Here is a 118,965-nt window from a genome sequence, read left to right as displayed (position 1 = left end):
ATTTCAATTCTTTTCTTTATGCCCCTATTAAATCAATATCATCTATTTATTTATTTATTTTCCTTCTTTCTTGGAGTGGGGATGTCAGTTTTAGAGAGATTCTGAGAAAAACCACCAACATTATTACATCCATACCAACACCCCCAAGTGTTTACTAAATGCATTTGGATAGTCATACATATTCTTAAAATTTTAGAAAAGATTATTGTTTTTTTCTTTCTATATTGAAGGTAATATATGTGGACAGGTGAGCATAGTTGATTTTGTGGATGTGAGAGAGGGGAGAGGGCCAGAGGGGAGAGGCCCAGGGCAAGCTGTCTCATAGCAGGAGGGAGAGGCAAAGTTCAAAAGATATCATGTGACTACTGTTGATGATGAAGGTTCCCTCATCTAAGGATTTTATCTTATCTTAGATTCACGGTTCCAAAAGAAATCTAGCAATGCTTCAACGAATCAGACATATTTATTTGTGATACTCCCTTTAGATTTTTCCCTATAAAAAGCCAGTGATAAATATTGGAATTAAGATATGAATGTTCCTTTACTCTTCATTCGGGTAGCATGTACTTAGCCTTTGTGGCTTGCCCCTCCTTGTTCATTTCAGAGCCCACTTCAGATGGGAAAAAGAATAGAGAAAAAAAAAAAAGAGGAATCCCACCGACTTTCGATTCCATTCATGTCGAAGTTAAAAGTGAGGGAAAATCATGGGAAGCAGAGACATGAGTAGAGATTCTTGTCGCATGTATGTGTGTAGACTTTTTTGCTCCCATCTGTTAATTTTTCATCCTAAAACGCAAAGCTTAGCCATTATTTTGTGGCCTTCAATTTTTATCTACCTTCTGGTTTTAGGCAATGGACAGCAAGCATGGGTCCAACCAATAGGGAACACTGCAATTCTTTGCGAGTAAAATCCAAAGAGATGCAATCAAAATGAGGAACAAATGGGATATATATATATCTAATGCCCATGAGGAAGCTTCATCTTTTGATCTACAAGAGCCATGTTTTGCATTAAGTAACATGAAACTTACAAAACTTGCCTTATAGAATTATCATCTTCGTAATAATATCACAGCTCAAAGTACTATTTCAAGGACTTGTCTTTGGAAAAATGTTAACAAAGTAATAAGGCACCCAGACCCACTTCACCCCCATTTCTGCCCTTCACTCAGATGACGTACTCCATGGAACAGAGAAAGAAAAGGGAAGAGGAGAAAAGGAACATTTCTGCAGCTTCAGAAGCAGTTCCGGGTCCATTTTCCAAATAAAAACCAAGTGTAGGAAAGAAAGAAAAAATCTATGCCCCGCCAGCTGTGTCCATATCTGTAGCCCCATCAATTCCCTTGAAAACAACACGTAGTTTCCTCAGACATGAAGTTTTCTTGTCATTCTTGGTGGTTGAACCAGTCACATGTACGATATCCTTCCGGATTTTACCCATTAAATCAAAGAGTGGTAGATTTAGGTTTGATCTGGTCAACTCTTCTAATACTGGAGGAGCCTGTATGTACAGATTCTTCTCTCGGTGTTTGACACTTGCTTTTGAAAGAAGCAGCTTAGGGTGCTCTTGAAGTTGATCCATAAACTGTTGAATTCAAAGGATATTCAAAGGAAGATAAGACAGATGACCAGAGAAAGATGGGTCAAATCAGAATTTTGCTATCAGGTTTTTCCCACATAAATATTCCATTTGTTTCAGCCGAAAGCCATGAGGACAAGGATTATCAAGCCAGTAAACAGAGATGCTCATCAATTTATATTGGTAGGTGTGTGCAAGCCTAAAGATTTGCCTAGGACAGTGAGTGCCAACGAGAAATAAAGGAGAATCAGATATTTTTCTTTTTGACAAGCATAAAGGAGAATCAGGTACAAGATTCAGAAAACCAGATCCTTTCTTTTTAGTGAATCGAAAAATCTATTAAGAATTCTTGTCATATCTGTGCAGGTGAGTTGCAACAAAGAAAAATCTCAAGCTCACCCAACTGATTTTCCATGGCCTTCTTCCATGGCCAAATCAGTTGGTCTAATGTTAAAGGGAAATTAGGGATAAAGCATCAAACACATACAGAAAACTTGAACATAAGGTAGATTCAGATCAGCTCTAGGTGTGAAACTAGGGTTAATAAATGCAAGTTTTTACTTATTTATTTTACTCAACATTAACAGCCAAAACGATCAAATCATGAGAGGATTTGTGTATTTGTATGTGTGTGCATATATATTCTTAGGTTGCACCAGACCCAGTTGTTCTTTTTCAGTAGAGCATCATACAAAAGTGACCCCTTTTGGTTAGAAATAAAACTACATGATTATGTCCATTATAAACTGAAAAAAGAAGGGCCATACAGAGTAAACTAACCTTTTGTAAAGTAACCGAAGTATCCAACTCAATAAGAACACCTGGACCACATATAAGACAGTCCATGTCCTTCACAAACTCAGTTACTTTAGTGTGGAGACCTTCAGCCCCATTGTACCTACAAAATATTCAAACAGAAAATTTTATCTAAACAGAATAATAAACAGATCCAAGAGGAACCTATCACGATATTTGATTTTCAGTATTCAACTCTAAACTGAAAAAATGCATAAGCATAACTCCATCACCAATAAAATTATCAATAACTAATTAAAAATAGCACATCCATGTTATGAGCAACACACGCATGATGATGATCATTAAAGGTTGATATCAATTAATGATAATGAAAGGAAAGAAGGACAAAGAAATGCCATGTTAATGCCACTGTAATCCTTCATGAAAAACACACAAAAAAAACTATCAAAAGAACATATACCATCAGCATCAGAAAATTGGAAAAGAGGGAAGAGATTGAAAGAGGAGCAAATTTTCAAATTCGGTGTGTGTGTCTTGTGTGTGTGAGAGAAAGAGAGAGAGGGAGGGAGAGAGATGACCCTAACAAAACTTGATAGACCATCTAGAGTTTCGGGAGGGTCATGTCTTCAAAGAACCACCACTAATTTGAATTCTATTTCCACTCAAAATCGAATGACTTCTTCTCTGTTCCTTTTTTCTTTCTTTTTTTTTTCTCAGAGCCACAATGTTTTCCTATTTTCACAATGTTTTCCTTATATCCAAACATATATGACATAAGATCAAATGTTTTGAAAGCCAATAACAACAACGATATTTACAAGTTAGGGGTCTTAGATATATGACAAAGATGCTTTAGAATATTAACTCTCAAGAGTCATGGGATAAGCAAGCTAAGAATATTCTCTTGAATCGTCAAGGGCCAGATTGAAAAGCATGCCATATATAGATTTGAAGTGGAATGGATAAAGTTGAGAAGTGCTTCTTGAGTGTTGTGTAATATCAAAATTAAGTGGAAATTCTTATGAGGCAGCTATCAGGGCAGTCATGGTCTATAGAACTAAATATCGAGCAGATAAGAAATCCATGTAACAAAGGTGCATAGCTCAAATAGAGTATATCAATGGAAGAGCAACAACACAAGAAATGATAGATATGAAACTGACAGATAACAAATAGATCCATCCATCAAAAGCTAGAAGAGCACCACTGCAGGACAAAATTTGGGGAAGTTTTCTAAGATGATTTATTCATATGCAACAAAGACAAACAACTGCATTCTGAGGAGTAATATGATTCAAGTTGAAAGGACAAGGGCAAAATGAAGGCCAAAGAGAATGTCAGTCAATGTAGTGAGAAAAGACATTATGGCCTATGATTTAACAGAATATGATCTTCCCTAGAGCAAAATGAGCAACAAGGATTGTGTGGGCAACACCATCTATCACAAAAAAAAAGAAAAAAGAAAGAAAAAAGAAAGGGATTGTGTAGGCAACACTAAGTAGTTGGATAAGGCTAAACAGGAAAAGAAATCATGAAGTCAAAACAAAGTGGTTGGATAAGACTTAGTTGAGCTGAGTTGAGACAACAAATATACAGATTGTTTCCAAGGTTGTTAATGCTGATGTATGACAATTTCTAGAACCATCATAGCAACAGCAACACTACAAAGAATGCCACAAGATCTGTCTGCATACTTGACTTAGTGAGGCAATAATCAAGTATGAGAGACACAACTTCAGCTCTAAAGCAAAATCAGAATGAAGAATCTAGAGAGGTAGCTAAATAAGAATCAGAAATTCAAGAAGCAGAGAATCATAATGAAAAGCTAAATTTTTTTTTATTCAGAACCTTTTTTCCAGACTACATTAATCTATAGTTGCTAACATCATATGTTTACACAGCTGAAATAACTTAGGAGGTAATTTAAATGAAAATGAAGCTATGTAAATCTATCAACACATTTAATTTATGACATCAAAGCCTGTTTAATAACTCTTGTCATTATTAAGAACACTTCATGAATGCAACCATGAAATTCATTAACCTATCATTTAGTTCTAATAAAATGATCCATATAACAAGGACAAGACTTTGTGAAGTTGAATATTAATTAAAAATTGAAGAGGAAGTATGGCGCACGTTAGATAGTTTGATAAAGTTTTGCTGCATCCTGATACAATCTTCAAGGTTTCCAGTGCACATGCAGCTGAAATAATTGCATTTGTGGATGCAATGGCCGGTATAATATTTTTCACCACACCCTGTAAACAACAAAGAAATACCTGCTTGTGTTATCACAGAACTGTGAATTTAAATCTGTATAATTAGAAAAATATTGCCACTCATACATATATGTGTTGCCAACACCTCAATGTATATTAAAATTCTTTAAAGCTATGGTTGGAGGGCTAGATAGGATAGAATATGACACATATTCTAGTATATTGTTTTCAATATAATATGATATCCTTAGATATTATATCTAACAAATAATGACATCCTAGGATATCTAATATGGTATGTTATACCATGCTAGTGTTTGGTTTGTTAAAGGAATTAAAAATGGAATGGAAAACATATTTCATCTTAATATTAAGTTGTTTTTTAAATAAAAAATAAATTGATTCCTGATGTTTGATATTCAAAAAATTATGAAACTTAATCATATTTAGCATTATTTGAAGATTTATCCACAATTTATTTTTCAATAACTAATTTTTATTCTTTATTAATAATTAAAATATTCAGAGTTTTATAAATAAATAATATAACATTTTTAAACCAAAGACTTATTTATTTATTTGTTTCATAAAGTGACTCACATGAAAAACAAAAATGAAAAAACATAAAAGAATAGATAAAAGAAAAGTATTTATGATTTATGGGATATGCATATCCCATCTCTTCCCATGGGATTATTGAATCCCAAGTATAAGGAATTTTTTTTTTCATGGATAAAGTATAAGGAATATGAGAAAGAGGATCGATATCTTATTTCACCTCTTATCTTATTCCATTCTTAATCAAACATGAGATAGGATAAGAGGTGGGATAGCTTATCCTATGGGACAGGATATGCTATCAAATCTTTTATCCTATCTCATATTATATCAAGCACACCAAACCTAGCATGAAGTATTATTTCTTTAAGATTTTGAAAAGAAAAGGACACCAGAAGCTAACCCACATAATGATTAAGCAAAAACAGAAAAACTCTAGCTTCAGAATTATGGATATATACCTGAGTCAGAGAGTATGTGACTCCTGGAATGCCAAAGAGCTCAGCTCTCTTAACTGCCTATATAATATCAATGGGATTAGAGAACAACATATGAAAAACAAAAACAATACTAAAAAAGGGGGAAAATAACCAAACAAAATGGGAAAAAAAACATTATGGCAAATGTAGACAGTTTATTAACCTCAGAGTAGACCCATTTCATATGTTCAGGATCATCTGGATCAAATGCTTTTCCACTATGAACCTAAAAAATAAAATATGAAATAAGATGGTAGAGAAATTAGTTCAAAAGAACACTGGGATATATAGCTTGGAAAAATGACAATGCCTAACCTCATCCCACTTGATTAAGTGGGCATATTCAATACAATGAGCAGCAGTTCTAGGGGTTTCTGCAAGAGTGCATAAAGGAAACTTCACTTGAGGGGGAAAAAGCCAGATGGTACACTCAAAGCATGGAGTGACCCCTGGAATGATAACCCTGGCATGACCCTTGAAGCCTTCAGTTCCACCATCCACCATAGGTTTAATTGTTTCTTCCAGTGGTTTATCATCAGAATCATACTCTAAATTTCCAAAAACACAATGAGACGACTAGATAAGATGAGGCAGAATGTAGAAAAATCTACTCACTATGAAAATGACACACATTTGATTCTCAAAAGCATATAAGGCACAGATAAGGATTGGACATGTAACCAAGAAATGTATTAAACAGCTATGAGAACACTGAACAATTTTATAGAGTATCAGAGCAAAATAAATTCAAAACTAAAGGTGATAGCACCATGAAACTCTAATATAGCAGGCAGCCGCTGAAAAAGTTTATGTCAATCTCGTTTCTTTGTATATGTCATGTATACCATGTTTCTTATTAATACAATCCTTATTTACCTATCAAAAAAAAAGTTTATGTCAATCTATTGGCAGTTGCACCAAGAAAAAATAGTTTTAAGGAAAATTTTATGACTTCTGACACGCCCCCAAACCAGATTCATCAAACTAACAGATTGAGAAAAAGCTAAAAAGCCAAAAAGTTCACTTCAGTTTCTTATCCCTCATATGCTGTAGCCCCTACCACTGTTAAAAGTAATAGAAGCATAGGGTAAATGATGGTGAAGCTTCCTCCTCTAACATCCATGGGCACTCTGACAATGAACCTCAAGGTTTTTTTTATTTTTAGGCCAGGCTCCGGATAAATGCCAAGACACAGCCATGAAGGCTCATGCCCACCTCAAGTGTGAGATACTAGCAAAACACATCATACATCTCAAGGCTTGCAGTATATCATGAAAAGGTGAGATGAAAGTATTTTTTGATAGGCAAAAATGATTTATTAAAAAAGCCAAAGAAGGGACCAGCCTATTAACCAGCCTAATAATAGGCTGTTTCCAAGGAAACATCTAGACAGGAGTTTGGAAGAGAATTCTCATCTAGGATCATCTTAAGGTGAGAAGTGGGAGATTGGGTAACTGGTGTCTGCTTGTGCAAAAGGAATGAGGTATCAGTGCACCATCTTCTGATTCATTGCCTAGTTCATTGGGGGTTGTGGTCCATGGTATTCTCTTCATTCTAGATTATTTTGGTGCTCCCTAGATCCTGGAAAGTGGTGCTTAATGTCCCTCCATGTTTGTGTGCATCTGGAAAGATTGGAACAAGAGGACTTTTTTAGGAATTCATATTACCCAAAATTAAACAGCCATTCTCTGTATATTCCTGGATCAAGGATGACCCTGTTGGGGTGCACCCCCATTCTTTGATTGGCATCTTTTATATATTCTTGTTTGCCTATCAAAAAAGAATGACTGTTGGCAGGAGGTAATCATTTGTGAATTTCTACAGAAGCTAGGGTGGCACTCATGAATAAGAAGTTCTATTTGTTTCTTCTTTTTTTCTTTGCTTATCCAGTGGCATTTGACACAGTTTCAAATACATTGTCAATTGTTGATATCTATTTTTACATTGTCAATTGTAGCTATATATTTTTGCAATGACCCATGCACTTATTCAATATGCTACATATCCATTGTGGTGCATAAACCAAATATAACATGTGGATGGACCTCAAAAGTCCACACCATGCAAAGTTAATTTTAGGACACCATGGATCATCATATCTCCACGTGCCTATTGAAACCTTAGCCTGTTATTTCCTTTTGTGTTAGGACATTATAACAACCTGGAATACATCTCTACCCTCAGGGTGGAAGCCTATCTTTAATAGATGCCCACAAGGGTGGATGCCCACCTTTGAAGTCTCTTCACCATCTCAAGATGGAGACATCCACCTCATAATGTAGATAAGGTGCCCAACATGCTAAGTTGGGCAATAAGATTCCCTTTCCCACTTTCACATGTTGATTTCACTAACCTTTCCTCGCCCAATAAAGATGATACTTCCAACAAATTCCAAAAGAGGAATACTCACCTAATCATGTTCTCACTGCTTAGAAAGTATCTCCTTCTCTTCTCTTGAATGCCTAAAGGCATATCAACTAGATGTTCCACGCATGTCAGAGTCAGGAATAGGGCTCAAGGAGCCCAATTGGGTTTGGTGTACCTCAATGATGTGCTTACCATCAAGTATATAGGGTTTCAAAGTCATGGTTTGATGACTCTAATTAAAGCTTACTGAGACAAAATATCACCAGTCATTGTGGAGCCTAGCCTGTTTGAACTAAGTGATATCAAGGACCACCTCACAGGACATGTTTCATTGTCACCTCATTTGCTGTCAAAAGCCTAACCAGGTGTATACATGGCACCATCTTACTAGTTTATATGCATGTGACACCATATTTTTTGATAGGTAAATAAGAGCATGCATTAGAACACCTAGAAAAGGCGAAAACAGTACACACAAAGTATACACTAAATGCCAAAAAAAAAAAAACTAGGCAGCAAAAAGACAAAAGAGCCCACCCCTTACTTAACAAACAACCACTCTATAAAGTCAAATAAAGACAAAGTGTGATCCTCTATATACACTGATGTAGGACAACCCTAGGATGGTTGCCTACACTCAAGGGTAGGTGGGCTAGGGTTTTATTTTTAGGGTGTAAGGAGAGGAACAAGGAATATTCTTTATGGTAGAGAAAAGTATAAGATAAGAAATAGAGAGAAAGAAGAAATAATGAAGAAAAGATGGAAAACCTTAGAGTCTCATTAAGGCCTTCTAGGAGTCTCACCTAGAAGAAAATCAATGGAGTATCACCATTGAGGGTTGCAACCTTGCAATGAAATAAAGTATAATATTATTCATCAAATTCATTCCTTTGATTTACATTAATTAGCCTATTTATAGGCTTCTCTAAGAAATCCAAAGTCTACTAGAACTCTAATAACCTATTATGATTCTAATTCTAATTATAACATCCAAAGTCTACTAGGACTCTAATAACCTATCATAACTCAAATTCTAATTATATTATAACTCAACTAGCTAATCCTAATTAGACTCTTAACAGATATTAATCCTAATTTAATTCCAAGTAATATTAATCCTACTTTAATTACAACTAATACTAATTCCCTTTCTTGAAGATTCATCCTCATCATACACCCTAACCCAATTCACAAAATTATACAAAAAAGAATATTCGATAGCTTAGTCAGTCCGTTCGACATCGTTGAATGCTCTCCCATTCCTTTCCTTCCATAAAGTCCACATTAGGCATAAAGGGGCAGCCCTCCACACCTTTTACCCACAAAAACTCCACTCCACCCAAGCAAGTTCCCCCTCACAGTGGAATGCAAAACCCAATGCACACCAAAAAGGGAGAAGATCAGACTCCACAGCTTACTAGCCTTGCTACAAAACAGAAAAGGATGGTCATTAGTTTCCTCTTCTTCTTTACACAAGAAACATCTATTTGGCAAATTCCATCCCCTTCTTTTCAGCTGGTCGGTAGTCAAAACTCTATTCCAAGACGCTTCCCAAGCAAAAAAAACTCACTCTCATTGGAGCCCAAGACCTCCAAATAATGCACCAAGGGAAATGATCACAAGAGGCCCTTGTATAAGAACAGTAGAGAGAACTAACAGAAAAACAGCTATTCCTACTTTCTCTCCAGCTCAAAGTGTCCTCCACATCTCTTTTAACAGACACCATATTATTGGTTGATAGTTTATTAGCTCAGTTAATTGTTACCAAAAGACCCAAATGGTATCTAATAAAAAAAACTATTATAATAAATCTCAAAGGGCCATCATTTGAAAAGATTTGTGCTTTTGTAAAACTGATGTTCACTTCAGAATTCCACTCTTTGAATTCTCCATTTGAAACCCTTCAAAGGTTTTTTTCCATCCTCTACAACCCTCTCTCACCTCCCATTTCACTCCATTCTCTTCTTATTCCATGACATCTTGCCATTCATATGACCAACCTCCATTCACAAAAAACTCAATGTAAACATTGGTGGATTATGGATTATGCCCACTTTGGGCCTCTTTCAATCTACCATCTTCATTACACACACACACATGAGACACCCAGAAAGCATAAAAGGTTGTAAGCCAATACCAAACTCTCAATGGACAATAAAAAGGACAACTCCTACTCCCTAAAGAGTCTTTGGACCACACAAATAGACTTTATGCAATAGTCTTTCAGCCCTACAACCAACAACTCCATCTCATCCAAGATTCTCACATTTTGCTTTTTCGTAAGCACCAAAACGAGAGAAGGAAAGTAAATTTCCAAATTTTCCTGTCTTTTTCCAGCTATTCAAAGAGTCCTGAACAAAGACAACAACACCCATGATATGCTATAGACAAGAACAGTATGAATTAGAATAAGCCACCTCACAATGAACCCATGCACTAAGATCAGACCCAACTGCATCAATGAATCAATAGTAGAATCACCCTGCAAACTGTTTCCCAAGCAAAAAACACAACCTTGGGAGAGGTACATCGAAATAAGTCACCACCATCTCTAAGTCCCAATCTTTAGGAATTCTTATAAAACTATTGTTCCAATGGCTTTTCCATCTTCATTGTTCTACTACTTAGCAACAAAAGCTATCAATCACAACCAAGACAAAAAGTTCCAGAAATTGATCCTCAAGTGACTTCACCCCACACCATATGCGAACCCAAAAAATTAGTTATCTACACATTCCCCATAAAAATATTAGTAAATCCATGGAAACTATTCCATTCCTTCCAGATGGCATACCACAACCTGCAATCAATTGGACACTGCCTATCTCAAACTAATCCAAAAATACTAATCACCACAATTCTATGTCTTTCATGTCATTTACCCAATAAGGCTTCATTAAGAGCAAAAAAGATATTAGATCCCTAAGCCTCTTTCCTTAGAAGACAAACTGTTGACCACTACAATTGGACACTGCCTATCTCAAACTAATCCAAAAATACTAATCACCACAATTTTATGTCTTTCATGTCATTTACTCAATAAGGCTTCATTAAGAGCAAAAAAGATATTTTTTTGATAGGCAAGAGCAAAAAAGATATTAGATCCCTAAGCCTCTTTCCTTAGAAGACAAACTGTTGACCACTTGATAAAATAAGACTCCTTCCCTTCTCCTCTTTCCCTTAAATGATCATAGCTAGACTATACTACAATAAAGGACCATTAATGGTCAATTTTGATAAACCTAACAATAAATTTGGTTCTCTTGACACGATTTGATTGCAAATAAATTTAAAAGAGAAATAATTATATTTCCATATTAGATTAGGTAGATTACTTTTAAGGATTGTAAGTACATCATCCTTTTAAAGTAATACCTTTTTCATGAAGCAATGCACCTCTCTCAATGTTTTACCACTGAGTACCAAATTTCTTTAGACTTAAAACAAGCACCCAACTACATGCCTAAATGGGAGGATAGGAGTAGTTCGACTTCATACCTAAGTAGCCAAAACCTCCACATTTACCATGTTCCTTACCAGAATCATCTCACTCTACTGCAAGTTAACTTTCAAGTCCAATGCCACCCTTGAAAAACATATCTTCCTTCAATTGTTTTCTCTAATCTAGATCCTTAATGAATTATTCGTGATCATGAGGAGTTTCTTTTTTATTTTTTATTTTTTTGATAGGTTCTAGTCATGAGGAGTTTGTGTGGCTTTATAATCTTAAACTTTTGAGAAATTGCAACATTATCAGTCAACCTTGAAATGATGCATAAAAATCACATTGCACCAAAAATTAAGAGTAATCCTCTCACTGATTAGAAATATTAGACATGGTCAGTTTAACTTTCACTTAAACTTACACAAAAAACTAAAGAACCACAACAAGAACAGAAGTACACAGAGAAAAATAAAAAAAAATGAAGCAACCTGTGCAAGATTAGGCTGAAGGCAGCAATTTTAATATCAAAACAGCTGATTTTTATAAAGAAGAACACAACAAAAAGGACATGGACCAGTTATTCTACATCAAAACTTTCTTTTTTTGATAGGTTATTATTCTTCATCAAGACATCATGACGGATAGCATTCAGTGGTAACTGAAATAATAGTCCAAATGGTACAGTTATTTCTGCATCAAGAAATATCATGATGGATATCATTCATCTTCAACTGAAATAACAGTGCTACGTAATTTTTAGATAGCCAACCAGGAGATAGGCAGTTGATACGCACCTAGAAAACTACAAGCCACAGCATTTATGTAGCTCCGAGCCTCAATGGAATCAAGACCAAGGGCAATAATATTGAAATGATTATAAAATTCAATGTCTTTGTCCTCAATCCGGCAAAAATGTGGCACAATATTTACACCACTAACTCTTTCCATAACACGCTTTGCTGCCACCTCAGCTTTTGGCTTTCCAACGTCTTGAAGCCTACATTTGGAACATCTTGCTTAGGGAACACTTTCTGAAAAAATATAGAATAATCGATACAACTTCAAGGCATTGAAAATGACCCATCAGATAAGGTAACAGCTTTATGAATCCATTGTTAGGAGATGCTAATTGCCAGGTGTTTGATGTTTTCAAGCATTAAAATAAAAGGAATATATGTATATACACACAAGAGTACTCTTTTTTGGTTAGGCGCTTTTAATTAATTCACTCGCCTATCAATAAGAATAATTACATTCTCACATCTAACTGTTTAGAAAATGTCACTGAGATTCAAAGGGAAATCAACAACTTATGACAAATACCAACCTCCTCAAATAACCCAATTTGACTAGAATACTTCCGATAAAAAAATGTTTGACATATAGTGGTATTTTCCCATTTTATTAGTATTATAGATATATTTCCAGTAATTATTTGTCTCCAAAAACCTAGAAGAGGATTCCAGCTTGGTCCCACCGCCAAAGGTTATCATCTTGCTCAACTCCTCAATTTTCTGGGGTACGTGGCCTTAAGCATGAGCAATCTTTGTCTGGATTATATGGTTAGGTTTGGGTCAAAATCTCAACCTGACTTAAAACTGATATCATATCCCAAACTTTTTTTTTTTTTGATAGGTAAAATCAAGATGATATCAACCTAACTTTTTTTTTTTTTTTTTTGATATCATATCCCAAACTTAAAATGAATTTAATAACAGACATAACCGATACCAGTACTGCATGTATTTTAAACGTGTGTTGGTATGCAATCATCTCATCAATAACCATAAAAACAAAAGTAAATTCCATTCGCACCCCATGAGGTTAGTGTATATACACTAAGCTACCATTAGTTTCAAATTTCGTTAGCACCCCTATAGATGTATTTTGTCTACAAAATATTTTTTTTAGAGAATAAAATTTATTTTGTAGAGAATTTTTAAACACGTCTATCTAGAATCTTTCTACCTAAAATCTCTTTAAAAAAAATTATAGGCAAAATACTTCTATAAGGATATTAACAAACAAAATTTAAAACAATAGTGGCTAAGTATATTTACATCAAACCTCATGGGATGTGAGTAAAGTTAACCTTAAAGACAATATAACCACAAAATAGAGACACTAACATGGGTCTTGCATCTATCAAGAATCTAACAGGGAGACCTAAATAAATCTGAAATTCCATGCAGCAAGCAATGAAAATATATCCATCACATAAATTGATGAGTCCTTAACCCAGAAGAAAGGTTAAACTGTCATTTCTTGGTATAATAACCAGTACTTCCCTCTAGGTTCTATGCATCCATTGTTCTATAATTATTCTACTTTCTTCCAGCAATATAGTATGCAAAACCAAAGATCCTCTTTTCACTTTCTACTCCTCTCACATTCTTAGGAAATTGATATACCAGTTCCCTCTCAAATACTCTCCCAAAGAACATTTTCAGATGTTACACTCAGATAGACTAACATATAAAACTCCGAATATTTAATTTAACATGAATAGAATAGTCGTCTGGATCAAAGTTAGGACTAAGTTATAAGCAACTGAATGGGGTTGGAAGCCAATGCACAACAAAACCATTCACTTGGTGCCCATCCCTAAGCCCAAATACTACCCCTGGCCATCAGACTCACCACCAATGCCATCAAAGTTGTGATTTGTATCACGGAAACATCAGTCCACCCAAGAACAAAATCATTTCCACAATTCGAAAATAACCAGAAGGAATTAGGAACCAGAAAGTAGTTCGCGAATTAGAACTAAACCCAGCAATGAATTCGGAATCAAATTAAAACCCAATAACCAGAAATCATTAAGAAATTTAAAAAGAAAAAAGAAAAAAGAAAAACCTGAAGAGGAACTGCCGATTAAGATTAGAAACCTCGATACGGTCCATATCTATGACTTCGAGGTTCTTGAAACCCGACAAAGCCAAGTCCTTTAACAGTTCACAGCCCAATCCACCTGCCCCTACCACCAACACTGTGGCAAATTTTCGAAGGTCATCTCTCAACTGCAACACCAAAAAATCAACTATTGAAACACCCAAAAAAATAAAAATAATAAAAATAAATGCGATAAACAAACACGACTGTTTTGAGAGAAAGACCTCGGGGCCAGGCTCGAAGGTGGGGCCAACAAGATGGCCGGGACGGAGAAGGAGCTTGTCGAGGTCCCGTGATCTGCTAACGTGCGCCGTGGAGTCCGCCATTGCAAAAATCCTGCTGCCTTCCCTCTCTCCTCTTTTTCTGAAACAACCGCTGACAACTTCCCCCAACCCAATGGTAGCTTAGCTTTTACGCTTGGAGTGTTAAGTATTTAACCTGCGCACCCCTCCTCACTTGTTCACTCGCTGAGTGCGTTGGGTTTAATCAGAGGAGGGAGCCTTCGCATTTTTCCTTAGTTCAGTCTTCAGACCAATAGCTTGTTGACACCTATACAATTATGTTTGCAATACTCCATTCCCACCGTTAAATATGCATAATGAAATTTTAATAATTGAAAATTGATATTAACAAATGGGGCTAAATTCATAAAAAAAATTAAAAATTAAAAATTAAAAATGTTTTCTTAAAATACCATGTTATGTTTTTAAGAGTAGAAAATCATTTTCTTATTATCGGTTTTCTAACTACAATCTGTTTAAAAAATAACTACCAGATGTTAAACTTTTTCTAAAATTTGCTTTTAAAAGTTAGATTTTAGTTAAAAACCAAAAAAACATTTTTTTATTTTATTTTATTTTCTAAAGATAAGGATATTTGACAAATAATTTTTAAAGGAAAAAAAAACTACTTCAAATAAATAAAATTTAGTTTTTTTCAAAATTAAATTTTCTATTTTGATTTTTGTAAATTTAATTTTATAATATAATTAAATTAAATTACTCCAATCATTTTTTATAATTTCAAATTAGTCTTAAAAAATTAGTACATTTTTTAACTGTATTATGCAAACCAATTTTTGTCTATTATTTTTTTAATACTATTTTTTAATTTCAAATTATTTTTAAAATTAGTAAAATCATTAATAAAAATACAATTCTATTTAAAAAAAAAACCAAAATAATCATTTTAGATCAATTTTTGTCAAGAAACATTTTACATATGATTTAATATTTGAATTTCAAATTATTTTAAAAATCGATTAAACTCATTAATAAATCCAATGCATTAAATTTTATTTGATTTGAAATTTATTTTCCAAAAAAATTAATAAAAATATACTTATACATCACGAGTTCCGACTTTTTAATATTAGTTGGATCCATTTTGATTATGGAGTTCCAAATTATTTTTAAAAATTATTTATTTATCTCATATAAATGAAACAGTAGAGAAAAATGTAAATCCACTGCTTATTCTCAGTGGAAGCAGTAAGCCATCAATGGAGAAAAGTTGCAACTTACAAACAGAAAAAATTTGCTAATTACACGAGATAACTGAAGATGTCATACAGTTCAATGGTGAAGTCAGTGGTCTTGCATCCAACCACCCCTTCAGCCTTTAATGGCTGACAACATGATTATTTCCCAAAAATAATAATAATAATAATAATCACAATAAAGTATCCACGTGTGTGTGTGTGTGTTTTTTTTTTTTCTGCAGTTTTATTCACTGAATTCCTGCCATCCTAATTGCCTCCTAAGTCTGGGTTCCTTCACTATTAACAGTCTTGACATCTGGATGAAATTCTGGTTGCCTGATTGCTACAGCACAACTCTCTGGCAGAATCCTTTTCTCTGAGATCTCTGCTTTCTTCTTTGTGGAAAAAATTGAGTTGTTCTGAAGCAATTGCATCCTTTCAATGCCAGCATATAAATAAAAGAAAAAAAAAGAGTATTTCTTCACCAATCATGGGATGATGAATTTGATGGGGCATGCTTGAGGAAGAGTGCATAGAGTAGTTCATTCCATGCATCAGGGACTCCGGGCAGACACCAGTGGCTGCAGTCTTGCCGGTGGAGAGGTGCAGGGTCTGGCAGATAGTATCTAGATGAATGTCCATCTTTCCTTCGTGAAGACATGTCGGTTACGTTTAATAGGTCTAATTTCAATACCTCTGATCTGTTTGTACGAGCTGATAACACATCCACGACTGTCTTTAATTGAGACCAAGTTTCGGATGGCACCAGTGAGGAACCGAGCTCTGGGAGTGTCTCCAAGTGACAGGTTCCACCAGTTTTCCAATTCCCACCTCTGTGAAAGAAAAATAAATACATCTTCTATTAGTTTAGCTCCATGGGATATTCATGTAACTCTCTATAACTCATCTCTGTTCCAGGAACTGGAAGTTCAAAGAAATTAAAAGCTTGTGCCAGCCAGGCTTGAAGAGGTGTAATGCAACAACATTGAATGAGAAGATCAGTTGGGAGACAAACCTGAAATGTACAGGGGCGAATGTACGAAAAAAGACCTGGGTCTTGTTTGTATTTAATTTAGTGTGTATGTAGTCCACCACTGTCTCTATGGACCTGTGATATGCATCTTCTACTCTCATGTCCATCTTCACCTCTTTGCCTTCTTGGAAGTAACATCCCCTGTCAACAAGTCAATAAATCAGAATTTGAAGTCAAGACGCTTGAATGATACTCAAAGATGCATAACAGACTCGATATGAACATGCTAAATATGCAGTCCCCTTCCAACAACTAGCTTTCCCTTTCATGTCACTTTCCCCATATTCACAAATTCCAAAAGGCAACATCCCAATATTTATTGGTTCCACAATTAATGTCCAGATCTTGTTTATTTCAATCTAGAGAAGTCAGGATCCTCACGGGATCAGCATTCAAAAGACAATCTACACAAGCCACTATCAGCAAGTTCACGACGGTCACATCTCATTACAGGGTCCAATCAAAAAGCAAGGTTGAAAGTTGAAAGTTCAAAGAATCCACTCCTACATCAAAACAACATTATAATGGCCCAAACACTATTTAACATCATAGCATCTTATACTTTCCACAACAGCAAGTCGAATTGAGATATTAAACAAAATATAAAGAGGGTCATGTCAGAAAAGAAGATCCATTAACAGCCACATAAGTTCCAAACAAAATCACCGTCACAAACCACCACCCGTTGGACCAACTTTATGAGAAAAACAAGAAAAACAACAGCTCAACCCACCAAAGAAGCTTTTCCAAAAGTAAGACTATTCATTTTTCTCAGGCATATATATCTTGCTATTGAAATTGCTACCATGAATTTCACATACTATAACATTACCCACATGGACCCCCACGATCCATACTTTTTAGATTCCACAAGAGGGTCAATTATATGGTAGACAACACCCGCTGGAGATCTAGAAGTCTCCATTAGGAAAGGCATGACGGTGCTTTTGAGCACTTGTACAGAATAAGATGGTCATGAATAGAGAAGCAGAGTTAAGGTGCCCAATTCCACTCCAACTTTGTATCTGCACTATTCACACCCAGAAAAGTAACAAAGGATTGCATTAACCTTCCATGCAAGCAAGTTCCTACAACCCAGGCTTTTCGAGAAAATCATTCCCAGGATTCCTACAACCCAATCCAAAAATTCTTAGTGTAATAAATAGACAATATAAATGCAGGAAGGACGAGGTCCTACAGGATTAAATTACCCTCTTATGGTCTTCTCATAATTCCACCAGTGACCCGTGTTGAACACCAGCACATCCGCATCTCTCCACTTCATGGAGCTCCAATCCATTTGATCCAATTTCAGGGTGGTCCTTATCATTTTTGAAGCTCCAGCAGGAGGTCGGCTCTGCAGTACAAGAAAGGGAGCCCTATAGTACTCCACAGTGCAGTTAAAATCCTTAAACTTGAACACCAAGAACCCCTTGTGCTTGGTAATTGGACTGCCATTCACTTCGTAGATTGAAGTCTTATTTGGAATTGCAGAAGAAAGCATGCAGAGGAGGGACTCCCATTGGTTTCTTCCAATGGAGTCACCTACAAATGCTAGCCGTTTGTTCCGCAGTCTCTCCAACATCAGAGTTGCATTAAATCTGCTTTCCAAGTGACCAGAAAATATTACAAACCATCAGAAATACTTTTGGAGGCTGAGAATTCTTTTAAAAAAAAAAAAAAAAAATGGAACTTGATCTTCTTCATTTTATTCTTTCCTTGTTCTTTATTTTAATTAGATTCTGGAAAAAAATCTGCTCAATTAAGCAGACATGGTTTTGTTTCCTGGGCACTAAATAATGAAATTCAATTTTTTTTTAGCGTCTTCTTTTACACGGTTCTTAGCAAACAGAAACCAAAGGGAAATGAAAATTAAATTCTACCATAACTGGCAGGCAGAATGATAAAAGTAAAACTAATTCAATTTGTCTTCATTAGTCGAGAGCATATGGATCACGGGCGAAGCTGATGAATGGAGGATAATGGTCCAAATTTATGGAGGAGAATACAAGGCACTAAGCAGAAAAGAAAAGACAAAAAGGTAGAGAGTTTGGAATGTTGATTGAGGACAAAGTCATTTTCATCGAGCATAGCGTAATGGAACCGGAGATATACGCCATTATGACACACTTCTCCAAGCCACTCACATATTCCCAAGTTGAAAAATACAATTGTTTGGTTACTAGGAAAATGAAGGAAACTAAAATAAACAAAATTTGAGGGTCATATTTTCTGTTACTTTCTGTTCGCACAAAAAAACAATAAACAATTTTATTTTTTTTATCAACTAAATGGTTGTATTAGGCATAAGCGAGTGTTTTCTTTTTCCAGTTTAGTAAGTGGGTTCTTCTACATTTTCTCAGCAATCAAACAGGAAAAGCAAAAAGGCAAAAAGATGGTAAAGAACCTGGGCAAGTTGCAATCCTTGGGCTGCCAACGCCATTTAGTATAGAACATATCAGGACGCCCATTTTCAGAACACCGAAACCCATCATCCATAAAGCTACAATCTTTGGATTGGTACAACGGATACGCTTCGTCCCACACCCAACCTCCATTAAACACATCACACCCATCACCCTGCTCTGCCAGAAAATCAACCCTCCGATCCTCACTCGACCCACCAAAACGAAACCACATAAACCTCTCCGATTGGCTAGAAAACAGAAACCCTTTAGCAGCAGCCCTATAATCCAAGTAAAAGAAGCAGCAGATCACAGAAACAGTAACAAAGAAGAATCCAAGAACACCCACCGAAGGCTCTAACAGCCTAAACCGCTTGAACTTCTTGAAAACATCAAAAAAGGGCAGGATTTCATGGTCCTGCTGAGATGGGGTCTTAGACATTTCGGCCTCAGAAATGGGTTGGCGAGTGTGAGTTCCGTTTGGTTAAATAGAAAATAGAAACAGAACAAGCCAGTGTGATTGAAAATGGGAAAGAAAGAAACAGGTGTGCTCCGCAAGGAAAATATCATTCATACCCAGTAGAGTCCTATAATGCGATTTTCTCGCTTCTTTACTTGGCAAGTGAGTATGGGCTAATTGGATGAGAAAAAGAGAGAAAAAGATGGGTGTGGAGGAAGCAAAGAAGCATTCATGGCGGAGTTAATATTTTCTTTTTCTTTTTATTTTTTCTTTACCTGTTGCTTTGTGGAGAGATAAAGGGGGAAACATTTTAGAGAGAGAAGGACCTGTTTGGTGAAGAGAATAATGATGAGAGAGTCATAGACTAACTGGCTACTAGGATTCAAGTTCAATTTCAAACCTAGAATGCGCTACAATGGCTTGGCCCGCTTGGGTCTGAGTCGGAGTCGGAGTCGGAGTCAAATCCGGACCCTGGCTTACTGGGAAGCCTAGGGAAAGAAAGGTGGATTGGATAACGGTCACGGATAGGATTTTTGGGGAATAAATCTCGCGATTACACGCAATTTTCCTTTTTTGATTTTTCAAATAGTGTGTGGAAAATGTGCCGTTTTCTGATTGGAGGTGGAACCCACGCTCTGGGTGAAGGGCGTGGCGTAGTTGGACATCCATCAAATTCATAACTTCGACAAGTAAAAAGCACTGAGAATATTAAATAGTTATTGTCCCCACTTCCCATTTTGCCCTTCTCTCTGCCCTACTTCATGACTTTTTCCTTTTTTTTAGGCCAAAATATTAAAGAAATTTATATTTAAAATTTTGGATATAGTAAAAATCGTAAGAAAAAATGGAAAGATATTTAAAAAAAAATTTCATAAATTTTTTTACATACCTTTTAAATTTTAATTACTTTTTTCCCATTTATATCAAAAAAAAAAAAATTCCTCAAGCAATGTTTGATTTATGGAAAATATTAAGAAATTGGGAAATATATTAAAAAAAACTCATTTTCTTTTGTTTAGAGAATTACAAAGGTTTTTTTCCCTTCATTTTCCTTAAAAAGAAGATAAGGACTTTTAGGGCAAGTTTGAAACTTTAGAGTAAGGAATGGAATGTGATTCCGATGAATTTGGATTATTTTTTAAAATAATAATAAGAATAAAAAAAATTAATTATAAAATATTACTTTCATTAAAAGATTAATTATACAAAAATGAAATATTCCTCTCATTAAAAAGTGTGATTCCTCCGCCACAATTCACTTGGCAAAGCCAAAAATGTAGGGCGGGTGGCAAAAATAGAAAAAATTCATTTTAAGAAGGCAGTGTGATATAAAAATGTAAATTTGGCTTAATTGTTGAATTTTTTTCTTTTCCTTTTAAATTTGATAGTTTAATGGAAATTTTGTTTTTCCCGGGACATTTGCCTATTTTATGCATATACTTTCCTACTTTTTTAATTCAAATAAAGAATAGAAGGGAGTTTAGTAAAACTTAATTCTTATTACTTAATAATTTAAATTAATTCTAAATTAAATTTGACTTAAAATTTATCACTTAATTCTTAATTTAACCATTAAGATTATTTGATAAATTAATTTAAAATTAATTTTGAATTATTAAATTGACATATTTATCCTCCTAGATTATAATTTGGATAAAAGAAGTCCAATAACAATGAAAGTCATTAGAGTTGTAAAAAAGATTACGAAGGTAATTAAGAAAAATAAAAATAAAAAGGTAAAAAAAATATAGATTTAAGAATAAATTTACTTATTATTTAAAGTTGCTTTTAATCTTAAGTCATATTACTAAGTTATTTTACAAAATATACTTAATGATTTAAATTACTAAATTACAGCCGATAACTCTAATAAGATATGAAATAGAGAGAGAAAAGAAAAGAAAAGAAAATGAAAATGAAAGAGAGGAAAGTGAATTGGATTAAAGCATTATTAAGATGTGATTCCAAAATGTAAAATGAGCACTTAATGATGAGGTATGAGGGATCCATCAAAGTGAAATTATGACGCTTTTACATGGTCTTAGATTGCAGTTCCATTGGGGTGTAAGAATTAAAAATTATCTGATAATGATCATGCTCCTTTACCATTTAATTATATCAAGGGACCGGATCACACAGTAGAGTTTGATATGCGCACAAGTATATTAGAATTTAGGGCCACGTTCCGTTTTGCCTCCACATGGAATGAGATGCGCAGACACCATGGCGTATCCGCTTTGCCAAATTAATATTTTTGCGATGCCCAAGCTTCTCTCTGTAAAGCCCCAAAAATTCCCAACCCGCTCCTTGTAAACCCCCAGGAAGGAAGCCAAAAAAGGAAACGGACTGGTGATTTTCCAGGGCTCCACCCACTTGGAGGTTATAATTTATAAACCCCTGCATTGAGAGACTCAAGACCCGCTCCCTCGTACTCTAATTGAATCATCTCATACAGTGATACAGACACAATGTTTCCATTTTATTCTATGGATTGTGGGTTAGATAGAGAAATACCCTTGTAGGACCGTGGGAAATCAACTCTCATACGTTACAACCCACTCTCTTGTAGACTGTTTTAAGCCATATGGCTTGTTGGACCCAAATGGGAAATTTCTAAGTTGTTGTAACCTCGCGTATCCAGTGGTCCACGTTGCTGCTAGATGGATGGACACGTGAATCTCAACACACAAGGGGTTCTTGATTCAGCGGTTGCACCTGCAAAAGGCATCCGGACAGGGTGTCCGGACGCACCCTCCGATGGTTTTGTTAGCCATGGTCAGAGAGAGATATATAAATCAGTTGGCCTTTTACTAGATATCAAGAGATTACCAGGGGGGCTCCCTTTCTTCTTCATGTGAAGGCATATATATACAGCTTCAGGGGTACTGCTCCTTTCATTAATGGTGAGGAGATATTTTATGTTGTGATGATGATAATAGGTGTCAGTAGGAGCACTATCATCCTACGAATGGCTGTCAGAGACCATGGTAGGTGATGCGGCTGTCAGAGATCGTGGGAAGTGATTATGTAGAATGATCGTGGGAAGTGACTTGCTGTCACTTCCTCTTGTCTTCTCATTCTGCAGGTGATGGGATGTGGGTCATGGCTGCTTGTTGTGATTGCGTGTAAGACTCGCTTTACTTTAATTGATCATCCAGACGATTTATATCCGGATGGCTCATGCTGATTATCCGGATGTGTTGTAGAGACCATCCGGATGTCTACGCTCTGCCAGCGTCGTTTGCTCTTCCTTGGATAGGAGAAGCTGAAGCGTCGTTTGCCTTTCCTTGAGGTGGTCCGGATAGGATAACTGCACCATGCATATCTTTGGGGGAATCCGGATGATGATGGTCCGGCTGATAATACGTGCCACGCGTCACCATGAGCCGCGTGCCACGTGTTTCCCAAGAGGAGGGGTCCCTACATAAGTGATAGACAATGGCCACATGGGAGGAAGCTAGCAATGGAAAGTGTAGATAGTCTGGACTCAGTGCAGCTCTCGGAAGGGTTATAACCTTATAGATGTATACAACACTGTTTGTAGAAAAATGAAAGAGATATTAATACACTTGCAAAAGTTTTCAGAAGCCGACTGTGTTCAAAGAACAATGATGGGGTTGGTTAGAGGCATTTATCATTGACTTTAATGGGAGTATGTGCTGTAAAATGCTTCTCCAAAATGAGCTGTAAAATAAAACAAAAGGGGAAAGAAGAATCAGCCAGCAGCTTTTACTTCGCTTCATTTTTGAGCATGGCCTGCTCATGTGCTGGAAGCTTTTCTCACACCATTTCCCAGATCTGCCGTCCTTGATACCAAACAAGACTAACTCAATCATGAACCCGGAGTTGTTTAGATGGCCTGATTAACTAGAGTCTATTTCCAGATAGTCTCTCTATAAAAAGAATCATTGGAAACTCAGCAGGATTAATTTCATTTATCTCCTTTGAGGTTTGGGTTAAACAGATATGGTGTTATTAGTTTGAAATTTTCAAACTCATGATGACTCAAGTCCAGAGGACTGAAATTAACCCTATCTCATATTCTATTTTATTTTGATCTGCAAGTCAAGAGCTTCATACTAAGTTTTGCATCAAGGCTTCTTTTGCTACTCATAAACTCCTTCTAATTGCTTACAGCTCTCAACTTGTAAAGTGCTTGATCATACCCACCTTTCTGTGTGAATCAGTCCAGCCAGACTCTTTCACACTCCAAACAATGACCCACTAAAAGATTTTGCCTGTTTAACTGAATTACATGGATTCTTTCTTCATCCGCCAAATCATATTTGTTCATAAACATGATCATCATCCAGAGGTCAGAAAATAGTGGACTTAACAAAATTAATAGTTGAAATAGGAGTATCCTAAAAAGCCAGATTCTGAAGAGTTGAAGCTTAGACTTGTTCTTTTGTGTCAAATGATGAGTGGAAAAAACCAATCAGGATTAACAGCTGATCAGCCCAACAAAATCCCCACCAAGATATCCTAAGAACATCAGGAGGATAAGTCGGTTTCCACAGTACATCCTTCTCAAAGCAACCAAGAATTCCCCATATGAACCAGTAATTTTACCTGATATGGCTTTTCTATCTCTAGACTTGTATGATTCTTTTCAAGGCACTTCATCTATCAGTCTCACACTTAGGAAGATAATTTGAACATCCAGTATAGAATCTTTCTTATCATAGATGGCAAAAGCACAAAATGAGATAGGATCACAATCTGCTATACAGAAACCCTAAATGTCAAACAATTTTCCAAACCCATCATTTTGAGGGCAAATCTTTTACTGGAAATACAATACTGCAAGGCAGAACTGATAAAATAGGAAAATCCCAATGTTCAATATAAGTTCGATTCGGATCATGAAATTGACTCCCAGAATGAGGCCTTTTGCAAAACCAAGAAAGCAGTGATGAAATCGCAAAACGGATCAAGATGTGGGCTTTACTTGGATGGTATCGAACTCTTCCTGGGGGGGAGAATCGGGAAATGTGTGAGCATCGTGAAGGTCAGGAGGGGGCTGAGATTCGGGGAACTGGAGCTGGGCTTTTTCGAGAAAAGGCTTGAAACCAACCTGAAGGGTCAGCCATCCGAATGCTATGGCCCCTACCACCACTATTCCGGATCTAACCGCATTATTCATCTTCCTGCCCTTTCTGCAGCTTATCCCTCTCTGTGTGTTGTGTATGCCACCCTCGTCCTTGTCACTGGGCGACTATACAAATAGAGATTGCGTTCTGGGCAGACCCCTGCGCAACACCGTTGAGTGTTTTTTCCTTTCCCTTTTCTCCAACCCAATGAGAGGCCACATGCTCAAAAATAAAAATTTATGAAAAATACTAGTGCAAATTGGTTGGAAAATCTTTTCATATGAACACATCATTGCCTTGCAATAGAGGTATTAAATGTAGGAAATGCATCGGATTGTCAACTAGATCTCTAATTGCATCATAAATTTGGAATTTTTGATGGAGGGGTTTTCATCCAACAATCGTTTTTCCTCCCTAGCTCTCCCTAGTTGTTCTAGGCTTCTAGCCTTTGAGACATTTTCTTTCTACACTCCCACAAATGGCACCAATGTGCAAAAGCATTGAAATTCTTTCCCACAAAAAGTTTCTTCTATTTTTCTTATCTATTCCATTTATTATAAAACATAATAATCCATATCCCGCAAAAAGTTAGAACTGCATTCAAATTATAATTATAAATAAAAAGTTAGAACCACAAGTTAAAATAAATTATGTATTTTTAAATTTTTTTATATTATATATATATATATATTATTTTTTATGTTTAAAATGTTTATAAACAATTAAAATAAATAACTATGAAAAAAACGTAGAAAGTGAAATTAAGAAAATTTCATCATAGAAAGTGAATTAACATATTAAGTAAAAAATGATCAAAATTAGTGTTACTTTATAGGTAAAATAAAGAAAGAAGAAAAAAATAACAATGTGATATTGGTTTGTTAAGTATTAAGCTTAAAAGAAGTCGATAAAGTGAATGTGAATTATTTTATAAAAGTTTTTAAATATATATATATATATTAGACCTGTAGATGATTTTTCCCATTTTTAAAGAGATATTTTTGGTCAAAACTAATTATTAAAAAGAGGTATTTTTGCTCAAAAACTCCCATTCCCTCCCCCCATTTTAAAGGGGGTATTTTTGTTAACCCTTAAAAGATATACCCTTAAGCAAATGCTTTTACAATTTAGGTTTGTTTTATTAATTTCAATCCATAAAATATGAAGTTCTCAATTATAGCATTTTTTTTCTCAAAAAATTATCCTTTCTAACATTTCTCTATATTTAATAATTAGGCATATTGTGTATGCAACTTCAACGAATTAATGACTAACTTTAATACGACCCAAATTAAAAAATAATTACCTTAAGCCCAATTCAATCTCACCACTAATATGAGTTAATTCGAACTCCATGCAACCTTATTCTTCTATATTTGGATTGTATTTGGATTAGTCAAATTAGATTTAGGCGATGTTTGTATTTTTACTTAATTCTAAATAGAACCTTAATGCTTAATAGTATTAAATATTATATTGTTTGTTTTTGTAGTATTTTATTTCTATTAAGTATTAAAAACGAAAAAAAAAATTAATATGTTATTTTTTCTATTTAAAAAAAAGTTATATATTTTGACTTTTTCTATTTAGTAAAAAGTTTATAATAAGTCATAAAAAAGTAGAAAAACAAACAACTTAAATTCTAAAACTAAATTGCTTTAAGCAAAAAGCCAAAAAAACAAACACCACCTTAGATTAGTTGTATTAGAGTCAAATTGGGTTGATCACATTATATAATTCAAAATTTATTCACAATGTTTTTTTAATTATTTTAAAATATATTTTATTGAAATTTGAATAAGATAAAATTTCAAGATAATGAGAAAATATAAAAATAAAATCATATATCTATTTTAATTTTTTTTTAAATATAATATAATTATAATTTAATATTTTTTTATAAAATAATATACATAATAAGTGCTAAATTGGATTGGCTTAAACTCAAGTTGTTTAGAGATTGATCCATGTTCAACCCAAATTAAGTTCAAATTAAAAAATTTTAAAGTTAATTTCATTTACTTTTCCAGAGTTTTTGGTTAAATACATTTAACTCCCAAAGATTTGAAATTTTATTATATATCTCCCTTATTTTGAGTGACAATCGAAAAAAGGAGTGAGTGAAAATGAAAAATGAAAAGAATAAGAGATATATTTAATAAAATTTCAAATTTATCGAGGTGTAGACGAAAGTTGAGGGATTGAAATGAAATTAACCAAAAAATTTAAAATCGTATATCTATTTTAAAAAATTTAAAATATTTAATATAATTATAATTTATATATATTAAAAAAAGAAAAGAAAAGATAATATACATAATAAGTGCTAAATTGGTTTCGGGTTAAACTCAAGTTGTCCATGTCCAACCCAAATTAAGTTAAAATTAAAAAAATTTAAGGTTGATTTTATTGAGACCTTGGTTAAATATAGTTTGAAATTTTATTATATATTTTCCTTATTTTGAGTCAGCAGCGTTACAGAAAATAAGTGAAAATAAAAAATGAAAGAACATAGTGGGAATTTGATAAAATTTCAAAATATATTTAGACGAACTCTGAGGGTCTGGAATGAAATTAACCCAAAAATTTAATACAAATGCAACTCGGAGATTAAAAATGATTATCGGTGGGTCGCGCTAACTCGCTAAGCCGCTATCATTGCACTCTGGGTGAGCGGTGAACCGGTTTGGAAATTCTCAAAAGGCAAATGTACTCCTCAGCAGTACACGCCGATAACTCGGTCGCATTTCAGAACCGACCAAGCCTGGCCGATTCAACTCGGTAGAAGCTCAATCTCCTCCTTCGACAATTCGCTCGCGATTCCATCACCATTCGAGGTTTCATCAACAACTCGCTTTCAAATTTTCACTCAATTTGGGAAGATTTAGGAAAATGGTGGGTAAATTGAAGCTTTCTGAATCATTGTCAGGTTTAGTCAACGAGAGCGGTGGTGTCACTAGCTCATGATAATAAAAAATGGCGTGAGTCTTTTGCATAGCCCAAACAATCGTATGTTGGCTTCGTCGGCTGTTTTCAGAAGACAGGAGTTTTTGATAAGGTGCCTTGGAGTTGGAGGTCAAAGCCAACAATTCTATCGCAAATCTATACCAAGAACAATGGCTTTAGAGGCGGATGCTGAAAACATTTTGAGAGCAATCACTCCCACACTTGACTTGGCTAGGCACAAAGGCCAGGCTGGTAAGCTCATCATGTTTATTTATTTATTATGATTAGGATTACGATTATTCTTTGTTCTTTTCGCCATTTTCATCTTCTTTTTATGATTGATCAGTGTATCATATATGTCTTTTTCGAAGAAAATGGAAATTATAGACGCAAATGAAATTTGGTTCTGTTCTTTTTTTAAATAAATCAATTTCGAGTCATCAAGTCATATTTTTTGCAGTTAATTGTGAAAACATGATGAAACTTTCGTAGGATTCCTGAGAAATTTTTTGTTAATACATAACAGAAATGAAGACTTGAGCATTTTTTTTTTCTCTATCAGTGTTTTATTTTTAATGGGCAATGGTGAACTAGTAGCACTAAATTGGATTTGGGGCGACTTGATATTTAAATCCAATGGCTGGTGGTTTAAATGAAGTTGTTCTGATGGATTAACCTAATAGTGAATCTGGGCTGTGGCCGAGTAGGTTCTTATATATTTCATGCTGCAAAGCTATGTGAATGATACTGTCGGCTTATGTGGGTGAAACTTGGTTAAACAACATGACCGAATATCTTTATGGTAAAACTCCCAAGGTATGCAAGAATAAATATGTGAAAATTGCATGCTAATTTAAGAAAATTTATAGAAAAAAAGATAGAAGTGATAGTAGTGATAGTCATTGAACTCGATATGATACTGGGACTTGGCAATATGTCTAGCCTATATGATTATTTGGATGAAGCCTAAAGAATGATTTTATTATTTTAGGAGCAACAGATGCAATTGCTGAAATAAAGAGATGCTCCAGAGTTCATATAATTTGATCTATTATCTACCATCCATTTGGGATGACAATGACTTGCTCCATTCTTGATACAGAATTAAGATTGTCCACCGTGATCTGTTTGTTTTCTGTACAAATAAGTATATAGTTCTCTGTTATGAATCCCCACTAAGTACTATTTGTTACTCAGGAAAAATAGCTGTTATTGGCGGCTGTCGTGAATATACAGGTGCCCCATACTTCTCTGCTATCTCAGCTTTAAAAATTGTTAGTGCTCTGCCCCTTCTTTTCTTGATTTTACGGTTTTTCTTCCTTGGTTTTGTTACTTCCAAGTGCATAGTCTCTCAAAGAAAATTGTTTGTGATTTCAATCACACTCATGATCCACCAGTTTGAATGGACTTGTTTTTATTTTTACCTCCCACAGGGTGCAGATTTATCTCATGTGTTCTGCACTAAAGATGCTGCTCCAGTCATAAAAAGCTACAGCCCTGAGTTAATTGTGCACCCCCTTTTAGAAGAATCTTATAGTGTTAGGTGAATTCTTTAACTAGTTTGCTTTTCCCTTCAACATATATTTGTTTTATTATTGAATGCTATGCTTATTCTTGTGAAAACTATATTTTCAGAGAGGAGGACAAAAAAGCAATCTCAGAGAAGGTTCTCACAGAGGTTGTTAAGTGGATGGAAAGATTTGATTGCCTAGTCGTTGGTCCAGGCCTTGGAAGGGACCCCTTTCTCCTGGTGTGCTTCTTTTAATCTAATGCTTTGGTCCCTAAATTTACCTTTGCAGGTTGAATAATGTAATTCTCTATTTCCTTATGACTTCAAATTATTTGTACACCTCTTGACTCTGCAATGCTTGAGATGTGTCCATAATCCATGTATAAGGTTCTGAAAGAGAGTTATGAACTAACAAATATCTCAAAGACAAAGATGAGTATTGATATGTTTCGACCACTTGAGGTATGAGACAAACATGTGTCTGTGCACACACGTTTACTAGCACATACCTTTTTATGAATGATTCAACCATCTCATAGAGAAAAATTTAGGGGGTGATAAATTTTCTGCCATTAGTGTTGATTTCAGCTAAGCAGTGACTCAAAACCATTTTTAAGGCATTCCAGGATAAATTTTAAGCATAAAGGATAAAGTACTTCCCTTTTTCATTCAAAAGATACTAAAGTGAACAGAAGAAGGTGTTACTTTTAGTTTCAATTCCATGGCTAGAGCCTTTCATTATGTTTCAACCAAATGCCTAGATTTGGTTCATGCATGAAGACCATGACATCTAACAACTTATTTGACGTAATGGCTAGCCTCAAGGGATTTCCTTAGCTTTAGCTAAGCATATAACTAATGTCTATTAAGTTTTGAAATGTTAGAACTAATGGAGTCCTTTCCTCATGCATCGGTGCATGCAAGGGTTCTGATGTCATTTGAGTGCCTTGAAAGCCCTTTTTTTTCACCCATTTTGTGGTATATACAGCGTATTTTTGTCAATTGTCATCCTTTCTAATGCTTGCATAACATGTCCAGGGCTGTGTTAGCGAAATCATGAAGCATGCAAGACAGTCAAATGTCCCAATTGTTATAGATGGGGTATGTATTGTAGCTCTGTTGTTTTGTTAGTGTATACACTACTTCAATATTGCATCTTTGTGTACTCTATATTATTACTTTCGTTGATCTTTGACCTTTTGCTTGATGATATGGGTCTTTCAGGATGGACTCTTTCTTGTTACAAACAGTCTTGATCTGGTTAGTGGTTATCCCTTAGCAGTCTTAACCCCAAATGTGAATGAATATAAGCGCCTTGTTCAGAAGGTGCTAAACTGTGAAGTAGGTGATCAAGATGCTGCTGAGCAATTACTCTCTCTCGCCAAAGGGTAAAAATTCCTTTTACATCCTTTTAAGTTAATGTAGCGTTTTTGAGCCACACTATTGGTTAATTTGTATTTCCAATGTGGCATTCATTGTTATGGAACTATGATGCATTGCAATATGGGAGAACTGTTGCTCCGAAGGGATTAATATATAGAAATCAGTCATGTCAATCCTTGCATTTTACTGGACCATCTGGAAGGACCCAATATTGACACTATTTTGGCTTATATGTCACCTTGTTGGTGGCCATTGTCTAGTGGATTTTAAAATAGTTTGGTCCGTGTCAGAAAGATGGATTCTCATCATTGTAGATTTTTATCTTTCCATTCCTCTCTTTTCAAGACTATACTATTATTTAGGAAATCTTATGGTTGGTCATGATGAACTTCTAAAATTGTTTGTGGTCCACGTTTTAAATATAAGAACTGATGAGGATATAGAATGACAAAACAGAAACAGCTAAGGTTGGTACAATTACTGCCCCAAAATTCCACCATGGTTCATGTCTCATGGGCATCACATGTGCAATGTGTGGTTCATACCTTTTACATGGTTTTGCACCATATAAAAGGCACATATTAGATTGGCAGACTACATGCTTGGATTTACATCCTTCTACATTCTTGTTATTGAGTTGTGTCAATATAATATGGACCATGTACAATTTCTCATATTTCCATATTGAACTGTACATAGTTGCATAGGTAATATACATAGTTTTTTGGCCTGTCTATCGTTTGTGTGTGTGTGTGTGTGTGTGTACAGTTTCATAGGTAATATACATAGTTTTTTGGCCTGTCTATTGTTCGTGTGCGTGTGTATGAGTACACACATAATTCCCTTGGTATCATATACTTATTTGTAAATGAATATTGTAATAGATAGATTCTATTCTTGTTCAGGATTGGTGGTGTAACTATCCTACGGAAAGGAAAATCTGATCTCATCAGTGATGGTGAAACAGGTATAGAATTAGATGTGTAATTATGTTTCTTATGTGTGGTTCAGCTTTTGCTAGTTTTTTGAAATGGTGATGAATTGGTTTGCAGATGTTTTCTTTGGCAAAGTTCTTTGTTGCATCTGTCTATCATACTATTTATGGGCTGGAAATTTTTAGTACACCTTCAAGAAATTAAATATCTACTCTGCCAGTGGTGGTGCAGTACACGTGACATGTGCCTAGGCAGTAGGAACTGCAAGTTGATCTATTCCTGGAGACCTATTACAACCAAATATGTCTGATATTACAATGGTTGCAAATATTCTGCATTTCCAAAAATTAATGGTAGCAATATAGGATAGAGAGTGTATGCTGAATGGTTCATTTATATGGGACACTGCAACTTTATGGATTGGATGGTTATGGTACTCACACTGATCAATTACTGACATGATAAAATGACTTTACTGGATCATGCCCATCTTTTAGTTATCCTATCTTCCATTATTTGTGAACTTCAATCTAAGCAGCCAGTTGAACTGGTTGACTTTGAAGCTCCGTCAGTTTGGATTGATCTCCAGGTTGAGTTTAGCTGAAAAAGAATGTGGAACCACCCTGGTCTCTTGCCCATGACTTGGTGTAGCATGTATGGTGGGGTGGGGGGGTGTGGGTGTGTATTGGAAATCAAATTGAACATTTATCCAGATCTAATAATTTTTATTAGTTATGCATATTTAGTATTCTCTTAACAAAATATTATTTTGGTTGGCCTATCCCACTTCATGAACAAAATTAACTGGCTTTTTCTTTCTTTTGTGGGAGCCATGAACCCCATCTGGTTCTAATACTCCATACTTTGTGCAGTCAATTCAGTAGGCATCTATGGTTCTCCTCGACGCTGTGGCGGCCAGGGTGATATACTTTCTGGAAGGTAAGTGATTATTTAGGTCCTCATCAACATATTCTGTGAAAGAGAAAAGGTGCCCTGATGTTTAGATGGCTCCTGTTCTTATTAGTGTTAAATGTTGTACATTTGTCAGACTGAATTCTCCCTTTTTCTTATTTAAATGTTGGAGTTTCCTAGGTTATTTTCTTCTTTATTCCATCCTTAAATTCCATTTTCTTTTAATTACAATACATTATTTCTTTATGCTTTTTCTATTCTATTCATGTAGTCTCTTTGTCTATAATTCTATGTTAGTAGTTTGATTTTTTTATTTTTAGGTTATTCACACCGATTGTTCTTTTATTCTCCTTGGAAAACCTGGTAGAAAAATCATTACAAATTTAAATTCAAAGTTAAAACAGTAAATTAACAAATGTAAGGGTGAATGCCACTGCTAAATTATTCAATCACAAGGATCATGTGCATCACTTGTGTCTATGCACTTAGTTGACATTTAGGTTCATTTATGTTGTTTTCTTTGTGCAAGTGCAATGGTCCCTGCAACTGGATGTTTAAAACTTAGCTATTTGACAATGAACAACAGAAATTGATTCTTCTATCCTAGAGAAGTCTAGAAGTGCTTTACTCAGACTGGCATTTTTATAATAGAAAATTTCTCTTTTGTTGGTGCCAGTGTTGCAGTATTCTTATCATGGGCGCGACAACGAATCATTGCTGAAGGGGATTTGAATATCAGGTTATATGATTTTCTTGGAATCTCTTAATTTCCTTACTTTTGCTCATAGGGTTGCTTGAGGTTTTTGGATATTTGTGTTCGTTCATGCCCCACGCTTGACAAATGTACAATGGTTTGTTTCTCTCAATTTTGCAATTGTTAAAAAGTCCGAAGAGTCCAACGGTGCTGGGGAGCATTGCAGGGTCTGCTTTAATGAGGAAGGCTGCATCACTTGCCTTTGAGAATAAGAAAAGATCTACCCTTACCGGTGATATCATTGAGTGCTTGGGAAGAAGGTATTGAATTCTATTATGCTCATAAATTTTGTATAGTGAACAAAAATGATTAAAGCCCTGCTTGGGAGAGCTTTTCAAACAATAAAAGTAACTGTCAAACATAACTGTTAAAGGGTGTTTGGAAATCGAGGTAAGGACTAAGGACACCAGAAACATATTTTTATTTATTTAATTTATTTAAAAATATAATAAGTATCCTTATCTTTAATAGAGACATTTAAAATTCAGTTGACTTGTCAATTATAAAATTCAATTATATCATAATGGTAGTTAATTTTAAGAACAAAAGTTAAAACACTATTCCAGACTGGGCTTAAGACACTAATTGCTTTATCCGCTGCAGTTTGGAGGATATTTGTCCAGCCAAGTGATCTGTTGAGTTTGATAGAGTGGATACAGCTGAGAAAACTTTTGCTATGGTCAGGCTGCTGCTGCTTCTATAAATTTACCAATAAAGGACAATTTTATTGATGTTTTGATTCCAAGTTTATAAATGGTAAAGAGTGGATAGACCTGCAAGGAACGGTTCATTTTCTATGCACTGATTTGCTGGAAAAGTTATGGACCAGTATTGAGTTTCATTTTATTTTCTTGGGGATTGAATTGACAACGGGGACCAAGACCTCCTTAGGATTTGCTGAAGCATTTGTTGTATAAATTGTCTGGTCATGGTTTCAAGAATTTGATTTAGTTTCACCCCTTGGTGACTCAAAATTTTCTCGGGAAATCAGCTAGAAGATGGCAGGATTTTGTTCATATGAAAGAATAGAATAGCGATATTTTGCGTGGATATTCTTGATTTTTGATCTTATAGAAATTTATAGGTATCTCAATATTTTTTATTTTACAGAAATTTATAGAGCATGTTAGTTTAAGCATGCTAGCGTTAGAAACGTCATTTGGGAAAAACCTGGATTGCTCTCTTTCATGCTGATTCCATTTGTTTTCTTTTGTTCATGATTTCATTCCTTTCTCTACCTCGAAATTATGCATTCTCTTATGAGTTTCAACCAGCCATGTCTGTCTGAAATGTAGTGAAAGAGGCTCAATAGGAAATCCAAAACTAAACTTTAGGTCTAGCGAGTTAACAGGGGGACCAGTGAAAGCCGAGGCCACACCCAGAATCTCTAATGGCATCCAATGCTGTTGGAAATTTGCCTATTGTGAAGCCACCAATTGAAAACCTGAACCTACCCAGCACAATACTTAATACTTGTAATTGAATTTTGGTTGTAACAACACTCGATCGACAATATATTCACGTCAACAATTGGAAGATTGAAAGCAAGTTGCACATGTAGGCAAAGCATCATCACCTGGGTTCCACAACACTTAGTTGGGTCATAAGGTCAAATTCAGCTACTTTGATTTGCATGACCTGAGAATCATAGTATAGCAAATACATTACAAGTAGACCCTGCACTAGTAACTTGATAATAAGCCGTCCATATTAACTAAGTTTTAAGCACTAAATCTTTCAACAAAATAAAACATTCATTCTATAGATAAAGCTAATCCTCACTATCCAGAGGTAATAATATTTTCTTTATCAATATTAATTTGTGCAGCCCACATATTCCGTCTTTGCAATCACTTTGGTGCTTCTCTTGTTCATGTATTTCTCCTGTTCATTTCGATACTAGTAAGACATCTTCTTCCCTGACACTTCTGCAGAAGGCAATCACAGAGTTCTCGGTGAATAGAAGGTCAAAAAGAGAACTGTCATGAAAATTACATAAAGAAGAACTATTTCAAGAGGGAAGATTAAAAAAATCTAACAAAACCCATCTACATCATGCTTCTGAATCATATTCCACTATAAATCCACATTCTGCAACCTCGTATAAAATATGTCTTTTCATTTTTGACCTTCAGTGTAAAATTTTGACTAGCACATAAAATCAACCACCTCAACATGACATTTTACTAACTTTTAAGGACTCCGAAGCATTGTTAACACCAAGGTAAGAGAACTGACTTGACAAGGAAATGACTACCACACCCTCACTGGTAAAGAATTATGCAATTCAATTATGAACAGCCCAGAATCCACATCTTTGACAGGATTAAGAAAAATGTTAGAAGAAAACAAAATTTTAATACCAGTACCAAACATACAACATTGCAATGAACTAATAAGTGGAGATAAACCATGAAAGCTTATTCATGACAAAATAAAAATAAGCACTAACACTTCAACTTTCAATAAACCATGATAAACTCACTCACATTGTTCTTGCTTCTGCTCTAGCAAATCTCCTCTTTGCTCAAGAATCTGCAGGTGGCTGCTGTTGCTGCTGCTGTGGCCACATCTGCTGAGCAACATAAGGGCGAGGCTGTTGGCCATAAAGACCTTGATCCATCACAGTCTTACCCATAACCATTCCTGGAGCTCCAACCTGTGGACCATGCTGAGGTTGCATATAAAAGTAAGGGAGACCCTCAGCAGGACCTCCAACTGGAAGTGGTCCCCCTCTTGGGATTGATGCTAGTACCTCATCTTTTAAATCCTCACGTGGGACAATATCAACTAAGAAATCAAATATATCAGTCCTTGTGATTGCAGCCGCAATGTCATTCTTTTGAAGTGTCCTCCTTTTGTTCTCCTCTGTGTGATTCCATGATCGTAGTGTCAACTCAAGAATGAACATCTCACATGCCCTGGCAAAGATGACCGGGGCCTCTGCCGATATCATCCTTACATCTTCATCTGCCTTCATAATCTTCTTGATCCTAGCCAATGGCAAACTATGGTTTTTAAAATCAGTAGTCTGCTCAATTTCTTGGTACTGATTTTGCCAAAAGTTCTGGAGTTGTTGCTGCAGCTGCTGTTGCTGCTGCTGGTGAATGTGCTGATAAGCAAGTTGGTGTTGTGCCAGCTGAGCTGGAGAAGAGATACCTGCTGGCTGAGTAGGAGATTGAATTGATCCAACCGTTCCAGGTCCAGAGGTCCCAACCATTTGGTTAGGTTGAAATGGAGGGATACCATATGGCATTTGAGCTGCACTACCAACCATGCCCATTGCCGGGGGCTGCCCATGCCCTGGCTGATCCATTCAGGCAAGGTAGGCTTTAAACAAAATCTTTGCTTTAAAACTTTACCTGCAGATACAAACAAGCAAAAGAAAAGGCGACACATGAAAAGCATACAGTTAAAAACTTTTACAAGAGCAATATAGAATTTGGAAGAATTTTCAACAACAAAAAGGAAAGGGGGTAGCTGCTAAGAGATGGTATAACTAAATTAAACTGATCCAATGCTATATATATAGCTAGAATTTAACAACCACTTTCCTGACAGAAACCAAATGCTAGAATGCAGAAATATGGCTTTATTACTCTAAATTGCCACTCCAGCACCAACAATTTGGAATGCTGGCATCAATTCTTTATACCTAACCACTCATCATTCTCATTGGAAATGCCACTTGACAAGTGCTCTTAGCCGAATAGATAACCACCCCTCAAATTAAGGGCATAACTGCATATTTTCAAGATCAAATCTTATATTAAAAATTGAGTTCTCTCTAAATGGACATGATTGTGCTCCTTTATCTCCTTGCCCATTATGTTACCCTTGTTATTGAGGGTGGAGGGCAGGGGAGAAAAGCTTAAACCAATTGAGAACCACTTAAAACATCAAAATAGATAGTCTCTAGTGTTCCTTATATTGAACAAGTTAAACAGGACAAGGTGACCAAGCAATACATAACAAGGCTCTAGTTTTAGTTGCAGGACCATATTAACTGCGAGATGCTCACCCTACAACCATGATTCTGTCAACTCGTGGTTCTTGTGACAGAACTGCAAGTAAAACAAAACAATACCTGGAACTAACTTGAGATGAGTTTGAATAACTAGTTTTTCATACATAAAAGAAGTTTTATAATATAAGGGAAAAGGGGCATTCCAGCTACATTCGTGAGCTCAAATAAATTGGTGGTGATGAGTTAATCCTTCTTTCACAGCCTGTAACTTTTTTCCTCAAACAAGGGAAAAGCAGGAATTGCATTCAGCTTCACCTTTGAAAAAGCGGTAATAGGTTAGAATCACACAAGGCATGCAAGAAATTGTTCCCAATCTGCTACATCTCTGTCTTTGTCTCTCTCCTATCTATTTTAGGCAAACATCTACTAGAGGCAAATTTCCATTATTGTTCAGAACTACACATGTGCCTTCCTAGGATAACAATGAAGGCAATCATCTTTGAGTTTCTAGGTAGAAATGCACATTAACTATATCTAGACAAAGGTTTGTCTATTTGTTTTCTATACACAAGCAAATCCATCAAAGAAAGTGGCTTACGTTGTAAAATTAAAGTCAGATAATTTTGTACATTTATACAACTAATAATACCAGCAAGTCAACCACATGATTGCTAATTTGCAGAATCTTTAATTTTGCTCCCATCTTCGAAGATACCATCATTAAAAATATCAGCAAAACCTCAGGGTACGTCTTAGAATTGAACAGATTACTACCACGATAACCCACTTCACCAACCAAACAAAAACATCCAATCAAAGCAACATGTATATATGCAATGCTGTGGACATCAGGAAACTACAACTCGACAACACCACGGTCCAACTATCTTGAAACATGGTTACCATGTCTGAACTTGGATCGATTTTCACACACAAATTGCAGCATAATAGAACAAGGGAACCTTCAAAACATGTCAAAATATATCATCAGAGCATTTGGCATAGCCTTACCTGCATGACCTATCATCATGCAAATATAGCCATGCAAATATAGCCGACAAGAACGACCTAAACTTATATATTTACAAACATTACAAAATTTTTGACTAGAGCAATAAAGATGGAGCTGAGTTAGCCAAACCCTACTTGACCTAATTCCCCAAATTAATACAATCCACTCATTATAAGACCTCTTCATTCATTCTGTGAAACTTTACCATCATCATACCATCACCATGCAACTCACTAACAAACAGATGAAAAACATAATCATTAAACCCGAATTCAAGTATCAGAGCAGATTACATCGGCAAAATTTTAACAAATAAAAATAACCTAGTAATAATAATGAAATTATGATACTAATAAAACCCTAATTATCAGTTCCGACAAAACCTCAAACACAACATATGAAAAAACAAAAATAAAAATAAAAACAAAATGGAGGAAAAGCAAAATAACAGATCCGAAAACAACTGAAAACCAATACGATATAACAGAACCCCTACCTTTATGTGTAGATATCAAGAATCTGCTTCCGTCTGTTGATCTTCTTCGCAGATTCAAACCCTAAAAAACCAGAAAATAAAAAAAAAATAAAAAATTTAAAGATATCGTCTGCAACTAAAATTCCATCGAATTAAAAGGGAAAAAGAAAAAGAAACATGCGAAGCTCAGAAATCTAAACCTTTTCAACACTGTTTTTCCCCCTTTTTTTGGGAAGTGGAAGATGAGAATTAATAGCACTTAGAAGGAAGGAATAAATGTTTGCTAAAAACTATATATAAAAAAATAATATTATATAGAATTAGTGGGAAAAGCGCGAGTTCGGTTCTTCGTCCTCCAAACTATTCCCTGTGCTGTTTTGACTTTTTCATCTTGTGGACTATCAAGCCCCAACCCCCTTCCTATTCATTTTAATTTTCATGCATTTCATTGTCGGAAAAATAAAAAAAATTGTTTCTAGATGTTTTATTTTTTTTTTAATTTTTAATAAAAAATTTTGACCATTTTTCTTGTCCTAAAACTATAAGGATAGGGGGGAAACATTTTTAAAACATTGTTTTAAAAGTTAGTTTTTCATAATTGAAAATACTTTTTCGATGTTTTCTAAAATAAAAAGTCTACAAGTTTCTTTTAAATAAATTTATTTTAAAATAATTAAAAAATATTAAAAAAAATGTGCTTTCATTAGTTAGTATAAAAAAAATCATAAAATAGTAACTCAAATTTATAAAATATAAATTTCAAATTATTATTTAAAAATAATTAATATTTTGTGCATTTTTTTTATCAAAAGTATTATTTTTTACTTTTGAATCATTCTAGGTTACCTTTACTAGTAAGTGTATTAAATTTAAATTATTTTTAGAGTTCTTATTTTACAATTATTTTTATATGAATATATGAAAACTCATTTTTTTTTTAATTAAAAAAAATTACCAAACACCTATTTGGGTTTAAAAATAATTTTTTATTTTTAAAAATATTTAAAAAATTAGAAATATTTTTCAAATTCAGCTTCTTATTTTTCTTTTTGGTTGGTTAAGCTTTAATAGCTACAAAATTGGGCATATATGCATAAATAAAATTAAAAATTGAGATTTATTGCAAAAATAAATTGAAATTCATTTTTTATTATTAATACTAATGCATTAATTGAATTAAATATATAATTTGATTGAATCTAGAAAGAAATTTCAGAATTATAAAAAAAAAAACTTTATTCGTGGGTTGCTATTGAAAAGAATATTAAATAGTTTATATTTTTATTTTTGTTAAAATTTTAATATAAAAATAAGATATTTTAAAAGAAATTAGAAACATAATAATAAAAGCAACTTTGTATGCTAAGTCAAAAGTAAATTCAAAGTATAGCATAATAATGACAACAATGTAAATGGGAAACTTTGGAAATAAATCAAATGAGTATGAAAGAAACTTAGTAATTTAATCATGCCATCTCCACCATTGTCACATCCTCTCCAAAATGAACTCTCTCACTTGAGATCGTTTGGGGCATAAAGCTTCTAGAAGCATCTACACATTTCTAAAGTGCTGAGATTTGACTTTGTGATTATAGGAAAGTTGATGTTTATAGATGGTGTGTTTTGGTAAATTACCTTTTTAAATTCAAATAGGATTAGAAAACTATTGGTTTGGGATTAATTACATGACTCTATTAATATGTGGTTTTATATAGATTTACAAAGATAAGAAAAAAATGAAGAGAGATAGATAAAGGATGTATGAAGTTTTGGGAAAGCGTGTATTTTTAAAGTTTATTAATAAATTTGATATCGTTTTATGTGGATATAGGCATTACACAAATATTTTGTCTTATCTATTTCTTTTTATTTTTTGTGTTAAGTTTGAGTGTTGTAATTTTTCTCAATAAGTGGTATCAAAGTTTTGGTGAGAAAATCTTGGAAAAAATTGTTTTAAAGATAATGTTAGGCCTTTAATGGAAAAAATAATTTCAAGTATATGGCAGAGTATCATCGAAGACACTTTGGTGTGACAAAGAATTCTCGAAGTGTTACAAAGCAAGAAACTTGAGAGCATGGTGAATGAAGAATGAGAATAATTAGAAGACCGATAAATACTATTCATTTAACTCTTGGAATAAAATAAAGAGTTTTGAATAAGTAATTTTTCTTCGATTTATGGAAGAAATTAGAAAAAATTTATGTGTCGAAATTTCTAACAAATAGACCATATTTAAAATTAAAAAAAAAACTATTATTTGAGGTGAAGATGGATGAAAGAACAAATGTTAGAGATCATATAATTAAATTTAACAAGTGCATTACGGATGAGAAAGATCAAGTTATTATTTTATTAGCATCTTTACTAGAATCATATGTGACAATTGGGATTACGCTTTGAATTGGAAAGACGACAATGATAGTGGATAGAGTGTTAACTGCTTTTTTAGAGAACAAAAGTATCAAACAACTAATTAGTTCATCTCATATTAGACAAGCTTTTGTGATGAATTTTGAATCACGTCGTGGTAGGAGTTATTTGAGCAAGAGGTATCATGATTGGAGAGATGATCGTTCCCGATCATACTTTTGTTTGTAAATTATATTATATGTGCATAAATTAACATATGTTTTTTGTATATATATAAATAAAATTGTTGTAAGTAAATTGATTTTAGGTATCATATGTTTTGTATAATAATTAAATACAAAATAACTATATATAAATTTATAAATAAAATTATCAACATTTTAAAATAAAAAATATTTATACTTTTATTATCATTTTCTCTATGTCACTAAAAACATCCAAATTAAATAGATTTATATAAAATTTACTTTTAAATTTTGAATATAATTGTTGAATATCATAAATTATATCAAACATATATCAAAATTTTTAAAACAACATCAAAATGTTTATTATTACTTCTTATATTTATTTGTTTAAATTGTTCTAATATTTTTATGAGTTTTGATCAATTTTTGTTCCATCGATATTTTTTGTTAAAATATCCATCGATATATTTCGATATATCGATAAAATCGATTTCCCTATATATTTGTAAAAACCGATATTTTCATCATTGCCTACAGTGCATTAAATGTCCAACGATTACTCAATCAATCAAATAAGAGCCCAATTGATCAAGACCTACTTTTGTAGAATAGGGTGCTTAAAATTATTTCGATAAATTGAGAACTTTTATGCATTTATTGACAAAAAAAAAACTACCTGCTCATTTATTTCATCAAAAGCTTTCAAATTCAAGTGCAATTACTCTTTCACTTACGAATCCATTTAGTATACCCCATTGTGTTCTTCCTAGCTTTCATTTGTAACGAGTATTTATATATGGTGTTATGTTAAATATTGTCATATCCTTTATTAGTGAAAGATTGAATGTTTTAAACTTCAAGTTGATATTGAAATTGAAGAAAATTGTAGTGCGACAAATATTAAATCCAAGTGTACAAGTTTGAAACTTTAATTAGTGGAGCCTTCACTCGGAAAGAGATTAAAGAGAGTGAACATAAGGGGGTCTATCGAACCAATATAAAAAGAGTTTGCGTTTCTCTTCCTTATTTTATTTACTTTTATTGTTTCAATAGTTACTTATCCGGATTATTTTTGAAAAAATTTAAATCACCCAATTCACCCCTCTCATAAGTGTTTTCGTTAATTATTTTAGCCTTGCTTCATGGATTGCATATTCATTCATTTTTTAGAGGTTGAAGTTACTTTTTAAGAAAATATGGTATGAATGAATGCACTTGGAGTGCATGAAAGACAGTTTGATCGTTCCCATCTGCTCAAATGGGTTTGCTGGCTGTCATCAATGACACCGTTTAATTTGGAGGGACGCATTGAAGGAGTTAGTTTATAACTTTATATCATTTAAGGAAGGATGGATAAGCGTATGATTCCTGCCTTTCAAAAGGTGATGTCAAATTATGATCTTGGGCATGTTGGACTTTGACTATCACATTGTTGATGAAACACCCTGAGTCAAGACTCTTCAGGAATTGGATATAGCCATTTATAACAAGGGAAAGCTGAGGTTATCACTCAAATTTGAGCTGGAATTCATATCAGATGGATGATTTTTTGGGGTTGCTTAATTTCAAACTATCACACAAGCTTTTTATTAAACTAGGGAACATAGCTGTACATTGATTGAAACCACTGAAAAGCTATATAACCCAAAGAGCAACTATCCTAGAGAAAACAGGCCCTACCAACTACCAACTACCAGACCCACGTACTAAATTTGCCCATCGCTTGGCACAAACATACTCTCTTCAGAAGTCAACACCACCCAACTCTCACTCTGCTATTTACATGGCACCCCTCCATGCAAGCCTTTCGTCCACAACCACATAAAAACCCCTTTTTTCCGCCCCTGAAATAAACAAAAGGTTTAGGAAGTAGTGATGGAGAGCAACGTCATTATTTTGTGGCTGCGAAAACCGCTGGGCCTTCCACCTGAGAATGCCAATAAATCAATAGATCAGTAGGGTAGAATGAAGAAAATATGTGGCTCAATGGGTTTTTCCAAGTCGGTTGATTAGGACTTTAGATGGTTGGTTCATTGCCACATATATTATCAGAGGAGGAATAATTATGCCAGTTGGGTAAAAGTCTAACGAGATAATCTTTGCGTATTGGATTTTGTTGTGTGTGCCATCGTTCCCACGGGTGGGACCATCAGAGGGCCAAAAGAATTGGCATGAACTCCAACTGAGGATAAACAATGTAGCAACCAATTTGGAACTTATCGAGAAAGTACGAGATTCGATCAATCAACATTATACCTTGAAGGTTGCACCCCATATCTCTTCATCGGGAGCAGGAACAGCAGTGATTTTGTTCTTGGGATTCTCAAAGCTTCTCAGTTCTCCCACTGCTGTGGAGAAGAAACATCCTGCAAAACCCAATGCCCACCATTAAATTGGTTAACTGTATTTGGTAAACTATATATATATATATAGATATGAACATCAGTAGTGACTCGGGAAAAAGAACCATTACCTTGGGGGAAAGAGGCCAGTGACTTGCCACAAGCGCCTTTGAGCAATTCAGCGTCATCAGCAAAGGCCACATACCCATCAGCAGTGATTCCCCAAGACAGAGGCACCTTCCCAAATTGGTCCTATCACAATTCCAACCAACCCCCAACTCACATCAGAGAACACGAAATTGAAAACTGGACACACCCCATCTTATATTGGTGGGTGGGGGTGGGTGAGAGGGAGGGACTTACAGAAGCAACAAACAAGGTGGAAGTGGACTTGTCGAAGACGATGAAAGCAAAGCTTCCACTGAGATGTCCCACGACATGGTTTGGAGGGTAAGGCGCCCTGTCACGCAGTGCCTTATACGCTTCTATCACCAGAACCACCTCGTTTGCTGACTTGGCTAGCCCATATTGCTGCCTCAGGCTCCCCAGGTTGTCCAGTGCCCCTTCAAACAAGCTAAATATCTCATCCTTCACCGCAAATGACCTGCATGACAAATTTATTTTTCATAAAAATAAAAATAAAAATCACGAAATTCATTATAAATATATTATATAAAGACTTTCGTGGGGGAAAGAGGATAAGTTGGGGGACCATATGGGCTTTGGGTTTTGATAATGGTCGAGGTCCCACAGGTGAGACAGGGACGTTATCCTTAGCCGGTGCCCATCCCCTCGGTTCAGGATAAAGCGTAGTCACCATACCATTGATCGGGCCACCCACTACAAAGGAAAATTAGGTCATTGTCATAAAAGCAAAAATCCCAAAGTCCAAGCGTGAGGGTCACTAGTTCCATGACCTCCTCCGTTCTTTCTTCCTTTGTTCAACCCAAATGGAGCCCACACCGTCCTGGATTCTCATCCCCTCGCTGGGAAGATGAAGATGATGCCATTGCTTTATCTGCTTCATCATTATTAATTGTATTCATTTTTCTAGTCCTATGTAGTCTTCATATTTCTAAATCTTTCATCATCTATACCATGCCTTTAAATTTTCCCATCATATCAATGTTATATTATTATATTATTATATTATATCACTTCAAAAATTGACAATTGCAATTATACTATAAGAAATTTCAGAATAAATCTAAATAGTAGGTTGGGCCCCATGGCTTACGCCGCTTATACCTCTAGAAAACGACAAGTTACGTGTCCTTAAATCATCTAATACGCCGATTATGTCACACCCTTGCAACCGGGGACCAACCATCTCACACCAAATAATCGAACTAGAAAATTAAAAAAAATAAATAAATCTATATTTCCTATCTAAAATAAGGGGTTTTTTTTTTGGAAGATAATTTTAATTTAAATAACGTTTTTTTTTTTGGTATAAGATTTTCCACTTTTGTCTTGATGATGTAAAAAGTTAGCATTTCTAAAGGGTTTTTTTTATTATTTTATGAATATGTTATTATTTTTTTAAAAATAAAAATATTTTAAAAAGATTTTTTTTTTTTTTTGGGTGCTGCAATACATGTGCCTAGAAGCATGAAAAAATGTGAGCGAATGAAAGATTGAATTATTGAAACGCAAAACCAGAAAGTTGACCAGGAGACCAGTTGTTTGCTTCAGTTCTGGGCTCTATGCCACGCGTGTGGTTGAAAGCCCACGGATGACCTGGGAGGTCACAGCTCTTGTCTTACGTGTCACACATGCATGCATGGATGCAGGTGGGACCCTCAACGCCAAAACTCTGGCCGATGAGTTTTAATCATTGCCGCAGAATTCACGATGATTATGAGATCATCACCGTCCAATCTCAATTGCAGGAAATGAAGGATGAAGCTTTCTCACTTTCGTGTTCAAGACGAGTGAAAGGTCTGATCAGTGATCCCGTTTGGTTTCTGGGAAAATAGAATCTTAACACTGTGTGAGGGTGCTGGAATGGGTATGCTTATACAACAAGGCCTCTTTTGAACCTCTTTTTCTCCGAAACCAAACGGAGAAATCATTCATGTGGTCTACGGAGGAGGGAGGGGGGACCTGGGAAACGATTGAATGTTCCCCACCGTCCGATGAGCAGATCCGCCATCTCATCGGGCGGTGGATGGCATTTGACGGCGTCGAAAAAAATCAGGAATCATTTCTGAAACGAAATTTTAGTAACGACTGATATGTGGTGAGAAAAAGATGCAGAAGGAGGTCGTGGAGTTGGTGGTTTGTGTGTGTTTTTACCTGGGCAGCAAAGGGGACTCGTTGTGGTGAGTGTACGCAAGCTGAACGTGGTCTCCGACATGTACGGAAACGGCGGAGGGGTTTCCCTGGATGAACCGGTTCATCAGCGCCTCCGCCGTGATCTTGGGAGACGGAGTCCGGCAGCCGGCGGCCACCAGCTCGTCTGGAGGCGACATGATGGAGCTGCTGAAAACACCCAACATTTTACTCTGCTCTGTATCAGAAAGTTAAAGGCTGGAAAATGGAAGAGGAAACGAGGAAGGGGGTGTCAATATAAAGAAAATGCGGCGGGGCATTATCGTAATTATATGATTTCCCTGAATTTTTTAATGGTAATTTTAATTATTTAATTCTGTAGAGGACGGGAAGGTCATGTGGGGTGGGTCGTGGGTCCCGCGTGAGGGGCGATGATTCTTGTGCGTCGGATTGAGACGTATTGGCTTTGTGGGGCCCTCATCCGCCTCATCTCAGCCTAGTGGCCGGAGTTGGTGGCTTCTGAATCCAACGTAATTTTTAATAAACAACAATTTTAAAGATTATATATATATATATATTTAATAAAATTGAGGTTAATGTTTTTGCTGAAAGCTTTTATATAACGTTCGTCCAATAAAGCATTTTAAAAAGAAAATATTATGAGAAAAGAAAAAGGAAAAATAATTTAATTTTTTTTTATTATCTTATTTCATTTTTATTTTTTAAAGTAACTAATTAAAATTTTAAAACATATTATTTTAATATTTATATTATTAAATTAAATGTCAAGGAAAATTAATTCAAAATAATTACTTCCTTTCAGCAAAATGATATCAACATTTCTAATTTAAGATGTTAAAAATAAATATTTATTAATGAAATTTGAGTAAATAAAAAAACTTTTTTTAAAAAATTGCATCGGACGGTTGAGTGTGAACCATCTCATGGATGACTGGATGTGGGACCACTATTTTCGTCCCATATGATTAATTGGATTTTATTCAACACCATGTTTCTAAATTTGGTACTCAAATTAAGACATCTACCCTAACTAAAATGGAGGCCTGTTGGGTTTCTCCTTACTACTCACCCCATCTCCACCTACCTTCTTCCTTCTTTTATTTTTTTAATTTTATTTTATTAACCAACACCAATTAAGAATGGCAATGGGTAGCATAGTATAGAAATTCTCATATCCACCTATCCTCTTTTAATTAAATTTATTTTTTCAATTTTTCGATATTAAATTTTATTAAAAAAATATGTTATAACTCAATGAATATTATATATATTTATAATTTATTTTTATAAAAAATAATATTATATATATTAAAAAGTTAGAAATAAAAAGTTCAATTAAAACAATTTTTTTAATATTATATATAATCGAAACAAGAGGAACGAGACGAAGTTATATTCGGATTTTCATTTCCCATCCCTAACAGCAGATATTGATGGTGAAGGTTTTCAATTTCTAAAATTAGAAAATAAAATTAAAATTATTAAAATATTAAAATAAAAAAAATAACTTTTATATAAAATATTATGAAATCTATATTTTTTTCAAAATAAAAAAAATAAAAAAATAATAAAAATAAAGGTGTATTGAAGGCACACGTAAACATTCCAATAATTAAATATGGGATGGTGATCATATTGAAAAATATAACCGGGTCCAAGCTTCCTTCCCGCGTCCAAAACCAGGGATGGACCCAAAATTCCTGTGTACTGAAAGCAACATACACCTAAGTTTCAAGAGAAAGGAGAGCCACTTGTGGGTGGAAGTGTCAAAACGTCACCGTTTCGAACAGGCTTCGAAACGTAATCAGGCACATCGGCAGGGACAGGACAGCCTATACATTGATTCTTTATGTTGGGTTTTCATATTATAATTTACTTTTTCCAAGTGGCTTTCCTAGTCATCCAAGGCAAAAAGATACTATTTTTTATTTGTTTCCCATTAATTAAAACGGGAAGATTCTTCAACTCCAAGAATCCCAGATTCCATTACGAAAAAATATCACCGGCAAAAGGATGATTAAAAACTATCAATGATGATATCTCCAAGACTGAAATGGATTTTTATTAAAGATGGAAACTATGTGCTCACGCAGTGAACTTGGCGCCGTTCAATTGTTGGACTTGGGCTGCATGTGCCAGATGTGGGTCAACCCATTGATGTTGGTCTGGATCATGTTGACGTGGATCTCGATCATGTGGGCCACGTGTGTCGGTTGCAGAGCAGGGATCAGGGGTGGGGGCAGTGGATACTGGGCTTTGCTGTCTTGTCCAAGTGGTGGATAAAAAAACAATAAATCCAAGGAATCGGAGAGGTGTAAAGAGCAACGGCCGTGGATAAAACTGAGAAACGTGAGGGAAACACCCGTTGGCCACCGGCACATGGTTTTGGGAAATGGCCCACGGTTTAGAAGATTGTCTCCAATCTGGTATATTATGGATGCGGTCAGCTAAGATACAAAGAGTCATTTGCCCAAAAGTACAATCAATTAGTTACATATTTGCATCTTATTATTTTATACTTTAATCCATCTTAATCCTATTTTTTGTATTTGATTTGGTCGAATTGTGAACCATGCTTGCTCGCAATGCCTGGGGTATAATTCTCCGTTGAGCACATGGGGATCGAGCTGCTTGATTAGCTCATGGGATTGAAGGGGCAACGCCCTAGAGAAATTTCTTTTATGTGATGAATGACAAATCAACTCCTATAATATATTTAATCCTTTTAAAGAATACAGTCATAATTGAGAGGATTTTTTTTTTTAAGAGTTTCATTTTTCTATTCCTTTTTCCTTTGATTACTGGATTATTAAGTATTAATGCATTTTGTGGATATATCATATTAATCATCAAACCACGTTAAAATCTTGTACTCCATATATGTACGATTTCGATTAATATACTTTTAATGGTGGAGATAAAGAGTATATCAGATGTCAAATTGATACCTTAACTTTGTTCCATATGGGTTCAATTAATTTGAAGAATGGACATATCAATGGGTTGCTTCAACTACATATACTTGTTCTTTATTTTATAACATTTATTTATCATGTGATTCAAGAATCTATTCGGAAATCTAATGCTATTCTTTCCATTATTATTATTATGATATGCTGCTCTCATATTACATAGTACTCCATTGTTTTAAAAAAGAATTAATAATTAAATTTAAAAATGAAAAAGAATAATATATCTACCATTTCACATGAAGTTTTAAAAAATCATTAAGCATCTTGAAGAGATTAGTCAAGGACTCCATGTTAGGTCCACCTTGGTGGTACGTGTACGATGATATTGGTTAATTAACATGAAATAGACGTAAAATAATTAAATTATATGATTATGATTTATCGAACTCATTGAAGATTTTAAATGTACAAGAATTATGTAGTATGGGAATATGTAGATGTAGAAGCTAAATTACAATCTTATTCTTGTCAATATGATGGGATAATTAAATGGGTCATGAATCAATTGAATGACAATCATACCAACGTTCATGACATGATGAATAAGATAAGTAATATGCATGTACTAGTTGAAGGGCAAACCAACAAAATTATTGTCCACTAGCATGGTAGCATCCCACGACTAGCACCTAACTTTCTTCTACACTCCTTCCTTTTCCTATATTTTCTTTCGTTCAATGAAATGGAAAACAAAAAGATGAATCAAGATTGGTTTCCGGTATCATTTTGAAGGTGTCAGGCTTGGACGTAGCACCCACTAGAGGCAGTTGATGACAGAAATGAGCATCTAGAGAGTGCAACACACAAATGACCAATTATAGGCAAGGATATTATGCAACTTGCGAAGGGCAGAGTAGGTGAGTGCACATTGATAAATGCAAAAATGTTTCCTAAACATTAAAGATTGTTTGAAAAAATGGCAAAAATGGAAAGAAGCAAAGGGCAGTTGATTGAAGTCATTTGCAATATTATAGGGCACGTTTATTTGGTGGGTAGCTTAAAGGCACCATGAAGGAGATGTTGAAACTTTACAGACCTTGTCTGGCGGTGGTTTGCAGTCACTTGAGAACACAAATTGCTTAGATTTTGTCATATGATATAAAATAACCTATCTTATCCCTCAATTTTTTCTTTAAACAAGTTGTTTTTATACACCCTATTCTTTTTCTTAAGAAGAGGCTCCGTTTGGTGAATTATTGAAATGTAATTTTTTGATATTTATAATTCATTTATAACTATTTTATCCTTTAAGACACATGACACAACATATGAAAGTCGATTCTTTCTGTCGTATTATATTGTATGAAGTTTGATATTGATGAACATACTACGAAAGAAGTTCAATCTTTACTTGAATTCCTGAGTCGATTACAATTTATCATAAATCCCTAAGTCGACTATAATACTGTTTAAATTGACTATTTCCTTTATTTCTATTGAAAATAATCATTCTATCCATTTCACTTTCTTAGTTCAATCCCTTTTTTCAAACTAAGTTATTCATTAAATTTGGATGCTTAAGACATCGAGCTTATGAAAATATCGCTAAGTCAACTATAATACTGTTTAAATGGACTATTTTCTTTATTTCTATTGAAAACAATCATTCTATCAATTTCACTTTCTTAATTCAATCCCTTTTTTCAAACTAAGTTATTCATTGAATTTGATTGCTTAAGACATCGAGCTTATGAAAATGTGTCTGTAATTCACCGATATAGGAACCAATTCCATATAGTCATATAAGTCGGAGAAAGACAACATTGTTGCAGTGATAAGCACCACTGGCCAGCAATCAAGAAGAAGAAAAAGTTTCAATCATCCATAATTAATGACACTAGTGTGCTCTAAATGAAGGATTGTGGCCCTCTCCTCCAATTCTAGGAAATTCTAGGTGGTTTCACCCTCAAAATTTTCCCGATAAAAACGAGGAATGGTGGTTGGGAATCTGTGGGGCCAAGAGGAAACGTATAAATGCAAGATTCCAAACAACCCATAAGAAAAAGCCAAAAAAAAAATAATTGTTGGATTTGATAAAAGAGGAAGATCGATTCCACCAAAATAAAAGCCCTTTTGAGCACAACCACCAGTAACAACGATTAAGACTTGTGCAATCCCCATTTTCTTAAGGCAAGTGACAGCCACATCTTCAATTTTCCCTTGACCTTGGGGGCCTGTGGCCACCGCCCTCACTGAAAACTACAATTTTGGGGAAAACCCATATGCCAAGATACCTTCTTTTTCATATACTGTATTCTATTATACGTAGGGACCATTCAAACTTTCATGCATCTGCATTGAATATTGAGCAAATTTGATGATTCGTCATCCAATTTGTAGCATCATCATGAATGATAATTCGTTGTCGTAGTCTCTGAAGTTTTCAGCTTTCCAGATATTCTATCTGATTTGGTGAATTCTGGAAGAAGTTCTTTAAGAATATTTACATGCTGTGTTTGGCTGAATGGATAAAGAGAAAGAAAAGCGTCAAATTTTTGTTGGAAGATGGGTGCGATATGACCTCAGGGATGATAATTGGAAGGGGGTATCACTTGTAGAATAATATAAGAATCGATACTACTCCATCTGGGTAATTTTGAAAATAAAGAAAAAGGCATTGAGAAAAAACATTTGGATGAATCTTTTGGCAGCCCAAATTGGAGGACCTTTTTTTATAGTGCAGAAACAAAATATTATGGGAGTGAAGTAGCAAGTCAATCGTCATTGATTGCGAAAAGAATTGGGTGGGTTCTTGGATTTTCTATTGAGATATTGGAGATCTTGAGGTATTTTCCTCCATTTTTGTATCCATCTGTTTTTAAAAAATATGGTGTGTGAGCCACACTCTGCACTTTGGTTATTAAATACTAATGAAATTTCATTGGCTGCCAGTAAATATCAGAAGCCAATAATGTCCAAATAAATAAGTGCTAGCCAGATTGATGAGAGCGATGAAATGTATACATATATTAAATAAGATAAACGGAAGAAAAAAAAAATGCAGACAAGCCAATGAGAGGGAACGAAATGGATCTTGTTGCAGTCCTTCCAGGGTGCGTGGAGAATGGCATGTCTTCACCATTTGGAGCTTCATACTTGGATCTTTTAGCTTTTTTAAATCCAGCCACCATGTTTGGTGAGAGCGATGTATTTTATTTTATTTTTGAAAAATTTTAGGGTATTGATTTGCATCAATCAAACATACAATCTCGATCATATATTATGAAATCTAGATCGTTAAATAAAGATACAAAACATATATGATCAGAATACAAATAGATGAGATCAAAATATAAAATAGGATGCAAATTAGGTACAAAACAATTTGCGTCAATGTTGAAGTGACAACGTTTTTGAAGGTAGCAATTGATTGCTAAGACGAAAGAGTGGGCCAGCGTATAACCTCAAGGGAAGTCTCTTCCTGATAAGCTTTTCACCCAATTTGAAAATTTTGTGATATTTCTTTATAGTGTAATTGTTTAATTCCCATCCTATAAGAACTTAAAATACACAGAAAAGATCCTTTATACGTACTCATGGGGCATGCGATATCCTGTCATAACTATTTTATCGGCAAACATTTTGCCTGTCCTGGGCATGACATGCCAATGCAATGTCAAGTTAAATTCTCTGCCCCGAAGGTTGTTCCCCTGGAAACGATGACTAGGATGAGTGGAAGAAAACAAATATGCAGTGAACTGATTGACAAACAGATCATCACCTTCATAATCAGGAAGCAGAAAGGCATCTACAGTGAAACCTCCAGAACATTTTCATGCATAAATTTAGATAAAGGTTTTGTGTTGGACGTGGGTGTTAGGTGACGGCAAATACTGGGGCATCCTTGTTGCATATGGTAGGTGGTAAGAGGGCAGAAAATTGCGGCAGATTATAAATTTTTCCTTTTCTTGATGGGGTTGGAAAGAAAAGCCTCCTTTTCCGTACGACCAACATAAAGTATGCTAATATTGGGCCCTGGCTTGGTGAGGAGAGACTCATAATTTTTATAGGGGTTTGATGCTCCTGGGACCATTAGTGGCAGAAATTGTACTGAAGAGAAGCCTTACCTGATCAGCAAGACGGTACTTGTTTATGGTGTTAATCCGGAACTTTGCTTGTTCTATGGATGGTATAATACCATCCCAAATAGAAACCTGTTTCAAAACAGTGAAATCCAGTAAATGCACAGAATATGATTTCTGATATGGAGACTGTAAATCAAGCAAAGCCAACAATTTAGCATGCACAGAAAGTAATCTTAAATGACAAAATTGTCAAACAGTATGAACAAGAGTCGGTTAAGGAGTTGAAACTATGGTCATTGGTTCAGCATGCACAACAAATAATAGATATGACTAAACAGCTGAACATTAGGAACAAGCTTTGCCTGCTAAGGAGTTGATATGATGGCCATGGATTGTAAGATTTGTTGAATAGGGAAGTATCTACACTTGGAAATATGGATGTCATTCCAAGGAAACTGATGTCCATCAGTGTCATGATGGTGCCATTGAATTGCCTTGACTGACACTGGATACTAGACACTAGTCACACTATGTAGCAGGACAAATCTGTAAAGAACTACTGTCTCTGCTCAACTCCATGTAGGATGGACGTGTCTTCAGGAGCCATGGCTGTACCAGACATGCCTTTCCCATAGTCAAGATTCTGAATTATGGTAGTTATGAGTAAAATACACTATGAGTATCCAAAGAAAAAAGGTAAGTTTCTTATTGTAAACATGAGTCAGACATAAAAACAAATTATGGAAAGACCACACATGAAGTTATTGCTGACATACTGTTCAAGTTATTGTTACCAACACACAGACTCCAATATATCTTAAATCAAATGCAAAGGCTTTGTTTGCTCTTCCAAGAGGAGTGTAGACTCCTTCCAGTAGGTGTCCACAAAGTAAACTTTCATAGCAGTTCTTTAATAACCCAGAACAGCTACATATTGGAGGTGTGATTAGGGATTGTGATGGTATGGTGTTAGGAGCTTTCTCTAAATCAGCTGGGGCTTGTTCAGTTTTCTAGGTAGAGATTCAGGCAGTTCTGGAGGGCTTGTTTTTGGCTAATTCTTTGGGTATATCCAAACTTTTAAGTGGAGAATGATTCAGCCACAATCATTTCTTGAGTGAGCAAGGAAAAACATCAGATCATAGATTTAGGTTGAGTTTTGGGGTGCTCCTACCTTGGGTTCCATGCTCAGCCAACTGGTTAGCTGACTTTCTAGCTTCTAGCCATGTGTGGAGCTTTTCAGTCAGATTGTTTTGTAAGGGAGTTTTATCCCCCCTGAGCTGTATATTTCTTGGTTATGATCTGTTTTCTGATTTGGTACTCCATTGTTTTTCTTCAGTGATCTTGTTTAGTTTCTCCAATTTGTTGAAAGATTTTGTTTGTAGTGAAGGACAGCTCGTCCTTCACTGTATATTCTTTTAAGTTCAAAGAAAATTAATTCCTTACCTTCATTATTATGATTCACATATCTCATCACTGCAAAGACCTCCTTCAAGCAACAGCATAACCTTCAAGCCATGGTGGATTAAAAAATTGGGAGGTTATATAGTCCCAGTAACTCACTATGTAAGCCTTGTTTAAGAGATTGCAAGCAGCAAAAACACAAACACTATATGCTAATTGTAGGTAAATTAATCCTGTTCATTCTTTGTAGCCACATTCTCTTAGCATATAGAATCAATATTATATGATAGTGACTAATTTCTAGATCAGGTCACATTAGTTAAATTCCTGTCAATCTTATTGCTCAGTCTACACTGGAGAAGTCTAGGGAATGACAAATTTTGCCTCTTAACCTTGTATAAAACAATAACATGGCATACTGTATTATATGGAATCCAAACACATCAGGTAAATTTATTTCACCTTAATATAATTTCTTAGACATTAAGAGTACAACCATCTCACTTATACCATCAGTGATTTGAAGTTTGAACTAGCTCAAGAGGAACTTTTAAGTACTGCACAATAAACATAGTCGTAAGTTAAGCAACCCTCATTTGAGGTGAATTGAGGGCTGTTGCATATAGAAATGGAGGCTAAGCATATGAAAGATTGCCAAGAAAGCAACAATAATGTTGAATTCCTACTAAGACACAAAGGGAACAAGTGAATGGAAACTAGTTCAACAACCACCACAAGTCTCCATACTATCATGCAACATAAAAGTGCAGCAACTTGTGCCCAAAATAAAGAAAAAAAGGAACACAACCCTGCAAAGGCATTTGCATCACAATCTATTACAGCATACCTGATTCAACGAATTCTTTGGGGTTTCATACTCAGCTGCTAAGAAGACAAATATCTGCAATATTAAATTCTCAGTTAGATACTATCTCCTATATTGTGAATTTCCATTGCGTACATAAAATTAGGGGGAGGGAGAGAGAGAGAGAGAGGGGGCACAAATCGATGTAAAAAGATATACATACAACAATACGATATAATTTTTAATGAATGTCAATATGTATCATAATTCCTATATTATCTTCAGTGTAATTTATGATAGATATACATGTGATACATGATATAATATGTGATACAACAACACATACACCCCTAACTATTTTTAATGATTTTTTTAAAAATTAAATCCAAATTTTTTTTCTTAAAAAACTATTATATTATTTGTTTAAAATGGACAATAAGATTAGAAATTGATCATAGAAGGTAGAGAAGTAAAATAATCTTATATGAAAAACTACATTCTTATTGTCAAATATAATGTTAGAACCTAAGTAAATTTATTCTGACAATAAATATTGAAGAATTTTCATTTTAATGAATTGAATGTTGACATTGAAAACAAAGATAATCGATGAATAAAAACTTTTACTCAATATATTAGTCTTTTTGGTCTTTGTTGTTGTTTTTATTTTTTGTTGACATTGAAAATGATGATGATTGGTGAATAAAAACTTTTACTTAATATATTTGTTTTTTTTGGTCTTTATTGTTGTTGTTATTTATTTATGGGGAAAAAATGATGACAAACATAAAAAGTTGGAACTTTAGAGATGACGCATATAGATATGCATACTCATAACCATATAAGTACATATGCTTAGTTAGAATTTGAAACTAAAAATCATATCTAAAAATTCAAAAAGTTTATTTTAGTGGATTTAATGATAAACCTATGCATTAAACTCATATGTTATTAAATTTAACTTTCAAAAAATCTAGCACTCAATGTTTTCATATGGTATGACATAGTTTAACTCTTTAAATCCTACTATCTTTCATAAAATTGGTTATATAATATTTTGTACTTCATGCTTTCAATACACACACACATGTATTCATATTCTTTTTATTTACTTTTTACTATATAAAAAAACTTGCGTATATGACATGAAAATGATGCATTTTATGAGTTAACAACTATGTATATTAGTCACATAGAAAGTTCCTATAGGACAATGTAAAATTTGTAAGGGTTATTTGGTTATTTACATCATGGAAGTAGATACAAGGAGAGTTTAAGATATGTCTCACTTGCACATCTAATAAAATTCACAAGTTTTTTCTTATTTTCCAAAAAAGTATTGATTAAATCACTACAGTAGACACAAAAGGTATGAGTCCAGCCATTAACATTCTAGAGCATTTAAAGCATTTTGCAAGATATCGTTTGTAAGCAAATAAAAGAGTTGGTTGATATACCTGTTTCGTGTTCCAAGTAAACAATGACTCAAGATTTGCTGAAATATTTAATGTCAAGCTGACCTACATAAAGTAGAAGTTGGATGACTTCAACGACCTAAATAAATAGATCAAAATGCTTCAAGGATACATGAATAAACCATATACAACAACAACAAAAATAAACCCTTAAAATCCCAATATTGAGTTGGTGTGCTGAATCCTTGTCGGTCATCAAGTTCTATCTAGGTGCACATCATCCATCAAACTATTGAAAAAGGATTATAAATAAATATAAAAATACAACAACAGAAGAACTTTGACCTGACTTTAAGCAACCTCTAAATTTTAACAACAAAGCCTATTGTATTGCAGATTCAATTTATCATTGGAAATTAAAATGCATTGCATTACCAACAGGTTCTCCTAGATGCTTCTAAAAAAAGACTCAATGACATGACATGTAAATATTTGCACACCAAATATGCATTCAAAGAAATAAATTGGATTACTTATTTATGATGCATGCTTCATTCTTATCATTCCTTCTCAGTTTACAACAGAACACTATGTTCAGAACACACCTTTTTTTTGGTTGTAGTTACTAATATAAAATTCAACTAATTAGATGTTAGAGAAGTGATTCCTGAGCATAAGCATTGACAGCAATAATGGACAGAGGATCCTCATAAACATCTCAATAACTTCTCTCCTGCATCACTCAAAGAGCAATGGCTGGAAGTCCAACTGCCAAATAGCAAGCACTAAAAAATGGTTCTATAGATGAGGGCTTAATCAAAAGCCAACATGTCAACATAGCAAAGCATCATTGTGAATAGTTGGCTTGACTTCCCCATGGTAAAACCATCATTTCCTTATTACTAATTAGAGTATCAATCTTTTCCATCTATGGCAGTCCTTAAATAGTTGTTAATGATCATCATTTTATATAGCAACAACAAACAACAAACAAAAAAAAAATTCCTTGAAAAATATATGATTTCACACAAATCACTGCTGATACACCTTTGTATTTTCTTTCAGAATGAAGCACAACACAAATTCTGTGAAGTCAAAGATCCACCATCCATTACATTCTTTGCAAGCACACAGAAATGCTCAAAAAATTTCTTCAAGGAAATTCAAATTTTACAATCTTTTAAACACAATTTCATTCCATTTTGCTCTCATTCTATCCAAGAGCCAAAAGAAATCGATGAATCAAGCAAGCATACTAGGATCCCTTTTTCAGCACTTCAAAATTAGCTTTCCAAGAATCTAAGCTTCAAATCTTTTAAAAGAAATTCAAAATTAATTTTCAAGTCATACAATGGAGAATCTATTATCATTGAGACTTGACATCCAAATATTTTCTTTTCGAAATCAAGAATGAATTTACCTCGTCGTTTCCACTTCGGTGCTTCTGAAACCAATTGATGTTTACCACCTACCGATATCAAAACATAGGTACCAGATCTGAATACATCCGTAAGTATATAAATAGAGAGAGAGAGAGAGAGAGAGAGACCTCAACTTGGGCGGAAGGAGGAGGGAGATTGAGAATACCGCCGGAGAGAGAGGCGACAGTGCAGAGTAGGGCTAGAATAGTCAATGACAATGAGAGCACACCGTTTGCTCTATACCCGTACGAATGCATTTCTTTTTCGAAATTTAGTTCTTCTCACTTTCGGGTACGGCGAATTGTACAAGGGACAAAGCGGCGGGTGGACTTGCTCTGCTCGTTAAGGGCACGTTTGTTTAGTGGGAAAACGCACGTCCGGCATTTTCTCATTCCTTAGTGTCTCCAAAAAGCCCGGGGCCCGGGGCCCGGCCCGAGCCCATTTCTGGATGGGCCGGGCCATGGGCCCCAAATTAGGCCCGGCCCTTAGGCCCAGCCCGTAGGCCCGTCACTTTAAAATATATATTAAAAAAAAATTTCAAGAAATAGAAAATGTTATATTAATAAAAATATTCATTGTTAACTATTTTATTCATTAAATGTATACATTACATTTAAAAATGTGGGAAAAATTTACATTACTACAAAATAAATACATCCCAACTAGGTTGGTACCTACTTATTTGTCAATCATTTGTACTTTTCAACTATAAAAATAAAAATAAAAATATGACATACATTTAATAAAATATTTTAATCATTATCTCTTGGCGGTTATAGCGAACTAGTAAAATTGAAAGGTTGTTCTGCTCTTATTATATAACCAATCATTTCTTCACGACAATAAGATTCATCATAAGAAAATGTTTTTAAATTTCCACTTTCATCTTTACCTAATTGCATATAATTTCTAATATCTACATTATTTTTAGTTTTACAATTTTCATGATGCATTTTTAAATGACTTGTACCTGCATTTGAGCCACCACTAAGAAGTTTGTTACAAATTTTACATTTTGCTTTTATTTCTTTTTTATTATTTTCTAAATTTATTTCTATTCTATAAAAAAAAATTCATATATTTGAAGTAAATTTTTTGCTATCACATGCATTAGATGAAGAACAAGAACCACTTGCCATAATTATAATTATTGATAAAATATTATGTTAAAAATAATAAATGTAAAATTAAAATGTAACAAATAAATAAAAGAAAAGGTGAAGTATGTTACTAAATTAGAGAACCGAAGCAGAAATTCCTTCAAATTTGAACTCTTTGAACCACCAATGCTTATTTTTCACCACCAATAATATTGAATAATTTGAGACAAAATGCAATAATCGGAAATATTGTGGAATGGGAGAGAGCTTAAGAGTTGAGAGAATAGAAAAAAATTGAGGGTATTTAATATTTATAGGGATTTAAATATTAGGATTTAATTTTTTTTTAAAAAAAAAATTTCAAGATCGTTCAACGGTCATATATTTGAAATTGAATTATGAGTGACATGTTCAATGGTTATGTAACCGTTGAACAACCAACTCACTTTTATTTTTTTTCAAAAATCATACAACATTTCTAATATATATATAATTAATGCAAAATAGTTACACAAAAGAGGGCCAACTCAGTTGGTGGCTAGCTCCCTTATGGTTCTATAAGGGAAGGGGATTCGAACCCCTTCCCTCCAAAATTAAAAATTATTTTAATTTTTACCCTGGCCCGCCAAGCCCATCCAGCTTGAGGGCCCACGGGCCTTAGATATATCAAGGGTCCGGCCCGGCCCGTTGACCAGTCAACGGGCTCAGTGGCCCCCCTGGGCTGGGCCATGGGCTTTACTCCTTCGGGCCGGACCGCCCGGCCTGGCCCATTGGAGACCCTTATTCCTACTTCGCACATTTGGTGGGGGAATGAAATTTTCATGGCGATGGATGATAAATTATTTTAAAAATAGAAAAAATAAATATAAACTTAACCATTTTCTATTAGGTTAAATGGAACATAATTATTGCATAATATATCCATTTTTAAGTCATTCTAAGCCTTTTTATTAAGTTTAACATCATACTCATACGAGATCTTATAGTGGAAACTTATGCACATTCATTCTTAACCATTTATTGAGTCGTTATTTTTTGATGAGTGATTGTTATGTGCCTAGCAATTCTTAGGCCTACCTATCCTACAATATACCTATCCTCAATGAAGTTTGTAGATTTTATTTATTGAACACGTGGAGGGGTGAATAGGTATTAACTTCTTTTAATCCAAATTTTTATTTTTAATTCATCTTTAATAAATAGAGAGAAGGTAGAGAAATAAATCGCACGAGACAAAATGATTTTTATGTGGAAAACCATTTACGAAGTCTTCCAAAGACTATATGGATGTAAAAACTATAAGATCACCAAAGACCATATTACACAATGTAAAGTGTGATTAAAGGGTCAAAGCTTAACCCTAATTGATATTCATCCATGTAAATATATAGTACATCAAGCAAACCTAATTAAGGGAAAACCGTGAGTTTAGGAAACATTCCTAAACAATGCCGTGAGTTTAGGAAACAATCCTAAACAATAGCTCCTAGAATATATCATAATATTTCAACATTTAGGAAACAATCCTAAACAATAGCAACTACTTTCCTAGAATATATCATAATATCTCAACACCCTCCCTCAAGTTGGAGCATGAGGTTCAAAAATGCCCAACTTGGCAAGAAGATAATCAAATTGTTTCTTTCCAAGAGCCTTTGTAAAAATATCCGCCAATTGTGTAACAGTAGGAACATATGACGGAGCAATCAAACCATCTGTTATCGCATCCCGAACAAAGTGACAATCAACCTCAATGTGTTTGGTGCGTTCATGAAATACTGGATTTTTGGCCATATGAAGGGCTGACTGACTATCACAAAAGAGCTTGATTGCCTTTGGGTGGTGCACACCCAAGCTCAGAAGCAACCCTTCAACTATTTGAGCTCACAAGTAACTGCTGCCATAGCTCGGTATTCTGCTTCTGCAGACAAGCGGGAAACTGTGTGTTGCTTCTTTGTCTTCCAAGAAATAGGAGATTGCCCAAGAAACACAAGCCATCCGGACAAAGAGCATCTAGTGACTGGACATGCTGCCCAATCAGAATCACACCAACCCTACAGGGACAGATCACTATCTGCACGTAACAAGATACCCTGACCCGGAGTACCTTTCAAATAACGAACGACTCTCAAAGCCGCCTCCCAATGCTCAATTCTAGGCTCCTGCATAAATTGAGATAATATATGAACCGAGTAGGCCAAATCTGGACGGGTCACTGCCAGATAAATGAGTCGACCTACTAATCTGCGATAGGACTCAGGGTTCGATAAGAGCTCCCCATTTGCGAGTCCTAATCTGTGATTTTGCTCGATCGGGAAGCCACACGGCTTAGCTCCCAGTAATTCGGCCTCCGATATAATGTCAAGTTTGTACTTGCGTTGACACAAGAACAAACCAGCCGAACTCCTGGCCACCTCGATTCCGAGGAAATACTTCAAAACACCAAGATCTTTCATCTTAAAACAATCACTGAGATAGGCTTTAAAGGTCTTAAGTGCAGCGGAATCATTCCCAGAGATAATAAGATCGTCGACATACACTAGCACATTTATTTGAACATTGCCCTTAGTGTAAGTAAAAAGAGAATAATCAGAGTAGGATTATAAGAAACCATATCCTTTAAGAGCCGTGACCAACTTGGCAAACCAACATCTCGGAGCCTGTTTCAACCCATAAAGTGATTTCCGTAACCTACAAACCAAGTTCGGATCGGAACTCTCAAAACCTGGGAGTAGCTTCATATACACTTCTTCCTCAAGATCTCCATGCAAAAAGGCATTGTGAACATCCATCTGATGAAGTTCCCAATTTTTCGAAGCCGCAATAGCCAAGAAAGCACGCACCGTAGTCATTTTGGCAACTGGAGAAAAAGTCTCATGATAATCAATACCGGCTTCTTGATGATTCCCCAAAACTACTAATCTGGATTTGAGCCTTTCAATATCACCGTTTGAGAAGTACTTGGTTCTGTAAACCGACTGACTTCCCAAAGCACGCTTACCCTTTGGAAGAGGTTCAAGAGTCCACGTACCATTTTCCTCCAAAGCCCGAATCTCCTCATGCATTGACTTTTGCCAACCGACATATTTCATAGCCTCTTTAAATGACTTAGAATCATTGCTCGAAATAATAGCTACAAGAAACTTTCGATAATGTACAGAAAAATTGTCACAATTTATATAATGTGCTATGGGATAAGGAGTACCTGAGGGATGCTGTGGAGACGGAGTGGCGGGAGATGGACTTTCAGTAACCACCGTATGAGTAACAAAATCTCGTAATAGAACCGAAGGAAATTTATCCCTCATTCCCTTTCCCATAGGAGCAGACTGCCCATTGCTTGTATTGTCAAGCCCAAGTGAATCAAGCCCAACAGTGGGAATAACTTTCGGCCCAGGTGAAAGATCTTGGTGGGCTTGGGGTTCAGGTTGGATGAGGTTGGGATTTTGTGTTTGGGCTTGTGGGTTAGGTAAATCAGCATCATCATCGACAAAATCAGCAAAATCACTATCAATTTCAACATTTACCGTAGGCACAATGTTGTCCGGAATAATATTCACAGCACCCGGGTTACCAAACGGAAAAACATCCTAAAAAAACTTGACATCACGAGAAACAAATAATTCCTTGGTGTCCAAATCAAACAACTTCCACCCCTTCTTTCCAAACGGGTAACCCAAAAACACACATTTTCTACTTCTACTTGCAAATTTGTCACCTTTGGATTTTTGATCATGAGCAAAACTAAGACAACCAAAGGTGTGAATTGCCGCATATGAAGGAGGGGTGCCAAATAGGATTTCAAATGGTGTTTTATTGTGTAACAAAGGAGAGGGAGTGCGGTTTATTAAATGAGCAGCGGCAAGAACACTTTCGCCCCAAAAATAAATAGGCAAATTTGCTTGAAAGCATAATGCCCTCCCCACATTTAAAATATGCTTGTGTTTTCTCTCAACCCTCCCATTTTGTTGCGGAGTTCCCACACAAGAAGTTTGGAATAAAATGCCAGTTGCAGAAAAATAGTCAAGTAGGCATTTAAATTCCGTACCATTATCACTTTGAACAACTTTCACTGTTTGAGAAAATTGTCGATCTACCATTACAATAAAAGACATAAACATCCGAAAAACTTCTGTTTTATCGACCAACAAATAAATCCACACAGCTCTTGAGAAATCATCAACAATAGTTAAAAAATAACGAGCTCCACAAGAAGAGACATGTTTATAAGAGCCCCACAAATCACAATGTATTTTCTCAAAAATTCTAGTTGCCTTATTGTCACTTAAAGGAAATTTGTCTCTAGGATGCTTAGCACGAAAACATATTTCACAAGCTTTGTTTAAACTACCCTTAAGATTGCTAACTGGAGGAAGTAACTTCACTACTTTCTCTGAAGGATGTCCCATCCTTTTGTGCCACAACTCCAAAGTGGAGGCTGCGTTGTGGACAGAAACATGTTGTACCGAATCACCTTCAGCTCTACCGAAGTAGTAAAGTCCATCTCGCCTAACTCCCGTTCCAATCAGCTCCCTGGTGTGGTCCTGTATAGCACACATATAAGAGTTAAATTGGACAATACAATGTAAGTCATCAGTCAATTGTGAAACCGAAAGTAAATTGCAATTGAGTTTCGGCACATAAAGAACGTTTTTAAGGGTGATGTTATTCGACAAACGAACGGAACCGGATTGGGTCGCAACAACAGATTCACCATTAGGAAGGCCAACCGGACACTCAAACAACGTTATAGTATCAAATAACCAAGATAAATCACTGGTCACGTGATGAGTTGCCTCGGTGTCAATGATCCATGACTTCGTGTCAAACTTACCATTCAACCTGTCATCCGGAACTTGAGCATTACCAATTAAGCCCGCAAGAGCTTTCCATTGTTCGGGTGTGAAGAGTTGATCGGTAGAACTTTTAGTAGAGGATGCTCCAATTGTGCTACTTGCCGCTTTAGCACGAGCTGAACCACGCCCACGACCAGCCTGCTGACGACTACGTCCAACACCCCCATCAACCTTGTTTTGATCCAACCACCCCTCATGATAACCCACTATTTCATAACAATTATTTTTGTCATGGCCATGCTTGTGACAGTGAGGACAAGCAACGAGGGACCAGCAAGTTGAAGTCTCATGCCCCGTCTTCTTACAGTGGCTACACACAGGCCTCTCCGTTTTTCCTCGTCCTCTTCCAGCACCTGTACGGACAGCAAAGCCAAGGACCTTTGTTGGCTTGTCTTCTGTGACTGCCTTGGCGAGCCGCACACGCTCATCTTGTATCACCAGTTGGTACGCTCGATCAAGCGAAGGCAAGGGATCTTGAGAAATGATATTGGTTCGTAATTAAGCGTACAGATCAATGTTGAGTCCCATCAAGAAGTCATGTAATTTTCCTTGTTCACGTCTTGCTTGGTGCAATGATGCGGCAGTACAAGACGAACAACAAGTGCAAGAAATTAACGGTTCATGCTTAAATAATTCCCCCCATAATACATTCAATTTGCCATAGTAAGTTGTAACAGACATAGATTTCGATTGCTCACACTTAGCAATTGAAGTCTTTAACTGTTGAATTCTTGGGCCATTAACCATAGCATATCGTTGCTTAAGATGCTCCCATAAGCGTTTTGCATCACGAAATTTAGATAGGGTACTCTTTACCTCGGGATCGATTGTGTTTGTAATCCAAGAAACCAACATTGCATTGACGGTGTTCCAATCAGATTGGGTATATGGAGGTTGTGGTCCGGTGATAGTGCCTTCCAAAAATTCGAACTTGCGACGTGCCTCCAATGCCAACTGAATATCGGAAGCCCAATCATCGTAATTGTCGCCGCGTAAGTGAGTGGGAGTGATGAAGTCGCCTGGTCCGTCTCCTGTGCCGAGAAAAAAAGGTGAATTCATCTCCCTTTTAGGTGGCGGCAATGGTGGTTGTTCATCATCGCCGGCCATTGTTTTATTGTGTGTGCATGTCAGTGCTCTGATACCATGTAAAGTGTGATTAAAGGGTCAAAGCTTAACCCTAATTGATATTCATCCATGTAAATATATAGTACATCAAGCAAACCTAATTAAGGGAAAACCGTGAGTTTAGGAAACATTCCTAAACAATGCCGTGAGTTTAGGAAACAATCCTAAACAATAGCTCCTAGAATATATCATAATATCTCAACATTTAGGAAACAATTCTAAACAATAGCAACTACTTTCCTAGAATATATCATAATATCTCAACACACAAAGCTACCATTAAAAGAAAAGTATGCATGTTATCCCTAAAACTTACTCCCAAATTTACACTAGTTTTCATGTCAACAACTCAACACATGAGGGATGCAGATCTTTCTCTTAAGCCTAAGGCACGAGAAAAAACACAACTTTTGAGAATTTTGGGATACATGAAGACTAAAAATCCATTTTTTTTTTCCAAAGTTTGCATCAAAGAGCAAAAACTTTTATAGTATAGTATTTAGAGGACCAAATGCCTTGTAGGCGAAATCTAGAATTTTCCTAAAACAAATAATTTAAAAATACAAAAAGAATTCAAACACCTTAAGGAGTGCTTGAGCTTCGAGCCAAGAAGTGCTTTGAGTGCTAGGAGCATCACTTGTGCACTCACACAAAGTTTTAAAACCAATTTTAAGAGAGTTTTAGCTTAATTAAAAATTTAACATCCAATTCATGCCATAATTGATCCCAATTAGACTTTCTCGAAGTTCTCTATATTTACTTGTATCATTCCAATTAATTACACAATAAACTTAAATCTTCAATAGAGAGTAAGATATAATAATATAGAAAGTCGTCTAAGTTAAGAAGAATGGAACGAAATTATTAACTTAAATTAAGCTATTTCTCGAGTTGTCATGGAGCATGTGTCATATATATGTTTAACAATTCCTTCCCCAACAGACGTGCTCCAATGAGTTAAACCTAGGATTTGTCTCTCAACCCGAAAGCTATAGCCATCCATCTAACAATTAATTAGTTTTTATTGATGTCCATTTAAACTTTTTTATATGATTAATACTTAATCTTGTGGCTTAATCATCTTGAAACTTATGACGGTAATTAATTAATTCATAATATATCCATTTTGAAATTGTTTCTTAAATCGTCATTTTTAAGGGAATGAGATTATTGCATGATTTATAATCCCTATTAAATATTAAGATAAAATGAGAATTTGGCTCTATTTAGGAAGTATTTTTAAAAGTTGTTTTTAGAACAAAAATTTGTTTAAGAATCTAAAATATTTTTAACACATTTTCTATATTTTTAAAATAAGAATTAAAAAATAATTAAAAGATATTATTTAAAAATGCTTTGTTTTTTATTTTCTAATTATCAAACATATTTTTTTATTTTTATATCTAGGAGAACAAAAATATATTTTTGAAAACAGTTATCAAATATGACATTTATTTCTATTTTCCGCTTTTTTTATTCATTCAAATCCAACATGTAAAAAATAAGTTTTTATTCATTCAAATCCAACATGTAAAAAATAAGTTTGAATGGATGATCTAACACTTAAATCATAAATTAAGTAATTGAGTGTACAACATAGGAAAGTTGAAGTTCCATTTTTAATTTTTTTTTTTATCAAAAATAGTAAAATAAGCAGTATAGATAAGTCGAGGCAAAAAGCCATATTAAATTTACACTAAATATTCTCAAACACCAGATAAATTAATAGAAAAATGCAGCAGCAGCATCCTCTTCCTGCTACCTTCTTCTACACTCAGTTCCACCAAAGCCTACTGGAAGGCGTTGCTTAGTAGAATGGTGTTGGGAGAGGAATTGGGGGTGCAAGGCTGGTGCCGGAGACGTAACAGATGAAACAGGTGACCTCCTGCCACAGCTCCAAGAGTTGGGGCGATTGTATAAATCCATATGTCGTCAAATTTCCACGAAACAATTGCAGGTCCCAAGGACCTTGCTGGATTCATTGATCCTCCTGAAACAGGCCTGTAATGGAAATACCAAAGAAACCAACACAAACTGTGATTAAAATGGTAGAGACATAGTACAGTAATATTGAGTTTGTATATATATGTATACCCTGTGATTAGCACTGCAAGTCCAATGGCTATTCCAACGACGAAACCAGACAAGTGGCTTACCTGCAGTTTCTCAATAATCAAATGAAGCATAAAGATTACCCAAAAATGGCTTCTTGTTTTTTATTTATTTATTCTTTTATTCTTTTCTTACAGATTGAGGTTGGCTTGTCAAAGATACAGCTAGGAACATGATGATGAATGTGGCGATGAACTCGACCCAGAAGGCAGAACTGCAGCCTTGCAGCGGCTTGGTAGTGATAAGTTCTGGTTTTATGCCATAGATAGACCTTCCCACGTACGTTGCCAGCACCGAACCTACTATTTGTGCCGATATGTAGTATGGAACCTTTGGGACAAGTAATTAGGAACAACTTCAACATTGGATCTCAATAAACATTCAAATTGATTAGGAGGTGAAGTTGTTGACTACTACTACTACCTTGGACCATGGGAATTGGCAAAGGGTAGCAAAGGTTATGGTGACAGAAGGGTTTACATGTGCTCCGGAGATGGACCCAATGGAGAAAACCAACACTACTACTGTCAACCCTCCAGTGACTGCATACTCCAAGAGACCCACTTCGCCTTTCATTAGCTGGGTAACTGCTTCAATCCCATATACACAGAAAACCAGAATGAAAGTCCCCACCATCTCTGCTAAAATCTGCATATTTGTTAAACTCAAATGGCTAAGACCCAATGAAAATGTATCACATAGTGAGTTTCATGAGAGACTAGCTTCTTGGAATGTTTTAACCTCCTAACTTACCATTCGAGCAGGGTTCAGATCCATGTGATCAGGTGGAGAACAGCAAAACCATGAGTTTTTCTTGCGAACATGATCTCCATTCTTGGGTACTGCATGAGAGCCCAGCTCTTGATCATCTCTAGATTGCCCACTACTTGATGAATTGTTGGAAGTACCGGGAGATAGTTGCTTTTCAAACAGACTTTTCATGATCAAATTCTCAGAACTTTAGTGGTCTGGCAGGTGTCTTTATAAAGATGTGTAGTGAATTTATGATATATAGAAAAGCTGGATTGTTTCTTGCATGCCATGGGAGGGAAATTGATCAAGAAATGCAGGTATGGACGTGGGGGGATTAGTTTGTTGGTCACACAGTTTGGGCTCTGAGGAATTGAAGCTGAAGAGGTAATTGAGGTGCGGTTACAATTCAAGTAATTCAACACACAATGCTTGTGTTACACCCAAAGGGGGGAAAAGTGACTCATGCTTCTTAGGTGTTCCATTTTAGAGGTAAGTACCATATTTGTATTTTCTTTTTTCCAACGGTTCAACATTTTGGCAACCTTTCTACCTAGGCTACCTCTATTTTTCACCATCTTGTGGGTCACTGTTCATAAATTTATTTGTTCCCTTTTCATATTCTTCGTATTTTGTGCTATATTTCCTAATTAATGTACATATAGGGAGTGGGGTGAATGTGAGAGATTGGGAGTAGAGGTGCTCAAAAATCAGCATATCTTTAATATACCACCTCCCAAACAAAGTACCTGAAAACGCATAAAATCATCTCATCCCAAACCCAGAACCATAAAAAAAGACGACTAACTTGTGTATAAAAAGACGAGTCCAACTATCCTTATCCTTGCAAAAAGTTTGTTGACCTACTACGAAAATCACTTACTTATGCTCATTCACAAGGAAAAGTGGTTATAAAAGGGAGTTTTCTCCTCCTTAAGGGACTCTCTCTTGGCCTATAAAAGAAAACTACAAAAAATGTAGATGCATCTCTATACTCAAAAAATGGTGGAATGAACTGTCCAATATTTTCCTACAAGAATGTTAGCTTCTTCAGGGAGCATTCAAAATCAGGCAGCAGTACTGGGAATGACAAGAAATGAATGGAGAATTGTTGAAAGCCTCTACGGATTTTTTGCAAAGCTATATGTTTTATATTTCTATACATATTTTTTTATTTATATATCCACACGCAAGTTATCAGTAGGGATGGAGGTATATATGCGTAGACGTAGGCTATCTTATCTGATAATTTGAATTGGAATATAGGATAAAAATATCTTGGTGAGCAAGATATGTAATCATTAGACAGTTGAGCAAGTTGAAGTGATAGAGAAATTAATGACTAATGTTGTGATTCCCTTTCTTCTTATTTTTCTTTTTCCCTTGTAAACCTATGTATGTTAAAGTAGAAATATTCGTGGGTGGTGATAGGGCTATCATCATGGGATTTTCCTTATTGCAGATTTAACTAAATGAAAATCATGATTAATTTAATCACCAATTAATATAAGCCAACTTGGTGTTAAGCAAACCACACACCAACAAAAATAAATAAAAGACAAATTTTTTTTAAAATGGTTTGGTAATTAATATGATCCTTATGTTCACGAAGTACACCAACACTCAAGAATTTATTAATCAAATGAATAAGAAAATTACAAGGATAAAGACTCTCGCTCTTCTTTCTATTGTGACCAAACATTTTAATTTGTCCCTAAAACAAAACCTTAAACCATAAGAGAGTTAAAATATAATAAGAAAACTTTCTATTAAGATACATAAGAGGGCTAAAATACAATAGGGTATCCTAGATCCTCATGAGCTCAACGCGGAGCATGACCCTCAAAATCCCCTGCAAAGCACAATAAAATTTATTCAAGCCTTTTGATCCAACACTTGGAGGATGACTATTTGTTAGGGATAATCATATTGATCCCCTGATATTGTTTGTTTTAATCAAAATAAGGCTTTATAAAGATGATTGAAGATTTGCTTTCAAAAAGCCTTAAACAATGTATTTTAAAATTGTCTTTTTGTAACTTTTATGTGCTCCTTTTGTAGAACGTTTAGTCTTATGATTAGTTTTCATGATAAATTACGTGAATAAAATCACTTTTTGATGATCAAAGTTGAGTATTTGTTTCAATTTTGATCAACATGAACATCATCAAAGTTGAGTATTTTTTTTTTTTTTTGATCAACATGAACATGTTACAAGAAATTGGTCGAACAACATGAATTTGTTGAGAAACATTTTAGGTTATGTTTAGTTCTCAAAAAGTACTAACAAATAAAAAAAATGTTACAAAATGAAAAAAATGATTTTCTTATATTTGGTTTTATTATGAAAGATATGAAAAAAAATCAAATATAATTAAAATTAATTAGAAACTTAAATAAATTAAATTAAGTTAAATGAGTTTGAAGTAATATACAAAAATAATTTATTGATTTTACATCTATGTTTTTTTTCATTTTTTTTCTTTTATTTTGTTTTTCCTCTCCATTTTCTTTCTTTTGTATTTTCCTTTAGATTTTTCGAAACCAAACAGTCTTATGCTTGCAATCCTGCATCATCGGTTTGGAAGGGGTACAACACAGGGGAAAAATGTATTTTTATGTCTTGCACAAGTACACCATGGAGTAGGAGGGACAAGACAATACAACACTGGTAAAAGTACTAATGAGTAAGGAAGGAAGGAAAAGTCATGTATAATGCAAATGATGATGAACTGAATATTTACGTAAATATTAATGCAAACATAGATAGAATTGTGGAAAGTGAAATCAGAATATATTAATATATTAATAAAATTTTATTTTATTTTATTACACCATATCATGCTTTTAAAAGTTCTATCTCTATTGTTTTTATAAATTTGAGATGGTTTGCAAAGAAAGGTTATCACTCCCTAAAATTTTTCTTATTTTTCTTTTTCAATCTTTTGAATAATAATTTAATCAATGAAATTCATATGCAAATGAAATAATGCTCCACAATCAAGATTTGCATAAGCTTTCGACATCTCAAATCACATGTCCAAATATCCACTAATTAACTCCACAATGGAAAAAATTATATTAAAATTTCCAAGGCTTAAATGATTAAATTTCAGCTCATTCCCTCAACCAACAACTCATTAAAACATTGTAAATTTCATAAACACTAATACAAATTCTAGCTCATTCACTAACTCAAAGATTTAACATAGAAAATCTCCGAAGAGACAAAAAAAAATAAAAAACCAAAAAAAAGGCATTATGAGCTTGCAAGCAATAAAAAATGTCCACCAATCCACTCTTAGACTACTTGACTAACACATTCTAACTTCAATTACATACCTTCTTCTAAATCACACTTGAAGTCAACATCAAACTCAATTTCAATCATTTCTTGAAGTTCAATAAAATAAATAAATAATGTCTTACCCCAATTTAATAACGACAATGAGAGATTGGATAGAAGAACCAAATGAATCAATTCACATTTTGTGACAAAATTTAATAAAAATAGTTTCATATATAGCTTAAAACATGATAGATTCTCCAAGGCAACAAACACTTCCAAATTGGAATGACCAAGGAGCACAATGGGACGAGGTATGACAACTATCAAGTTTTTCTAAACCCTAAAATGATAATTTGGGTTTAAGTAATAAGAAGAGCACTCAATCCAACACTCGAAATTTCATACAATTTTAAAGATGGATCTATCATACTTAAGGTTGGATCAATCATTAAATAGACTAAAAAAACTTAGTAAAAAAAACCCCACTAAAAACTCTCAATGCTTCTTATGCACCAAAAAAAAAAGGGAAAAAAATATAAACAAATAATTAAAATACTCATTAAATTGAAAAGACCTCAATCACTTATATTTGCCTTCTAAGTACTTTAAACATCTAGTCTAAGAGGGGAGAATTCGAAAGACTTGAATTGAAAATTATTGGAATCCATGCAACGATTAATGACAAAAAAAAATAGAAAAACGAGAAAGAAGAACATAGAGATTTAACGTGGTTCACCTAATTGCCTACGTCCATGGGAACAGGAAAAGAGGATTTTCACTATGTTAAAATTAGGGATACATAAAAAGGGTATTTATATTAATCATTAGAAATGAAATTTCAAAAATATTATTGAACCGTACCCGAGGGGGTTGCCCCTCGTACCCCCGCAACCTATTGTTCACCCGACAACAAAAGAAGTACAAGCCTAAATGACAAATGTCATCGCTCCGCTTCGCTTTGGCATTTTGCCCATTTTTCTTCGTATGTCTTTTCGCTCAAATATGAGCCACATACTACAACAAAAACAAACATAGGAAATTTTGACACGAAATTAGCAACTTGACTTGAGCACTCGCAAGAACCCAAGTAGTTGAAAAGGATGACTATTTTTGCCCAAAATGGTCCAAGTAGTTGGAAGTGCTTTTTAGAATAGTAATGCATATATACTATTTCATCATTTGAGTAAAGAGACTTCAAAGAATCAACACTCTTCACATTTTATTAGGCTATTACTTGGAAAGTAGCAAACATGGCCATTTATTAGTCCAGAAAAGTAGGAAGATGCATAAACAATAATTTGAATAATACGATCATCACTTCTCCGTACGTAGTTGTATGGTAAAGGTGTTGAAACCCTTCAAGCATTAGATGTGAAGTTGAAGTTAGAACAGGTGGTCTGCCGGGACAGAAGCGATGAGCTGAAGCCCAGCCTTGAAGTGGCCAAATCAAACTGTAAAAGATTGTCCTCCAGTTGACGCCCCCCTATCACGATTGAAGTCCTGGGGTTCACACCTCCATCCACAAATCCCAGACACAACACATTGTCACTCACCTGAACCATCGAGTTTGCGCCAAACACCCTCCAGTACACGCTCTGTCTCTGCAACACGAGGTCAATGGGCGGCACAGCCGGACCGACGCGTGTGCTACCGATGTCCTTTGAGCTGAAGCATGCCCCGAAAGGAGACACTGAAGCCACTCTGGTGATGGTTGAAAGTTCTTTGAGGAAGGCTTGGGTGACAGCTTTGTAGATTGAAGTCTCCAAGACCGTGTAAGGATGGACTGTGCTGATCTTGGTTCCTCCGTAGCCTTGGCTGTCAATGGATAACAATGTTGCATTTAACGGCACCGCTTTTCCGTTTATCTTAATGGACTTTACTCCAATGAAGTACTCCACAGAAGCCTCGCCCTGAAAATAAGCCGATGCAGTGCTTACAGGATTAGTAATCAGTGGGGTGTAGGTGAGGGATTGGGAGGCATCAACTTTAGGCAGCAGAACATAAGGCCCATCCCCAAAGAACACGACACCAGTAGACTTTGTGGAAGAACTCAGGCAAATCGAGAATTTCCTATTAAAGCTGAAGGCAGATGAGAATTGTGAAGGGAGTGCAACCCGACTCCTTCCAAGACCGGCCATTCCTTTGACCCTACTGGCAAGGCCTTCCAACAGAAATGTCGATCCACAAGTGAAAAGCAATCGACGGACTGAAACAACGCGGCCCGGGTTTGACCCATCAGTGGATTGGATGGATACAGCATCTTCGCCCACCTCACCGCTTGTTGCAGTCCCAGTTACGGTATTGTCAGGGGACAGAACACAGGTGCTGTAGTTGCATCCCTTTACTGGCCCAGAGAAACACTCTCCACAAGCTTTAGACCTGGTAAGGGAGCATTGGGCCGACCCGCAACGGACCGGCCTGTAGGAAGATGAAACATAGCCCTGGTCGCAGTCCACCCATAGAAACTGGCCGCCAAGATCGAGGGTGAGAGGTATGGAGACGAGATGGGTTCTCTGGTTGATGTGGGTGATGTACTGAAGGGAGGCAGCATCTTTGGAGACTGGAAGAACGAGAGCTTTAGGACGAAAAGATGTCTGGGCTAGGGATGGAGAGAAGACTGAGAGAAGAATGGAGCAGAGGAGGAGATGAAGAAACGTGGAAGCCATATTGAATGATGGAGGAAGAAGAAGAGTTGGAAGTGTGAGTAAAAGTGGAAAGTCCAGCAGGTATTTATACGGCTCATCGATTGCTTATGGATAATGCTAAGTCAAGGATGGCGACTTGGTGACCTGGGGCTGCCTTCAGTAAAGCCGTTGAAGTTTTTGACTTTGACTTTCAAATCATTATCAGAGGAGGTGGTTTATAACCTACTATTACAGACATATAAACATTAAATAGGCATGAATTATTTGATGGTGGGCTGCACTATTCTTTTTATAGTTAATAATAAATGGTCACGTGAATGCAAGTGAGACAATTAAATGTACATAAGAAAATGCCTAGCTATCTTAGTAGTACTTGGGAAACAAAACATCCGGACCGTTTAATATGTTTGACGAGATTTAGGATGTTGAACGAGGATACTATGTGATGAAGGTACTAAGCAAGGATAAATGAAACTATGGTGCAAATAATATAACATAAGATATAGATATGGTATCATTTGATTGATGATGTCTTTTTATATGAACAAAAAAAAAAAAATACACTTTTATATTATACATAAATAAAATGATAATTTAAATATTTGAATCTAAAAATTAATATCATGTGTGGTTTACATGATATTATATAAGATAGAATAAGAAAAAAATATAATATATCATATCTCATATTTGGTCCGTAATAGGAAAGAATAAGTTATCCATTATTTACTTATCATATGTTGAATTAAATATGAGATATGATAAGTAATGGAACATGTTATATATATATGTATTTTTTAGAATAATAAAATTTGATTAAAAATTTCATTTATGGTTATAAAAAGAGAAATTTAAAAAAAAATTCTTTTTATTTAATAAAAAATAATGAAATACAATATAATTTTTATTTTAAATAATATCAAATATTAAAAAATAACATATATTTTATTTTATTATTCTTTATTCATTTTACAAACTAAATATCAATATGACTTACATTTTCCATTTGATATAATACCTTAAATATCGTGACATTATATCAAATAGAATATAATATCTTAAAATATATATATATTTTGTGGACAATCAAATGTAACAACCACAAATATTTTATTTCTTTTTAACTAATATTTTTTGGATTTATTTATAAACTTTTAATAAAATATAAAACTCTCTTATAGCTAATGTTATTTATTAATTATTTTATTAAATGATATCGATGGCTTATCATTTATAAAATATAAAAATTTATATATGTTTATTACCTAATTAATTATTTATATTTAAAAAAAATGTGTAAACACCATTCTTACTTTTATATATTAGATTTTTGGTTAAAAAAAGACTGGAAAGGTCAATAGCTAATGAAATCCAAATCAGTGTGCACAGATGGATAAGATTTGTAAGGTGGATTCTGTCTTTTCCCAGGCACATAGAAGGAGCTCCGATGGTCGGTATTAGATGAATATGACGCTCCACAAACGACAGAAAAAGGTGGAAGCATATTCCTTTTTTGGCCAACGAGTTAAAAGCATATTTTTAAGTCACGGCCAGCCACGTAAAGCCTTGGCACCATCAAATAGAAAATGACGCGTCAATTTAACGTCTCATTTAAAAATAAATAAATGGAGAAATCTATCTTTAAATTTCTTCTCTCCCTCTATCAGGCTCTGGACTTACAAATTTACAGAGACCCTTTAAATATGGAATTCAATTTCAGTTCAGAACAGCTACTTTCCCTAGTGGACAGTGATGAACTAAAACCCAGCATAGAAGTACTGAGATCAAACTCTAGAAGATTGTCCTCCAGTTGATGACCCCCTATTACGATTGCTGTACCTGGGTCAACACCTCCATCCAAGAATCCCAAGCACATAACTTTATCGCTTACCCGCACCATGGAATTCCTCCCCAGTATCCTCCACTTCACCATCTCACTCTGAAGCACAAGATCAATGGTGGGCACAGCGGGCTCGGAGGATTCGGACCTGAAGCAGACCCCGAAAGGTGCCATGGATTCCACCCTGGTTATGTTCATGGAAGCAGCAGCCTTGATGTAAGCCTTAGTAAATATGTCGTAGACTGATCTCTTCATGGTTGTATAAGGAACCACTGTGCTTAGCCTAGTCCCTCCGGTGATTGTCCCAAGAGAGACTCCCCTGCCGTTTATCCTGATTGATTTCACACTGATGAAATAGCCTTCGGAATTGGGATCCTGACCCGGGAGGAGGGGCGTGTACATGAGCGACTTTGAGACGTCTGTTCCGGCAATTTCGTTCTCCAAAAATACGGTGCCTTCGGATGATGAAAGACAGACTGCGAATTTCCGGTGGAGGCCGACCGATGCGGCGAGCTGTGACGGCAGTGCAATTCTAGTCCTCCCGAGGCCCAACATTCCGACGGTGCCACTTGCCAGGCCTTTTAAGAGGGGCTTGGGGGCACAAGAGAAAAGGAAGCGAGAACCCATCTCTGACCCCTCCACAGCTACCATGTCCTCTGCTAGCTCTCCTGCTTCGGCCAGTCCTGTGATGGTGTTTTTCGGGGAGAGACGACATGTGGAGGTTCCACCCCCATGCCCAGAATCACTGGTCTTTGCAGTTAAGCATTGAATCGAACCACACAGGATTGGGGTATTAGAGGATGAGACATGGCCTGAACTGCAATCAAGCCATAAAAAGGGAGCCCCGAGGTCGAGCACAAGCTTGATGGGAACAAGTGGAGTGCCGTGATGAATCTGGGTCACGTACTGGAGTGTGGCAGCATCTTTGGTGACAGGAAGGAGCAGAGAATAAGAGCCCGAGACGAGAGAAACGAAGGAGAAGAAGAAAAGGGGTTTGAGAGGCAGAGCCATGGAGAAGAAAAAGGGAGAGAGATGGGGTTGGAATTGGTAAAGGACTGCAGCGAGTGGAGTCAGTGGACCCTTATTATAAGGGGTGTAGCGGTGAGACGCCGCGGGTTGCGTAAGTTTGAAATGTGGATAAGACCCTAGGATTGCTGACCTTTTGCTGATTAGATTTAATTATTCTCTAGTGCCTACCTTACACACCCATATCCATATTTTGTACCTTTTATGCCATGTGATGTGCGTGGTTCAACTGAATTTTTTAACGGGCATTAGACCCTTATACAGTAATTCCGAGTGTCGATATCATCTTCACCTTTTGTTATGTGGTATGACCGTATGAGTGATTCTCTCCAAGTTTCTATCAATGACAACTGGCTCATGGAGGTATTAACTCTCTCTCTTCCCTGGACTTATTCAGGGTGGCAATCCACCGATTACTTGGCATGTCCACAGGCATTACAGTCTTCAATCATAAAGATTGCAATAGTAATGTTAGCAAGCTGTTGTCGTTATCCGGACTCATATCGGCTAGGTTTTGCTCATTTGTCTTAAACTCTTAAATGACTTTGAGTTGCAAGTGAATTAACCATGGTGGACAAGGAGGGACTTTGTGATATCTCTCCTTTATTAGGAGGAGATGTCTCTGATACTGTGTATAGAGTGAAATTTTTTAATTAGTAGATTTTTTTAAAATCGCAACCATAAGTTGAATTTAGAATTGACAATATTTATCATATTAATGAGTGTTTGTTTATGTGATGAATGATACCCATATGAAAGAGAGATATTAGACTTTAGTTGTGTGTCCCCACATTGGAAATATGTATTTTTATAAGATAATATTTAAATGGGAAGGACTAATGTGAGATCGTGTAACCTGTAAGCCGTGTCTAATTGGTCCTAAAATCTTATAAGACATAATGAAGATATATAGTTTGTATAAAAAAAAAATGCGATTATAATATCTTACATCAATTAGAATGAGAAATTTTTTGAACAATATATATTTAAAGTTATTAAAACTTATTGAATTCATACCGGATAATATTTATATAAGAAGGAGCAAGTGAATTTGAGAGTTTTTTAAAATTTGAGATGCATTCAAATATTACATTATCTTGTCCTATCTTACCTTATATATCAAGATTTTTAATTTGTTTTTTTATCTTCTCTTTTTTAACGCATAAAATAGTAAAAAAAATCTACTTCTCCATTACTTAGCAATTGGACCTAGGATAGTGAGCGAGTCCTAGTTTAGCTTTAAGCAGTGGCAATAGGCATGAGGATGATATGGTATGTGGTGTCACCAGACACATTCCTGAGAAAATAGAAAAATTAGAGAGCCCTTTAAATGTTGCAGTTTCTTTCTTTAATTTCTTTAATCCCAATTTGTTTCGCACACTAAGAAATTTGTGCCGGCCAATGCAAAGATAAGGGATAAGAGGAAGACTTGGTGGGATGTAGGCATTTCAGATAAGGTGGATTTCAATTAATTTATACTAGCTAGTTGTGAAGAGGGCAACTTGTTAAATTTGGATGATAAAATTTTTTAATTATTAAAAAAAGCTAGAAGTGTTTCTTATTGTCAATGTCAAAAGGGTATAAGGGAACATTGTGGGACCAATGCTTTGCTGGGGCGAAACTTGAAAGGAGCTCTGGCTGGGCCAGCCCAATGTGTAGCTAGAGGCCCAATTCTCTTTCCTCATATCTACGATCAATCCGAAGTTGACTTATCACATTAATACTCTAGTTCAATGTGGATTAATTTCAAATCATTTTATAAAATTTCGGAAATTAATCTGATCACTATTCAGTCTTCAGATTAACTTGGGTATTAAGAAAAAAAAATTTTCTTTTTAAATTTAAAGAAAAAAACAACCATATCTTAATAAGTAATAGAGACAATTGTGTTTTGAATCTAGTTGGTTCTAAAAATTAAGTTTTAGTCCATATAAGTTTACTATTTAAGCCTAAGACTTAGAGGAAGTGTGAAAATTGAGAAGAAGGATATGGATTTTTTATCTTTTCAAAAATGACCTTTATTGACTATGAAAAAAAAAATAGAAAAATATTAATTTAAATTTTTTTTTTGTAAACCTCAATAAATTTTAATTTAATTTAGTGATTTGGAAAAAAATACACCATTTTTCCAAAAAAATAAAAATAAAATATTATTATTATTATTTAAAAATCAAACATCTTGAAAAATATATATTTTTAAAATTGTGTATATAAAAAATAACTAAAAATATGTAAAAAAAAATTTTAAATGATATATTTTTAGAATATATATTTAAAAAAAATTAGTTTTCTAAAAATAATAAATTTTCAGAATAATTATTAAAAAAAATTATAAAATAGTTTTGAAATGTATATTAGTTTTTTCATATTTTATATCATTTTCATTAATTATATAAATTTTATGGGTCAAATCTTAATTTTTGGCCCAAATGGGTTAAAAACACAATTGTCTCTTATTAATAAAATAATAAATAAATACGATGGAATGGATTCAAAATATTGAGACAAAATCATATTTCTCGGACTTTCCACTCGATACCAATCCAACGGTTCAGTCTAATCTGTCTCCCCGCATATAGTTGGAAGAAAAAGAACGATTCTCCCAAATCATCTCCCATCTCTCCGGCCATCCGGCGGTGATCGCAGGCAAATTCTATACCGGCTATCCGCAGCCTTCAAGGTCGCCTCTGCGTCAAAAGTTCCAATCCTTCCTTCTCATGAAATTTGAGGAGTAACTTTCCTTCCATGCTGTTGCTTTCTTCATCGTTTATGGCTATGAAAACCGCCTTTTTTTTTTCTTTTTCTTTTTTTTTTTTTTCTTTTTTAGAGATTGATCAAGAATTGGATTTGGATCAGTTGCAAACTTTAGGAAAAAAATTTTACATTTTGGATAATGGGTTCAAGTAACATGCCCAGAGCTCAATGCTTTCAGTAGTTTTTTTTTCTTCTTCCCGATAGATTTTTGAGAGTTTGATGGTATTACTGGCGGTTCTTCAAATGGGTTTTGTCTTATTTTGGTGGGTTGATTCATGTAATTTAATACTGAAATTATACTCTTAACATTTCCCAAGAGGGAAGGAATCTTAGACCCTCTCTGTTCTCCGATTCTAATATTGTTTTTCAAATTATGTTTGGATGCATCTACAGACCGGTTGTGCTCAACTGTGGCCACCTGATATTGATGTTCAAATTGGGGAAATTTTAACCATTCAAGAAAAGTGCAGTGATCAGCAGTTTTGTGCTTATTTTGAAGTGGAAAAGTATATATAGAAGTAGAAAAGGTTTCTTTATTGCCAATGGATCGTATTGATGAACGGTTTAGGGAGCAGGTAGCAGCAATTCAACGAGTTATGCTGTTAACAAGATGCTTTAAAGTGGACAATGTTCCATGCCAAATCGATGAAGTAATTGAGTTTTGGTTTCTTAATTTATGTTATATGTGGTTAGGCTGGTTCTAGAGACTGACTTTGTTTTGTATCATTTTTCTTGATTTCTTAGGGTCTCTTCCTGGGTTCTGTTGGAGCTGCTTCGAATAAGAGTGAATTGAAAAGCTTGAATATCACTCACATTTTAACTGTGGCTAATACGTTGGATCCCGCACATCCAAATGATTTCACATATAAAGTCATTGAAGGTAACAAAGTTCTTTCTTTGCTTGGGTGAATAGTTTTTTCCTTTGAAACTGCATTTATGTTAGGTTTTTGAATTTTGTTTGGCATGTCTTTTGGGGTAATCCTTGTCTCCTATCTATTGTTCTTCAAGCAGATTCTTTTTAGGAATCTGCAATCAGCTTCCTGCATCTAAGCTATTGTTTTGTCTTAGCTGAAATGATGGTTTCAAATTTGTAATGATTTTGCATACTATTGTGAGCTTTAGTGAAGTATATCATGTTGTTGATGCAAATCCCAATGGATGTTAGCAATAGAATACCTAATGGAATCAGGAAGGATCTATGTGCCTACAATACAAAGAATTAATCATTTAGTGCAGTGCATACTAGCAAGAAATGTAAATGAATCTGCAGAATCATGAACCATCCTTTTTTTGTGTATTCAAGCACTATATTAATGTTATAATTTCTTGAAGAAGTTCCAATTCCACTTTATTACTTTTAATTTTTATTTGGTGTCCCTTGTAGTGTGACATTATGTTTCTCTTTCTCCTACCAATATATGTTCTGAATGTTTTGAATCTGTGTTTTTTATCAATATCATTGTTCTAAGCCATATTAAGCATTTGATCTTAAATCCTTAATTATCTTTATTACATTCTTTGTGGATTGAGGCAGTCACGGACAAAGCAGACACAAATATAGCACAGCACTTTGATGAATGTTTCAATTTCATTGATGAAGCGAAAAGACTGGGTGGTGGTGTCTTGGTTCACTGCTTTTTGGGAAGATCCAGAAGGTGATTTTTCCAGCTGTATCAAAGTTACTTGCCTCATACAGATCATGTTCTTCTGTCTACTGTAGAAAATTTGTGAGACTGCTTACTGTCAACTTCAGATAGATCAGTCAACCAAAGGCCTCTGAATTTTCCAAAATTGTAGTGGCGAATGGAAATCATACACTTGGCCATATTTTTATTTGTTACCAGACCTGGACAAGAATTTTAATGCTTGATTAGTTGTATAAATTAACCCAGTTGAGCCCACTATTAGAATGCCTGAGCTTTTACTGGTTGAGCTTGGCTCATGTTTAAGCTTGATCTGATGTTGGACAACCCTGTTCAAGTGTAACTAAAATTATGTTTTCACCCTTATTAGGAACCTGGAAGAACAAATGCAGGAAGGGGATGAGGAGTGTTTTCCACACAACAGTAATGCCAAATATTTTATAATAGAAAAACCTATAAAAAACCATGGTTGGAGAAGCCATAACAAAATTAGCTGCTTGTTTGTCATAACACTTGCCTGAAGTTGGCTACAACTAATCAATTGAGTTGTTTGACCACCATATCTTACGATTTTCAAGAGAAGATGCTTCCTTATGTTTGCAAGAAAAGTTAGCAATGAAAAATTGATGATAGTGGAAAAACCTACAGAAGACTATGTTAGAAGACCTAGTAATGTATGCACTCCTTCATTTTGTTGTAGCACTCGAATGAGTTAGCAACAACTGTCTGACTGGGTTGTTGGGACATCATATCTTACAGTTAACCATAGATTTTCATGAAAAAAATGTTATCTATTTGCAAACTCCACTACCTATTGCCAATGAATAAAACTTCATTAGTATTTCAGGTGATTTCTCAATTTTGGGTGTGCTAGATGCAGGATCAATCTAGCAAGAATCCATTTACATAAAATGGGATGGATTTAAAGTGTCAGGCAGAAACCCCATGCCCTTGCCCTTACCCATGCCTACTTGACTATGTCATATTAGCCATGGGTGTGGTTGTTAGGTTGAAGGGTCTGATATGACAGATCATGTATTAAAACTTAATTATTCTTTGCTTGGTTTGTAGAGCGATAAAAAGGGAATGGCACTGGCTATAGCGAGGAGGCTTAAATTTTGGAAAAAAAGGATTTTGAGGCATAAACTCTACCTCAAGTTATGAGAGGTATGCACGAGGCATAAGCCTCTGCTTGGTAGTGAGGTGGTGATTCAATTCTAATGTCAAACTTTTATGAGACTATGGGTATCAGGCTGCTTGATTCCTCTATTCACACCTAGAAATATCCATGCAGCATAAATGATCTTATAATTATCAGATTTACTTCTGGGACCAAAAGATTACTTGTAGACATTTTAAAGTAAGTTGCTTCTTGATATTATTTCTGTTGTTCGTTCTTGTTATGTTTCCTGCCACAGGTGTTATCTGATGTGAATGGCGAGGAAAAGAATTGAAATGGATCTTGTGGTAATAGAGGTGATCCAATGTGGAAATGTGAGAAAAATACTGGGGGGGAAATGTTACATATGCATGAGATGCAACTTTTGGGGTAATCACTATCACTAGGGTTGTTTTAAAGGATGAATATCATCTAGGTTGGAATTTGATATTTACTAATTCTATTTTCTTCCCCTTTTCTTCTAAAAGACTCTCATCTCCGAATCATTAGAGTGCTTTCATTTTTCAGGTTTATAATATTCCTCACCATTAACATTTCTAATTCTATAGAATTTTTGCTTTCATGTGAAGTGTAGATAATGTAAACTAATTGAACTCTGATTTTTTTGTTTTACTTCATGCAGTGTGACCATTGTGATTGCTTATATGATGAAAAAGCATGGTATGAGCCTATCTCAAGCTCTAGAACATGTGAAGAGTAGGCGGCAACACGCAGCTCCTAATTATGGTTTCATGTTACAATTACAGAACTTTGAAAAATCTCTTCGAGGTACATCATCCTCAGTACCACTATTTTTATTTCTTTGTTCTATCTACCGCTCTTAATGCTTCTAATCGTGGCATTCACTTGCACAGAGCTTCAAACCTTTATTTCTTTGATGTATGAACTTTGAAATTGTATGTTTTTAAACTCTTGTTGCCTAGGTTAGAGTACTTGTTTTTTTTCAGTTTTTTTTTTTGTTATAAATAAATCTTTGTAGTTGCTTTGTTTTTCTTTCTTGCAGTTTACAGTCAGATAGCCTCTGATTCAAACATGTTCTTTTTTATGAATTCTTATGATGAACAGAACAAAGATGAGCAGACTGAGTGATGAACAGCAAGATGAATGTTACTCGTTTGCGTCCAGAATTTGATTAAAAACTCGGGCAGAAAACCCAGGGAAGCTGCTTGTGCATATTCAAAGCAGCTTCAAGTTGATAATCTTGGATAAAATTTGATCTCTAATGTAATGTTCAGAAGTAAATTAGTTTATGATTTAAGAGATTGCTATGAAATACTTTATTATAAATGAATGTGTTATAATTGTAAATCTCCATAGCACCATGGATGTGTATTATGGCTTGTTCTTGTCTTGTGGGCAAATAGTTGGCCCTTCCTTTTACCAAGAGCTCTGGGCACTGGCGGAGCCAGGTAGTGCCTAGAGGGGCACATCCACACCACACACCCCACCCCCACCCCCAATAAAATATTGAAACTAAAAAGCTACACTTCTTGCCCATTGGGACTCGAGCCTGATAACTCTAGATGATTGGGCTAAAGCCCATATTTGTTTCAAAGGTTGCCCCCTGAACTAAATTGCTGGCTCTGAGGATGGTGCCCGAACTAACAGAAATACTAGCCATTTCCCATGGAAAATGACTTAGAGAACATGAAACGGAATAGATTTTAGATCTTGTGGAAATGTCGAGCTACTGAAATGTGTCCCCGACTTATAGTGTGGAGGTTGCTAATATGCAAAATTTTGGGGTGATATATCGGATATATCATTTCATCTTTGGATACTATTGATAATTTGATACAATTGATATCTTATATATATAGATATTGAAATGTTAAGATTAATTTTTAGATTTTTAAGTTGGAGAATTAAGAACATCAAATCTTTTTTTTTTTTAAATAATAAATTCAATTTTTTTTATTTTATTCTAGTGTATATAAATAATCTAAACGAAACAATTGATATCTTATATATATAGATATTGAAATGATAAGATTAATTTTTAGATTTTTAAGTTGGAGAATTAAGAACATCAAATCTTTTTTTTTTTTAATAATAAATTCAAATTTTTTTATTTTTTATTCTAGTGTATATAAATAATCTAAACGAAATAACAAATAAAATTTAGAATAATTTTTCATACTTTCATATTTAAAAGTTTCAAATATGTTCTTTTAAAGATAAATCAATTTTAAATTAGCATGGATGAATATGATGAGACAAAGGTACAACCCGAGTCATGTTGAGGCAGGGATGAGGACAAATAGAGGAGAAGAAAATGGTGAAGAAAGAAGGAAAGAAAAAAAAAACATAAAAAATTAATTTTAATAAATTATTTTTATATATTGTTACAAATTCATTTAATTTATTTTAATGCTATATAAATGTTAAATGATTTAAAAATTCATAAATTTCTAACTAATTTTCTTTGATGTTTTTCATAATAAAATAAATATATGAAAAAACCATTTTCTTTAATTTTTTTCCATAATATTTTCCTAAAGCCAAATATAGTATAATAATTAATTATAAAATTATCATCTCATATATATGTTTAATATATAGGACAACACAACCTTATTTTTTTAATCTCAAATTGAATTCAATATATTTAATTAATTAGTCAGTGATTAAATTGTATAATTCAAAATTAATTTACATTATTTTTTAGAATTTTTTATGAGACAAAATTTTAAGATAACAACAAAATAAAAAGTTATATATCTTTTTTTTTTAAAATAAAAAATTATCATTTGATTTTTTTAAAAAAAAAATCTAAAAAAAAGAGATAATATTATTATATAAAATAATACATATTATAAATATTATAGAAATATTAAATTTGGTTCAATATTGGGTTGTCCAAACCTAGATTTGAGTTCAGCCCAAATTGAGGTTGGATTAAAAAAACTTATCTCCCAAATTGATTCTTAAAAATGATTGCCTAAATCTGTTTAAATATTGGGTTGAATGCAGCTGGGTTGAGTTAATATGCTTCCATTTTTTTGGAAAATAAAGCATTAAAAACCAAAGCAACATTAAATTTGTTTAAGGTTCACATCATATTTTCTTAATTATGAATTCTCAATATATTTCAATTTAAAAAATGTTTTAAATTCTTATTGGATTAGATTATTTTCATGATAATTCATTTCAATTAGTAAATCAATATATTGAACACAATTTCATAAAATAATCTTCGAGTATAACCATGAAAGTGCAGTGTGGCTGAACCCTCTAATACCATGCCAACGCGCAAGGGCACTCATCTCCTTCTAGTTGTTCCAATTTTATGCTATCCACATGAGGGGATTGAATCAATCCGATTAAGATTGATTAATTAAATGTACTTAATTACAATTGGCTAAAACTTTATAGAAGCAATATATGCTACTCTTTCCATCACATTTTCCCCATTATTATTCACTGCCCACTTCCATCAGAAATGGTGACTTAATATATCAAAACCACTGGAACTCCTTGTCGTATATGATTTTTTGCTCCTTTTTAGTTGCTCCGTCTTACAGCGAACTAAAAATATGCATGTTAAGACCTTATCTTGGTAGGTAAAAATGTAGAGAGAAAGAAAAAGAAAAGACGAGGAACATCCCATGAAGCACCAGGAGTAGGATACAAGGTGATACTAGGAATAGAGAAATGTATATGGAGTGCTTAAACCACCACCTTTTCAAAACGGTGCGTGTAGAGAGTCTTGTCAGAAAGTCAGCACAACTAAAACTGCATATGAATGGAACTTGAATCCATTACACTATGATCATTCTAACTGTAAAGTTCCCTACAAGTTCTACTCAGTTCCGTGACTGTGTTGAGTTTTTTCCTTTCTATTGTTTATGATTGATGTTGATATATGATAGCCAAACCATATGATTATGATATGATAGTAACTGAATCATGAAAACCCCGGTCTTTGTTCAACCCTGTGTGCCCATTTAAGAGGTCATATTGTTTACATAAAAGATTGTTGATACTCCGCGCTTCTGGCGTTCCACGTAGTTGCCAAATGGATGGACGCGCAACCTCAACCAATATAGGTTATTGACTCAGTCGGTATACCTGCAAAAGACGTCCGGACAGGGTGTCCGGACGCACCCTCTGATGGTTTTGTTAGCCATTGTTAGAGAGGGAGATATAACTCAGTTGACATTTTTTCAGGTCTCCGGGGATTACCTTCCTCTTCGTGTGAAGGTTTATATATAGTGCCAGGAGTACTGTTCCTCTCATTAATGGTGGGGAGATATTTTATGTTGTCATGATGATATTTAGATGGTAGCAGAGTCATCACCACCCTACGGGTGACTGTCAGAAACCGTGGTAGGTGATGCAGCTGTCAGAGATCGTGGGAAGTGACTTATTGTCACCTCAACCCATCCTTTCACTCTGCAGGTGATGGGACGTGGGCCATGGTTGGTTGTTGTGATGGCGTGTAAGACTCGCTTTACTTTAGTCAATGATCCGGACAATCATATCCGGATAGCCATGTTGGTTATCAGGATGTATTGTGGAGCGGATGCATTAATGGAAGTCGTCCGGATGTCTATGCTTTGTAAGCGTCGTTTGCTCTTCCTTGAGGCAGTCCGGATAAAAAGTGCGCCCTGTGTGCTTTATAGGAAGATCCGAATGAGGATGACCCGGATGACAATGTGTGTTATGTGTCACTGTAAGATGCGTGCCACGTGTCACGGCAAGATGCGTGCCACGTGTTCTCGGAGGGAGGGGTCCCTACAAAGATCACACACAACAATGGAAAACACTGGTGCTCTTGTACGTGTGTTGAATTCTTATATATATGCTCGGAAGGTGTTGGGAAAATATACAGATCATGTATACGGCAGAGAGAAGAAAGTTTGAGGGATGAAGAGGTGAGCATGGCATGCATGATATAGTGAAAGGGGCAGGTAATGTGCATGAGATAGACGGGAAGAAGCCCTTGCCTTCTTTTAACTCACACGGGGCACGTAATTGACCCAAGATAATAAACGTGAGATGTAATATATCTACCAGAGAAGAGAGAGAGAGAGGGACATCAGTGGAAGTGACCTCACGAGAGTGCAACGTCTCGCATTTAATGCCAACCTACAACTAGTTCTGCCACTCTCATATTTGCTGCTGCTTATAAATAGAGAAGACTCAAGACTTGTGTGTGTGTCAGCAATATTGTGTGGAGAGACTTGTTTTCAACCACAACATGTCTCACATAGCTGTTGAGAGGAACAGGAGAAGACAGATGAATGAGCACCTCAAGGTTTTACGCTCCTTGACCCCATGTTTCTATATCAAAAGGGTAATCAATTAATCTCTCTTTCTAGATCTCTATATCTATATCTTCTCCATCTATCAGCTTTCTTCACAGAAGAATTCATCAAGGAGTTGCACCACTTCTATCCACTTTTAACCTGCTGGTTTTGGTTTTTATTTTTTCATATTAAGGGAGATCAAGCATCTATAATAGGGGGAGTGATAGAATTCATCAAGGAGCTGCACCAAGTGCTGCAGTCTTTGGAGTCCAAGAAACGGAGGAAAAGTCTTAGCCCAAGCCCTGGTCCTAGCCCAAGGCCATTGCAGCTGACTTCTCAACCCGACACCCCCTTTGGATTGGAGAACTTCAAGGAACTAGGAGCATGTTGCAACTCTTCAGTTGCTGATGTTGAAGCAAAGATCTCCGGATCCAATGTCATCTTGAGAATAATATCTCGCCGCATACCGGGCCAAATCGTGAAAATAATCAATGTGTTGGAGAAATTTTCGTTTGAAGTCCTCCATCTGAACATCAGCAGCATGGAGGAAACTGTCCTATACTCCTCTGTGATAAAGGTATGTATATCACATGGACGTTATTCCAAATATCAAAACTTTTATCTCTACAATCACCCCAGGATAAGAGGAAAAACTGTCAGATTGTATTCTAGAACCCTAGTATGGAAATCTTGACAATTTTTAGTACCTAAACTTTTATCTCTACAATCACCAGTTGCACTCCCATACTGGTTATTACTCATCATCTAGTTGAGGGCATGCGAGGCTAGTATATTACATTCACGTGATCAAGTATATTGATATACATATGATCTACAGTGTCTCAGTCAAATTAGATGCTGTCCACTACATAAAATTATGGATTAATTGTTCAGCTATTACTAATGTTGTTGCAAAACTACATGAAAGTTTGAGTTCTCGTCGATGTTTGTACTGCATACATTTCAAACTAATGTAATATTCCCTGCACACATGACACACATGAAGATGGCATATACATATCGATAAAGAACCCAACATTTTTTTTTTCACCATAGGGAATTTGATATTATTGAAATTCTTGCTGTTGATTTCTTTTATTTCTCGTATCTCTATCAACAGATAGGACTCGAATGCCAGCTGAGTGTGGAGGAACTAGCTCTTGAAGTCCAGCAAAGCTTCCGCTCGGATGCTGTTTATGCCAATGAGATATAACCTATTAAAACTAAAGTGGTACTGGTTCTTATAATGTCGTGATCATGGGCAAATGGAAATAATTTTCATTTCTCCAACCTAAATAACAGGCCTACTATATATATATATATATATATATATATATGTACTTAATATACTTAATTGTAAGCAAACTTTATGGCAATGGAGAGTGTTTTTCTCTCGTTTGATAATTAACTAATGAAGGTTTTCAGTTTGAGCTTGTTTGGACTTTGGACTTGCTTACTGATCATTGTCAATTCTTCTATAAATGTTTGGTTTTTCTCATGCCATATATTTGCATGCATGGCTAGATTATTCTGATCAAATTTAAACTAGGTATGCTATGTACTATATAGTAAACATTTATATAAGAAAGTCTATGCCTACTTGGATTTGGTCAGTTTATCGACCCAATGTATCAATCTAAAGGTGGGTGTCGAGGGATCATCAGTTAAAAGTTAAAACTACCCAAAACGATGACTAAGAGATCATGCATGGTATGGTAAAACGATTAAGACATCAGTACAAAATGAAATTCTCTTAAAATTCATGAAGGAAAAAAAAAAAATCAAGGGAGGCTTGTAGGTAGTTGGAACTTACTACGAGTGTATTTGAATTCCGGTTGTACTAAAAAAGATTTATGATAGAACTGAAGTTGATATTGTATACATTATTGACCCACACTGTTAAGACTTAAGCTCAAGGGTGGTATGTTATAGCCCAAATAAGTTTATGAAATGTCTAATAATTAATTAAACCAATAAGTGTTAAGATGCTAAAGGTTATTTATATATTATTGGCCAACCATGCACCTAAGGGATAAGTTTTTTACTCAATACCATAACACTTAGATTAGGCTTTTAGAGTGCTCTCGTCTATACCTTAATCTTTGAGGCCAACAAAAGAACCCAACTTGTATAGGATTATCGGCCTGATCTCACTATACTTTGGCCCATCTTAATGTGGTCGGCACAAACCCAATACTCTTATCCTTTTGCGGTTCATGTTGTGTGAATTATCTTTTGAAAAAATATATGTACACCAAGAATGATATAGGCATAGGTGAGTGTCATGCATCATTTTCAAAATGTCATTGTGTTTAGTTCCCAGAAGCAACTCATAGAGTTGCTTGTTATCAAGCATTTTTGAGAAGAAAGTAACTTCATTCTTAATTGGTAGGATAACTTCGAACTTGAGAAATACACAAATAGAGAACCCATGACAAAGACCTCAAGAAAGATTCTGCAAACACATCTCATAAGTACGTGGACCCAATCATCCTTTTGGGAATCATTGAAATGGAGGAAATATCAAACATTGATTTAAGCTTATCACCAAATGTGGACTAGTTAGATAGTTTCGGCTGTCAAAAGGGCTAGAGGGAGGGATGGACTGGCCAAAGCCCATAAAAAACTTGGGTTGAGCCTAAATAAAGGACTTGATTTGGGCCTATTGCAGGCAACAAAAATCTTTGCAAGCTAGTCACACCATCTAGCTTTGCTGCTGTCAAATGATATCTTCAAGGGTTAATTAAATACTCATGACATTTATTTATTTTTACTAATTAAAATTAAGATCCGATCCACATGGGACCTTAGAAGACACATGTTCCCTTCAAAAATGAAAATAAACAACACAAAAATAGTAGTCATGAGTGCCAAGAAAATGAATACAAGACTGTTTTAAGACAATGATTAACCCCTTCACCCATGCCAAGGAGGAGAGTAAGAGTATGATGAAGCTTTTTTTTTTCTTTTTTTTTTCATTTTAATATCCTCAAATCTCTACCCTTCATGATGAATTTTTGGCTGCACTACTGATTAAGGGTACTCAGTATAAGACCTCCTTCAAGACATTTAGATGAAGTAGTTATCACTTTTTGTCTTTTTTTCTCCTTAATATACTTGCTGTCGAATAAACACGGCTACTCTCCCCGGATCAACCGGACAATTATGGCATGGATTTTGAATTTTTAGGAGGGGCCTGGTTGGTAGACTCCAATAATTCCAATCCGAACCCAAACCATATAAGATCGCTTGTCAATTATTTACATACTCGGCTGTTAAGGCTGCCATTTGGTCCACGCTACATGGGGACTTTGAGTATATGCCACTCAATCAACCTGGACTTAACGAAAAATGGTGAATGAATCGATTGGAACTTAGTCGTTGGCATTTTTCTTTCTCAAGTACAATTGAGAGTGTTTCAATAGACGTGGTCCATGGCTTACCACATTTGCTGTAATACGCCAACAAATGAAAAATGTTCTTACACCCCCAAAAAAAAAGATTTGAATGGCCTGTTTCACGAGTATTGACATTTGTCATTCACATGACGCCAAAAGAGGAGCCGAGATTTTAGCCAACACCAAACCCCACTTTTCAACTCTAAAATTCGTCTATATGAACTGGCCTCAGCATTTACGACTGTCATGTCACATAGTAGAATGAAAAAGATATGATTTATGCTTAAATAAACTTTCACATTGACCTTTAGTAAAGAAGGGAGCGGTCATTAATCTTCTTTTACATCTTTTTAAATAAAGTTTAAGAGTGAAATTAAAAGAAGAATAAAGGTAATTATAGAATTTTTCTTGTTTTGGAACTTTTTTCTAAACGAACTTTAATATAGAAAATTACGTTCTAACAAATATGACTATTGCATCCATTTTTCATAGTGAAATGAATCACTTGAAATTATTAAGAACTTTTTTGGCAGTGATTTTAAAAGGCATTACTAGTTTTTTCTAACACTTAAAAACACTCTTTCAATACAAAAATTTAAATGGTTAAAAAATTAAAAATGTTTCCTAGAATCATTTTATCTATATTTATATGTGTGCTTGCATGTGTTAGAACAAAACTTTCCAATAAACCATTTTTTCCAAATTGCCCTTCAGAAACTACATAGAGTATTGCACAGAGTTTGTCTAGTGCACAACTTCACACTCCTTGAATAGCCTCTTGCAAACTAAAGAAAATATCGGACGGTATATATCTAGAGGTGTCCAATGAGTCGAACTGCCCATTTTGGTCCATGGCCAGACACGACCCAATTACTATAGTGGCTCAGGTTGGCATGGCTCAAAGGAGAGGGTCGTGTTGGGTCTAAGGAAATAGTCCACCATGCCATCGTGTCGACCCACCATGTCGGCCCACCGTGTCAGCTCATCGTGTTACCCCATTGTGTTGGCCCATTGTGCTAGCCCATCGTGTCGACCCACTTCACCCTTTAAATATCACTTTTTACTATTTTTAAAAACAAAAAACTAGCATTTTTATAAATTTTACAATTATAAATTTGATAGATATAAATATAAAAAATAAAAAGTATAATTATTAGAGGTGTTTAAAGTAACAAAAAAAAATTTAATAATAAAAAAACTTAAGACAAAATGACTTAAAAAAATTAAATTAAAATTTTTAATAAAGTGAGTGGCCTATGGCCACAGCCCACTGACACGAAACGACACGACATAATTAACCCATGGGCTTATGGGCTGTGTTGGGCCACCTATTTGGCTTGCATGGACTGGCTTGGCCCGACACGAATTTTAAGTGGGTCATGCCGGCCCAACACGACTCATTGGACACCTCTATTAATAATATATCCCCTCTCAAATTGTCAAATTAGCACCAAAGTTAAAGAAAGAAAAAAAAAATCCAAGGAATATAAAGATGGGTTAAGAATGCTAAATGTGTCTTATGTCGACCTCAAGCTACATATAATTAGGAGAAGCTTAATGAATTATTGACACATGCACTTGCCTCTTGAGAGAGTGAATGCCATTAGTAAGTAACCTTTCTTAGGCTCCACACAATGGCAACACATTCATTCCATGCGAGTACTCATGGAAGGTGCCACTACAGAAATATCTATCCCTTCTGCAAAAAGACAAACAGAAAATGAAGGCCACGATATCCATCCGTCTTGATGAAGAACAAATGATGGGAAAAATGGCTCAATCCCATGTTTCTATTCGGGGCTATGAGAATGAATAGAACATGGATAAAGTTGATCTTTTAATTACACATACGAACATCTCCTCTGCTTGGAGAACTTAGAAAATTTATAAGGGACTATTTCGCTTCTAGCTCTTATTTGAGCCACCATTGGTTTTTATTTTTATGCTGTGGGGCATACATAATACACATGGTGTCAAGGAATGATTATTGTTTCCCTGACAGTCAATGAGTTTTCCCCTCATTATGGTCTTTTTCTCCCGTATTTATTATGTTGCCACCATATGAGATTTCCTACACTTTGTTAAGGTTCACCCAACTTATTATCTTCTAAGGGTATTTCAAGAATCCTGGAGATGATGGAGATGATAATGGAAGAGGGAAGCCCACCTACAAGGGTATTTGCTGTGTATGGGTCAACAACACCTAAGATGAATCTATCCATATTGATATCCCTTACTATAAGGACATGATGGACAACTTGAGGTTACAAATCACCAAATTTAGGTATGATGTGAAGGATGGTAGGACATGTTACACTCGAAGTACTAAGTAGCCATGCAAAATTGAGAACATCAATCAGAGGAATGTAAATGATAACATCAGTGTGTTGTGAAGGTAGGTCTTGGCATATTAAAAAATGGGGTCAGTCGATCCTAACACAATCTAGTCCTTCGGGTCATGCTAGGCTTAAGGGCATGCATGATCCCTTCGTATTGGCCTATCATTGTGCCCCATCATGTTAGCCCACCATGTTCACCCATTACATCTGCCCGGCCACTTAGCCCATTTTAATACTACTTTTGTTTTTTTTCCTTTTTCATGCCAAATGTCATAACGTCATAAGTATCCCACCTAATAACGGTATAACATCTAGTTTAAAGGGTAAATAAGTAAATCAATTCCTATTTTTATTTTTCATGTGAAATGCAATTCTTACTTATTTCCCCTTTTTTCATGTAATTTATTGAAATATTCATGGACATATATTTCATTTTCTTTTATATTTCAACATTTTAAATTTATTATTATTATGATCAACAATAAATTAAAATATGATCTTTTCTATTTTTAAAAAGCAAAGAATTAAAATTTTATAAATTTTATAATTACAAATTTCGATAAACATAAAAATAAAAAGTGTAATTATTTAAGATGTTTGAAGTGTCAAAAAGAAATTTCACTTAATAATAACAACAAATCTAAGACAATAGAATAACTTGACAAAATAAATTTAATATTAACAAAGTAGGGTGACCCATTGAAGTGACCAACCAACGTGGCCCACTACCTCAACACAACATGGCATGACTATTATGTAGGATCATGAGTTGTGTAAGGTTGGCTCAACACGACCCATTTAACATCTCGAAGATAAATCCGTCCAGCTCTCAAGCTCCACAAGTAGTCAAAGAACTTCTCATAGAAAGTCTCTATATACTATAGAGAATGGAAATAATGAACAAAAGATCATCCATGGAATATGAAGCATGTACAAATCTCTTAGGGCATGGTGACCTAAAGGGAAATGAAAGTACCCTCCTAGTACCACTATGAGGAGCTATGTAGAAAATCTAGAGAATCTAGAAGAATAGGAACTAACATGAGAAAGTGAATAGCCAAAAGTGTTCTAGACCTAGTACAAGAAAACCCTATGAAAACAAATTTAAGGCACACGAATGAAAATTGAGAGTTAAAAACACTTAGATATGAGCGGAATGAGAGCATGAAGAAATAATTAATGAGTGAAAAGACAAAGGAAAAGTGAAAAAATGACCATCGATACACCTTATGTAATAAAGACATTCGAATGCCCTATTTAAAATGTATATATATATATATATCGAACATTCAAATGCTCCATGTAAAACATTTGAAAACTCTATTCTTGCACACTAATAATCTTTTGTATGATTTCGAGCATTCGAAATGTCTATAGTGATATAAATTAAGCTCCTAAACCCATTTTAATCAAAACATTCACATATTATTGCTTAAAGCATCTTGAGATACACATAAGTACTTTGAGGATTATGATTTTTGAAAAATGATATAGTAACAATCTATAATTGACAATGCCGTGATATGAAAAAATGTTTACAAAATCATGAAATGAATCAAGTTAATTTGATTTCTTGAAATCAATAGTATTTCTAGTTTATATAGAATATAACATGTGTAATAATAGTAAGATTCAATTCCATAGTTAGAGATATTACTCGAAACTCAAATCCTTTGATTTATCAAACTTCACTATTTCAATAAATTAATCTAAGGTCTAGAAATGTATGAACATTCAATTTGATATCATTCAATCGGATTTCTACTTGCTACTTTTTAGGAGGTCATTGAAGAACTTTGCTTCCCCATGAATTACTTTCAATAATACTTCTTATGGTGCGACTTGGATATAGAATGAAAATTACCTTTAATCTACAAATGCCTACTCTACCATGGGGACATTTCCAATGCTATAAGTGATAGCTTTCATACTTGGTTTAAATATTGGAATGTAAGATTTCATTAAGGTGGCCTTTTTCACTTTAGGAACTTTAATTGAATAACATTTTAAATCATATGAACAGAATTAAACGATGTTCATCACTTTAAGAAACAATTCAGTACTACTAAGCACTATTTAGTATCAAGTTTTACTTAGAATTAAGTAAAACCAAAAAAGAAAATCACCTAAATAGTTAAAGATCACTTATGTAACATTTTTCTGAGTTTCTTATGTTATTGGCTAATGGTTAACTAAAGTGGACAACTGATTCACCTTGATAGTTATCTATCAATCGAGCAGTCAATAAACCAAATGGTCAACCAATTGAGCAACTTGTTAACTAATAAAAGTCTCAATGGTCACCTACAAATGCTAATGGTTGGTAAGTGGAGGATTTAAACAAATTGAGTAAAAAAATATGCCTAATGGCTAGTTTTCTAAAGTTATAAGTAGGACCATTGAAACTCATTTTATAACAAACCCATAACTTGCAAATCATTATTACTTCGAATTTAAACTTTCCATGAGCATTTATTGAGCATTAAACCCAAAATTTTATACTCTTTGATTGTACTTAAGTTTAAGTATATTTTACTTTATATATCTACTCTTCAAAGAGAGTTCTTTATTCCCATCTTTTCTTGAAATCTTATAAGAACCTTGTGAATATTGTAAAGAGCTTGTAAAGGTAAGATGGCATCAAAAACTTATACAAATTCCTCAGTACAAGAGTATGTATTTGAATCTTGGTTAAAAAACACCTGAAGGAATAGTGAAAACTTCTTAGGGCTTGAAGAAGCTTGGGAGCATGGAGGAATGTAGGATTTGCCAAACCACGATCAAAATCTTTATCTAAAGTCTCTTTCCCCATCTCTTAACTATTCTTTTCATCTTCTTGTTGATTCTAGCTTTATGCACGTGTTCTTGCATAAACATCAAACTATAATAACAAATCTACATTATATTACTAAGATGAATGAAAATACTAACAATCTCCTTATCAATCAGTTAATTATCTTAGAATAGAACAAATGAATTTAAAGACAAAAACAAATAAAATAATTCACATATAAAATTATTTTCACAAAATCCAATCCTAAAATTGGTAATATTTTAGAAGGACAAATCCAATAAAGTATCTAAGAGAACATAACATTTATTTAAAAATAAATGTTATTATTGTTGTTTGTGAAAAACCGAAAGTCCAATAAAAAACAGCCAGAAAAGGATGAACGGATGTTTGCACCCAAAAAAAAAAATGATTTACACTCAAAAACTTGAATGGCCTGTTAATAATTATTTGCTTATCATAATAATATAAGTAACCGATGGGCCTTCAAGTTAGTAAATACATGTCCACAGTCTCAATCATGTGAACCAACCACTTGCCGGAATTTTAGCCAACACATCCCCACTCAACCCTTAAATCCCATGATACACAGCCACTGCGCATGAATACCTCAGCTATCATGTCCAACACTACTCAAATTTTGGAATGATTTTACTAATTACTCTTATTATAAATTTACAACTCATTGGGTGTGATTCTAGGAAGCCATTTTAACTTATGAAGTATTTTTGAAAAAAAGTTACGGGATTGACATAATTTAAAAAATATTTTTTAAAATATGAAAAATCATTTATAGTATTTTTAATTAAAAAAAAACTTAATAGATGATCTCGTAAAAATATTTTTATTAAAAATACTTCAAATAAAAATATTATTAAACACATTTTTAGAGTGTGTTTGATAGTAATTATATCGTTTCTAACTTTTTTAATATCTGAAAATTTTTATCTTTCAAATTTTAAAAAAATTAAAATATTTTCTAGAATCATGATCAAAGAGACTTTTAGATTACGTTTATAGTGGTTTTAAAAAGTGTTACAAATATTAAAAGTACTTATTAAAAGCATTATTAAACGCGCTTTTAAAATATCAAATTCTTTCCTTAAAGAAGATAGGATCGATTATGAATCCACCATGTATATAATTTATTTTTTGTTATCATATTTATTATATATTCTAAGTAATATATTAACTCATGTATTCAAACCCATAATAATTGCATTATGGTTCTTATAATTTTTATCATTATTATTCTATGTCTTTGTACTAAGACTAATAGAAGGGACTTAACCAATATTATATTATACAAAAAATTTATTAGTTTTAAAAAATTTCAAGGTTTTAATTCAATATTTGTGAAACTCAGAACTTATTTGGTCATGTGATTTAAAAATAATTTTTCATTTTTAAAAACAAAAACTATTTTTAAAATTTTATAACATTGTTTGATCGTTGTTTTTTTAAAACAATTTTTAAAAACAAAATGAAATAAAGAACAATTTTTAAAGAATAATTAAAAGTTGTTTTCACCCATTTTTAAAAACAAAAGGAAAATATGGGTGCGTTTGATTATTCTTTTTTAAATTTGTTTTTAAATTAAAAAATAAAAAATTATTTTTAAAAACAAGCTTTAAAAAACATGACTAAATGGCCTTATAATCTTGAACGGTGTACAATTAAATGTATGTTATTAATAAATATTTAAATAACATATAAAGTAATGTGAAGACATGATATATTGTGATTGATTCGAACTTTCAATAGAAACCGATCTAATACGGTAATGAAACTCATGTGATAGGTAATTAATAGTTCCTTTGGTTATTTTTAAATTATATTTTTTTTAAAATTTATGTATCATGTTTAATAAAGGAAGTTTCACTTTTATTTCAACCTAATCTCTAAATTTATTTATTTTTAAATATTAATTATAAATTATGTGCACATGTTAAATAACCTAGTTAAAAATGCATATGATTTATGTACATAGATATTAAGTATAAGATAAAACTTATATTTATATACTTATATTATATGTAACGCCTACACATTAATCACATGGTTTTTCATATTAAAAAAAGAAAAAGAAATGTTACTTGATATATAAGCATAGTTTAACATTGATGTCACTTTAAAGAATTAAAATGATTTGCATTCAAAAATAATTTAGTCAAAATCAGTCAGGGTTAATTGAAAAGAATAGCGTGGATACAATGAAAGAAAGCAAAAATCCAAATGTGGAAGCGGGGATGAAGCCAATGGGCAGGTTAAAAACACTGAAAATTTCAAATGGGCGCATCCAAAGGGACATAGAACCCTAAAATTAAGGGGCGCTTTAGGCCAAAAGAAGAAAAAAAACGAGTGAGGTGGTGGGGACTGTGCCCTGTGCAGCTGCAGCCCTTTCCGCCCTTCCGATCGCTCAATTATGAACCGCATCACAACTCACAAGCAGCAAGCTTTGACCACCATCACTATCCCGTGTCCACTAGGCACCAACACCCTCTCATCCAAATTTCAAAGCTAAATTACAAATGATGCAACCCCCACATCTCTGACACCCCCCATCACCACTACCACCACCGGCAGCATCCAGCGGGGGCTTCCTTCACCGTGACCGTCGCTCGCGCGTGACGCTCAGCTGTCGTCATCATCACTGCCCAGTCACGCGCCTCTCATCATACCACGTGTACGGCCAGCAGCCTCGCTTTTTTCTTTTTTTTTTTCCTTTTTTCCCTTGTGGGGGAAAGTAATAATGAGGCGTGTGGGGGAGTGTTGCCATTTGTGGGTGGGTCCCGCATACATGATAAAGATTCCTGCTCCTTCTGTTCACAGCGGGGACATCTCCGCCGTTTATCATCTTTCTCTCTCCCTTTCCCCTTTTGCCCCTCCCCGGTATTTACTATTTACCATCCCCCGATAATATTGAAAAAAGGTCAAATTTAATTGTTTGATTTGATAGGTAGAAACTATGTCACACCTTGTTTCTTAGGCATGTTTAAAAGGTTACAATAATGTTAATATTTTTGTTCATAAATTGATTGAATTAGCAAGTCTACGACTCTACTGTCCACCCAGGTGTAAAACATTATAATAATGCTGACATTTGCTGTTATTATTAAATCGGAGGAGGGTGGGGAGGCGGGTGCAATTCTGAAAATGCTCCGAGGAATGCTTCCAATTATTGGAAACTTAATAGGAGGCGAGTACAATTATTTTATTCCTTTCTCTTTTTTCATCTTTCCACGGTTTTACCTCCCCCCATTGCGGCTTAGCTTGGCTCGGCTAAGCGACCGCGCTTCAACAGTACTATTAATTCAAGAGAAAAAATAAAAAACCGTAGAAAAGACAAAAAGAGAGCAGGGAAAAAAGACAAAAGGTTGAATTCCGTGTAGCGAGTGCAGAGGAGTGTCCGGTGTGTCGCAGATCAGAACGTGGGTTTGTACTTTTCCAATTTTATTTTACGGGAATATCTTTCTAGAGATATTTTAGCAGATAGGTTACCGATGAAGACGTGGTTCCAGGCCGGGGTCAGCATTCTCTGGAGGGTATTATTGTCAAATCTGTCTAGTTGGTACACAGTGGATTCAGTACACTGCAAACGGCCGTATTAAATTGTGATGCAAGTTTCAAGAAGAAGGGGGTGTAGGGCCCTCATCCACTGTACATAATCGTGTAGGTTAAAAACGTATGCAGTGCAACATCACATGAATAAACCCTTGCAATTTGCGTTGAAGATATGTTTTTCTTCTTTTGTTTCCGTTGCCTTGAAATGTTGCCGAAATCAAATCAATTCGAAAGTTTCATTCAGTACTTACGTTTCTCTTTTTCTCAACTATATCGTATAGAAGAGAAGTGAAGTACCATGAATCGATGGGATTAGATGTTGTTTCACATACACATGAAGCCACTACGCCCATTCCAAGCTTTTTGAAGGCAGAGGGGAATAGCAGAGGGTACCGTCCTAACACATAGGAATATGGGGGGGGGGGGGGGGGGAGACGGGCGACCGAGTACTGACAAGGGTGCGTGAGGCAGAGGAGTGTGTTGGATTGGCATGGCTCGGCACCGGTTCAGCCAGTGCCCCCCATCATGCCTCCCATGTGATTACTTCTGCTAATGTCTTGAAGGTTGAGCTTTGAATGTAGAATTCTCCTAGGAAACGCACACCCTTTTTTGACTTGCATCATTCTATATTATTTGTTTATCCACCAATAAATCAATCATGCACTTCATCTTTAAAACCCAACTTTTTTTATGGCGGAAAACAACCTTAGGAGGAAGTAGGTTGCAGTGCATGGCCCAATTAATTGACAATGCTTGGCTACTCCACCACGGATTCCAAGGCCTATTGGTTGAACACACTGGACTCTCTATTCCTATTTTTCTATTATTAACCATATTCAGGAGTGAGCCAACAACTTCTACGTAGATATCATTGGAGCTGATAGATTTAACACATCAAAGGGCTATTTGGATGAGGTCCGATAGATATGGCATGCCATAATTTTTGGATAAGGATGTGAATATTTTGCAATGGAATTGTGGAGTATGCTGTCTTTTTCCCTCCATTATTGATACGCATAAATAACTATAAATAATTCATGTTCTAGAATTCATCCAAAGTCATCAATAATCGCTGCGGAGTAATGGAGGGCGCACTGAAATCACCTTTGCCATAATAATTTATGGCTTTAATCTATTATACTATGCCTGGTTTTCCGGTGAAAATGACACAGCATGCCATCTCTCAATTTATAGGTAACTGGTTATATTTACTTTGGGAGCTGACAACCATGTTTCTCCTACTCTATTGACCAAGTCACCTTTCCCCCTTTTCCTTTTTTTTTTTTTTTTTTTTTGTCAATTTTTTTGTGAAATTTCAGTTCATGTTCTCAACAGGTCTTTTGTATTTTTTAATCAAATCATTATTAATTCAATAGTTATAATAAGTGGATTTGTTATACTGGTCACTCATATTGAGTGAAAGATATATAAAAAAAAAAGGGTAAATGTTAAAATAGAGCAACGATATTTACTATTCAAGTTTATATTTTTATTGTTCAAGATGTACGATAGATTGGAGGGAGGGGGCAACATTCGGGAATATTTTTGAAATTTCATTATATGAAGGTTAGTATAAATATTTTTTTATGTAATTTTAATTTGTAATATAATAAAAGTATTTTTTTCATGTTCTCGTGACGTAAATAATCTGTCAAACCACGTTAAATTTGTGAATTTTCTTTTCTTTTTTTCTTTATAATTTTTCATCATGAATTATTACACAAAAATCAACGAGATTTGCAATCAGAAACAAAGCTAGGAAGAGATTGAGGGGGGCAATATATGAAACTTATATCAAGAGTACAGAATAACATCAAATTATTTAAGTAACCTAGTGGTAAGGGAGCTAATTTCTTTAAAATTTGAAGTTGGGGGCAGCTGTCTTGCCTGGATCCGCTAGTATTTGCCGATGGTGAATTTATTTTATAGTATCCACTACTTCCTTACTTTTGGACAGTAATAAAAATAACAATAATGCTTATAAATAATATATATATATATATTGATTAGTGGCCACCAAAACCACTTGTTCTTTGTATCATCATATTATGAGGACTGTTGTCTCACACTATGGAGCATCGCATAAATAGTGTCCCACCATGTCGACCTCCCACATTTGTTTTTGGTCTGTAGTCTTCCGCAATGTCGGCCTCCCCCCCATCCCACCTTACAAAATTGTCTTTTTCACATGCCCACATACATGACAATCAATCATCTAATCTTCTTGTTTAGTCCAAATTCCAATTATGGAGAGTCACCATCAAAATATCTCAAGTAAATAAGGAACAATTTGGTAGCCCATTAACCATTGGGCTAGATGGCAAGGCCTGCAAGTTTGGTTTGGGCCAAAAAGCCCATGCTTTGGAACAGTTTGCCAACTTCTATTTTTAGTTTTAATCCAAAATTAAAGTTGAAGTCAAAGTCAAAATTTTTTAAGAATGATATTGTATTATAAAAAAATTTTAACATGAAAGAATTTTTTATGAAAATCAAAATAGAATTTCTATTAAAATTTATTTATTTTTATTTTCCATATTAAGTTCTTTTTTAAGAAAATGTCAGGTAAAATTTAATCATTATTATTTCATAACTTAAATTAACTTTAAGTTAAATTATATTTAAGTTGTTGATTTCAAAATTATTACTTAATTATTTATATAAATATTAAAATTAACTTAAAACTTATTTTAAATAATCAAATTAACATATTTATCCTTATAAATTATAATTATGATAGAAAAATTGAATTAACACTTAAGGTTGTAAAGTAATAGAAGAGATCGTGGAAGTAACCAACATAGATAGGAAAAAAATATGAATTTAAAATTAAATTAATTATTTTTAACTTTAAGTCTTACCATTAAGTCATTTTACTAAATATATTTAATGACTTAAATTAAGTTATTAAGTCATTTTAAATTATTAAATTGATTTATTAATAAATTATTATTTTTTTCTTTTTTGATAAAATAAGCAAAACATATATAAAAACTCATATTAATCTTAAAAATAATTTTCACAAAATTCCAAGTGAGAACTGGATTGAGCAAGGTGGCTCCTAATTATTATGAATCAAGAAACTTAGCTCTCTCGTCCCCTCTCATTTTTTTGTTTATTCCATGATGGAGTGGTTGCTTTCAGAGACACCCATGATGCTTGTCTCCATCTGGTTGAGAATGCCGACATCAAGACAACTATTTTTGTGATATATAATATTCCTACACCCTTTTCCAAGATTTCATTTTCCAATTAAGTCACTTTTCATGGACATTTAAATCTCTCGAAATATTTTCCAACTACTAGAAATTTTTTTATCCTTTCAATAGAGCTAATTAATTACTAGGTAATGAAGTGCATTTATGATCCAAAAAACAAAAAAAAAAAAATTACGATAAAAGATTTCTAGATTGCTTGCTTTTAATGTAATCGGCTTGTTTGATGTAAATTAAGATCTAATGAATATTCTCTTATTCATAAATAAGCAATCCGAATATCAACTAAAAAGTCAAAATCTTATATAAAATGTTGATAAAATGATACCCTATAAATAATTAGGTTTAATATATTATAATATTTTTTTTGTCTCGATCTTTTTTCTTGTAATCATTTTGTATCAAGAAAATTAAATTTTCTTTCAAATAATTATAATTTCTTTGAAATAAAATTGAAGCCAATATTTTTAAAAGCAAAATTTTCAATAATTAAATCATATATACATTGATAATCAGATTATTTAAATTACCTTTATTTATTCTACATTATCCAAGATGATATTAATATATTATGGAAGTATTGAATATTCATAATGTAAGTCCATGTTATCACGTGGGCCTCACATGTCCACGTGACCTTCCAATTTTAAAAGTCTTAATAATTTTTATTTATATATATATATATAGAGCTTGAGCTTACCTTCTATTTTATTTCAACAAAAAGTGTGTTTTGTAGTAGAAGTTTGAAAAAAAATATTAAATACCAACATTTAAAAATAATTTATATTTCATGTGTTTTTAAGTTAAAACTCAAAAAGTATTAAGAAAAAAAAATTAAAAATAATTTTTCTATATTTGTTTTTATGGTGAAAAATATATAAAAAATTAAATATAATTATAATTAGTTGAAAATTTATACATTTTAAATTTATATAATTTTTATATAATAAATAAAAATAATTTATTGATTTTGAATATATTCTTTAATTTTATTTCCTCTTTTATATTTTCTTCTTAACAAATATAGCCTAAAAGATAGTAATGAATTACATTTTACATGTATTTTCAAATAGGAATACTAAAAGAGGCTTTTCCCTTTATTTCTTCATTATTTCTCTTCTTAGCTTGTATTGTTTTCTTTTCCTTTTCCACCTGTCAACTTTTGAAAACCTTCACACTTTTCTCCAAACTTCCCAAAATCCAAGTCCCGTTAACCAATGATAATATTTTTGTTTTGGGTTTGGAGGAGGAAATGGTCTCTTCCTTTATTTTGATTAAACTAAAGAAGTGTAGTGTTAATGGTGATTCCAAACTTGGGGAAGATGGTCACAGGGTCAGAATCTTTTAACAAAGTAATGATTGTAACAAGGCATTAGGCATCTCCCAAAATCCAAGACCCACGTGAATGAACATACATAACTGAAAAGTCATCAAATGAACAGCTTATAATCCACAGCTTTTTGATATTTCTTTGAGCTTAATCAAAGTTTCAGACAACTCGAAAGCAATCATTCTCTGTAGCACTAGTCCTATCTGTCTTTCTATTTATATTATATTTATTAATAATCTTCCTCTCCATTCGTAGCTGCCCATTGTCTTTTGCCTAACTACTCATTTTATTAAGCCACAGTCAAAGACACACTACTATCGTATCTGGCTGGTATCTCCCCCGAACACCTCTCCATTCTTCCAGGTGACTGATGCCAAACGCTTCAGACAAAGGCACTCAATATCATGATGCCCCTCTGTCCCTTTCCCTCGTCCCCTTCAACACCCAAGATTTCAATCTTTTTTTTTTTTTTTTAATTTCTTCTTGGCATAGACACAGCAGACAACAAGGGTCTTCTGAGTTTTAACCCATATCGTGTGTAGGGATGGCAATGGGGGATCTACACGAGATATGACAGCCCATCTTCAAAGTTCATGCTTCAGTTTGTTCAATTAATCTGTAGTTATATTATCATTTTTCTTTGTCTTTTCAAGCTAAGACTAGAGTGTGTGTGAGTGTATAAGAAGAATCTAAGAAATAATTCAGTGTTTGTATGCCACGCTGTGTAGTCTTCATATCAGTTTGTGGAGACATGGAATGGGCTCCAAGCTTTAAACCGTAGACCCACTGGCTGGTTGGACTTTATCGAATTGAGGAGTAACTCAGTTTTCGTATTGCTTTTGACTTGCTGCTTTGTTGTCTGCCAATACCCTGTTATGGGATTGCTGCTTCTTGCCTAATTTCTCAGTTCTTGAGTTGTTGCTATTATAAAATCACATGCAGTGATGCCATATTTTGACTTTAACCTTTCAGGTAATGTATTTTAAACATATGATATAAATAATTCCCATCATCAACTCAATTGCACATCACCTTCTATTTAGTCCTCTCCTAATCCATAACAAAATAATAATATACGTAAAAAAAGAAGAAAAACCCTCATATTCAAACACAATACCCACTTCAAAAATCATATAAACAATACAAAATCCTGGCATTTTCATACAATTTGAGGGTGGGTTGAATTTGAATCCAAAAGAAAACAAATGAGCAGCAAGTGTTTGACAAAAGGTTCCCTAGGCCTTTCATGCGTAGAGAATGGTGCAGGCTCCACTTTTTAAAGTTTCACTTTCGATTTTCAAACGAATAGTAAACGTGGACAACTTCCACTCCCAGGGCTACACACAAGTAATATATAAAAGGAATGAAGAAGACGTGCACCAAAAATGTCAAGTCATGGGGAGAAAAGGGCTCTTCATGGGGTCAAAATTCCAGCTATATATCTGCCATGTGATGCAGATCTTGTGTAGCACAAAGTGAAGTAGTGTGTGGCCTCGTGCCCTCTCCCACTCCATTTTGGATTCATCACCCAACAAAGAAATGGGTCCTCTACGTGAGTCTCAGCTATATAGCCCAGGGTTGCTGCCATTATCCTGATACGATTTTGGAGGATAAGTGGATGAAAATAAAATAATACCACGTTTGTTTTTGTACCACAATTGGTTAATTCCAAGATATGCGCGACAAATCAGTATGGTTTAGCTTGTAGAACATCAAATCAACTTTTTTAAATCCATGTGTAATGTATTTGACGCAATAATTGAAGATCATTCACTTTCATGATATTATTTATTCATGTCTATGATTTGAAAAGCCAGGTGAAGAATTCAAATGCTTAGGACTCAAGTTTCACTCCACCCAATGAATCATCATCATCATCATCAAATATCAAATATACATGTAAGTGACTTTAAGTCTCTCTGTGTGATCAACTTTCATGGACATGGCCTACCCTAAATTACCCAACCCCATTGTGGTAGGCCCTTTCAACGCCCTGCACAGTTTGTTTTTGGACATTATGGTGCTTTTTTGCAAGTGGGGTTATCTCCGGTTTGTGTGTTCAGGTCTTAAAGCCTTCCATCCAAATTTTGACCTTTTTGCATCTCTTTTTTTTAACTACTTCGAGCTTTTTCCTCATACATACATTTTTTTTATAAAGTATTTAATTGCATGGTAAAGGGCTTTCAAGGTGTTATAAAGTATTTCTAGGGTTACTCACTGCAGCTCAAAATAGTCTTTTGAGATAGATTTTTGTAATAAAAAATTAATATTCCTAATTTTATTAACTTATCATGATATGATATTTGAAAATTAGCTTCAAATAGAAAAAGGAAATGCAAATTATGAAGAGGAGGCCGAACCCGAGACCTAATGTTAAATCAAGTTTTGAAATTATGTTAAATTATCAATTTTTCTAAAAGTTTAATCTTATAGGATTTAGGCTCAATATGCATATCATGCTACTCAATATTTATAATATAAAGTTTATAATTTAAAGGTCAATTTTTTTTTAAAATATTATAAAGCTTGAATTTAAAGATGATTATTATTTATTTTTTAATAAAATTCATAGATATTATAAAAAGGCATTCAAAACCTTAACAACCATATCGTAAGTATCCTAATATTAAGTGATTCAATGTACGGAAGTAGGCCATATCAATCAATGTTTTTTTATCCATAATTCTAAGGATGAAATGTTGGTGTAACTAAAAACTAGACTAGAACCATCATAAAACCTTTGAACTAAAATGATATTATGATCTAAAAATTTTTAAAAAGAGGGATAGAAATTCGAAACCATTGATGCTTGAGCACAAATAGGTCTAAGTCCTTGGTGCAAGAGGACATTGGGTGCTTGTACTAATATAGTGGTTGAGACTATTTTTATCACTCACCTTTGAAAGGACAAGTGAAGCAAAGAAAATCAAAGTAAAATATGAGTTTATTTGGTCCCTAGTAAGTGGATGGATGGTGGAACATCCACTAGGGCTAATCCAAGGGAAATTTTGGTTACTTTTGATGATTAGAGTTTCGAGCTTGTCAACAATTAGAACCAATAACTTCGTGCTCCAATATTTTTTTGGGTGCGTTTGTCCCACTTGGATTGGGAGTATCATCATCTTCGAGTCTAGCCATCTTCTTTCACTTCCATAGTCCTTATAATAAGATTCCACCCTACAATATTTACATCTAAAGGTGTCTTCAAGGGGAAAAACACAAGACCTTTTGGGACTTCAAATCTTGGATTTGGGCCTTATGTGGATGTTGGTGGGATATGTGCCCTAAAAACCCTAATAAAACTTAGCACCAAAAGGGAGGGACCCCCGTCATGAATGAGGAGGGGCTCATAGAATTTAATTTTATAACCTATAGTTGTAGTCTTATTATCATAATTTTAAACTTAAATTACCCTATAGTTTATGACATAAAAATTAATTTATGGTAATGGTCGATAAATCATGATGTTCTCGGACTTTATGATCTCATGCAAGTACAAATTTGGGTATTAGTTTGGTCCACTAAGGATAATTTTGTAATTTAGGGAAGTCACAGGCATGGAGTACGGATGTGTATGAGCTGTGAATAGTGAAGACAACAAAAAATAAATTAGAGAGAATGGAGACATTTCCGCCGTTCGATGGTTGCCGGTGGATTTATTCAAAGTTTGAATGGTACGGAACAATGATGATTTTAATTAAACATAATTACGTTGAACGCCTTTTAATTGAGGAGTAATTATGGGATTAATCGCCGTTTGCTGGGTCCGTCAGTGGCGTTTTGGTAAATAGGAAAAGGAGCTTGTCCTTTGTGCGACAATTTGAGGGGAGTTGCGGGGCCCGGTGAGAATGGACCATTCTGCTGATGAGACTCAACAACCTTGCCCATTGGGTCCTTAACTCATCTCGGCTACCAGACTGTTTGTACCCATTATTCGGGGCTATTTTACTTAAATGCCCCTCTTTGTATCTTTTTATTACACTTGATTAAAACCCTATGTATTAGAGATAGAATTTAATTACTTGTAATGATGGGAGGGCCCACGTGATGTTCAGAATGTCAATCTCAGTCTAAATAATTTTTTTTGGTTTAAAAAATACTATGCAGAAGGCGAAAAGAAAGAAAAAGTGAGTGTGTCGTGTTGGTCATGATTGAATTTGAGCGACCTTGCCAGTCCACAGTACCCACCTCCCCCGCCCTCTTAAAAGCTCAAACCAATCTCGTCCTTCTCCCCCAAAACGGGCTTGGATTTATGCGATTTTCATAACTAAGAAGTGGAAAATTCTGTGACAACATTTCACATTTATTACGAGATACATGGGTGTGATGGTGTGAAGGGTGGCTGGTGAATGTGAGGGCCCCGGCACCCTCTCGCTTCCGTCCAAACGACCCCCACAACTTCCTCCTCTCATCCCCATGCACCCTCCACGTGACTCCACACCTAACCTTCACACTCCCTCCCCCTCAGTCTCCACGTGTCCCCCATGCATGGCCTGGCGAGATTGGGAGTGTTTGGGAGAGGATGTGTGCAAGATGAAGTTGTAGTCCAAACACCTTCCAAGTTTTAGGATCTCGAGCTGAGGCCTCCATTAATTGTTGGGTCAGGCCACAGCCCCCGTGCATACCCGTGTTCTGAAAGAAACACAAAGTTGTCGTAAGCAAATACATAAGCCTTACTACTACTTGTCTGTTTAATGCCCATGGGGCTCACGATGCGGTTAAAGCATATTATTTCATATCATCCCAACTACGGAGATAGGATCCAATGCTTCTCACAAACGAATAAAAGAAAACAGACGAGTACTTTTAGGAAAAGTACAGGGACCCTCAACCATCACTGTCCTGATTAGACAGATGGCTGGAGCTTGATGAGGCAATTATCATGATGATGATCCATTATAGATGGAGTGAATCCCCCCACACTTTTCTGAGTTCTCTCTCACACTCTCACTTGATGATGGCTCCTCGGTCCTCCCTTTCCATTGATTAGACTAGTCGCTTACCAAAATTCGTGTCAAAGTGTCAACGCCGTTAGATTTTCGAAATAAAGTAGTTAGCTGGTCCTTGTCAACACGTTCTCCGGTTCCTCTCCTGATATGTTTTGGCTAGGAACCCAGACCCAGACCCAGCCCCAACACCAAATAATACAACCCACCAACATGGCGGGCTATGCTGCTTTCTCAATACAACAAGGCGGTGGTGGGTCCAACCCCCCATCCAATAACTCAATTCATTGCGTGAACCCACAGTTTTGGCATCACACACACCATTCCCAATCATAACATACACGCGGGTGTGAAAGAGAAAGGAGAGAAGAATAGCAAGTAAAGAGTGTTGGGGACTACTTGGGAGAGAAACGGGCAGAGAGATGGGCTTTTGTTTTAAATTCCCATTTCTCCTTTTCCATCTTATTTTTGTTTTCAACATATAAACACCATATAAACATCTCCCCATGAGAAAGCCCCACCACCGTCCGTCTCCCACTTACATCTCAGACTCCTCTAAAACTTTAATATATTATCTATAAATACTCCCCCTATTCATAATTAAAACCCTAATTCAACTCAGGATGAGAAGGAAAATTAAGGGATTAAAAAAAAAAAGGAAAAAGAAAGGAAAAAGAGAAGATAATTCAACTAAAAATGAACCCATCTCCAGAATGTGTGCATGGCATGAGACGGGAGTTCCTTTTGCTGTAACTGGGCAGCTGCCACCGCCACCCGCTGTGACCTTAACAAAACATGTCGGAGCAGGGGAAATCCAGGGATTTCACATGACATTGCAGCTCGAGGTGTTCTCGTCACTGAAGAAATGGGTGTAGGGGTCGGGCTGAGGTGGGTATGGGGGCAAGTAATTGACTGCAGGAGGGGGGCGAGCATACATCATGGGCTGGAACCGCTCGTTGCCATGTGCGCGTTGCTGGTTCATCATCATGGCAGCCAGTTGCTGCTGGTAGTAGGGGTTTCCAGCCATCACTTCCGGGCCGGCTCCTTGGAAGTAACCAGGGGGGACGCCGCCGCCGTAACCAGGGGGGGCGCCGCCGCCGGCACCACCGGCGTTTATGGCGCCGGCTGGTAGGCCCTGCACTGCAGGCATGTTATTACCCATTTGGGCCATGGACATGTTGCCCATCTGGCCCATGGGCATGTTCCCCATGGGGCCCATGGGCATCTGGCCCATATTCCCTCCGCCAAGGCCCCGAATGGCAGCCATGTTATGCATCGCATTGGGCATGTTGTTAATGGCATGAACATCATTCGCGGCTCCGCCTTTCTTACCACCGTTACCGTTACCACCGCCGCCATTATTACCGATCTTATTGTTCCCACCGCCAGCGTTGTTACCATTTTTACCCTCCGATGGCGCCCCACCGCCATTTTTGCCACCATTCTTAGCACCGCCGCCGATACCACCTTGATTTTGATTCCCTCCGTTATTATTACCTCCGCCACCGCCTTTCTTTCCACCATTTTTCCCATCATTGCCATTTATCTGAATTGGCACAGCACCGCCACCGCCACCCTTCTTACCGTTCCCAACATTACCACCAGCCTTCTTGTCATTCATCATGGCCTGGGCATTCATCATCTGCTGGGCGTTCATCATACCATTCAACATCATGAGGTTGGGCATCTGAGTCCCCTGCCCATTAACCGCATTCGGTTTCATTTTGTTGGGAAGCTGATGGGGAATATCGTCCAACTCATCGTAAAACTCATCATCTTCTAAATCCTCTTCATCGAACTCATCATCAAATTCATCACTCATACCATCATCCTCAGGCAAGCTGAACTTGACGGTTTTGGGAGCCTGACCCAAGGGGGGCAGCTTCAGATCTTGGAAGCCTTTCATCTGCTGCTGGAGTTGCTGAAGCTGCTGCTGTGGGTTGGGATGTCCTCCTTTAGGCTGGTTGCCGCCGTTGTTGTTTCCGCCCTTTTTGCCCCCACCTTTGCCGCCATTATCAAGTTGCAAGTTCTTCAACTGGTTATTCAGTTGGTTTTGGTTGTTGGCCTTCGGAGCACCCCAGAGCTCGGCATGTTTTCCAGCTTTGTTTAGCTTTTTCATCAGCGTGGCCGCGTCTACATTTCCTGAAACTGTCACCTTCCCCAGATCTGCATCTATTTTGGTTGTGTAAACCCCTACAAGACAAATTGTGAAACGAAAAGAATCAACCAAGAATACTGAAAATGAAACGGCCACACAAGAAAACAAGGAAACACACACTAGGGCGAATTAATGGTAAATGTAAATCTGTATCCTAAGAGAAAAAATCTCTTGAAAAATAAAGGTCTCAAAACAAGGAATTACCTTCAATTTTATGTAAGATTTTCTTGACCTTGTGCTTGCACCCGTCACAGTGAATGTTCACCTTCAGCACACAGGTCTGCATGCGCAAAAAAGAAATTAGAGTCCTCATTCAGAGTGAAGGGAAGAAACACCCAAAACTTCTGGGAAGTATCCAAACATAGAGGAAATAATGGGGATGCATAAGAGGGGTAGAAAGAGAGAAACCAGAAAAGGAGAGAGCACTCGAGATCTTGAGTTGGAAAGAAGCAAAGTAGTGGAAGATAAGAACAAATGGGAAAATAAATAAAAGGAAGAAAAATGGTTTCGTACCTGGATCTTCAAAAACTCCTCCTTGCTCATATCTCCAACTCGAGTGAAACAAGAACAAGGGTACAATGATGGGAAAGATAAAAAGGGTGGTGTGCGGATAGACTTGAATAAGGAGAAGAAGAAGAACCGAAGACTGAAGAAAACGAATTACATAAAGCGTCCCGCACAAAAGGTTCCCCCCCGTTGCCTCTTTTGGGTCTTTCCCCAAGCAAACAGAGAGAGAAAATGAGAGAAAACAAAGGGGGTCTGAGCCCTCTGAGCAGAGAAAGTTAGAGAGACAACAAGGTCCAGTCTCTCAGATAGAGAGAAAGAGAGAGAGAGAGAGAGTTCAGAGGCGGTGGGTGGTAGACATTAAACTCCTCTGCTGTTTCTGCTTCCTCTATTTCAGGGTTAGAAAGAGAGAGAAAGAGAGTGAGTGAGAGAGAGCAGGGGGTAGGGCAAAGCCACAGAGCACTGGCGGAGAGAGAGAGAGAGTGGGGGGTTTGCTGCGAACTCCTAAGGCCTCTTAACCCTCTGTTTTGGCCTTTATTTATGATGCCATTTTTAGAGAGTGTAAATAGGAATTAATTAGTGATAGCCAACTGGATTGTGGCTTGGCTAAGAAGGGCAGTTTGGCTTGGCTTTCACAGTGGGCGAGCAATAAATTTACGCGGTAACACTCCAGATTTTGTTGATTTGGGATAATAATTGTGAATGAACCTTGTCAGATTTTCCCCCCCAATTTGGGTCCTACATTTATTGTACCTTTTCCTTTTTTCCACTTCCCATTTTTCCCCTTCCCCAATTACCCTTTTACCCTCCCCTTAGTCAAACGCCCTTTTCTCTTCCCATGGATCCGCCTTTGGATTTGGATTCCCATCCTATTTGACCCGGTTCCAATTGCATCATTATATTTTCTTTTCTATTGATGTTTGGTTTTTTTTTTTCTTCAAAAAAAGAAAAAGAAAAAAAAACTTAAATATTATTTTAATTTTAAGGTAATTCAATAAAATTTAACATTATTTAAAAAATAAACCATGACCAATTTGAATTAGGGTTTAGAGTCGAATTCGGGTAGATAATTTAGGAGTTAGTCAAACATTTAAGTAAATTCATAATTTTTGTTTGATACCCTTGTTATTATCAAATAATAACTAAACATTCTCAACTTATCTTGAATCGACCCTAAATTATTTTGTAAATCATATACTAGTAAAAAAATTTAAGATGTTACCTACTTTAACTATTAACGGTCTCTAATGAATTGTATCTTTTTCTTATCTATTAACGGTCTTAATAGTTGATAAATCCATATTTTTTCATAGAAATTAACTATTCTAAGCTTGAAAAAGTCAAAACCCCAAGTCTATAGTCTCACTATTAAACCTGAATAACTTCAAGTTTAAGGCTAAGTTTGGTTTGCAAACCTAATTTGACTTTTGATCTAAACCTCTAAATAGACTCAAGTTTCAGTCTCAAGTAGTCTATGTTATCAAAGTATGCAATGAAAATGTGAATACACTTGTTTGCATAGTGATTGAAGTCTCGTAATTATATATTTTAAAAAAAGAAATGTCTAAAAATAAAATCTGCAAAATAATAAGGCTCAGAGAGGATAATTACACGATACACTATTTCGACTTTTACTTCATTTAATTATAATATGGATGCATTTGAAATGAAAAACTTGTCTTGTGGCTCAAGAGAAATAACTAGATTCTCTATTTCAATGAGTGACTCCACTTGATGTACTACTACTAAGATCATAGAGCAACCTTGATTTAATAGACTAATGTTGTATGTTATGCAATGATTGCAAAGTTTAAGTAGTAAAAAAGATATACAAAATTTTACCTATTCTTCAAGGATAAGTAAAATATAGATAAGGAACATAAACATCAACAAGATACAACTTTTGATAGATTTCATACATTCCTTCTTTCATTTCCATCATAATCTAGATTTCCTCATTATTCCTTATTGTGTTACCTTATTGTCTTCACATTTATGTTGTACAATCAAAAGCATTTCTATATTTTATACGTCTTTTTACTCGCGATTTATGAAATTATAAAACTTAATACCTTTTCTTATTTGATAAAATAATTATTTACATAAGTACTTATCCAAATAAAAATTCTCCTTGACAAATATTTTCTACTAAAATGATTGTAAAGAGTTAAAACCTAAACTATGAAACCTAAACATTTTTTTAACAAATTCCATATTGGATCATACTATGCCTTTCTTCATGATATATGCTTCTACCATACAAGTGTCTTCTCTAGTGCACATGTTTTATATGGTTTTGTAATATTCCATGATATATGCTTCTACCTAGGAGCTTATTAGAATACTTGTTCTTCTTATATATAAAATGTTATTCTACCAATTGTAATTCTATTGTGCAAGAGAAAAATGATTTTATTTATGTAATGATCTATTTTTTTACATCCACATATTATCAGCTCTATATGTCCAATGAGCCCTCATACTTTTAAAACATGTCTATCCAATTAAGAGTAGTCCACTTTATATATAATGCTATGAACTCTTCCCCTAACTAATATGACATATTACAACCAACCTTTATATAACACACTCATTATGTCCCATAAGGTTGGTCGACCACTTGGAACACTCAATGCACTCACTCAAAGTTCCACAATTGGGTCCAAGATTGACTATTGGGATTATACATATTCTTTTAATTATGTGAATGTAATTTAAAATCGTGAGGTTGTATTAAACCTAAAGCAAATAATCTACATAAAAGAAAAAATAATAGCTACAAATGGTATTAGAATTGATCCCAAGCTCTAGTGTGGAACTTTGAGTGGGTGTTCTAATTGACTTCACAATCATGTAGAACACAAAAAGAATATTGTATATATATCAAGGGGTGAGATATTCCATATTGATAAAGGGAAGAAGTTTTCTGCACTATATATGTAGTGATCTTCTCTTAATTTGGTAGACATATTTTAAATTCATGAGAGAGAGGGTCATTAAAAAGGATATTAGAGTTAATCACAAACCCCATAATGGAACTCTAAGTTCTAAGTGGCCCTATTATCTCTTAGGACAAAACAACTATATTATGTCTACATTGGGGTGATTGTGATATCCTATATTTCACTTAGAGGATGACATTTCTAATGTTTAAATATATATATATATATATGACCCATTGGGCTTAGAGCAATTAATATCTACATAAGATGGATCGTGTCATTACAATTTACCAATCAAATTTTCTTTTCCTTTATTATGGATGCTCACAATCATGCACAAGGTATCTCTTCAGTTTTGAAAAAACAATCTTAGCTCAAGTGATACTCAAGCCTTTCTAATTCAATTTTGGTCTGGTATTTTTAAAGTTACTCAAGACTCAGAATTCAAATAATCAATACTACCCTTATTTTATTAATTATTAATTTAAAAATTCTCAATTATTTATGATCTAATTGAAAATAACTATTATTTTATTTTATTTTTCCATTACGGATAAATCATGAATGATTGATTGGTCAATTCAATTAATAGGTTCTAAGATTTATTCATATAGCTTCTTTAGGAAGTTGGAATAATTTAAAGGATTTGAACTTTTGGAAGTATCAATGAATCTACATCACTAAGTTGAAAATTAATTTCATTTTGTATTTTAATTATTAAATTAGTTCATATTAGAAACAACCATTTTGGAAAAGGCAGTGGTGTAAATTTAGATTGAGACAAGCTTAGTCAAGCTAGACTCAAGCCTTATAAAGTGCATTATAACACATCTTAGATAACCATCATATACTTGCTTGGGAAGTTCAAATAGTCACGTAACTAGCTTAGAAGTTGGAACCAAGTGGCCTTGAAGCTCAAAAAGCTCAAAACCTAAGTTTGAAGGCACACTATTGGACCTAAAACAACTTCAAGTCTAAGGTTAGGTATTTTGGAAAAGTGCATGTGTGTGTGTTCGTGTTGAAGTGCATAAAGTTGTCAATCCCACATTGGAAAATGATTGAAACTTTTTGCAACTTATATTGTGTCTTACTTCCATAGTCTCTTGGGCTTGTGGAAAGGGAAGTTTGAGTCTCATACACCTATGAGGCTTAAGCTCATCTAGTGGGATTTTTTAGTTGGCTCAATCTAGAAACCTTAATGTGCATCGTCCTCATGCATCAAATGTAGAAGGACCCCCTACATACATGCACAATTCCAAACGAATTTTTCAAAGTTGAAAGTAATTAAATTTTATCATTTTTTTTTAATTTTGGGTTTAACTAATTAATCCCCAATTAAAGTATGATTAAGTCATTCTCTAATTAGAGGTTTTAGTGAAGTTGAATCGTTAAATCCATATTTAATTAATTTAAGTTAATTTCATTTAAACATTTTGAGTTGTTCAACTTCTATAAGAGAGTCGTGTTAGAACTCTACATATAAAAGCCCTACCTCAGAGTCCACAAAAAAATATTTTGTTTCTTAATTTGTTATTTGTCTCTATTTCTAACGACTTCTTTATTAATTGCTGACTATTGTCGTCCTTTTTTACAATCCATCACACAAATCGTTGTGGCCCTGCTTTATAATCCATCATTTTAATTTTTGATTCTCTGTTTCGAGCGACTACTGCAATCTCTTATTTGATTCACTAATGCAATCCAACCGATCTGGCAATCTTAAACAACTGCAATGATCTATCATTGTCCCATTGACACAATTATAGTTGAGCCACCATAACATTACAATAGTCGAGACATCATAGCATTGTTGCAACCAAGTCACCATAGCACTACTATTGTCTTCTTGCAACCATATTTACTATTACAATTTTCTAGCAACCTTTTTGGAAGTGACCTTCTATTCTTTTGTCTTTTAGAGAAAATTCCTATTGTTCAAATTGTATTGTACCTCATTTAAGGAGTACACCTTAGACAAGATTTCTGGTTGTTAAATCTTGGAGGCCTCCTAGATAGGACACTAGTCTTGTTGGAATGACTAGAAAAAATCGTTTGAAGCCTTGAATCAATAGGGTGCATTAAAAAACTATCCTATATATACTAGATCTATTGCAATCAAAGCATACAAAAACAAAAATAAATCTAGGTGCTAAAAAAAAAAAACAACACATGTGATTTGGATGGTCCTAGATAAACTCTTATTTGTGAAGAGCTTAACATAGATCACGAATATCTTGCGATCTTCCGCCTAATAGCTCTTTTTCTTGGATCAATGAGGATGGTGGGGTCCTCTCTATGGGGATAGAGGTTAGGGTTCTTCTCTTTGGAAGATTGAATAGCAAAAGATACAAGTCATAAACCCTTAAAGGGGTTTATATAGGTTTTACCTATTGGCTTAACTGACTTGAACTTGTCTTAGGTTTAGGTCACTTAAAATAGCCCTCTAGGTCCTTATTAATTAATTAGTTCTATTAGATTTTGATTAATTAATTAGTTCACTCAATAAAAATCATTCATAAGCTCTTATGTGACCTTACATATTTACCAAAATGTTCTTATGCACACATAAATAAAAAAACTCAAATAGGCCTCAGAATAAAGTGCCACAAGGGAATACGAGCTTGAGCAAGGATCATTGAAAACCATAGGAAAATACTATAAGAATGGCTAGGTAAACCATCCTAAGCCCTAAATCATTAAGGTGAATGCAAAAATTATCCTAAGCTTCTCTAAATCCATGCAATGAAAGCATATAGATATTTAAAAAATAGATCCATGAGAATAGAAGCAATAATTGTGATCTAGATGTTTTCAAATCAATTTCAGTAAAAGAAGAGGTAATGCAAATCTCGAAAACCACAAGCTATTTCACCTAATAACTTTTTATTTTATTTTATTTTTATTTTGACACGTGAGGATGATAGAATCATCTCTATGAGATGAAGACTAAGGGTTTCAATTTCTAGAAGATTGAATGGAAAAATACTAGACTTAAACCCATCAAGGGGTTTATATAGGTTTACTTGTGGGATTAAGTGATTTAAGCCTAAAAAGTTACTTGAACTAATATTGGACTTAGTCGTTTGATGACTCTTCCTTGATCTTGGCACACTTCAAGTGGGAGGAAGTAGGGGAGATGATGGAAACCATGATTCTCTTTCTCTCTGGTGGTGGAAGACAACTCTATGGCAAAGTTCTGAAAAACCTAACCCTTAAAAGGGTATTTGTAAGGTTCCCTAATAGGCTTAAGTAACTTGAGCCCAATAAAAGAGTTTGCATGCAATAAATAGTATATCATGGACACAAGTTGTATTTTATTGTAATATCATAAGATATTGAAGTGCATTTAACTCCTTATAATAGAATGTTGAATCAACTGCAAAATTTGATTTTAAAAGAGCTAGTATTTTCCTATGGGTCTTAATGGTCTTCACTCGAGCTTTTCATTCATTGTGACATAATTTTTTAGGGAATTTTAGGGTGTCTAATTCATATGTGTGCATAAGGGCATTATGGTAAAAAAAAAGGTTGCATTGGATTTTATGAATGGTATTTTTAGACTAAGATAATTAATTAATTGGAACCCAAATAAGACTAATTAATTGATTAGGACTCAAGTAGTCTAGATTAAGTGATCTTAGTCAAAGTTTCACTTAATCCCACTAAGAAGTCTATATAAACCCCCTTGGGGATTAAGGTTTTATATTATGGATTAAGGTTTTATATTATGCTTGTCTTTTTAGATTCTAGAAAGAAATCCCAACCTCTTCCTCTAGGGAGAAAACCACCCTGTTTTTAATGTCTAGATTCATTAGAAAGAATAAGCAAGTGGAAGGTTGTTTGGTTTATGAGACTTGTGAAACCTACAAAGTCTCTTTATTGAATTGGAATTGATCTAGAAACATCTAAATTTAAGGTGAAGCACCCCTAACCTTTAGATTTAGGTTTGACATGTTTTCCATTGTGTTTAAATTAGAGAGCCCTAAGATTAGTTACGTGCATCCTAAAAGATCCGAGGTTGGGAATAAAGTAATCCATGTATTTTCTACATTTACCTTGTTAGATTATGAATATTAATTCATAAGGTGTCTATATGGAGTGAATAATAGGTCATAAACTCAAGTTCTTTCATCTTATTATAATATTATAGGATATTGGAGTGCAATTGACTTTTTATAATGTAATGATGAATCAATTTTAGAGTTGAATTTTAAGGGAGCATGTATTTATCTACAGTCCCTAATAGTCCCCTTTCAAGCTCGTATACCTTAATGACACAATTTATAAAGATTAGTTGTATATATATCT

At 34.8% G+C, this 118,965-nt stretch overlaps 12 protein-coding genes across 20 annotated transcripts; 3 read left to right on the top strand and 9 right to left on the bottom strand.

Annotated features, from left to right (window-relative positions):
• Nucleotides 1-931: 931 nt before the first annotated feature.
• On the bottom strand, nucleotides 932-14,780 carry LOC100256207 (NEDD8-activating enzyme E1 catalytic subunit). Its single transcript, XM_002280892.4, has 9 exons — nucleotides 14,526-14,780; nucleotides 14,266-14,429; nucleotides 12,204-12,406; nucleotides 5,913-6,145; nucleotides 5,761-5,823; nucleotides 5,580-5,636; nucleotides 4,478-4,599; nucleotides 2,360-2,477; nucleotides 932-1,585 (listed from the first exon to the last, which is right to left on the bottom strand). The coding sequence occupies exons 1-9, from the start codon at nucleotides 14,625-14,627 to the stop codon at nucleotides 1,298-1,300; spliced, it is 1,350 nt and encodes a 449-aa protein (XP_002280928.1). The 5' UTR covers nucleotides 14,628-14,780; the 3' UTR covers nucleotides 932-1,297.
• Nucleotides 14,781-15,820: 1,040 nt separating this feature from the next.
• LOC100261302 (protein trichome birefringence-like 10) lies at nucleotides 15,821-20,040 on the bottom strand. 2 transcript variants are annotated; one of them, XM_010651567.3, is made up of 5 exons: nucleotides 19,569-20,040; nucleotides 19,222-19,470; nucleotides 18,026-18,415; nucleotides 16,797-16,955; nucleotides 15,821-16,614 (listed from the first exon to the last, which is right to left on the bottom strand). In XM_010651567.3, the coding sequence occupies exons 2-5, from the start codon at nucleotides 19,452-19,454 to the stop codon at nucleotides 16,263-16,265; spliced, it is 1,134 nt and encodes a 377-aa protein (XP_010649869.1). In that variant the 5' UTR covers nucleotides 19,455-19,470; nucleotides 19,569-20,040; the 3' UTR covers nucleotides 15,821-16,262. The 2 variants fall into 2 exon arrangements, with proteins under 2 accessions (XP_010649869.1, XP_002280710.1); XM_002280674.5 differs by having other exon boundaries at nucleotides 19,222-20,035.
• Nucleotides 20,041-27,353: 7,313 nt separating this feature from the next.
• On the top strand, nucleotides 27,354-34,262 carry LOC100244161 (ATP-dependent (S)-NAD(P)H-hydrate dehydratase). Its single transcript, XM_010651565.3, has 12 exons — nucleotides 27,354-27,609; nucleotides 27,702-27,970; nucleotides 28,916-28,992; nucleotides 29,152-29,261; nucleotides 29,354-29,468; nucleotides 30,267-30,329; nucleotides 30,453-30,616; nucleotides 31,517-31,578; nucleotides 32,419-32,485; nucleotides 33,135-33,197; nucleotides 33,344-33,472; nucleotides 33,816-34,262. Exons 2-12 carry the CDS (start codon nucleotides 27,736-27,738, stop codon nucleotides 33,841-33,843), a joined length of 1,113 nt encoding a protein of 370 aa, XP_010649867.1. The 5' UTR covers nucleotides 27,354-27,609; nucleotides 27,702-27,735; the 3' UTR covers nucleotides 33,844-34,262.
• A 546-nt stretch (nucleotides 34,263-34,808) lies between these two features.
• LOC100266507 (nuclear transcription factor Y subunit C-3) lies at nucleotides 34,809-39,082 on the bottom strand. Its single transcript, XM_002280705.5, has 4 exons — nucleotides 38,867-39,082; nucleotides 38,688-38,748; nucleotides 35,702-36,574; nucleotides 34,809-35,140 (listed from the first exon to the last, which is right to left on the bottom strand). The coding sequence occupies exon 3, from the start codon at nucleotides 36,526-36,528 to the stop codon at nucleotides 35,740-35,742; it is 789 nt and encodes a 262-aa protein (XP_002280741.1). The 5' UTR covers nucleotides 36,529-36,574; nucleotides 38,688-38,748; nucleotides 38,867-39,082; the 3' UTR covers nucleotides 34,809-35,140; nucleotides 35,702-35,739.
• Nucleotides 39,083-42,784: 3,702 nt separating this feature from the next.
• On the bottom strand, nucleotides 42,785-46,294 carry LOC100249318 (aluminum induced protein with YGL and LRDR motif-like). The gene is made up of 5 exons (XM_002280622.4): nucleotides 45,866-46,294; nucleotides 43,931-44,171; nucleotides 43,699-43,819; nucleotides 43,482-43,591; nucleotides 42,785-43,152 (listed from the first exon to the last, which is right to left on the bottom strand). The coding sequence occupies exons 1-5, from the start codon at nucleotides 46,066-46,068 to the stop codon at nucleotides 43,117-43,119; spliced, it is 711 nt and encodes a 236-aa protein (XP_002280658.1). The 5' UTR covers nucleotides 46,069-46,294; the 3' UTR covers nucleotides 42,785-43,116.
• Nucleotides 46,295-52,019: 5,725 nt separating this feature from the next.
• On the bottom strand, nucleotides 52,020-58,278 carry LOC100254429 (signal peptidase complex subunit 3B). The gene is made up of 6 exons (XM_002280569.4): nucleotides 58,030-58,278; nucleotides 57,901-57,948; nucleotides 56,523-56,585; nucleotides 55,108-55,161; nucleotides 52,902-52,988; nucleotides 52,020-52,484 (listed from the first exon to the last, which is right to left on the bottom strand). Exons 1-6 carry the CDS (start codon nucleotides 58,156-58,158, stop codon nucleotides 52,359-52,361), a joined length of 507 nt encoding a protein of 168 aa, XP_002280605.1. The 5' UTR covers nucleotides 58,159-58,278; the 3' UTR covers nucleotides 52,020-52,358.
• Nucleotides 58,279-66,583: 8,305 nt separating this feature from the next.
• On the bottom strand, nucleotides 66,584-68,209 carry LOC100246074 (probable aquaporin NIP7-1). 2 transcript variants are annotated; one of them, XM_019219913.2, is made up of 5 exons: nucleotides 67,848-68,209; nucleotides 67,515-67,742; nucleotides 67,230-67,424; nucleotides 67,077-67,138; nucleotides 66,584-66,983 (listed from the first exon to the last, which is right to left on the bottom strand). In XM_019219913.2, the coding sequence occupies exons 1-5, from the start codon at nucleotides 68,034-68,036 to the stop codon at nucleotides 66,773-66,775; spliced, it is 885 nt and encodes a 294-aa protein (XP_019075458.1). In that variant the 5' UTR covers nucleotides 68,037-68,209; the 3' UTR covers nucleotides 66,584-66,772. The 2 variants fall into 2 exon arrangements, with proteins under 2 accessions (XP_019075458.1, XP_002277721.3); XM_002277685.5 differs by having other exon boundaries at nucleotides 67,518-67,742; nucleotides 67,848-68,205.
• A 4,117-nt stretch (nucleotides 68,210-72,326) lies between these two features.
• On the bottom strand, nucleotides 72,327-73,925 carry LOC100251215 (probable aspartic proteinase GIP2). Its single transcript, XM_002277663.4, has one exon. The coding sequence runs from the start codon at nucleotides 73,797-73,799 to the stop codon at nucleotides 72,492-72,494; it is 1,308 nt and encodes a 435-aa protein (XP_002277699.1). The 5' UTR covers nucleotides 73,800-73,925; the 3' UTR covers nucleotides 72,327-72,491.
• Nucleotides 73,926-75,404: 1,479 nt separating this feature from the next.
• On the bottom strand, nucleotides 75,405-76,709 carry LOC100259548 (probable aspartic proteinase GIP2). The gene has a single exon (XM_002280472.4). The coding sequence runs from the start codon at nucleotides 76,627-76,629 to the stop codon at nucleotides 75,463-75,465; it is 1,167 nt and encodes a 388-aa protein (XP_002280508.1). The 5' UTR covers nucleotides 76,630-76,709; the 3' UTR covers nucleotides 75,405-75,462.
• Nucleotides 76,710-79,136: 2,427 nt separating this feature from the next.
• On the top strand, nucleotides 79,137-83,529 carry LOC100264956 (dual specificity protein phosphatase 1). Of its 6 annotated transcripts, none has more exons than XM_002280451.4 (6): nucleotides 79,137-79,375; nucleotides 79,792-80,048; nucleotides 80,143-80,278; nucleotides 80,933-81,053; nucleotides 82,844-82,989; nucleotides 83,287-83,529. In XM_002280451.4, exons 2-6 carry the CDS (start codon nucleotides 79,941-79,943, stop codon nucleotides 83,295-83,297), a joined length of 522 nt encoding a protein of 173 aa, XP_002280487.1. In that variant the 5' UTR covers nucleotides 79,137-79,375; nucleotides 79,792-79,940; the 3' UTR covers nucleotides 83,298-83,529. The 6 variants fall into 6 exon arrangements, with proteins under 6 accessions (XP_002280487.1, XP_059592818.1, XP_059592816.1 ...); XM_010651563.3 differs by having other exon boundaries at nucleotides 79,144-79,324; XM_059736835.1 differs by lacking the exon at nucleotides 83,287-83,529 and having other exon boundaries at nucleotides 79,141-79,324; nucleotides 82,844-83,207.
• Nucleotides 83,530-87,338: 3,809 nt separating this feature from the next.
• LOC100256370 (transcription factor MUTE) lies at nucleotides 87,339-88,896 on the top strand. Of its 2 annotated transcripts, XM_002277642.4 has the most exons (3): nucleotides 87,339-87,520; nucleotides 87,667-88,050; nucleotides 88,594-88,896. In XM_002277642.4, the coding sequence occupies exons 1-3, from the start codon at nucleotides 87,425-87,427 to the stop codon at nucleotides 88,684-88,686; spliced, it is 573 nt and encodes a 190-aa protein (XP_002277678.1). In that variant the 5' UTR covers nucleotides 87,339-87,424; the 3' UTR covers nucleotides 88,687-88,896. The 2 variants fall into 2 exon arrangements, with proteins under 2 accessions (XP_002277678.1, XP_019075473.1); XM_019219928.2 differs by having other exon boundaries at nucleotides 87,403-88,050.
• A 20,556-nt stretch (nucleotides 88,897-109,452) lies between these two features.
• Nucleotides 109,453-112,288, bottom strand: LOC100261454 (heavy metal-associated isoprenylated plant protein 33). Its single transcript, XM_002277618.5, has 3 exons — nucleotides 111,725-112,288; nucleotides 111,416-111,491; nucleotides 109,453-111,246 (listed from the first exon to the last, which is right to left on the bottom strand). The coding sequence occupies exons 1-3, from the start codon at nucleotides 111,752-111,754 to the stop codon at nucleotides 109,877-109,879; spliced, it is 1,476 nt and encodes a 491-aa protein (XP_002277654.1). The 5' UTR covers nucleotides 111,755-112,288; the 3' UTR covers nucleotides 109,453-109,876.
• Between the last annotated feature and the right edge of the window lie 6,677 nt (nucleotides 112,289-118,965).

Source organism: Vitis vinifera, chromosome 5, assembly GCF_030704535.1.
Source record: "Vitis vinifera cultivar Pinot Noir 40024 chromosome 5, ASM3070453v1".
In the NCBI taxonomy this organism is placed as follows: Eukaryota; Viridiplantae; Streptophyta; class Magnoliopsida; order Vitales; family Vitaceae; genus Vitis; species Vitis vinifera.
The sequence above is the reverse complement of the archived record's forward strand: the minus strand, read 5'-3'. Positions and strand labels throughout refer to the sequence as shown.

Coding starts and splice junctions, on each gene's coding strand:
- LOC100259548 (XM_002280472.4), bottom strand. CDS start 76,629: ATGGCTCTGCCTCTCAAACCCCTTTTCTTCTTCTCCTTCGTTTCTCTC.
- LOC100254429 (XM_002280569.4), bottom strand. CDS start 58,158: ATGCATTCGTACGGGTATAGAGCAAACGGTGTGCTCTCATTGTCATTG. Junction 55,162..56,522: donor TTACTTGGAACACGAAACAG/GTATATCAACCA, acceptor TTAATATTGCAG/ATATTTGTCTTCTTAGCAGC. Junction 52,989..55,107: donor CAAAGAATTCGTTGAATCAG/GTATGCTGTAAT, acceptor GTTTTGAAACAG/GTTTCTATTTGGGATGGTAT.
- LOC100264956 (XM_059736835.1), top strand. CDS start 79,941: ATGGATCGTATTGATGAACGGTTTAGGGAGCAGGTAGCAGCAATTCAA. Junction 80,279..80,932: donor CACATATAAAGTCATTGAAG/GTAACAAAGTTC, acceptor GGATTGAGGCAG/TCACGGACAAAGCAGACACA. Junction 81,054..82,843: donor TTTTTGGGAAGATCCAGAAG/GTGATTTTTCCA, acceptor TACTTCATGCAG/TGTGACCATTGTGATTGCTT.
- LOC100261454 (XM_002277618.5), bottom strand. CDS start 111,754: ATGAGCAAGGAGGAGTTTTTGAAGATCCAG. Junction 111,492..111,724: donor AGGAGTTTTTGAAGATCCAG/GTACGAAACCAT, acceptor TTGCGCATGCAG/ACCTGTGTGCTGAAGGTGAA. Junction 111,247..111,415: donor AATCTTACATAAAATTGAAG/GTAATTCCTTGT, acceptor TTTGTCTTGTAG/GGGTTTACACAACCAAAATA.
- LOC100251215 (XM_002277663.4), bottom strand. CDS start 73,799: ATGGCTTCCACGTTTCTTCATCTCCTCCTCTGCTCCATTCTTCTCTCA.
- LOC100244161 (XM_010651565.3), top strand. CDS start 27,736: ATGATAATAAAAAATGGCGTGAGTCTTTTGCATAGCCCAAACAATCGT. Junction 29,262..29,353: donor GAAGAATCTTATAGTGTTAG/GTGAATTCTTTA, acceptor CTATATTTTCAG/AGAGGAGGACAAAAAAGCAA. Junction 30,617..31,516: donor TTACTCTCTCTCGCCAAAGG/GTAAAAATTCCT, acceptor ATTCTTGTTCAG/GATTGGTGGTGTAACTATCC.
- LOC100256370 (XM_019219928.2), top strand. CDS start 87,502: ATGTTTCTATATCAAAAGGGTAATCAATTAATCTCTCTTTCTAGATCT. Junction 88,051..88,593: donor TATACTCCTCTGTGATAAAG/GTATGTATATCA, acceptor CTCTATCAACAG/ATAGGACTCGAATGCCAGCT.
- LOC100256207 (XM_002280892.4), bottom strand. CDS start 14,627: ATGGCGGACTCCACGGCGCACGTTAGCAGATCACGGGACCTCGACAAG. Junction 6,146..12,203: donor TGTGGCTTGTAGTTTTCTAG/GTGCGTATCAAC, acceptor TTGGAAATTTAG/AGTATGATTCTGATGATAAA. Junction 5,824..5,912: donor ACTTAATCAAGTGGGATGAG/GTTAGGCATTGT, acceptor TTTATTTTTTAG/GTTCATAGTGGAAAAGCATT.
- LOC100261302 (XM_002280674.5), bottom strand. CDS start 19,661: ATGTCTAAGACCCCATCTCAGCAGGACCATGAAATCCTGCCCTTTTTT. Junction 18,416..19,221: donor AAGGATTGCAACTTGCCCAG/GTTCTTTACCAT, acceptor CTTGGAAAGCAG/ATTTAATGCAACTCTGATGT. Junction 16,615..16,796: donor TTCGCCCCTGTACATTTCAG/GTTTGTCTCCCA, acceptor TTTCTTTCACAG/AGGTGGGAATTGGAAAACTG.
- LOC100246074 (XM_019219913.2), bottom strand. CDS start 68,036: ATGAAAAGTCTGTTTGAAAAGCAACTATCTCCCGGTACTTCCAACAAT. Junction 67,425..67,514: donor AATTCCCATGGTCCAAGGTA/GTAGTAGTAGTC, acceptor CTTGTCCCAAAG/GTTCCATACTACATATCGGC. Junction 66,984..67,076: donor CTTGCAGTGCTAATCACAGG/GTATACATATAT, acceptor TTTCCATTACAG/GCCTGTTTCAGGAGGATCAA.
- LOC100266507 (XM_002280705.5), bottom strand. CDS start 36,528: ATGGATCAGCCAGGGCATGGGCAGCCCCCGGCAATGGGCATGGTTGGT.
- LOC100249318 (XM_002280622.4), bottom strand. CDS start 46,068: ATGTTGGGTGTTTTCAGCAGCTCCATCATGTCGCCTCCAGACGAGCTG. Junction 43,820..43,930: donor CCACCTTGTTTGTTGCTTCT/GTAAGTCCCTCC, acceptor GAATTGTGATAG/GACCAATTTGGGAAGGTGCC. Junction 43,153..43,481: donor TATGGGGTGCAACCTTCAAG/GTATAATGTTGA, acceptor TGGCATTCTCAG/GTGGAAGGCCCAGCGGTTTT.